General features: G+C 45.2%; 1 long non-coding RNA gene across 2 annotated transcripts; it reads right to left on the bottom strand.

Moving 5' to 3' along the window:
• Positions 1–37887: 37887 nt before the first annotated feature.
• Positions 37888–124593, bottom strand: LOC139268027 (uncharacterized). 2 transcript variants are annotated; one of them, XR_011593958.1, is made up of 3 exons: positions 124391–124593; positions 70048–70255; positions 37888–38492 (listed from the first exon to the last, which is right to left on the bottom strand). It is a non-coding gene; the product is annotated as an uncharacterized lncRNA (long non-coding RNA). The 2 variants fall into 2 exon arrangements; XR_011593959.1 differs by lacking the exon at positions 37888–38492 and adding an exon at positions 54785–55327.
• Positions 124594–144179: the final 19586 nt, after the last annotated feature.

The raw sequence follows: 144179 nt of genomic DNA, 5'->3' as shown, positions 1-144179 counted from the left end.
CCCAACCATTCCTTAGTGACAAAACTTTGCTGTAGTCTCTCAATAAAGTTGTCCCAATCATCACCAACACAGTACCTCTCTTCTGTGCTGCTAGTGGCCATGCTCACGTGGTTTAAGTCCCAGTTTCTCGTCGCCAATGATATGTCCTTACTATACAGTATAAATGCACACGAGGCCCATACTTGAGAGAAGGTCACTCTGTGACCAGTTACCTTTATTACCAAGACCTCAAGTGATGAAGGTGGGTGGAGCTTTCCCTTTTATACCTGAAAGTCCAGGTTAGGTGTGTCTCCCACAAGTTCACCCCCTTGTGGTCAATATTCTCAAGGTGTACAACTTAGGTCAGCTTATACATGGGTTACAATGATAGTTGAATACATGACAGAAGTATTATCCAAGTAGTTTTCAACAGCCAGTTTATTATCCTTTATTTTGGTTGGTAATCATACCCTTAAAATAAGTCTCACATCCACAACACTAAGAGGGTTAGTTGAATTATGGTGGGAGGAAGCTTGTGCAGAGCATAAACAACTCCCCTTCAGTCACCTATCTGAACTCTTCCTCCAATCCCTGCTCGATATCCAATTTTTTCCACCTACTGCTTCTTCTAAGGCACCTTGGGACATTTTACTACACTAAGGGTATTATAATTTTTAAATGCAAATGAGCAGTTCATTCTTGTTGTGTATCTGTAAAGCATGCACTCCCATGTTCCGCCACCAGGGAGCGCATCCCCTGAAGTCCCAAGGGATCTGGGATCCCTTGGGAGCACTGTATATAAGCCAGCCCCTAAGGCCTGTTCCTCACTCTGGAGTGTCTTAATAAAGACTGAGGTCACTGTTACTTGAACCTTCCTGTGTGCGGTTTCATCTGTGTTAGGAACACAATAATTCTATACTTTCTTTTCAAGGAACCCAGTAGCATTTTGTTTAAGATGGGAGAGTCTAAAACTGTGGGTCATAAATATAAGATAGGCACTAATAAATCCAATAGGGAACTCAAAAGAAACGTCTTTACCCATAGAGTAGCTAAAATGTGGAATTCGCTACCACAGGGAGTAGTTGAGGTGAATAGTATAGATGCATTTAGGGGAAGCTAGATAAACACATGAGGGAGAAAGGATTAAAAGGATATTGTGATAGGATGAGATGAAGTAGGGTGGGAGGAGGCTCATGTGGAGCATAAACCAGCATAGACCAGGTGGGCCGAATGGCCTGTTTCCGTGCTGTAAATTTTATGTAATTCTATGGACGATGCACACTCCACAGAGATGAGCTAACATCTTCCATCCCAGCACTTGCTGGGTGTCAAACCATTAGCAGTGCGGACATTACAGTTCATAATTTTGATAATCCCTATTCAGGATATTGTGTCGGACCCATCGTAAGCAAGAAGCACCCTGAGCTGAGTAGAGAACTGTAGATTTGGCTAACCTGGCATTGTCTGGGTTACAGTGTAAATACCGCAGTCAGCAAAAGAAGTCACACTATTACACCGGCTCAAGGAAAAGAACTATGGAAACATTAAACTGGAGTGGTTTCATGAAGGTTGAAAATTCATGTCCATCATATCAGTGGATTGTTTTGCAGTTCTGGAGCAGAAATCAACAGGATTATTTACAGACTGTAATGAGACAGGATTAATAAATGATCTCGCAGTCAGGATCCTATAGAAATTAGTAACCATAACATGGTTGAATTTCTAATTCAGTTGGAGGGTAAGAAAGTTGGTTCTCAAATCAGTGTCCTAAGCTTAAATAAAGGAGACTACAAAGTTATGAGGGCAGAGTTGGCTAAAGTGGACCGGGGAAATAGATTAAAGTATGGGATAGTTGATGAGCAGTGGCAGACATTTAAGGAGATATTTCATAACTCGCAACTAAAATATATTTCAATGAGAACAAAAGACTGTAAGAGAAGGGATAACCATCTGTCATTAACTAAGGAAATAAGAGATGGTATCAAATTGAAAACAAGGGCATACAATGTGGCCAAGACTAGTGGGAGGCCAGGGGATTGGGAAACTTTTAAAAGCCAGCAAAGAATGACTAAAAAAAATGATAAAGAGAGGGAAGATAGATTATGAAAGTAAACTAGCACAAAATATAAAAACAGATAGTAAGAGTTTATACAGGTACATAAAAAGGAAAAGAATGGCTAAAATAAATGTTGGTCCCCTAGAGGATGAGACTGGGGAATTAATAATGGAGAACTGGCTGAGACGTTGAACAAATATTTTGTAGTGATCTTCACGGTAGAAGACACTAAAAACATCCCAATAGTGGATAATCAAGGGGCTATAAGGAGGGAGGAACTTAATATAATTACTACCACAAATGAAGTATTACTCGGTAAAATAATGGGACTAAAGGCGGACAAGTCCCCTGGACCTGATGGCTTACACCCTAAGGTCTTAAAAGAAGTGGCTGCAGAGATAGTGTGTGCATTGGTTGTAATCTACCAAATTCCCTGGATTCTGGGGTGGTCCCAGCGGATTGGAAAACTGCAAATGTAACGCCCCTATTTAAAAAAGGAGGCAGACACAAAGCAGGAAACTGTAGACAGGTTAGCGTAACATCTGTCATTGGGAAAATGCTGGAGTCCATTATTAAGGAAGCAGTAGTGGGACATTTGGAAAAGCATAATTCAATTAAGCAGAGTCAGCATGATTTATGAAAGGGAAATCATGTTTGACAAATTTGCTGTTGTTCTTTGAGGATGTAACCAGCAGGGTGGATAAGAGGGAACCAGTGGACGTGGTGTATTTGGATTTCCAGAAGGCATTCGATAAGGTGCCACATAAAAGGTTACTGCACAAGATAAAAGTTCACGGGGTTGGGGTAATACATTAGCATGGATAGAGGATTGGCTAACTAACAGAAAACAGAGAGTCGGGATAAATGGGTCATTATCCGGTTGGCAAACAGTGACTAATGGGGTGCCACAGGGATCAGTGCTGGGTCCTCAACTATTTACAATCTATATTGATGACTTGGATGAGGGGACCGAGTGTAATGTAGCCAAGTTTGCTGATGATACAAAGATGGGTGGGAAAGCAAATTGTGAGGAGGACACAAAAAATCTGCAAAGGGATATAAACAGGCTAACTGATTGGGCAAAAATTTGGCAAATGGAGTATAATGTGGGAAAATGTGAAGTTATCCACTTTTGGCAGAAAAAATAAAAAAGCAAATTTAAATTCAAATGGAGAAAAATTGCAAAAGTGTTGCAGTACAAAAGGACCTGGGGGTCCTTGTGCATGAAACACAAATAGTATGCAGGTACAGCAAGTAATCAGGAAGGCAAATGGAATGTTGGCCTTTATTGCAGGGGGGATAGAGTATAAAAGCAGAGAAGTCCTGCTACAACTGTACAGGGTATTGGTGAGGCCACATCTAGAGTACTGCATACAGTTTTGGATTCCTTATGTAAGGAGGGATATACCTGTATTGGAGTCTGTTCAGAGAAGGTTCATTAGTTTGATTCCGGAGATAACAGGGTTGACTTATGAAGATAGGTTGAGTAGGTTGGGCCTATACACATTGGAGTTCACAAGAATGAGAGGTGATCTTATCGAAACTTATAAGATAATGAGGGGACTCGACAAAGTGGATGCAGAGAGGATATTTCCACTCATATGGGAAACTAAAACTAGGAGACATCGGGCTCAACTTTGCCCAACCACTTTTTTCGATGCACTTACCTTAAGAGCACCGACTTTGCGCACTGGAAATGGCGCCGGAAAAAAGTCGCCCCATCCTGGCCACTCTTCCAAGACCCCAGAGTCCCAGCGTGGCGTGCGTTCTGAAGTGGGCGGGCGGAGCAACAAGCCAGTGCCGAAAACAGTGCCAGCACCTGTGCGCATGCACAGAGAAGTCTGCGCGCATGCTCCTGCCCTCCCAGCGTGTCCTGCGGCTGTGAGCAGGACCCGATGCTCGCAGCCCCTATCCCCGGCCGAAGGGACGTCCCGATCTCGCTGTACCCTATCCCCGACCGAGTGGCCTCCCGCACCGGCCGGCCGGCCCGCTGAGTTCCCGGGCCGAGGTAGGACTTCAGTTTTATTTTTTATTCATTGATGGTTGTGCTTGAGAGTTTTGATTGGGGGGAGGGGGGGGAGGAGGAGAGTTTTGCGGGGGGGGGGGGGGGACAGAAAGAGTGTTTTGGGGGTGGGGGGATAAAGAGTGTCTTGTATACCAGCATCTCTCTTTCTCTCTGTGGCTACCGCCCCGGTGACATCGCGGCCAGCAGCTCGTATTTCTCCGGTCACTCTGGACTCCCGGTGCCCGTCTTCCCTCCCCTATCCCAGGCCAAATGGCCTCACGCATAGGCCGGCCTGCTGCCTTCCCAGGCCGACTTCAAAGATTAAGGTAGGATTTACTTCATTTTTATTCGTATTTTAATTGTTTGAGCTTTTCCTTGCAATGTTTGGTGCTTGGTTGTTGAGATCTTCTCCAGTTCCCTTCCCTCCCCTATCCCTAGCCTAATGTCTGCCGAATGTGCACTGCTTTTTCTTCACTGCCTGCAATGTTTTTCAGAGCTGGCCACATATGCTGATCTAAGTCGATTTGGAGTAAGTGTTTTCTGGCCAAAATGGCATAAATGGCCAAAACTGGCGTAAGTGTCTGGGAACGCCCCTTTTTGAAAAAAAAACTGATCTAAAAAAAATTGTACCTAACTGACTTACTCTGGAGCTAATTTTTTTGGGGGGGTGAAATGGCATTTTTTAAACTTATGCCAGAAAATACAGCTTACTCCAAAAAAAATTGATGCCGTTATGGCCAAAGTTGGGACTATTGTCTTAGAATCAGGGGCTGCCCATTTAAAACTTGAGATGAGGAGGAATTTCTTCTCTCAGAGGGTTGTAAATCTATGGAATTCTCTGCCCCAGAGAGCTGTGGAGGCTGGGTCATTGAATATATTTAAGGCGGAGATAGATAGATTTTTGAGCGATAGGGGAATAAAGGGTCATGGGGAGTGGGCAGGGAAGTGGAGCTGAGTCCATGATCAGATCTGCCATGATCTTATTAAATGGTGTAGCAGGCTCAAGGGGCCAGGTGGCCTACTCCTGCTCCTATTATGTTCTTATGTTCTTATGTACACTGCAAAATCCAAATCTGAGCAACGTCAGCAATTCTGGATGTTTATTTTTCTTGTTAATTTTTATTAACTACCTGTTATATATGTAGACTTGTATTTACCTTGTACAGCCACCAGAGGGTTCATCCCCTGGAGTCCCAAGGGATCCCACAATTCCTTAGGAGTACAGGTACTTAAGAAGGCCTCACAAGCTGGAGAGGCACTCTGGAGACCTGCAATAAAAGATTAAGGTCACACTTTACTTTGAGCTCACAGTATCCAGTCAGACTCTTTATTCATACATAACAACTGGCGACAAGATACAGATGATGAACCTAACGATGCAGAGAACAGTGGGCATCCTGGAGAAATTCTCGGAGGCAGATGATTGGGAAACCTTCGTGGAGCAACTCAACCAATACTTCATGGCCAACGAGCTGGAAGGAGAAGCGAATGCTGCCAAACGAAGGGCGATTCTCCTCACCATCTGCGGGGCACCAACGTATCACCTCATGAAAAATCTGTTTGCTCCTGCGAAACCCACAGAGAAATTGTACGATGATTTGTGCACACTGGCTTATGAGCATCTGAACCCGAAGGAGAGGTACCGGTTCTACGCCTACAAAAGGCCAGGAAGTGGTGAGTTATGTCGCCGAGCTAAGACGCCTTGCAGGACATTGGAATTTGAAGGACATTTGGAGCACATGCTCAGAGACTTTTTCGTACTTGGCATTGGCCATGAAGTGATACTTCGCAAACTTTTGACTGTAGAGACCCCAACCTTGAGTAAGGCCATAGCGAAAGCCCAGGCATTCATTGCCACCAGTGAAAATACTAAGCAAATCTCTCAGCACACGAGTCCTGCTGCAAGTACTGTGAACAAAGTGATGTTTTCAAATCGCAATGTACAGGGCAGGCTCCACATGCCTGCAGCTGCACGTCCGCAGATGTCTGAGTCCACTATCAAGGGTGATGAATGCAAGGCCTTGTTGGCGCTGCGGGGGTGATCATCGTTTCCATTCATGCCGCTTCAAAGGGTACTTTTGTAAGGGCTGTGGAACAATGGGACACCTCCAACGTATGTGCAGGTGAGCTGCAAACCCTGTTAATCCTGCAAACCACCATGTTGCAGAGGAGGGCAGATCCACGGCAGATCACGATGAACCAGAGCCTCAGACCAAGGAGGCAGACGTATATGGGATGCACACATTTACCACAAAGTGTCCCCCAATAATGCTGAAGGTTGAACTAAATGGACTCCCGGTGTCATTGGAGCTGGACACGGGCATGAGCCAGTCCATTATGAGCAAAAAGACTTTCGAAAAATTGTGGTGCAGCAAGGCCTCAAGGCCAGTCTTGACTCCCATTCGCACTAAACTGAGAACTTACACAAAAGAACTGATTCCCATAATCGGCAGTGCTACTGTAAAAGTCTCCTACGATGGAGCGGTGCACAAGCTACCACTCTAGATGGTACCGGGCGATGGTCCCACACTGCTTGGCAGGAGTAGGCTGGAAAAGATACGCTGGAACTGGGACAACGTCTGAACACTCTTGTCTGCTGATGACACTTCGTGTGCCCAGGTCTTAAATAAGTTCCCTTCGCTGATCGAACCAGGCATCGGGAAGTTCCAAGAAGTAAAAGTGCAGATCCACCTAATTCCAGGGGCATGACCCATCCATCACAAGGTGAGAGCAGTACCATACATGATGAGAGAAAGGGTAGAGATTGAGCTAGACCGGCAGCAAAGAGAGGGCATCATTTCGCCGATCGAATTCAATGAGTGGGCCAGCCCAATTGTTCTAGTCCTCAAGAGAGATGGCACCGACAGAATCTGTGGTGATTACAAAGTAACTATCAATCGTTTCTCCCTGCAGGATCAATACCCACTAGCAAAGCCTGACGACCACTTTGCTACGCTGGCGGGAGGAAAGACATTCACGGAGTTGGAGATGACCTTGGCCTAAATGACGCAGGAGCTGGAGGAATCATCGAAGGGCCTCACCTGCATCAACACGCACAAAGGTTTCTTCATTTATAACAGATGCCCGTTTGGAATTCAATCAGCCGCGCGATATTCCAAAGAAACATGGAAAGCTTACTGAAGTCGGTCCTGCGCACGGTGGTCTTCCAGGACGACATCTTGGTTCCAGGTCGGGACACAGTCAAGCATCTGCAGAACCTGGAGGAGGTTCTTAGTCGACTCAACCGCATGGTGCTCAGGTTAATATGCTCAAAGTGCGTTTTCCTGGCGCCTGAAGTGGAGTTCCTGGGGAGAAGAATCATGGCAGACGGCATCAGGCCCACCAACGCGAAGACGGAGGCAATCGAGAACGCACCGAGGCCACAGTACGTGACGGAGCTGCGGTGGTTTCTAGGACTCCTGAACTACTTTAGTAACTTCTTACCGGGTCTCAGCACACTGTTAGAACCACTGCATGTCTTACTGCGTAAAGGAGATGAATGGGTTTGGGGCAACAGCCAAGAAAATGCCTTTGTAAAAGCGAGAAAATTGTGATGCTCAAACAAATTGCTTGTGTTGTATGATCCATGTAAGCGTTTGGTACTAGCATGTGATGCGTCGTCGTACAGGGTTGGGTGTGTATTGCAACAAGCTATTGCAACCAGTTGCTTATGCATCCAGAGGTCTGTCTAAGGCTGAGAGAGCCTACAGCATGATTGAAAAAGAAGCATTAGCGTGTGTCTATGGGGTAAAGAAAATGCATCAATATCTGTTTGGGCTAAAATTTGAATTGGAAACTGACCATAAGCCACTATTGTCCCTGTTTTCCAAGAGTAAGGGGATAAATACGAATGCATCGGCCCGCATCCAGAGATGGGCGCTCACATTGTCCGCATACAACTACGCCATCCGCCACAGGCCAGGCACAGAAAACTGCGCCGATGCTCTCAGTAGGCTGCCGTTGCCCACCATGGGGGTGGAAATAGCGCAGCCCGCAGATTTAGTCATGGTTATGGAAGCATTCGAGAGTAAGCAATCACTCATCACAGCCCGACAGATTAGAACCTGGACAAGCCAGGACCCCTTACTGTCCCTAGTAAAAAATTGTGCGCTTCACGGGAGCTGGTCCAGTGTCCCAGTGGAAATGCAGGAAGAGATAAAGCTGTTCCAGCGTCGCAAAGATGAAATGTCTATACAGTCAGACTGCCTTCTGTGGGGCAATCAGGTAGTGGTCCCCAAGAAGGGCAGAGACACTTTCATCAGTAACCTCCACAGTTCCCACCCAGGCATCGTAATGATGAAAACGATAGCCAGATCCCACCTGTGGTGGCCCGGTATCGATGCGGAATTAGAGTCTTGCATGCACAGATGTAACACATGCTCGCAGTTAAGCAATGCACCCAGGGTGGTGCCAGTAAGTTTATGGTCTTGCCCTCCAAACCGTGGTCCAGGGTCCATGTCAACTATGCAGGCCCGTTTTTGGGTAAAATGTTCCTTGTGATTGTAGGTGTGTACTCCAAATGGATTGAATGTGAGATAATGTCGGCAAGCATGTCCGCTGCCACCACTGAAATCCTGCAGGCTTGTTTGCCACGCACGGACTACCAGATGTCCTTGTGAGCGACAACAGGCCATGTTTTACCAGTGCCGATTTCAAAGAGTTCATGACCCGTAACGGGATTAAACATGTTACATCTGCCCCGTTCAAACTAGCATCCAATGGTCAGGCAGAGAGAGCAGTGCAAACCATCAAGCAGGGTTTGAAGAGGGTAACTGAAGGCTCACTGCAGACTCGCCTATCCCAAGTCCTGCTTAGCTACCGCACGAGACCCAACTCGCTCACTGGGATTCCACCTGCTGAACTGTTCATGAAAAGGGCTCTTTAGACAAGGCTCTCATTCGTTCACCCTGATCTACTTGAACAGGTAGAGAGCAGGCAGCTTCAACACAGTGCATATCATGATAGCGCAAATGTGTCACGCGAAATTGAATTCAATGATACTGTATTTGTATTGAATTATGGACAAGGTCCCAAGTGGCTTCCCGGCACCATTGTGGCCAAAGAGGGGAGCAGGGTGTTTCGGGTCAAACTTTCAAATGGACTCATTCACTGGAAACACTTGGACCAAATCAAATTCAGATTCACGGACTATCCTGAGCAACCCACTTTGGACCCTACCTTTTTTGACCCCCCAACATACATACCAGTGGCAACCGACACTGCGGTTGGTCACGAAGCAGAACCCATCACCCGCAGCAGCCCAGCAGGACTCACCACACCAGGCAGCCCAGCAAGGCCAGCTGCACAGCAGCCTAGCGAGGGCACAACAAACGATTCACCAAAACCAGCATTTGCACTGAGACGATCAACAGAAAGAAAGGCCCAAGATCGACTCACATTGTAAATAGTTACACTGTTGACTTTGGGGGGGAAGTATTGTTATGTATGTAAACGTGTATATACCTTGTACAGCCACCAGAGGGCTCATCCCCTGGAGTCCCAAGGGATCCCACAATCCCTTGGGAGCACAGGTACTTAAGGAGGCCTCACAGGTTGGAGAGGCACTCTGGAGACCTGCAATAAAAGACTAAGGTCACACTTTACTTTGAGCTCACAGTATCCAGTCAGAATCTTCATTCATACATAACACTACCTTCTTCTTTGATTTTGGTTCCAGGGCACCAGGCTCCAAGACTTTTCTCAAATAGCTATTATCCATGCGTAACCATTGGCAGTGAGTGTTGACAGGCCATTTGACTGCATGGTGCCATGACAACTAAGCCCAATCCTCTCCTTCCATGCACTTGCAGCAGGGCCTCCTGGGATAGGGATCGTGTGAAAACTCTGGCTTATTCACCCCTACTTATTCTAGGAGGAGTTGAGGACAATGGGGTGTCCCTGCATTTGTCCCAGCTGGGATCGCCTAACTCAGCACTGGCCAGCAATCCAATGTGGAACAGTCCGACACTGCATGCCTCAGCTACTCACTGAGCAAAATAGACGGGGTGGACATTCGTCTTGGGTGGGTGGTAACGCACTGGCCGCCTGTTATACCTTCCCTGCTTGATAAATGCCGGGCATGCCATGTAACTGATGCCATCTACGCTCCCCATCCCACCTCCCCTCCCCACCTCCCAAGACGTACCTCTATCCCGACGAGCCACCAGGGAAGTCTGGCTTGAATCTTCAAAAAGAGTTTTTACATTATAGCCTACAGCTGACAGCAAACCTGTAGTCCTTTCATCACCACCTGCCGTTCGGAATATAAACTGCTGGCTTGTCTTGTTCGAGTCGGAGCGGAGAGCCACTCGTATAGGGTTTTGGGGATCGTTGCCTGGCAGATGATGGAGAATGGGTGGGGGTAGAAGAATTGCACCATTCCCCTGAAAACCCTGTGACGCACAAGCATCACAAGCTGCTGCTCACTGCTCCCCGTGTTCATGGTGTTCACCACATCAATGGACAAAGATCCTCAGTTGAAGGTGAAAAAAGACAGAAGAATTTTTTGCTGTAATAGTTTTGAAATATAATACATAAAGATTAAAACAAACTAGCAAGACAATAAAGAATATACTTTAACTTTCAAGGGCTTGTTTTTACGATTTTGTAAAATATAGCAATAAGAATAAACATGTGCTATCCCTAAATGGTGAGAGTGGTGTCACAGCACAGCAATGTGCAATTGTAAACTCCAGCTCATCCAAAACTCGGCTGCCCAGCTCCGAACTCACACTGAGGCCTGGTCACCCAACACTGACCTACGTTGGCTCGAGGTCCAGCAGCACCTCGATTTTAAAATTCTCATCTTTATATCCTCCACGTTCTTGACCCTCCCTATCTCTGTAACCTCCTCCAGCCCTACAACCCTCCAAGTTCTCTGCGCTCCTCCAATTCGGGCCTCTTGCGCATCCCTGGTTTTCTTCGCTCCATCATTGGTGGCCGTGCCTTCAGCTGCCTGGGCCCTAAGCTTTGGAATTCCCTCCCTCAACCTCTATGCCTCTCCGTCTCTCTCTCCTCCTCCTTTAAGGCACTCCTTAAAACCTACCTCTTTGTCCAAGCACCTGTCCTAATATCACCTTATGTGGCTCGGTGTTAAATTCTGTCTGATAACGCTCCTGTGAAGCGCCATGGGATGTTTTACTACATTAAATGCACTATGAAAATGTATGTTGTTGTTGTTGTTGTATGGAGGGGTGGTGCGTCAAGTGAATTCTCTCTTCAATCGACAATCTTTGCTCAATATGATGAAATGCCAAAAGGAGACCAGAGACCAGCCATTTCCCCATAGGGATAGGAATGACAAGATGGAAACTAGCTGGGGAATCACCTCCGTCACATACCTCCTGCGAGCCTTGGTCAGAGCTGGCGCATTTCACTTGCCCCACCAGCCACAGGTCGCATATAGTGTGGGGAGTAAATGCTTTTTAAGAACGACCTGCCATGAAATGTTATTTCTGCTAATGTGACAGACGCACCCACATTAGCGTCCTCGACCAGGCCAACATCCCCAGCATTGAAGCACTGACCGCACTTGATCAGTTCTGTTGGGTGGGCCACATCGTTTGCATGCCAGACACGAGACTCCCAAAGCAAGCGCTCTACTCGGAACCTCTTCACGGCAAACGAGCCAAAGGTGGGCAGAGGAAACATTACAAGGACACCCTCAAAGCCTCTCTGATAAAGTGCAACATCCTCACTGACACCTGGGAGTCCCTGGTCAAAGACCGCCCTAAGTGGAGAAAGTGCATCACGGAGGGTGCTGAGCACCTCGAGTCTCATTGCCGAGAGCATGCAGAAATCAAGCGCCGGCAGCGGAAAGAGTGTGCGGCAAACCAATCCCACACTCCCTTACCCTCAACGACTATCTGTCCCACCTGTGACAGGGACTGTGGTTCTTGTATTGGACTATTCAGCCACCTAAGGTGTTATGTATGTAATAACTCGATAGACTAAATATTGTAAACTAACACAGGTACAAACCTGGCTGTGCTTTATTAGGGCCCAAAGTGATTACATTACATGATGGCTTGCCTTTTATACCTGAGCCGTACATACGTGCGTACAGCCAATGACCTCCGACAGTGGCGCCACCTGGTGGCTAGTAACCCCAAGCATACATACATGACAATATCCCCCTTTAAGATATTAGTAACAATCTTTTTACAAATTGAGATGGTCTGGGGCTTTTAGCTCCCGAGTTGATTGTCTCAGTTCAACTCCAGCCTTGGGTGAGCGTTCTGAGTCTGTTATGACTGGGGGCTGGGTAGCCGATCTGATGAGAGTGGCAATGACCATGTCAGGGATTGAAAGTCCAGATTCATTGATGACAGCGGAGTCCTCTGATGACTGAGGGTAGGTTGGTTGGTCACTGATTGTGTCTTCCTCAGACTGTTCTGATTCATCCGTTTGCCGCAGCTTTATGTTTCCTCCATGTTTGCTGCATGTTTGTCCATTCTTGAGCTTGACGATAAACACTCTGTTACCTTCCTTGGCCATAACAGTACCGGTGATCCACTTGGGATCTTGACCATAATTTAGTACATACACAGGATCTTGAACAGAAATGTCGCGTGACACAGCAGCGCAATCATGATACTACTGCTGACTTAGACGTCTGTATTCAACATGATCTTTCAAGCCAGGGTGGACAAGAGAGAGCTTGGTCTTGAGACCTCTCTTCATCAATAGTTCAGCAGGGGGAACCCTGGTAAGCATGTGGGGTCTTGTCCTGTAACTAAGCAAAATGCATGACAAGCATATTGAGTTACACGTTTCATACTCTGCTTGATGGTTTGGACAGCACGCTCTGCTTGACCATTAGATGCACGTTTGAATGGTGCTGACCGCACATGTTTGATACCATTGAGTTTCATGAAACTCCAGACTAGTGAAGCAAGGTCCGTTGTCGCTTACAACGATGTTGGGCAGACCATGAATGGCAAACATGACACAAAGGCTCTCAATGGTAGCTGTGGATGTACTGGATGACATGATTATACACTCTATCCACTTGGAATATGCATCCACCACAACTAAAAACATCTTTCCCAGGAAGAGACCTGCAAAGTCGATGTGGATCCTGGACCATAGTTTGGACGGCCACGATCATAGACTCAGCGGCGATTCCGCTGATGCTTTACTTAGCTGCATGCAAGTGTTGCACTGATGCACACATGATTCCAGATCAGAGTCAATTCCAGGCCACCATACATGAGACCTGGCAATGGCTTTCATCATGACAATACCGGGATGAGTGCTATGTAGATCATGTACAAATTTCTCTCTGCCTTTCCTAGGCATAACAACACGATTAGCCCACAGTAAACAAACTGACTGAATGGATAGTTCATCTTTGTGACAGTTGTAAGGTTTGGTCTCATCACCCATTTGCTTGGGTATGGCAGACCAATCACCACTAAGGAGACAATGTTTCTCAACCGATAATATTGGGTCCTGGCTGGTCCAGGTCTTAACTTATTGAGCCATGACAGGGGTTCATTCACTTTCAAAAGCATCCATAACTAACAGTAGGTCTGCAGGTTGTGGCATCTCCACCTCTGGTGTGGGCAACAGCACAATTCTCGGTGCCAGGTCTATGGCGAATGATATTATCATAGGCAGATCATGTCAGCGCCCACCTCTGGATATGGGACGATGCGTTGGTATCGATACCTTTGTTTTCCGAAAATAATGAAATGAGTGACTTGTGATCTGTTTCCAGTTCAAACCGAAGACCAAACAGGTACTGATGCATCTTTTTAACCCCATACACACAGGCTAATGCTTCTTTTTCTACCATGCTGTCGGCTCTTTCCGCCTTTGACAAACTTTTAGCAGCATACGCAACAGGTTGTAGTTCACCTGACTCATTAGTTTATTGGAGCACGCAACCAACTCCATATGACAAAGCATCACAGACCAATACTAGATGCTTACACGGATCATAATGTACCAGCAGCTTGTTAGAGCAAAGCAGGTTAGTAGCTTTCTCAAAAGCTCTATCTTCAGACGCACCCCAAACCCAGTTGTCGCCTTTTCTTAGCAGTACGTGTAGTGGCTCTAATGAAGTGCTCAATCTAGGTAAGAAATTACTGAAGTAGTTGAGTAGACCAAGGAACAAATGCAGCTCCGTCACATTCTGAGGGTGCATTTTTGATGGCGTTGGTTTTCGAGTCCGTAGGCCTGATACCGTCAGCAGCAATTTTCCTCCCCAGGAATTCGACTTCCGGTGTCATGAAGACGCACTTCAAACGTTTCACTCTGAGTCCTACTTTGTCCAGACGATGTAGAACCTCTTCCAGGTTGTTCAGATGTTCAGCAGTGTGACCAGGATGTCATCTTGGAACAAGACGGTTCTAGGGACGGACTTCAGTAGACTCGCCATGTTCCTCTGAAATATGGCTGCAGCCGAGTGAATTCCAAAGGGACAGCTGTTGTAGATAAACAGTCCTTTATGGGTGTTGATGCACGTAAGTTTCTTCGATGTCTCAACCAGCTCCTGCGTCATGTAGGCTGACTTCAGATCCAGTTTAGTGAACGACATTCCCCCAGCTAGTGTTGCAAACAGGTCAACAGCCTTCGGTAAGGGGTATTGATCCTGTTTCGAAACTTGGTTGATCATAACTTTGTAGTCTCCACAAACCCTGACAGTGCCATCACTCTTTAACACAGGCACAATGGGACTGGCCCAATCGTTAAATTCAATCGGTGATATGACCCCTTCACGCCGGAGTCTGTCCAGTTCGATTTCGACCTTCTCCCTCATCATGTACGGAACCGCCCGAGCTTCATGATGGACGGGTCTTGCATCTGAATCCACGTGGATCTGCACCTTGGCTCCCGTGAAATTGCTGATGCCTGGTTCAAACAGCGAGGGGGAACTTGCTCAGCACTTGAGCACATGGAGTATCATCCTCCGACAACAACGCTTTGATATTGTTCCAATTCCATTTGATTTTTTCTCGCCAATTCCTGCCGAACAGTGTTGGATCATTGCCTAGAACAATGCATAATGGTAAATCACGAACCGCAACTTCATACGACACCTTTTCTACTGCACTGCCAATCACCGTTATACGTTCTTTAGTGTATGTATGCAAATTGGCATTGATTGAACTCAGCTTAGGCCTCACAGCCTTAGTATCCCACAGCTTGTCGAATGTCCTCTGGCTCATTATTGATTGACTCGCACCCGTGTCCAATTCCATCAGTATTGGCACACCGTTAAGTTTCACATTAATTATTATCGGTTGGCTCTTTGTTAGGAACGAATACAGTCCATACAGTTCCTCCTCTGGTATCTCGGATTGCATATCCAGATCTGCGCTATACTGGTCATCATCCTCCATGTGGTGTGACGCAGCACGCTTGCTCAGTTGTGGGCACATGCGCTGGAGATGCCCCAGTCTCGAATAGCCTTTACAAATGTACTGTTTAAACCGACACTGATGAGACCAATGATTGCCCCCACAATGCCAACACGGTGAAATCGGATTCATTCCCGTTGGCAGACTTTGGGCAGCCACAGGTTTCGCATACGCAGTCGAGTAGGCCCTGCCATATGCAACTCTGCCAAACAACGATACAATCTTGTTTACAGCATTTGCTGAGTTCCAATTTTTCGATGATATCTGCTTTAAGTTTTTGTCCGTCATCATGCACGCCTGGGCAATCGTAATGGCCTTGCTCAAATCCAGCATCTCTGTCGCCAGTAGCTTACGCAGGATCACCTCGTGGTTGATGCCGATTACAAAGAAGTCCCGCAGCATGTCTCCCAATGTGTTTTCGAACTTACACGGTCTAGCTAGATGAACTTGGTCGGCAACGAATTCCGACACATCCTGGCCCTCAGAGCGAACGTGCTTGTAGAATCAATATCGTGAGATGATGATGCCTTCTTCTGGTTTGAAATGGTCACGTACCAGAGCACACAATTCCTCATAGTCCTTGTCCATTGGACTTGCAGGCGAGAGAAAATTCTTTGTGAGTCCATAAATTTTCGGACCGCAAACCGTGAGGAAGACCGCCCTGCACCTAACTGCATCAGTGAGTTCCTCCATTTTGTTGGCCACGAAGTACTGGTCCAGGCGAGCTACAAAATCTGCCCCGTCCTCTCGCTCCACGAATCTCTCCAGAATTTCAATTGTGCTCATTTTTGCATGCGAATGTTCTTAAGTTACCTCGTCACCAAATGCTATGTATGTCATAACTCGATAGACTGAATACTGTAAACTAACACAGGTACAAACCTGGCTCCATTTTATTAGGGCCCAAAGTGATTACATTACATGATGGCTTGCCTTTTATACCTGCCGCACACACCTGAGTACAGCCCAATGACCTCCGGCAGTGGCGCCACCTGGTGGCTAGTAACCCCAAGCATACATACATGACATAAGGACTCATTTTAAGAATGGAAGCAAGTCTTCCTCAATTCCGAGGAACTGCCTATGATGATGATGATGATTAGCCCAGGATTACCACATTCCCAGGAAAGCTGAAAGCCTTGAATACAGTGATGGGTGGAACACAACATTTTTTTTAACTTACAAAATCCAGTGGTTTATAATATGCAGGTTATACTCGGGCAGGATCACCTTTATCATAGCAACTTCAATTCTAATATAGTAGGCCTATAGTAATCTACTGAATACTTTCTGAAAATGTATGCACTTACCCATCACCTGCAATTAAAGCTAATCATGGAGGAGTCTTGTTCGAGCACAGTCACAGAGATGAAAGTCCCAGTCTCCACACTGCGCTTCATTTTCTTGTTCAGAGAAGGTACGTGTCATGATAGAAAGCTACAATGTAACCCTTGGAAACGACAAGATCTCCAATCTCATTTAAATTATAATTGATAATGGTTTCATTTTATACCCTGTGAGTATTAAATATCTGTATCTGAACATGTTTTTCATCACTCTGGATTTAGGAGAATCTCGTTTGTTATAAAACTGTAATGATGAATGTCATGAAGAGTATAAGGGGAAAAAATAGAAAATAGAAGCCTAGGAATTACAGTTGGTGACAGCGTGTGAACACTTATTATGTTCCTGTGCCATTTCCTCTGTTTGATTTCTTAACTGAGGTGTCAATCCTTTTAGAATAACCCTTAATGCCTAATGTTGAAATAGTGGAGGGGGGAAATGGCATGATAGATATGAGAGTGGGATAGACACTTGGGGGGAGTATGAGGGAAAGGGAAATTCAACTCTTCCCCACCCATTTTTTCTGTAAAATCGGTCTTAGGCCTGCATCGTGATCCATTGTGCCGGAACTGCCATATTGGCTGAGGCGGCTTTTAGTCGTCCAGTTTGCCCGCCTGAAAGGTGCAAATCGGGGTCCTATGCTGCATGTCGGACGCTGAATGAGAAATTTAGGCACGAATGGGCGGAGTTAGCAGCATGCCTGATCCGTCTCTCTGTACCAGGTCTTAAAGCGGCCTAACCAGCAGTCCTTACAGTTTTTCAGTTTTTATCCTGGGCCCACAGAAAAATTTTGAGCCACTGCCAGCACATTCAGCCAGCTACGCGTTGGACAATTCACCCCACCCCGACCCACGGGCTGCAGCAGGGAGCCCGTTTTGCACCCGCAGCTTGCTTGGTTTGGTTCGGGCCTTGGGCCGGTAGGCTTCACCAACTTTACGCCCATTTTGGGCGCGGGTGGAATTTCTCCCCCATGTTCTTTCAGGGGGCCTGAGCTCAAATGCAGCCCAAACTGATGGGATGAGGGTCCGCCGTGAAATGAGTTGGATCAGCTTCAATCATGTTCTGAGTGACATGGGCCTACAGCACAAACCTGCCCGTAATTTGCCACTGACCTTCTGAGCTTGGGGCTGAGGCCCACGATTTTAGTCTGTGTAACGCCCTGTTTTCCAGCCTCAGCGATATCGAAATCATAAACTAACACTTTTTGCCGGCTTGCTGCCCAAGGCTCCCGCAACTCCACCACTGCCATTTTCAAGTGAGCCTCAATATAGGGGGCCAGCACTCGCACTGCAAACAGGCCAGAGCCTCATTTGTACCTTGAAAATCGGGGTTCTATGACGTTAATAGGAACCCGATGTCACTTTAGTCCAGGAACAAGTGCCGCCTGCATTGCAGGACCCGCCCACTCCTCCCGAAGGGCAAGCAGGCACAGCCAGTATTGTGATTGATGGAGGCCATGCTGGGAGACTTTTGTGAGGAATCTTTGGCAGCGGGATGAGCGTTAGTGCTCTTCCTGCACCTTGTTAAAAACCCTCCCAAGCTTTACCTTTCTTGCCCCATCCCCGGATCAGGCTGCCCATTCCCCTTCTGCAGGCTTGGCTCCATGGATGGACCGCTGGCTTTCCCACCTCCCTGCACCCCCTGACCCTTCTTCATCGACAAATGCCGATCCGTGCTCCCATCACGCCGACTAGTCATCACCAAGTGAGGTCCACCCGTCCAAATGGTTGGGGCTTCTCGCGAGCCACATCGAATTGGCTCTGTCATCACCCTGCCCACTGCCAGCCTGATGGGCGCTCCACTTCAAAAATCAAAGGGTTGAACAGGTTGGGGATCTTTTCTCTAGAAAAGCAAAGACTGAGGGGGTGATCTGATGGAGGTCTTCAAGTTTATGAAAGGGCTCGATAGGGTAGATGTCGAGAAGATGTTTCCACTTGTGGGCGAGACCAGAAGCAGGGGCCACAAATATAAGATAGTCACTAAGAATAGAGAATTGATGAGAAACTTCCTTAACCAGTGAGTGGTTACAATGTGAAAATCTCTACCACAAGGAGTGGTTGAGATGATAAGCATAGATGCATTTAAGGAGAAGCTAGACAAACACATGAGGAAGGGTTGTAAATCTGTGGAATTCGCTGCCTCAGAGAGCTGTGGAAGCCGGGACATTGAATAAATTTAAGACAGAGATAGACAGCTTCTTAACCGATAAGGGACTAAGGGGTTGTGGGGAGCGGGCGGGGAAGTGGACCTGAATCCATGTTTGGATCAGCCATGGTCTTATTGAATGGCGGAGCAGGCTGGAGGGGCCATATGGCCTACTCCTGTTCCTATTTCTTTCTTAAAGGAATAGAAGAATATGTTGATGAGATTAGATGGAGATGGGAGGAGGCTTCTGTGGAGCATTAACACTGGCGTGGACCTGATGGGCCAATTGGCCTGTTTCTGTGCTGTAACTACTTTGTAAAGCCACCCCCATAGCTGGAGCAGAGTGTAAAGAGATTTACTCCGGCTCCAGCTGTGCTGCACCTGACCTGGGAATGATGCCAACACTGGGTGCAGGAAATGCAAAAAGAAGGAAAACATTTGCAAGACTAGGGGGAAAGAGCAGGGGGAGTGGGACTAATCGGATCGCTCTTACTGAGAGCTGGCACAGGCACGAAGGGCCGAATGGCCTCCTACTGTGTGCATCATTCTAGCTCTCATCTTGTGATGAGCGGGAAAAAACAATGAAGATGGAAAAACTGTCATACATTAATGGAGTCAAGAGTATTGTTTTAGATTATTGAGACTCTGACACTGCTTTGGACAATGAAGCCCTCAACTTTTTTACACTGTGAAGATGCTGCTGTCGGGTTTACTAAAAGCTATTCCAGGGCTCAGTTCACTCGGTGAAAGGAATTTAAAACAGGTAAAACACTATTTATCGTCTCTTTTTAAAATAAACCTGATTTAAATCAATAAAAATGTGTCGCTAAGTGCTTGCTGAAGCTTTTTTTGAAAGTGCCATTCAATTAGGTGAAAACACCTGTTTAAACTGCAAAGGTGCAAGATCTGTGAGGCACAATCCTTTCGCTCTCTCTGAGCGGGCTGTCGAGTTTACTCGGTTTATTGTCGTGTATGTGATTTCAGTCCCCTGAAGGATTTACTGCACCACCAACTCTCCCCTCAGGCAGTGATTAATGTGTTTTCTTTATGTTTCTAACAAGGCATGTAAGAATTCTCCAGGTTACAATCTTAATTGAACACCAAATAAACAATGGGGTTTACAAAAAGCAAAGTACTGCGGATGCTGGAAATCTGAGACAGAATCAGCAAATGCTGGAAACACTCAGTCGGTCAGGCAGCATCTGCGGAGAGAGAAACAGGCAAGTTTCAGGTTTAGACCCACCATTAGAATTCAAACAATGGGTTTCAATTCTTTCCGGTTCAGTACCTTGTCTTTCCAAAACAAAGCTCACACAGTCCAGACTGGAAGCTGTGCGATGTGCTGATTTGCCAACCTTGCAGCTGCTTTTACCAGCTTGCATTTCGCACATGTGTTGGCGCAGTTTAGGACCCACCACAGTAGAGATCGGACCTCTTTCCAGGCATAACACGGGCCCATGTGGGCCAATTTTGGTTACCAACATCCTGCACAGCAAGAACGCCTGAAAGACGTCCAACCCGGTATTGGTTCAGGGCCATTTTTCAGGCAGCTAGGGAACCTGCCTAAAACAGGCGTTAGCCCACTGCATTGGCTAATGAGGGACCTCGCACATGTTGTAGGACCTCTCTGGGAAATTGGGCTGCTCTGAGAGGAGCCCGCTCCACTCAGGTTTTACTGGTGTGGATGTGCCCTAGCAAGTGTCCCCACACCAAAAAGATAGGTTAAAAGAAAAAGAGGTTTTTAAGTGTGATGTGGCCAAGGGAGCTCCTCCCTGCCCTACGGCAGTCCTGACAGCCAGCGATCATCCTCCTCCCATTTCCCCTCTCCCCTGCCCCCCTCAGCATTTACATAGGGGTCGCTCCTAGTGAAGCAGGCAGCCCGAAATTGGATTCCTCGACATGGCCGATCTTCAACTGGGGTGGGGGGTGGTGTGGTGGGGGGGACGACAGGTGGTAACAGCTCACCTGAAATATTAAGATGGGGTCTGAAGATTTTTTTTTTGACAACAAGATAATCAAGGGATATGGGGATAGGGCAAGAGAGTGGAGTTGAGGTAGAAGAGCATCCATGAATTTATTGAATGGCAGGGCAAGCTCGAGGGGCCATATGGCCTACTCCTATATCTTACGTTCTTATAGTAAGACTGTTAGAAATGTCCCAGGTTAAGGCTATCTCTATTCACTTTAATACTCAGGATCGATGGTAAACCAATCTGGTGGATATATTTGCTTAATCAGAGTTTAAGACGAAATAAAACACATTAGCTACATAGCAAAAACATACAACCGTACCAGGTAGTTGATACCGATTCCGATCGAACAAACGGCTGGCGCACATAAACAGTTTTCTTTTTTTCCAGTCTCTTTCACTCGTCTAGAGCTTCCTTCGGTAAAGCATGGGATCACTCGAAAAGTGTTCGACCAGCTCGACTTTGATTCTGCTCTTCCCTCATACCGTTTGAGACTACAAGCTTCCGGGAGGGCACTTTTAACCTATTTTTAGGGGTGGGCCTGAACCTGGATATTGACAAGATCTTTTGACCTATAAAGGTTTCCCTAAAACCTGAATGTACAATAAGACTTCTAGCTCTTTGTCTTGATCCTTGTTTCAAGAACCCGCCTTAAGCATGTCTTACGATTCTGGCCATACATCACTATCTGGTTACACTAACCCAGGGTTTCTTCCTGTGGAAAATGTTTCATCTATCTTGTCCCTATTTCCTCAATACAAAGCCTAGTTCTCTATCCTTTGAACTATGAGGCCCAAACCAGAGCTTTGTCACCTCAACCAGTCTTTATGACATAGCAAACTGCCTGTGTTTACACTAATTGCTACAAACATCCTTTGAATCTAAGCTTTTCCATACACAATACATAAACAAACTGAAGCTTTTACTTGAAAACCACAGATAATTAGCATTTCTCAACATTTCTCTATCATTCTAAGCAGATACCTTGTCTCCAGTCCAAAATGATTTAAACATAGCATTCATATCAGTTTTATATATTCATAACAGATTTATACATTTTTAGGCATCCCTGATTTCTAACAGACCAATTTTGGGTGGTCCTTATGCTGGTCTCTTCTGGTGTGTGCAGTGTGCCCGAAATAGGGCGCAAACCAATTTATCCCCTGAATTTGCCAACTTTTTTATAAAAATGGCAAAATACCTGCTTTGCTTTGAGATAAGTGAACTGTGAACAAATCATAGGAATGCATATTTTTTGAAATATCATGATGCGCCTGCAGTAACAATTCTTTAACACTTTTCGAGCAGCTGATAAGCCACTGAAACTAATACAAACATCAGAAAGATGGTTAGTCCAGTTGTGGATTGTGTTAGAAAATGGCTCAAAGCTCGTCGAGAAAAATAGGATTTCCTGGTGAACTCTGGTCATCATCATCATCATCATCATTATCATCATAAGCAGTCCCTCGAAATCGAGGAAGACTTGCTTCCACTCTAACAGTGAGTTCTCAGGTGACTGAACAGTCCAATACGGGAATTGCAGTCTCTGTCACAAGTGAGACAGACAGTCGTTGAAGGAAAGGGTGGGTGAGGAGTCTGGTTTGCCGCACGCTCCTTCCGCTGCCTGCGCTTGTTTTCTGCATGCTCTCAGCAACAAGACTCGAGGTGCTCAGTGCCCTCCCGGATGCTCTTCCTCCACTTAGGGTGGTCTTTAGCCAGGGATTCCCAGGTGTCGGTGGGGATGTTGCACTTTATCAAGGAGTCTTTGAGGGTGCCCTTGAAGCGTTTCCTCTGCCCGCTTGCCATGTAGGAGTTCCGAGTCGAGCGTTTGCTTTGGGAGTCTTGTGTCGGGCATTCAGACAACGTGGCCCGCCCAACGGAGCTGGTCGAGTGTGGTCAGTGCTTCGATGCTGGGGGTGTTAGCCTGATCGAGAACACTGACTTTGGTGCATCTATTCTCCCAGGGGATTTGCAGGACCTTGCGGAGACATCGTTGGTGGTATTTCTCCAGCTATTTGAGGTATCCGCTGTATATGGTCCATGTCTCTGAGCCATACAGGAGGGCGGGTATCACAACAGCCCTGTAGACCATAAGCTTGGTGCCAGATTTGAGGGCCTGATCCTCGGACACTCAAGTGACCGAAGGCTGCGCTGGCGCACTGGAGGCGGTGTTGGACCAGAGGAAGAACATATTTTTAGCTTGACCTCAGGATATGGCAAGGCTACTTTTAATGCCTATCCATACATGCCCTAACAACTGAGTGGCTTGCTAGGCCACCACTTGGGGGCACCAAGAGCCAACTGCATAGAATGGGACTGGAGTCACATGTAGGGGTGGCAGGTTCCCTTCCCTGAAGGACATTAATTAACCAGTTGGGTTTCCAAGGACAATCCATATTGCGCTAGTTCCAAAAATGACCAGATTTATTCAATTCAATTCACCGCTTGACTGTGGTGGGATTTGAACTCATAACAGAGGGGTTGCTAGTTCAGCATCATGGTCACTACATTACTATATCTTAATACGAAGGTAGAGTTAAGCATGGGAGCACGTGAGAGAGATGACAAACCCGGTGTAAAAGACCTGGAAACATAAGAAAGCAATTGCGAAATTTAAAGAAGGGCATAAAGATAAGGGATGAGTTCTGCTGCAAAAGCGCACCAGAGGACAGGAAGGAAAAAGATCGTTCTCATTGCAAATAAAATACGCCAAACAAAACTGTACTCTCACATAGATAAGTTAACAAGAAGATGAAAAATGAAGTATTAGAATTGAAAAAAGCAGAATAACAATGCGATAGGAGAGAAAATGCTTTGCAGGACACAATTTTAATTGGTCAAATCAAAATCTCAATCCCCACTAATCTCATGTTCAAAAGCAAAACTTACACATTATAGGAAGGAGGTTGCAGTGTGGAGCAAGTGATGGAATATATGAGCAGAAGCAACTCATTCCATATGAATAAGCAATAGTTAGGTTATGTGAGAGGAAAAGCTTTGGCGGCCTGGGGCCAATAACGATTAGACAGCAGCCTCGTGATACCTACCATGTTATTCAGATATTCTATGATTTTATGGTATGCTACATGAATGTGTCTACACAAAGAGATTGTGCACAATGCAGAATACAGTATATAATCACAATAGAGAGCTAAATGGAAAATTTGGAAATTACCATCTACTATCCTCGCAGAGCAAGGAGAACACAATTGCTCTCAAGCCTATTCGAAAAAAGCGTCAGTTGGCATTACCCTCAGCTGAATCGGTGACCAGCACAGATGTACATATTTCAGAAACAGACAGTGGTGTCCGGAGAAATCATAGGTTGAGGCACTGAACACGTGAGGAAGGGGTATGATGATTGGTTCAGTGTGTTGCCTGCCTCGACAGACTTTTATGGGCTCTTAGTGGATCTGCATTGAAACAGAGGCTGGTGCAGCAACTGGATTTGGAGAGTCTCTTGCCTTGCCTGCTTGCACATGGCAGTCCATGATCTGAGTGACATTAGGGGAGATGGATGTTCAACGTGTAGATATGGCATGCCATCTTCTAAATGAGTGGTGTCCTAGAGCAATGATTGTTTGAACGGCAAATTGCTGTGTAAACCTCAAATGTATAGACAGGAGACATATCTCTCATTAATACTCCTACTGCTGCTGTAGGGGCTTTGGTATCTGCACTCCAAGACACAGTTGGGCAGCGCGAGTCCGGGGTCGGAGAGGCCTATAAAGGCTCGTCAGAGGAGGAGTTTGGGCAGTTGGGCAGCACGAGTCCGGGGTCGGAGAGGCCTATAAAGGCTCGTCGGAGGAGGAGTTCGGGCAGTTGAGCAGCACGAGTCCGGGGTCGGAGAGGCCTATAAAGGTACGGAGGAGGAGGAGTTTGGGCAGTTGGGTTGCGTGAGTCCAGGGTCGGAGAGGCCTATAAAGGCTCGTCGGAGGAGGAGTTTGGGCAGTTGGGTTGCGTGAGTCCGGGGTCGGAGGGTGAGTCCGGGGTCGGAGGGTGAGTCCGGGGTCGGAGGAGGAGTTCGGGGTCGGAGGAGGAGTTCGGGGTCGGAGGGGCGGGGCTTGTGCAGCTGCAGCAGGGAGGCAAAATAGAAGTAGAGTGAAATCAAAAGGTGACATCATAGCCAAGGTGTTAAGTGATTGGCTGGTGATTGGTGAGTAGTTTTTTCTTTTTCTTTCTTTTATCAGTAAGTAACTTTTAGCATTGTTGTTGACAATTTAAGAGTATCTAAGGGTTAAGTCATGGCAGGAGAGCTTGGACACGTGTTATGCTCCTCCTGTACTATGTGGGAAGTCAGGGACGCTTCCGGTGTCCCTGACGACTACGTGTGCGGGAAGTGTATCTGCCTCCAGCTCCTGACGGACCACATTGCGGAGCTGGAGCTGCGGGTGGATTCACTCTGGAGCATGCATGATGCTGAGAATGACGTGAATAGCAGGTAAAGAGTCCACAGCCAGATAGGGAATGGAAGACCAACAGGAAGAGCAGTGCAAGGAAGGTAGTGCAGGGGTCCCCTGCGGTCATCCACCTGCAAAACAGATACACCGCTTTGAGTACTGTTGAGTGGGATGACTCATCAGGGGAGGGCAGCAGCAGCCAAGTGAATTTATAATAGGGAATAAAGAAATGGCACACCAATTGAACAAGTACTTTGATTCGATCTTCACAAAGGAAGACACAAATAACCTTCCCGATGTACTAGGGGTCCGAAGGTCTAGTGAGAAGGAGGAACTGAAGGATATTCTTATTAGGTGGGAAATTGTGTTCGGGATCTTGACGGGATTGAAGGCCGATAAATCCCCAGGGCCTGATAGTCTACATCCCAGAGTACTTAAGGAATAGTGGATGCATTGGTGATCATTTTCCAACAGTCTATTGACTCTGGATCAGTTCCTTTGGACTGGAAGGTTGCTAATGTAACACCACTTTTTAAAAAAGGAGGGAGAGAGAAAATGCTTAATTATAGACCGGTTAGCCTGACATCAGAAGTGGGGAAGATGTTGGAATCAATCATTAAGGATGAAATACCAGCACATTTGGAAAGCAGTGATAGGATTGGTCCAAGTCAGCATGGATTTATGAAGAGTAAATCATGCTTGACGAATCTTCTGGAATTTTTTGAGGATGTAATTAGTAGAGTGGACAAGGGAGAACCAGTGGATGTGGTATATTTGGACTTTCAAAAGGCTTTTGACAAGATCCCACACAAGAGATTGGTGTGCAAAATCAAAGCACATGGTATTGGGGGTAATGTACTGACGTGGATAGGGAACTGGTTGGCAGACAAGAAGCAGAGAATCAGGATTAACGGGTCCTTTTCAGAATGGCAGGCAGTGACTAGTGGAGTGCCGCAGGGCTCAGTGCTGGGACCCCAGCTCTTTACAATATACATTAATGATCTGGATGATGGAATTGAGTGTCATTTCTCCAAGTTTGCAGATGACACTAAACTGGGTGGCGGGGTGAGCTGTGAGGAGGACGCTAAGAGGCTGCAGGGTGACTTGGACAGGTTAGGCGAGTGGGCAAATACATGGCAGATGCAGTATAATGTGGATAAATGTGAGGTTATCCACTTTGGGGGCAAAAACAACAAGGCAGAATATTATCTGAATGGCAGCAGATTAGGAAAAGGGGAGGTGCAGCGAGATCTGGGTGTCATGGTTCATCAGTCACTGAAGGTTGGCATGCAGGTACAGCAGGCGGTGAAGCAGGCAAATGGTATGTTGGCCTTCATAGCTAGGGGATTTGAGTATAGGAGCAGGGAAGTCTTACTGCAGTTGTACAGGGCCTTGGTGAGACCTCACCTGGAATATTGTGTTCAGTTTTGGTCCCCGAATCTGAGGAAGGACGTTCTTGCTATTGAGGGAGTGCAGCGGGGGTTCACCAGACTGATTCCCGGGATGGCAGGACTGACATATGAGGAGAGACTGGATCGACTGGGCCTGTATTCACTGGAGTTTAGAAGGATGAGAGGGGATCTCATATAAACATATAAAATTCTGACGGGACTGGACAGGTTAGATGCAGGAAGAATGTTCCCGATGTTGGGGAAGTCCAGAACCAGGGGACATTGTGGTAGGATAAGGGGTAAGCCATTTGAGGAGGAACTTCTTCACTCAGAGAGTTGTTAACATATGGAATTCCCTACCGCAGAGAGTTGTTGATGCCAGTTCATTGGATATATTCAAGAGGGAGTTAGATATGGCCCTTGTGGCTAAAGGGATCAAGGGGTATGGAGAGAAAGCAGGAAGGGGGTACTGAAGGAATGATCAGCCATGATCTTATTGAATAATGGTGCAGACTCGAAGGGCCAGATGGCCTACTCCTGCACCTATTTTCTATGTTTCTATGTTTCTAAGTTCATGTCACCCAGGCTAGTTCTGCTGCACAGGAGGACAGCAAAAAGAGTGAGAGAGCGATAGTGATAGGGGATTCAATTGTAAGGGAAATAGATAGACATTTCTGCGGCCGCAACCGAGACTCAAGGACGGTATGTTGCCTCCCTGGTGCAAGGGTCAAGGATGTCTTGGAGCGGGTGCTGGACATTCTGAAAAATGAGGGTGAACAGCCAGTTGTCGTGATGCATATCGGTACCAACGACATCGGTAAAAAACGGCATGAGGTCCGTCGAGACGAATTTAGGGAGCTAGGAGTTAAATTAAAAATTAGGACCTCAAAAGTAGTAATCTCAGGATTGCTACCAGTGCCACGTGTAGTCAGAGTAGGAATCGCAGGATAGCTCAGATGAATACGTGGCTTGAGGAGTGGTGCAGAAGGGAGGGATTCAAATTCCTGGGACATTGGAACCGGTTCTGGGAGAGGTGGGACCAGTACAAATCGGACGGTCTGCACCTTGGCAGGATCGGAACCAATGTCGTCGGGGGAGTGTTTGCTAGTGCTGTTGGGGAGGAGTTAAACTAATATGGCAGGGGGATGGGAACATATGCAGGGAGACAGAGGGAAATAGAAGGGGGGCAGAAGCAAAAGATAGAAAGGAGAATAGTAAAAGTGCAGGGCAGAGAAACCCAAGGCAAAAAGCAAAAATGGCCACATTACATCAAGATTCAAAAGGGACAAAGTGTGTTAAAAAGACAAGCCTGAAGGCTCTGTGCCTCAATGCGAGGAGTATTCTGAATAAGGTGGATGAATTAACTGTGCAGATAGCAGTTAACGGATATGATGTGATTGGCATCACGGAGACATGGCTCCAGGGTGACCAAGGCTGGGAACTCAACATCCAAGGGTATTCAGCATTTAGGAAGGATAGACAAAAAAGGAAAAGGAGGCGGGGTGGCGTCGCTGGTTAAAGAGAAAATCAATGCAATTATAAGGAAGGACATTAGCCTGGATGATGTGGAATCGGTATGGGTGGAGCTGCGGAATTCCAAAGGGCAGAAAACGCTAGTGGGAGTTGTGTATAGACCACCAAATAGTAGTAGTGAGGTTGGGGACAGCATCAAACAAGAAATAAGGGATGTGTGCAATAATGGTACAGCAGTAATCATGGGCGACTTTAATCTACATATTGATTGGGCTAACCTAACTGGTAGCAATGCGGTGGAGGAGGATTTCCTGGAGTGTATTCTGGATGGTTTTCTCGACCAATGTGCCGAGGAACCAACCAGGGAGCTGGCCATCCTGGACTGGGTGATGTGTAATGAGAAGGGACTAATTGGCAATCTTGTTGTGCGAGACCCCTTGGGAAAAAGGGACCATAATATGGTAGAATTCCTTATTAAGATGAAGAGTGACAAAGTTAATTCGGAAACTAGGGTCCTGAATTTAAGGAAAGGTAACTTCGACGGTATGAGGCGTGAATTGACTAGAATTGACTGGCAGCGGATACTTAAAGGGTTGACAGTGGATAAGCAATGGCAAACATTTAAAGATCACATGGATGAACTTCAGCAATTGTACATCCCTGTCTGGAGTAAAAATAAAATGGGGAAGGTGGCTCAACCATGGCTAACAAGGGAAATTAAGGATAGTGTTAAAACCAAGGAAGAGGCATATAAATTGGCTAGAAAAAGCAACAAACCTGAGGAACGGGAGAAATTTAGAATTCAACAGAGGAGGACTAAGGGTTTAATTAAGAGGGAGAAAATAGAGTACAAGAGGAAGCTTGCAGGGAACATAAAAACTGATTGAAAAAGCTTCTATAGATATGTGAAGAGAAAGAGATCAGTAAAGACAAACGTAGGTCCCTTGCAGTCGGATTCAGGTGAATTTATAATGAGGAACAAAGAAATGGTAGACCAATTGAACCAATACTTCGATTCTGTCTTTACAAAGGAAGATACAAATAACCTTCCGAATGTACTAGGGGACAGTGGGTCTAGTGAGAAGGAAGAACTGAAAGATATCCTTATTAGGCGGGAAATTGTGTTAGGGAAATTGATGGGATTGAAGGCCGATAAATCCCCGGGGCCTGTTAGTCTGCATCCCAGAGTACTTAAGGAAGTGGCCCTCGAAATAGTGGATGCATTGGTGATCATTTTCCAACAGTCTATCGACTCTGGATCAGTTCTCATGGACTGGAGGGTAGCTAATGTAACACCACTTTTTAAAAAAGGAGAGAGAGAGAAAACGGGTAATTATAAATCGGTTAGCCTGACATCAGTAGTGATGTCAGGCTAACCGTTGGAAATGTTGGAATCAATCATTAAGGATGAAATAGCAGCGCATTTGGAAAGCAGTGACAGGATCGGACTAAGTCAGCATGGATTTATGAAAGGGAAATCATGCTTGACGAATCTTCTGGAATTTTTTGAGGATGTAACTAGCAGAGTGGACAAGGGAGAACCAGTGGATGTGGTGTATTTGGACTTTCAAAAGGCTTTTGACAAGGTCCCGCACAAGAGATTGGTGTGCAAAATCAAAGCACATGGTATTGGGGTAATGTACTGGCGTGGATAGAGAACTGGTTGGCAGACAGGAAGCAGAGAGTCGGGATTAACGGGTCCTTTTCAGGATGGCAGGCAGTGATTAGTGGGTTGCCGCAGGGCTCAGTGCTGGGACCCCAGCTCTTTACAATATACATTAACGATTTGGATGAAGAATAGAGTGTAATATCTCCAAGTTTGCGGATGACACTAAACTGGGTGGCGGTGTGAGCTGTGAGGAGGACGTTAAGAGGCTGCAGGGTAACTTGGACAGGTTAGGTGAGTGGGCAAATGCATGGCAGATGCAGTATAATGTGGATAAATGTGAGGTTATCCATTTTGGGGGCAAAAACACGAAGGCAGAATATTATCTGAATGGCGGCAGATTAGGAAAAGGGGAGGTGCAACGAGATCTGGGTGTCATGGTTCATCAGTCATTGAAAGTGGGCACGCAGGTACAGCAGGCGATAAAGAAGGCAAATGGTATGTTGGCCTTCATAGCTAGGGGATTTGAATATAGGAGCAGGGAGGTCTTACTGCAGTTGTACAGGGCCTTAGTGAGGCCTCACCTGGAATATTGTGTTCAGTTTTGGTCTCCTAGTCTGAGGAAGGATGTTCTTGCTATTGAGGGAGTGCAGTGAAGGTTCACCAGACTGATTCCAGGGATGGCTGGGCTGGCACATGAGGAGAGACTGGATCAACTGGGCCTTTATACACTGGCGTTTAGAAGGATGAGAGGGGATCTCATAGAAACATATAAGATTCTGACAGGACTGGACATGTTAGATGTGGGAAGAATGTTCCCGATGTTGGGGAAGTCCAGAACCAGGGGACATAGTCTTAGGATAAGAGGTAGGCCATTTAGGACTGAGATGAGGAGAAACTTCTTCACTCAGAGATTGTTAACCTGTGGAATTCCCTACCGCAGAGAGTTGCTGATGCCAGTTCATTGGATATATTCAAGAGGGAGTTAGATATGGCCCTTACGGTTGGGGGGATCAAGGGGTATGGAGAGAAAGCAGGAGGGAGGTGCTGAGGGAGTGATCAGCCATGATCTTGTTGAATGGCGGTGCAGGCTCGAAGGGCCGAATGGCCTACTCCTGCACCTATTTTCTATGTTTCTATTTTTCTATGGCTAATGTTTACCGGCAGCCATGAAGGAGGATTCTGAGACCTCATCAATGCTGACTGTTCTGTACTCAGCTTCCTACATTCCAACGCTTTCACTAACAACTATTCACTTGTTAAAATTAGCAAAGACAGGAATTTAGGCCGCTTGATGGATCAGGGTTACCAATGGTGTCCACAATTATTTTTGAACTGGAACACAGAGGGAATGTTTTTTCAACTTAAGATAAAAAGATACAAGACACCAAGAAGAATGGAATTCATCATTTATATTTTACACACTATTCATTTCCTTTCATTTTTTTCTGTAGAGATGTCAGATGGACGGAGTTGCTTCCAGTGAGATGATGAAATAATAATGAGTCTGTAACTGAGTCAGACCCCCCACCACCACTTTATTTGGCCTTGCATCATTCCCCCACAGAATATTCGGGAACTTTGTTTCTCACCTACCTCTGTCGAGAGGTGTGCTCCACTGTGGTTTCATTTTGTGGGCAAGAAAATTATTTCTGAACAGTTTGCTGAAATATGTCTATTCTCCTAAGATGTGAAAATACAAAGTTAGGTTGGGGCTGTTGAAGGTTAAGTGCGTAACAGAGTCCACCTCAGAACGTAGTACATAGAACTGTACTTAAGTATAAGCTGCCGCTTCCAAATCTCAGTAATACATTCACAAGATTCAAATTATTTCTTTCACTTTTTCAACAAGGTTTCAAACTTCTCTCATAGATTACTGCTAAATGATTGCTTATTGTTAACTCCATGTTGGCCTCATGGTTGCTCAACCCTACAAACCAGAAGGTTCGTTATCTGGTTTGTGCTGAGGTAGCTGATCTTGGCTGGGGCAGGAATTTGGATGCTGGAATTAGCCACAGAGTCTTTGAAGGGGATGGGTGGGGGAGGGGGGGGGGTGTTGTTGGAGGGGGGGGGGGGTGATTACTCAGGCACAGTTCCTGTGGCTGATCACTATCCAATGACCCTTCCTGGAAGGTGCATGTGGGTTGAGGATAGGTGCCATCTGATCTTCCATGGGCAAATAGCCTGCCATTCTCACTTTCTACATTTGCACATGAAAAATGATCACACAGGCCAGGACTGCTGTCACCTGTAGAATTATACCCCAGCGACATCAGGGGGGAAAGGAAACACTGAGAGGGGGAATGATAGCAGATTAAAGAGAATAACTACATTAATAAGGAGCGAATTATCATACTGACAACAACAACTTGTATTTATATAGTGCCTTTAACATAGTGAAACGTTCCAAGGCACTTCACAGGAGTATTATGAGATTAAAATTTGACACTAAGCCACATAAGTAGAAATTAGCGCAGGTGACCAAAAGCTTGGTCAAAGAGGTATGTTTTAAGGAGCTTCTTGAAGGAGGAAAGAGAGGTAGAGAGGTGGAGCGGTTTAGGCAGGGAGTTCCAGAGCTTGGGGCCTAGGCAACAGAAGGCACGGCCACCAATGGTTGAGCGATTATAATCAGGGATGCTCAGGAGGGCAGAATTAGAGGAGTGCAGACAACAACAACTTGTATTTATATAGCACCTTTAACATAGCAAAACGTCCCAAGGTGCTTCACGACAACGTTATTAATCAAAATGTGTGATACCATTGTGGAAGTAAGAATCAAAATTCCAGTTCCAAAGTACGCAGTGCATTTTATATTATTTGGCAGGAAAGCAGGAAGGAAAGAAGGAAAGAAGGAAAGAAGGAAAGAAGGAAGGAAAGAAAGAAGGAAAGAAAGAAAGAAAGAAAGAAAGAAAGAAAGAAAGAAAGAAAGAAAGAAAGAAAGAAAGAAAGAAAGAAAGAAAGAAAGAAAGAAAGAAAGAAAGAAAGAAAGAAAGAAAGACGGACATCTCAAAGCGCTTTACAGCCAATGAACTACTTTTGGAGAATGACCGGATAATCTGTTTTTGTTATGTTGATTAATATTGGCAAGAACTTCTAAAGGAGTAAAGGGGTGGCAGAGGGGTGAGCAAGAAAAGCTAGCAAACAGAGGAGAGATACAGAAGAGGAGATTATCAGTGAGGAAAATATTGCCCATGGACTGAGTCAGCACCTTCCTCAACATGCCAAAAATCAATAAAGCTGCTAACAGAACTAAGCTTGAGCCCTGAAAATGGAAGGAATGTTTCTTACAGAGGCTTCGACCAACTTCTTGTCTTATCTATATATGTAAGTGAACAGAGATGTCACAACTTGCATCGGACCCCTGACCTAGAATTGCCAACTCTGGCTGGACATATTCCTGGAGGTTTCATCACATCACCTCCTGCCTCCAATCGCCCCGACCAGTCAAGCTGCCTTTGTTCCCATCTCCAATATCTATAGAACTAATAAACCAAAGTATCAAAGAAAATGTAAAAAAAACACAATTGTTTTTAATGCCCCTAAGATGTTTCTCCCGTGTGTAGCTCGCAGCAGTGTCCAGGAGATTAATTTTCAATTCTTGGAAACCCAGGGCAATCCTGGAGGGTTGGCAACCCCACCCTGACCCCTTCATGATCTTGGTGATAAATAGAAAACGCCCTCAGGAGAGATACAGTGCAGATCTCCCAATGATCTCCCGGATACAACAAATATTCAACTACTGGAGTGGTCTTGAGAAGTGAATCTGCTCTGACAATGAAGATCGGCTACATTTCTTCCACAAATTCTGGGAGATGTCTCAGCCAGGTTAAGGTGTGTCATAGTCAGCTAAAGATATGATAACGTCTCCACCAGTGAGTTATAGCCGACCTGACAAGTGGAGTTAGGGATCATATTTTATTGCTGACATATTTTAAATAAATGCATGTTTTTATGATTTTGCAATAGTGCACAAGTGATTTTGTTCGAAGCCTCAAACCACATGTGTAGCACGAATAGAGAATAGGTGATGAGACATGTAATCACGAAACACAGAAAATATTCCATGATGTCTCAATCATGAAATGAAAAGGAAAGATAAGTTTGTCCTTCAGGTCTAACATATCATCGGTTCTGCCAAAGAGCTGCATCTGAAATGCCAACCCGTCTTATCTCAGCTGCTGGTTGGCCTGCTGTGCATTCCGGTACTTTCTGTATTAATTTCACTTTTCCAGAATTCACTATCTTTCTTACAGCATTTAAATACTTTTATGTTTGTTTATAATTAAGCACTCGTTGAAATGAATTGGTAGTGACCGAGCAGATCACAAGATCAGAGCTCACATTCAAAGGGTTGCAGCACCAGCTTTTTATTGCAAATTCAGTGTACAGCTTGTAACATTCCACTTGAGACTCACACCCAAGCAGGAATAGGAATGAGTTGGGGGAGATAGCTGCAGTCAAAGAGGTGGGTCTTGGGAGGACTTTGAATGTGGGGAGGGATATATCGAGATGGAAGGATTTAGGGAGAGAATTTCAGAGTGTGCGAGCAAGGTGGTTGGCAGCTCTGACACTGAAGGTAAAGCGGAGGGAGGCTGAAACAGTCAGTAGACCAGAGTTGGAAGGACAGAGGGTAACCAGGAAAGTAAAGCTGGAAGGGTTTGCAGAGGTAGGGTAGAGTGAGACCACAAAGGGAATTTGAAGCTGAGGGTGGGGCTTTTGAAGTCAATGCACAAAAGGACAGGAAACCTATGGAGATGAGCAAGAACAGGGGTGCGACAGGTGAGCAGGACCTGATGAGGGATAGGACATAGGCAGCATTGTATACCACAGCCAATTTTCTAATCTCTTCGAATGGAAGAGGGCTGGGGCTGAACTGCTTTGAAGGTAGAGCTATCCGATATTCCACAGTAACACAACCGCACTCGGGTCTCACTAAAGAGAAATAAAAATAGGACTTAAGAGAAGAAAAGCTATGAAAGAGGTAGGATGAGTTGAATATATTAAAGATTTATGTGTTTTCAGCAACATACTTTCAACCTAAAAGAAAAATCGTTATGAAAACACATCTTAAGAGCCAAGGCGGACTTTGGTACATACTTTAATGCATCTTTTCATTAGTTACAATGGAACGTGTGTGTGAAGTAAGACTGCAGCACACATTTAACTGCCGACCTGCTGTATAAATGGGAAGCCTGTCGAGTTGGCAGGAGAAATGCTGTGACTTGTGTTTTAAAGGTTTTAATTGGTTTCCTGGTGAGCTGAGCTGGGCGAGAGGTGGCAGCGATCTCAGCTGTGTCTGATTAATATCACATGCTCCCTTCGCACTCACTTCAATTGGTTCCTTGGGTGGTTCGCTCCTTCAGTGAGCTGGCATTGCATGCCAAGCATGGCTGCGAATTATATATTTCCTGCATTGTTACTGCCGTGAAATAACACGGACGTACTACAAGAATTCGCAGAGGAAGAACAAAAGCGTAGTGTAGGTGGCTCCGAACTATTTTGCAAAATGGACGCGAGAAGTTCTTACCCGCTTTGATTGAATTTTGCAGAACTGTGGGTTTCTCACATTGCTGCCGAACTCTGCTTGTGCTATTCATTTATTCACTGATGCAGATTAAGTGAGTTGGAAGTAATTACAAGTCGAGCATCAAATACTCATCTTTAGCAATGGTGGTGGGGCGACAGGCAACTGTTTGCAAGAGCTTTTGAATGATGCAAAGGAACCAGCGAAGATCACAAAAACAAAAGCCACCAAACTGGTCTCACTGAAGCATAGTCTCTTAATTTTTAATGATTCCTCCAGCAGACACTGAATACACAACCAGGTACTGCTGCCCAGCTTTGAGCAAATGAGCATGCTGAAGGCCAGAGCCTAGAATTGCATAAGAGATGCAAGTCTTGCCTTGGGGAAACTAAAAATCAGTATTATGTGATGCAGCACTATAACAGATTGTAAAAAATTGATTGGAAGCTACAATTTCTTTGGAGCCGTATCTGTATCCCATGTAACCTGGAACACTCCAATTGGATTTGCAGATATTCAATATTTTCTTAACAAATCTGTGTATGAAAGTAAAGCCAATGAAAATGATTTGCCGTGTGACATTGCCCCATTGCACGTTAAAAAATTAAAGTAAATTAAAGTCCTAAATATATTTGTGTAGAAATACCAAATGCTCTTTTGAACAATAATGGCAGAGTAATTAAATTTGCTGTTGAAAATGCAACTAGGATCAAAATGTTTTATTTATGACTTGATAATAATTTAGTGACGGCAACAATTCTTTCCTATCATTGGCTGCCACTCAACAACAACTTGCATTTATATAGCAGCTTTTACCTGGTAAACCATCGAAAGGCACTTCACAAGAACATTATTAGACAAAATCTAACACCCAGCCACATCATGAGATATTAGGGCAGATCACCAAAAGCTTGGTCAAAGAGGTATGTTTTAAAGGAACGTCTTAATGAAGGAGAGCGAGGTAGCGAGGTAGAGAGGTTTAGGGAGGGAATTCCAGAGCTTAGGGCCTTGGCAACTGAAGGCACGGACATCAATGGTGGAGCGACGAGAATCAGGGATCCGCAAGAGGCTAAAATTGGAGGAGTGCAGAGATCTCAGATTGATTTGGGCTGGAGGAGGTTACAGGGATAACACAAGTGTGACTTGTAGGTTGCAGTAAAAAGTAAATGTGATAAGATAGCTCCACACCTGGGGCCAGACTTTCAGCTTCATTGTCGGCGATTTTCTCAGCGTTACAGTTGGTTTTTTGCCCGGAGAAAGTTGCCAGGTAAGTTTTTGAATGTTATCGGCCACATTTGAAGTCGTCTGCCGGGACCAGACCGCCCACATGCAACACCGAGAATAACCGCCAGGGCATAAGTTTCAACCGCTGATGTCCAGATCATCGGGAGACCCGCCCTGTAAAAGCTGCTTTTACAGAGTGGTAAGGGGGGGGACCCTGCAGGGAAAGGTAAGTTAATGGTTATTTAATTACTTTTTTAGAAAGTTACCACGGCGATTAGAGTTAAAACTGTCTTGGGAATGCTTTGTATGTGTTTTTTTTAATGGTAATTTTTTCTTTAAGTTTCCCCACCTCCGTAGGGCCAACCGCAGCCTCGGCCTAAATTTTTGTACTTACCGTCCATTCCGGTAACGACCGCCCATTTGGCTAACTTTTCACTTACCCGCCAAGAGACTGCCGAGAATGAGTGTGCAACACCCATTTTTTCGCCGGGCGATCAGTTCTACTTACCTATACCCTCAAAATGGAAATTCAAGCCCTTTTTTTCACTGAGAGTTAGCGATCTTTCTCAGCGGGCAATCGGGTGTTGAAGGCCTTTATGGAAAGTCTGGCCCCTGGTCTTTTATTATTCCTCCATCTTTATAAAAATTAGCGATTGGTGTCTTTTTCTTTAAAGTTTAAATTTTCTGCTTTATTCTCTCACACAACCTGTTTGCCACTGTGTATCCTCTCTGGAAGGGAACAGTCCAGGCTGGGTGATGCTTAATGTCCACTATCAATATATTTTTGTTCAGCCAGCGAGAAGTAATTTAAACCAAGAGCAAGACAGTGATGTTACTTTCCACCCCAGTGAACTTCAGTATCCTATCAGCATGAGGCAACTCCATCCAGCAACCTCGCAACTCACTTCCAAAATTGACCAAAGAGATTTGGGGGAACGGAATCCTGGGCATTTGATCCATACTATCTAGTTTGAAGACAACACAAGAAAACAAGCTACTGAGCTATCTCCAGTATGACTAGTTTCATTATTTCTTAGTTGACCCATGTATGATGCCTTATGGAGCAGAGTGTTTTCTATCAGAGGGAAGAATAAAGGTCTTCAGCTCTACCCAGTAAGTGAAGTGATTATATGCAGAGGACAGCTACCCAGCAGCAGTAATTTGCACTAGAAGGCAAAAATAATTACAAAAATATATTAAAATATAACCTTTAATGCACAGTGTTCAACAGCCTTGTGAGATCTGCCATACTATTTCACAAAACATACAATGAAAAATCATCTTTACTCTGAAACTAGCTTGATTTCCACTTTAAAAGCAAAGAATTGGACCAGATCAAAACTGGCATTCAAAAAGTCTGCCGCATAACATGAAATCTAAACAGTTTGATCCTCTGTCCTCACTATTCCTTTCCGTTGCTTCTGATACACAATGGCCGAGATCTTTCCCTTCCGCCATCCCCCGCTCGTGATTTTCCCCACGTTCATTTTACTGGATGGATAACCACAAATGAAAAATCCCAGTCAATATTTAAAAATAACGATCTAAATATGGATGAGGAAGGCCATTTGGCCCATTTTAGTTTAGTCATCTAGAAAATCCTACAGTCCCCCAAACCATCGCAACATCTAACTTAAATGACTCCAAGGTTTTATTTTCGCTACCCTACCCAGATGTCCACTCCAAGCTTTGATCACCGTTTTTGCGAGGAAGAACTTCTCACTATTGATCTTAAATGTACTTTTCACCAGTTTGAATTCGTGCCCTCTTGCTCCACTTTCATAATATGCCTTGAGGTAATACTGCATATTTATCATTTCTATCCTGTTTAATATCTTACAAACATTGACAGGATCCCCTTTCAATCATCACCTTTCAAGGTTGAAGAGTCCAAGCTTCTTCAATATTTCAATATTTCAATCTTCGGACTTTTATCCTTTGCAATTAGAAATCAGCCTCGAAGCTTTTCTCAGAACTGCCCTTAATGCTTGAATGTCTCCCTCATGTTTCTGTAACCAAAATGGAGACTGTAATCAAGATCTTTCTGACTGCGACAATAAATTGCATTTATATAGCGCCTGTAATGTAGTAAGATGTCCCCAAGGCGCGCAATCAGACAAAGAAAATTGACAGTGAGCCAAAGAAGGAGACATTAGGACAGATGACCAAACACTTGGTCAAAGAGGTAGCCTTCAAGCCGAGTGTTAAAGGAGGAGAGGTAGAGAGGCGAAGAGGTTTAGGGAGGGAATTCCAGAGCTTGGGGCCTAGACAGCTGAAGGTACGGCCACCAATGGAGGGCGAAGGAAGTAGGATATGCACAAGCAGCCAGAGTTGGAGGAACGTAGATTTCTCAACTAGCGCAATGTACAGTTTCAGCATGACTTCCTTTTCCTTATGCTCTACTGGTTTAGTAATACAATGCAACATTTCATTTCTTTTGTTGATTGCGGCACAGTGAGTGGACATGAAGAGCTGAATCTTTTAACACCCCCTAGATCTTTTTCAACTTCGCTCTTAGTTAGTCCAACACAGTTCATAGAGTACATATGTAAAACACATAACACTGTGCTACATTGAGAGAGCCAGGATGAACAGCTTGTTCTAATATATATGTAGTGTTAACTTGGCTCAGTTGGTAGCACTCTTGCCACTGAGTCACAAGGTCACAGGTTCATTTCCTACTCCAGCACATGAGCACATTAATGCAAAACTGAGGGGCACTTCAGTGTAGTACTGAGTGACTGCTGATTTGTCAGAGGTGTCATCTTTCTGATGCGATCTGTCAAGGTCCTGTTCATGTGGCTTTAAGTGACCCCCACCCCCCATGGCACTATTTGAAGAAGCAGGAATCTTTCCTTGGAGTCATTACTACATGGGGCCGATTTTGATTATTTTAACCTTACCGGCTGTTAACATGGGCAATGAAGCCGGCTCCATTTTCAAGGAGGCCTAACACAGGGTGTCCAAAGTGCCACTTGTTTCAAGTGATAAACCCTTTTTAATACGCAAATTGGGGTCCTATGCAATGTTCACTAATTATTTTTAGGTGCGCGGCCCCTTTAAATAGCTGCACGGCCCCTTTAAGTGGGTGCGCGGCCCCTTTAAGTGGGTGCGCAGCCCCTTTAAGTGGCTGTGTCCCATTCACATATTCGGGCATGCATGGTTATTCAAATTGAAAAACCGGCAAGAGGCCTGCGTGGGAACTTAATGGGAACATTGGTCCTGTGACATAAGTAGGACTCCAATTGCCATGTTAGGTCAGAACTGGTCGGAACCTGCGCAGCGCATGGGCTGTGGAACCCAAGAGGCCCACCGAAGGTAACAGTTGAATTATCTTTGTGTGAGGAGCAGGAGGCCCACAAAAGTAATCTGTGACCTACGACCCCCCCACCCTCTATGATTATGACCACACCCCCGCAACTTACATTGCCCTGGCCCGAGCGCCAGGCCTCAATTCGGCGAGTTGCACTGGGACGACTGTTTGGTGCCCCGCAGCTCGCCTGTCAGATTTAAACGATGCCCGCCTCAAAATCACGTGGGGGCCATTTCGCCACGGGATGGGTCATCGATCAGCTCGCTCCAGCGGTCGGTTGCTCAAAAGCCAAAATAGATCCTTTTGTGTCCTAGCCACCATTGCTTGCTCAACTAACACCACCAGAAACTGGTTATTACTCATTATTTGATGTGTTTGGGATCTTGCTGTGTTCAATATCATTATTTGACCAGCAGTGACTATACATCAAAAAGTATTTCATTAACTGTGATTGTGATAATGTGCAATATGAAAGTTCTTTCCAGTTTGTGAAACCTTGCACTATTAGCAATTGTATGCTTCTCCTGTCAGTGTAAGACACGGCGATCATTCCGGCAACACTGGTCTTAATCTTGTTTGCCTTTCACCTCTGTCGTACCACTTGCCAAGTAGTGGCAACTGAAAGGAGGTCAATTTCTACATCAGTGGGGGCGCAGAACAGGGGTAGCCACTTGGCTGCCCATTCTAAATCCCACCCGATTTTTGCTCTTCGTGCTGCGAGTCACCCTCACCTGAAGCTGCGGACAAACCCTTGGCAATGGCAATAAGTGATTACCCATTGGTGTCACTGCTGTCATTTGGGGAGTAACAGTCTGGATGAAATAGAAAAAAGTTCGGTTTCAACTCCCAGGCGAGATCCTGGCAAAGCGCGTGACATACCCATCAGGCCGCAGTCAGGGACAGTTTTAACGGTCGAGACTTATTAGCATGCCGCTTGCTGAATTCTCGAGCAAACCACACGTGCATGGGCTGGAAACAGCTACCCAGCCGTTAACATTGAGCCACAGGAGGCCACCACAGGAGAGCCATGGTTACGGTCCCTGGCACAAGGAGGGAAATCCAGGTCAGGGACTGGTGGGAGGAAGTCCGGGGCGGGGGAGACCCAAGGCCTCCTTGTGGAGCCGGGAGGTAGATTCCTGCTCCTCCTGGCCCTCAAGGAAATTAAAGATAAATGTCGAAAACTTACGCTTTTGGGCCGCGTGTGGCCCAGCCTCCTGTTTGGGCACCATTGCTCAGGCCTCAGGTTAAAATGGCAGATCATGCCTCGTTGACAGCATTATTAAAAGAAGACCCTGTCGGCTGGGGGCGGTGTCATTGCAGCCTGCAATTTAAAATTTTTAGCCGAACAGATCAGTTCTGGGTAAGTTCGCCCCCGCTCCATTGCAACTGTACCCATGCCTGATTTTCACCAGGCGGGGAGAGTAAAAATTAAGCCCAAAATACCTACTGCGCAGTATTTTACCTGAAAGACAATTCAAGCTCAAGGCTTTGCACCAGATCTAACAATTTCTTGGCATTGTACTTAACTAACCTAACACAACGTGACCAATCCTACCACGTCTGGATACCCTGTGAAAATAGGCTTAGGGTTAAGCAACGCCTGGATTTCAAAATTCTCATCCTTGTTTTCAAATCCCTCCATGGCCTTGCCCCTCCCTATCTCTGTAATCGCCTCCAACCCCAAAAGCCCCCCCCCCCCCCCCCATGTCTGCACTCCTCTAATTCTGCCCTCTTGAGCATCCCTGATTATAATCGTTCAACCATTGGTGGCCGTGCCTTCAGGTGCTTAGGCCCCAAGCTCTAGAACTCCTTTCTTAAATCTCTTGTCTGTCTTTCCCCTTCTTTAAGACATTCCTTAAAACCTACCTCTTTGATCAAGTTTTGGTCACCTGCCCTAATTTCTTCTTATGTGACTCGGTGTAAAATGTTTTATCTCATAATACTCCTGTGAAGCGCCTTGGGACGTTAAAGGCGCTATATAAATACAAGTTGTTGTTGTAGGAAAATATTGTTTAAAGTTGTTAATAAAATGCCTTCCCAGAAATTAAATGGAAACTGCAGCTCTACGAACTGGCTAAGTCAAAGTTTCTGCACTTTTCCAGTTACTGGGAGTAACTGAGTTTTCGACTTGTCTGAATATAACTCTAAACTGAACCTGCAGACAATTCTGAAATTGTGCAGTGGCCAGGGAATACTGAGCAAACTCAAAATAACTCTAATCTGATCTAAAATATGGACCTTATGGGCTTTTCGTGTTAATAAAATGCTCTGATTATAAAATCTTTTTATTCTTCAAATAAAAAGATCGCCTTTCTTCTATGCTTTGTGGCACTGTGATTTTTTTTTCTCTCCAAGAGCTATAGTGTAGATCACTAAAAGATAATCACAGTTGCACACAGAAACTCTTCCCTTTTATGCTTAATCTTAAACCATTGAGAACTTTTCTCATCTCAGTAAAGAAAAACACTGTCAGTGGAATATCCATAGCAGCAGTAAACTCTGTCTGCTAAGGCGCCCAATTCTGTTGATTATTTGGACTGTTATTCATTCGACCCTGTAATGTTCAATTTTGGAAACAAGATCGTTTGGCAAAACAAATACACGGTTGGGGAGGTGGGAGGGGGAAGAAATAAAATGATAGTTTTTAAGCAGGCTGTAGCTTCACCTGTCATCATCCAGTTTAGCACTTAATGAGATCTTTCCTATTCTTGGTCACATCTGATTTGTTTTATACAAGTCCCTTTGAACAGCTGGGAGTTATTGAGCTCCCTTTGATCATAGAACGCTCCTGAATTTTAAATCAGAAATTGCTCTTTGCCCCTTCTTAATACCATTTTTAATACATTTGTTTATCTCCCAGAGTATGTTTAAATGTATGTTTCGGAGCGGTCGCACAGGAGGATCGACCAATTCTATCCTTTCTAAATGCATTCATTAACATTGATAAATTAAACAAAGAGAAAACCGTTGCCACAAGAAGGCTCGTGTCTTTTGATGGGAGCTTTCTAATGATGACCCTTGGCATGCCTGGACACATGGGACTTCTCCGAGGAGAGTCGGATGAAAATTAGTCTATTCTCATTTCAAACAGAATTTCGCTGAACTCCTGATCAGAGCCACAGCATGGAGTCCGGAGAGACAACACTCGCTACTTGATTCACTCGGCTGCCTCCCTCCCCTGGTAATTGTTGCAGGAACATGCAGTGACATGACTGTAGGATGTGAGGGGTCTGAATGTACTGAGGCTGTTACTCCCAGTTTAAAGATTTAAACCATAAGGGTACGATGGGAGTCTTTTGATGTGCGCTGAGCACATAGTCCGGGCATGGAGGAAAGAGGGCAGTACCAACTGACAATCCTCTCTCGGAGTCACAGTTGAGACAGGGAGAGATGGGGGGGGGGGGGGGGGGGCGCGGAGACATTACGTCTTAGCAATATTCACTCAACAAAGGGAAGATGAAAGCTTCAGGGTGAAGACAGGGCGAGATCTGGCTGTGAGGCACATATTACAGGGAATAAAATAGTCAGTGCCTCCAACACGCAGAGTGGTTTTCTTGTCCCATTGTTTCATTACAGAAGACTTTGTCAGCAAATAAAGGGAATGTGAACACAACCCAGCACAGGTACAGAGGCAACACTTCCGTCTTACGATATTTACCGGCGTTCATTTCAATTTTTTTAAACATTTCAATAAATATTGAAACGATTTCAATAAATATTTCCGTTTTATTTACAATGTCATGTCAATTTCCTAACCACACGACTTTGCGACGAGCGCACTTAAAGACAAGATCAGGTCTGCTGAACGCGTGCTGTCAGCTGCAAGGAAATACCGTGCCTCAGTGCTGATCAATGGACAATGCATTGTAAAAATCACACCACAGCACTAGTTGCTTTTTTTGTATCAAACTCCTTGGCTAACAAGACACGGCACAATGCCCTGCAAAATCAATAAGCCATATCATACCCAGCAGTCACCCATTATTGAATTAAATTCATATGCCAACATCAACAATAAACGGAGCAAAACCAACAAGGGATCCATTTGGCCATATTTGATTTTGGTCCGTCAGTGAATTGGAACGCAGGCTGTGCCTAATCTAATGCAAACTGTGGTTTCTCCTGCCCATGCATCTCACTGACCCTCGGGCCAAGTCCATCAGTTTCCTATTAAAGATCAGAAGGGCGACATATCAAAGTCAACATCCATCTGAATAACTTTAGTGACTCGCTGGTAATTCTTCTGTGTATTCTGCATTGTCTTTTTTTGCTGATATCAGAAAGGAATTCGTTTCTGAGCCGTGACCTGATAAAGCTGGAATATGAAATAAAGGATTGCGGTTTGATCTCACTGTGCTGCGAGATGGATCTGGTGGTTATTGTAAACCTCAGAACTCTAAATAGTTCTGTAATAGAAGGGCTCAAGCTATGATGAGGCTACTGACTTCTCCCTGCACGTTACAGGAGTGAAATGTTTTTTTTTGAAAATAGGTTCGTGAGCATCTTTAAATGAATTACAAATCAATCACCACATACAGGAACATACTAACTCTGTTCATATTTAATACATGAGGCAGTGATGACTGGGGATCCAGGTAACTGTCAGAGTTACATGAAGCACTTTTTGTCTGTTACCTGGATATGATTCCACTTGCTTCGCACTTTTCAGGTTATAACATATTAAAAATGAATAAGGAATTATTATTTTTTGATTGCAAGTCGAGGCTCGGCCGTGGCTCAGTGGTTGGCACCCTCGCCTCTGAGTCAGAAGGTTGTGGGTTCAAGACCCACTCCAAAGATTTAAGCAAAAAAATCTAGACTGACACTCCAATTGGAGGTGCCATCTTTCAGATGGTGTAAAAGATCCCACGGCACTATTTTGAAGAAGAGCAGGGGAGTTATCCCCTGTGTCCTAGCCAATATTTATCCCTCAATCAACCTCACTAAAACAGATTAACCGGCCATTATCACATTGCTGTTTGTGGGAGCTTGCTGTGTACAAATTGGCTGCCTGGTTTCCTACATTACAACAGTGGCTACACTTCAAAACATGTTTTCTTGGCTGTGAAAGGCACTATATAAATGCAAGTCGTTCTTTGCTTTTTTGGGGGGGGGAGGTGGGGGACCTTGAAGAAATATGAAATTCCCATTCAGACTCCAGATGCTTTTTATGCCTTTAGGGGATTATTAAACAACTATTATAACTCCATTAAAACTGAGAACAGTGGCATGTCTGCATATTTAGCGGCGTTTGGTGTGGTCGTTCCTTTTGGCTCGCAGCAATTCAAGCAAGCCAGAAACTGATTTTGATCAATACTGAAATACCTGGCACTGGCAGTTCTGGCACGCTGGCAAACAGATTATAATATCTGCATCTGGATTCAAATAAGGAACATTAAGCAAGTGATGAGCCTGCGGACTTAAAGGGGTCGAAATTGTTGCCCCGTTTGGGGGCGGTAACCGAGATGAGGTGGAACTTCTTGCACCCGGCATGGAAATCCTGCCCCGGCCGCGAAATTGGGGTTACCCCCCCGCGAAATTGGGGTTACGCCCCCCCCCCCGCGAAATTGGGGTTACCCCCCCCCCCCAAAGGAAGTGGGCGCTACCGGTTTCGCGTCTCCGCTAACTCCCGCGCAATATCGGGCGGTAAGCGCGCGAATGTTGCAGCGTTACGCAAAGCGCTGGCGTAAGCACAGGGCCCACCCCTTCCATAAAAGGGGAGGGCACGCTGCGAGCTCTGCAGTGGGACGAGGGGCCTCCACTGTGCCAACGGGGATGCGGAGTGCCGTGACAGCAGCCCGGCACAGAAGCAGAGTGCCGGGCTGCACCATCGAGGCACGGACCCTGCCAAATAAGGAACGGACGGCCGGTAAGTCAGCCGGAAGAAAAAAACGGCGCCGCGCACCTCCCCTTTAATTTTCGTCCAGCAAGTGGAGCGCCGCCCGGTTCGCGAGACTGGCGCTGGCCTCACCGGGCGCTGCTGAATTTCTGTCATGGGACGAAAAAGGGTCGCTGCCGGTTTCGCGTCTCCGCTAACTCCCGCGCAATTTGAGGGAGCCGGTAGGACCAGCCCCCCCCGGGCGAAAAACCATTTGCGCCCCGTTAGCGCCCCCAGAAACGCTAACAGCAGGCGCACAGGAGCCCAATTTCGCTCCCACCCAAATGTATAAACGAATTGTTCTTACATCGTGCCTACGTTTCTTATTATTCTATGCGCCCGCCACTTTGATAAGGGAGAGACAAGAGACAGACTGACACCACTCGGATCTGCAATATTTATTAGGCAGCACTGGATGTTATGGGGTGAATGGCACACGGACTGTGGCTGCGGAATAATTCAGACATCAACACGAAAGAGCAGGGTTTCAAAATAAATGAGACTCGGCTTCTACATCCCAGCTTCAGAGACACATTTTGTGGCACTGTGAATAATTGGTCTTCCTTTTCACCTTTCTCCAGACAAGCTCACATCCAGAAGAGGAACCGCAAAACAAATCCCAGTCAGAATGAAAGGAAAGTCTTCTCCTCCCGCTCTGAATCACGTTATGCTCCTCCGTTCAACAGGTGGATGGAGCTGCCTGCTGACATCTCCCCCAGACAGAATCAATGCCCCCTGCACTGGGATGCATTCATTGGGACGTACGATTGAAGACTGCGGAATGGGGAGATGTTCTGTCCCACCCTCACTCAGATCAGCAGAGAAAGAAAGACTTGCATTTATATAGCGCCTTTCATGACCACTGGATACCCTAAAGCTCTTCACAGCTAATAAAATACTTTTTGAAGTGTACTCACTGTTGTAATGTAGGAAAGCCAGCATCCAACTATGCACAGCAAGCTCCCACAAACAGCAATGTGATTAAAAACCAGCTAATCCTGGTTTTGTTATATTGATTGAGGGATAAATATTGGCCAAGTCACGGGGATAACTCCCCTGTTCTTCTGCGAGATAGTGTCATGGGATCTTTTATATTCACCTGAGAGGACAGATGGGGCCCTTGGTTTAATGTCTCGTCCAAAAGATGGATGAGTCATCCCATGTAAACGACCCATGTAAACACTGGCACATTCCTGGCGACACCCGCAGTTCCTCCGCACCCCTCTTTCCACCCCCCCCCCCTCCCTCCTATCGTCCTTACTCCCCAAATACAATGTCAAGGGAAACAGAGCCAACATTGGAGAGCAATCTTTTATTACTATAAGGCAGAAATAAATGTGGCAGTATTGCAGCAAATGCACAGATCTGATGAGATGGGTAGAAACTCCAGATCCTTGGGGGGATTCCCCCAGGATCCAAAGAGTTGCAGTTTGAAAACCCCTGCCCTTGAATGGATTATTTTCCATATCCCCCTGCAGACCATCCAGTCAAGTCTGACATGTGCATCTCATGCAAATACCAGTGGAGACTGGGCTTCAGAACCAACACTCAGTGGCACAGACTGTAGCTAGTAGCCACCCTAGAAGGGGTAATACTGAAATTAGCATTTTCCATCAGAGTCACTCCTGCCGTAAGAACACTGCAAAAACATTTAAAGGAGAAAAATATAAGGTCTGCAACTTGCAATTTATTTCAGCTGCCACTCTGGCAGTGTGACTAACACATATGTCAGCTGTGACTCAGTGGGTAGCACTCTCGCCTCTGAGGCAGGCGGTTGTAGGTTCAAGTCCCACTCCAGGGACTTGAGCACAAAAATCTAGGCTGACACTCCCATGCAGTACTGAGGGAATGCTGCACTGCCGGAGGCGCTGCCATTCAGATGAGTCATTAAACCGGTGGATCTAAAAGATTCCATGGCACTATTTCGAAGAAAGCGGGGGGGGGGGGGTGTTATCCCAGTGTCCTGGCCAATATTTGTCCCTCAATCAACATGACTAAAAATAAGATTATCTGGTCATTATCACATTGCTGTTTGTGGGAGCTTGCTGAGCACAAATTGGCTGACATGTTTCCTATATTACAACAGTGACTACACTTAAAAAGTATTTCAATCGCTGTAAATCTCTTTGCGAACGTCCGGTGGTCGTAAAAGACGCTATATGCAGGTCTTTCTATGTGCAGCTGACTTGTATCATTAACACCACAATTTCAGTATTAAAAGATCATCGGGCTTAAACAAGGCATGGATGTCTACTATCTCAGCTTTCTTGAAGGTTGTTTTTGATAATCATTCCTAAATCTATACTTCAATTTAAAACAGCATGTGCCCCGCATGCCACTTTCTCTGGGCCCACGCCCGATCACAGATACAACAGTGAGCCTATCCAGTCTTCCTCTGCACCACCTGATGCCTGGAAAGTGGAATTGGACTACAGGTGGGTGAAAGGATAAAGCTACAATTGCCTCCGCTACCAGCTGTTAGGGCAGCTGGATCACTGTAAGATACCGTCTTGATAATCTCAAATAATCATCAGATTCGTACTCTGATGTCAGCAGTCGACTGCCTTTATTTCAGATATTAATTACAATAAGCAGGCAGACAACACATGCGTCTTTGATCCTATAAGCACTGTTGTGAACAGTTCATTGGGATAACCTGGCCATGTACTTCACGCTGCTCGACTTGTCTATCGAACCTCCTCCTGGTCTATTCCTCACATAAACTACTTCCTTCTCGTTTCATCATTCTTACCTAATTTGAGCAAATGTGTAGCTCAGCACATTCCTAAGGGCGGTGTGTATGTTTTTGGTATATAGGAGAGCATTATTTCAAACAGCAGATGGATAGCCTGTTTTCCACTAAGCCACACACAGACCCTGTGCGTGTTCTTCCAAATATCTTGTACTCCAATCGTTACCATCTGTAATCGACTTTTCAAAGCTATTTTTTTTGTATTATTTGTTTGCAACAGATTATTTATGCATTATTCCCCTCTCCCCCCAGCTGTCCTCAGATGCTATAGGGGCTCTGCTGAACAAAAGCCTCGGTTGTTTGTTTTTTTGTTGACTTTAGCCCCGTGGTATAATAAAATGAATACTGACTAAATCTTACAGGCTACAGGCAGCAAACTATCGCCCTTCGGTTTGCAGAAGTGACCTTGAATGTGTTTAATGCAGTAGTACTCAAACACAGGCAATCTTTCAATGTGACTTCTTTATCTCTACTCTATGTCAGCTGCTGCCTAATTAGGGAGAAAGGCAAAAAAAACATTAAACTATTGAAAATAACACAGAATTAGTGCTGCACAAGCATTCAGCCCACTCCTGTCATTAAACATCGCTAAAATGTTATCCTAAAGCTAACGTGGGTGGGATATAGAATTAAAGGCATTTAAGTGGCATTTGATTGTCACAATCTTTCCCCACTCCTGACAGATTGACATGACTCATAAGTTTTGATTTCCGCATTTATTAAAGCTCTCACTGTCACTGATAGCCAACCAGATTTCAGCTGTTGCAATAAACAATCTCGCCAGCACATAGCCAAAACAAAAAACCTCGACTGTTTTTCAATGAAAACATACCCTCCTCTGAGTCACGGAGACGGCCTGAGGTGGGAACATTAAAGAAGTGACGACAAAATTAGGACAGCTAAAGCTACCGTCCGCTGTTGCTTTTTATTCTTGCAATGAAGTGACTAATTACATTTTTTCACAAAACAAGAGCCTCTTCTCAAACACTGCATTCTTTATACAAAACAGACTGTCACCCCCTCACTCCTCAACACGATACTTACATTGTTTTTACACGATCAATTCCATTGAAGTCAGAGGGAAGCAAAATCAGGCAAGGTGTGAAAGGGCGGGGTTTAAACGAGGTGGGGAGGCGGGGTTATACTATGACAGGGGTAACGCAGCATAGTGGTTATGTTACTGGTCACCACCTTCTCAAGGATAATTGGCGATTAGCAATAAATGCTGGCCTTGCCAGTAACGCCCACATCCTGTGAATTAATTTTTAAAAACTAGCATTGGTTCTCAATCGCTAACTAGCAATAGTGATACATTTAGAAAGAAAGACTTGCATTTATATAGCGCCTTTCACGACCACCGGACGTCTCAAAGGGCTTCACAGCCAATTAAGTACTTTTGGAGTGTAGTCACTGTTGTAATGTGGGAAACAAACTATTAAACCTTAGCTGGGGCTACAGTGTTTTAAAAAAAACAGCATATGAGATTATAACAGTTTAAAATAATGGACAAAAGGTTTGAATTTTTATCGTGAGGGAGACTTGCCACAAATTTCAAATGCTATAGAATAACAATAATTTAGCGACAGTGTTAGTTTGGTTCGGTGATAACACTATCATCTTTATGTCAGTATAGTGAGTGCTCAGGACTGTCCTGAACTTGAGTACAGGTTGAACCTCCTTTATCCAGAACTCCCTTATCCAGAACCACCCCTCGTACAGAACTATGTGGGCGGCACATGCACAGAACTCCGACATGAACAAATTGAAGTCCTTCCTCGCTGCCAACTCCTGCAATTGCTGGCCTTACCCCGCGATCCACCGCCACTCACCCTCCCCCCTCCCCCCACCATCCCCATGATCTCTCTGCCGCACTCCCAGCCCCAAGCCAGCCAGCCCCAGTATCCCCTTGCTCAGTACCTGTACCATCCAATTTAACGTGACCACCCCTCATCCGGAAAAATCCCTTATCCAGAACAGGCCAGGTCCCGAGGGTTCCAGATAAGGGAGGTTCAACCTGTACCAAGTCTAGGCTGGTACACCTGTGCAGTCCTGAGGGAGTGCAGCATTGTCAGGAGCTGTCTTTTAGATGAGATGCTAAACTGAGGCTCTGATTACCTGTTCAGATAGATGTAATAGAGCACATGGCAAGATTTGAAGAGATATTTGGAACTCTTTCATTGTCCTGGCCAATATTTATATCTCAATTTATATCTCAACACCATCAAAACATTCAGTGATCATTTATCTCTGCTCTTTGTGCAACCTTTTTGTGTGCAAACTGATTGCCACATTTCCCTAAATGACAACAACATCTACTCTTCAATGGTAATGAATTGGCTGTGAAGCACTTTGGCATGTCCTGGGAGGACATGATAGGTGCTATATAAATGCAAATGATTTCCTCTAACTTAGTAAAATAAAAACAGAAAACGCTGGAAATATTAGCAGGTCAGGCAGCATCTGTGGAGAGATGAACAAAGTTAATGTTTCAGGTTGATGACCTTTCATCAGAACTGGGTCATCGACCTGAAAGGTTAACTCTGTTTCACTCTCCACAGATGTTGCCTGACCTGCTGAGTCTTTCCAGCATTTTCTGTTTTTATTTGAGATTTCCAGCCTCCACAGTATTTTGCTTTTGTTTTAGTAAAAATAACATCGCTTCTGGACACGCGGAATCTAAGTGGACATAGGAAAATCAACACTGCAGTACGCACCTACCAATCTGACCCTTCATAGAACTTGGGATGAACCAGTTCCTGTGTTGCCTGTGGGGGGGGGGGGGGGGGGGGCGTGGGGAAACGGAGTGGAGACAGGCCAGGAGTTTGAAGCCACCATGCCACCTGCCATTCTTGCTGTGATCAGTTAGCTTAGCACAGGCCTAGAACCTAGAACCTCTGACCTTCCAGCTCACTGGGCCATCAGGGAAGGTTACACTTGAACTGTATAAAACACTGGCTAGGCCACAGCTGGAGTACTGTGTGCAGTTCTGGTCACCACATTACAGGAAGGACGTGATTGCACTGGAGAGGATACAGAGGAGATTTACAAGGATGTTGCCGGGAGTGGAGAATCTAAGCTACGAGGAAAGATTAGATAGGCTGGATTTGTTTTCATTGGAACAGAGGAGGCTGAGGGGAGACATCATTGAGGTGTATAAAATTATGAGGGGCCTAGATATAGTGAATAGTAAAGGCCTATTTCCCTTAGCAGAGGGGTCAACAACCAGGGGGCATAAATTTAAAGTAATTGGTAGGTGGTTTAAAGGGGATTTGAGGGGAAATTTCTTCACCCAGAGGGTGGTGGGGATCTGGAACTCACTGCCTGAAAGGGTGATAGAGGCAGAAACACTCACCACATTTAAAAAGTACTTGGATGTACAGCTGAAGTGCCGTAACTTGCAGGGTTGCGGACCTAGAGCCGGAAAGTGGGATTAGGCTGGATAGCCTCTTGTTAGCCAGCATGGACACGATGGGCTGAACTGGCCTCCTTCAGTGCTGAAAAAGTTTATGATTCTATTTCCTTTCACTCACAATCTTACTGAAGGCCTGCAATCAAACATCTGACCCTTATTGTTCTTTTTGTGTGTATCCCAGAAACAGTGCTGGTACCGTTTGCAGTCATCACGCTGACACACCACCACACTTTTATCTAAGATATAGACCGAATGCATACTGGAGCAGCAGAATATTAACATAAGTACTTGAATACAATCCTTTTAACTGTCGCTCATTATTTTTGACGTGGTTGCTTGATCTGAATTACTACACTCAGTCTCTTTTGTATTGTTGCAAAAATAAATTTGCCGCAGACATCGTTGCCCGTTCTTCAACAGTAACACTCTTGCCTGGGTGACCTGCATTTTGCTTTTATCTTCAACTCGTCAAATATTCTCAATGGGATTGAGACCTGTGGAGTAATGAGCCCAGTCTAACACCTTAATCCTTTCCTTATCCATGAAATCTTGTCTTCCCTCTGAAGAGTGAATTCACAGCCAATTATACTTTTGCAGAAGGTATCACTTCAGCCTCCGAAGTATCTTTGTACTTAAAATGTCCTACAGTCCCCTAATTTACTGTGATTTCCCTTGCACAAACACTTGCTGTGCATGGTAAAAGCATGGCACTGCCATCCCCACCCTCCAGAGCTGGGCTCACTCTTCACAAAAACTTTGCCCCTGGACTTCCTCTTGGGCCGCCTGCTGTCATGGCATAAATTTGGCAGCCAGCCACAGAATCTCATGTTTTCAGTGACACTCATGCCAGATTGATCCAAAGGCTAAATTACGAGGCGAGATTATACAAACTAGGGTTGTATTCCCTGGAATTTATAAAATTAAGGGTGATTTGATCAAAGTTTTCAAGATATTAAGGAGAGCTATTAGGCAATGTTCTTGTTAATTATTTTTTGGGTTCAGGGCCCATTCCAATTATTGCACATGCGTGGGTTTGTTCCATTATAATGGTATTGAGTGGCATGCGAGGGACCTGCAGTTTGCTGCACGGCCGCATAGCTTAAAGGGAACATAGCTGATAGGGTAGATAGAGAGAAACCGTTTCCATTGGTTGGGCATTCTAGGACTAGGGGACATAGCCTAAAAATTAGAGCCCGGCCTTTCAGGAGAGAAGTCAGGAAACACTTCTACACACAAAGGGTGGTAGAAGTTTGGAACTCTCTTCCACAAATGATAGTTGATGATAGATCAATTGTTAATTTTAAATCTGAGATTGATAGATTTTTGTTAACCAAAGATATTACAGGATATGGGGAAAAGGTGTGTATATGGACTTAGGTCACAGATCAGCCATAATCTCAATGAATGGTGAAACAGGCTCGAGGGGCTCAATGGCCTCCCCCTGTTCCTATAATCAATACTTAGTGCATATTTTGGGATACACTATATGAATAATTTGACATGTGGTAAGTGTAGCATGCTTGGGAAGAAAAAGATGACTTTGGACCTATGGTTCCCAAAGCTTTCCAGCACTGGGATTTTCCTCATGTCATTTCTGGGTCTGTTGTAGACTAATTGATAAAGCTGGATCGCTTAGTCAACAACTCCAGTGTCATTGTATCAAGCGACTGCCAGGTTGGTAGAAGGTGAACTAGATGGACCTTGGTCTTTCTTTCGTCTAGCAATTCCTATGTACCTACTCAGAGAGGCATCATCACCTCCACTTCATCAATCATCAAACAAATGGTCAGGGTGATTGGCAGAGAAACCAAAGTCGACACAAGGAAAAACTTTTTTATACAGCGGTGGGTAGGATCTGGAATGCACTGCCTGAAAGGGTGGTGGAGGCAGACTCAATCACTGCTTTCAAAAGAAAGTTGGATAAGTACCTGAAAGAAAATAAATTGCAGGGCTACAGGGAAAGGGCAGGGGAGTGGGACTAGCTGAGGTGCTCTTGCAGAGAATCGGCACGGGCTCGAAGGGCTGAATGGTCTTCTTCCATATTGTAACCATTCTATGATTCTATGATTGTATATTCATCTCCATGCATACCCCTTTCAACATTAGACTCCTAAAATTCACCATCCTGCTAAAGTCACGTCTAACCACCTTCTAACCTTGAGATCTCACTTCAGGAAAAAACAGAATAAATTACATATTGAACATGCTATAATCATTTTTCTAACATTAACATTGCACAATACTGGCCACTTGTGCAAATAACAAATGGAGTGAGAGTCCTGCCACCAAGAATTTTAGTGGAAAAGTTAGCATGAGTGCAAAACAACTTTTTTGTCCAGGAGCAGTTTCACTCAGAGTGATTAGCTCCTGAACTCCTACTTGACAGTCCTGCATATATCAGGGATAGTCTAATTTCCCCAGAACCAGTTTCTCTGTCTTCTGTTACTGGTCTCCGTATCAAACACCAAAGTCTTTCTGCCATTCTCTAATGAGACAAACCCTTGATGGACTCCACAAGCCATTTTTGCTTTGTTTTGCCCCTACACTAATTTCTGTAGAGATTCATCGACTGCTATGTCTCCTGGCCAATATTTATCCCTCAACCAACATCATTAAAAACAGATTATCTGATCATTATCATATTGCTGTTTGTGGGAGCTTGCTTGTGCACAAATTGGTTGCCGTGTTTCCTACATTACAACAGTAACTACACTTCACAAAGTACCTCACTGGCATTTTGGGACGTCCTGAGGTTACGAAAGCCGCTATCAAAATGCAAGTGTTGCTTTTTTCTTTTCATGCAAATTAATACATTTTCCTTTCCTCCCTACACATGAACATTTGTATATCCAACATAAATTTGCATAACATAAGATGATATGGACACATCATCCACTTCCTTCTGAGTGCCCAAGGGGAAGAGTATGAGATCAGTGTGCATATAAATACTCTTTATTCCTTCCACTTTTATACAAGTTTCCACAGTCCGCACAAGAATGAATACAAAATACTCTTTTATATTTCCACCCAAATATGACAGACGAGAATGAATTAGGTCTTAGGAATTTTCAACCCCTTGACAGCTCTGTGCTTGGGTTTTGAACAAGCTGATAGTTTTTTTCCTCTCGTCCTTCCATGTTCTCTGTTTAATGTTCACCTAACTGTTAACTGTTAACATTTGGAGGTCGAGTTCACATCATTGGTAGGCAGCTTAGAGCTACTCTGTCACTTTTTCCTTACATACCATAGAAAATCCTTCCAGAGCACTCCTTTAGTTACAGATTTGTGCAATTATGTTCTGCTTTTCTTCAGAGGAAGGCTGTCCCTTAAACTCCGCAACTCCCTTTAGGCTGTTATCTTTAATTCAATAAAAAATTCCCAAAGACCAATACTTTGCGGCAAAGCTGTATTCATGGATGAAGTCCTTTATCTTGCTTTCCCCTGCAGGGCTCCAAGTGTAGAGGAGAGAGCTGAGATTTCATAGGTCTTCTGAAACACAGAAAACATGCATTGGGTCACTCGTCAGGACCTTGGCTCAGTTCCCAGCACTTTCATTTAATCATCCTACCTGTGAATCTTACTAGTTTTTCCCTGTGTAATTTCTTTGTGCCCTGTACTTGCAAAACAATGTGCTCTATTCGCTGACTTCATGTATTATACAGAATATAATCTTTTAGAAAACTTAAAATTGTAAGTATGAGTATATCATAGGATCATGTAGCACAGAAGGGGGCCATTCGGCCCATCGTGCCTGTGCCGGCTCTTTGACAGAGCTATCCAATTAGTCACACTCCCGCACTCTTTCCCCATAGCCCTGCAAATTTTTCCTTTTCAAGTATTTATGCAATTCCCTTTTGAAAGTTACTATTGAATCTGCTTCCTCCACCCTTTCAGGCCATGCATTCCAGAGGCTTAAATCCTTCCAGGGTCAGATAATCTCATTTACTGCAGTGATCTGAAATGAACAGAAATAATCTTTTTATGAAATAACATTCCGTTGTTTCTTTTCTCCCTGGACTAGCCCTTCAGAGGCGAATGGAGATGGGAAGTCAAAGGGAATTGGTGAGACAGGGAGTTGCAAGGCTATTCTTTCCTCACAGGGACCTGTGCCTCCAGCCCCAAAAAAAGAGGTTGCTGGTTTGACAGCGTGCTCCCGCCAATGGTTGCATGACTATTAAGTGAAATGAATTTTCATCTAGTTTCCAGTAGCTGTGCCCATAACATAAAACTGCCATCATTTGGCACTGATTAGCATTAAATTGGCAGTTTTACTCAGCATGCTTTTAAGGATGACCGGTGAGGAGAATGAAAATGTCATATTGGTGTTGTATGAATGTTCCTCTGGCATTCATTCTGGGAGATTGCTTTCCCCTGCACCCGATCCTGAAATGGAGTGGGTATGAGGAGTGATGTCATGGAGAATCTTAGCAAGACAGAGTGAGAGGCCGGTGGGGGGCTTAAACCACGGGATGGGGGTGAATCAGCAAATGTACTAACCTCTCCTTACCTAGTTGGGTCATTAAACCTCTTCCTGCACTGTATCTCAGACTGGGGCATACGGTCCTGCAGCTCACCTCCTCAACTCCCTCCAACTATGGCTTCCTGGTGAGAGACGCAGGTTTCTTCCTCCCATTGCTGGGGAAAAGTCTGTCCCTCCTGCTCCTGACTGCACCCAGCAGTAATTCCACTGATGCCTCATTCAATCCAGGTGCTGCCCTTGCTCCATGTGCAACATCCATTGTAAACACCCCCTGGCACCCCCCAATTCCAATTTCACCATTCTCCCTTTAAATAGAGCTGCTTCCAGGGCCACTTGTTACAGAGTCTGACTCTGAGAGGAGGCACATTTCACACAGGGACTTCACTGTACCTGACCTTGGAGTGTCCAATTCATCAATGGGTGGGAAAAAAACGCGGAAGGCCCATAAAAGGTGCGGGGCAGCAATTCTAGCAATTAGGCTGGGTCATCGTCATCAAGAGCCTCTGCTGACAGTGCTATCCAAGTTCACGGGGTCAGGGGGCAGGTCTCTTTGCTTCAGTGACACTAGCGGGTGCCCACGACACTCTGGCCTTTCCGGCGCACCCCAGGCACAACTCCAGTGGGCAGAGGCCTTCATGGCCAAAAAAGGCCACAGGAAACCTCTGAGCAAAGTTGGGAGCCAACGATTCGGACACACGTCTGCCAGAGTTACAGTGGGAGTGTGCCAGAAAGGTGTAGGATTTTTTTTTGCCCAGAAATGTTGAACCCTTTCGCACTTTCATAACATACTTTGATCAGCAGGAAAATAAATGACACCACCACCCCTCAAAAAATGTTCCATTTTTATAAAAAGGAATTTCCAATAAGGCCAAAAAATTGGGAGATAGAAACATAGAAACAGAAATTTACAGCGCAGGAGGTTATTCCGGCCCATCGTGTTCGCGTCGGCCGACAAAGAACCACACGGCCCTTGGTCAGCAGCCCTAAACGTTTTCATAGAAACGTTTAAAATTCTGATGGGTTTAGACAGGTTAGATGCAGGAAGAATGTTCCCAATGTTGGGGAGGTCCAGAACCAGGGGTCACAGTCTAAGGATAAGGGGTAAGCCATTTAGGACCGAGATGAGGAGAAATTTCTTCACCCAGAGAGTAGTGAACCTGTGTAATTCTCTACCGCAGAAAGTTGTTGAGGCCAATTCACTAAATATATTCAAAAAGGAGTTAGATGAAGTCCTTACTACTCGGGGGATCAAGGGGTATGGCGAGAAAGCAGGAATGGGGTACTGAAGTTGCATGTTCAGCCATGAACTCATTGAATGGCGGTGCAGGCTAGAAGGGCCGAATGGCCTACTCCTGCACCTATTTTCTATGTTTCTATGTTTCTAAAGGTTACATATAAACCGATGAACAATGACGGAAAGGCAAAGAGCACCCAGCCCAACCAATCCACCTCACCACAACTGCGACACCCCTTATACTAAAAGATTCTACACTCCACCCCAACCGGAGCCATGTGATCTCCTGGGAGAGGCAAAAACCAGATAAAAACCCAGGCCAATTTCGGGGGAAAAAATCTGGGAAAATTCCTCTCTGACCCATCCAGTCGATCAAAACTAGTCCAAGAGATCACGCTGGCCGTATTCTATTCCCTGCAATACTTACCATTATATCTGCTCCGTCCAACAAAGGTCATTCAGTCCAATCCCAATTACCAGCTCTAGTTCCATAACCCTGCAGGTTACTGCACTTTAAGTGCCCGTCCAACCATCTCTTAAAAGTGGTGAGGCTTTCTGCATCCACCACTCTTCCTGGCAGCCAGTTCCAGATCCCCACAACCCTCTGCGTAAAGAAGCCCCCCCCCCTCAAATCCCCTCTAAACCTTCCACCAACCACCTTAAAACTATGCCCCCTCGTAATAGACCCCTCCACCAATGGAAACAGACCCTTACTAGCCACTATATCCAGGCTCCTCAATATTTTGTACACCTCAATTTGTGTCATTAAATTGGCCATGTGACAATTATCAATAATATTATTTTGATTAGATTGAAGCTCCTTTATGAAGATCACATTTTTTTAAATCTTCAAAACGAGTCGAATGCTCTCAGCAATGAAGCATGAGATAAAAATGAGAGACCTAGTTCAGGAAAACGTCTACAAACCACATACTCAACTTGCTTAAAGGAGTGTAATATGTGTGCTGCTCATCTCTCATGTAATCAGAAGCTTTTTTCTGTATATTACTGTCAAAATACCTTACAGAGATGCTGTTGGTTGGAAAGTACAAAGATTGTGGCATTTTTGTTTTTTAAATTGTACAATGGGGTAGCCTTTCACCTCTGACCTGAGTTCAAATCTATTCCCGATAAGAAAGGCGAGGCTTATTCACAATGATAATAACTTGCATTGATGGCAACTTTAACGTAGAAAATATTCCAAGGCACTTCACAAATGGAAATAGATTTGTTTGCAACAGACCCAGATGTGATGCGAGGGAAACCCGCCAATGGTGGAAGGTTTTGGGAAGCCATGAGATGTAAATTCACCTTGGACGCGAGTGCGAAACGAGCGATTGCAAACCGGATATTCTTCTCTATTCTGAGCGAGGCAAGCCCATCACCCGCTCTGCTCATCAGAAGTCAGTTTTGCAGAAGAGTCCTTCAACAAGCAGTAGGCCCCTAATTCACACCTGCAAGCGGCCGAACGGCCATTTTAGGCACCTTTAAAAATGGGCCCGATGAATTTAGCAGTCACGCAGACGCACGTGGAGATTGGCCACAGGCCTTCCCACTACAACAACAAAAATATGTATTTATATAGCGCCTTTAACATTCCAAGACACTTCACAGGGGCGTTATAAAACAAAATTTGACACTGAGATACACAAGGAGCTATTAGTGCAGATGACCAAAAGCTTGGTCAAAGAGGTAGGTTTTAAAGAACATCTTAAAGGAAGAAAGAGAGACTGAGAGGTTTAGGGAGAGAATTCCAGAGCCTCGGGCCTTGGCAGGTGAAGGCACGGCTGCCAATGGTGTAACGATTAAAATGGGGGATGCCCAACAGGCCAGAATTAGAGGAACGCAAATAATTGGAGAGTTGTGAGACTGGAGGAAATTACAGAGGTAGGGAGGCACAAGGCCATGAAGGGATTTGTAAACAAGGATAAGAATTTTAAAATCTAGGCATTGCTTAACTGACAATGTAGGTCAGTGAGCACAGGGGTGATGGGAGACCGGGCACTTGGTGCGAGGTGGGACACTGACAGCCGAGTTTTGGATGACCTCAAATTTACGTAGGGTAGAATGTGGGAGGCCGGCCCAGAGTGGGTTGGAACAGTCAAGTCTAGAGGTAATGAAGGCATGGATGAGGGTTTTAGCAGCGGATGAGCTGAGGCAGGGACAGAGTCGGGCAACGCTCCAGAAGTGGAAGTAGGAGGTCTTAGTGATGGGCAGATATGTGGTCGGAAGCTCATCTTGGGGTCAAATATGACACCAAGGTTGCTAAATTTGTCAGCGTTGTGTTTGTTTTATGCACATGCCAATTTCTGCTCCTATTCGTACTCAAGAGACAATTGTTGCTAAAATCAGTGACAGGAGAAAATGCCTCGCTTTCTGAATCTGACATTCCTCCTTAATAAGCACAGAAAATATTATGAAAAGTAGCAACCATTTATTTACATAGTGCTGTATTCACCTAGAGCAAGCATCAGCTGCATGTTCCAAATATGCTTTGTTACAATTCACAGCAGAAATGCTGGTGTATATGGATAACACTGTCACTGCCAATTACAATCAAACTGAGATCCTTGCTGAAATACATTGCTAACTACAACATTTAAATGCAGCTCATTGAAAGTACTTCACCTTTCTCCGCACAGGGACTGACTCGACATAGCCTGTACATGCTGTGGAGCAGACTGGGAGCCCTTGTGCACTTGTACATGCTGATGCACATCTGTACAGTTGGCAAGAGGCATTATAACATTTCACCATGAATATGAATATTATCAAAGGTACCTCAGACTGCACAGATTACAGAGACCACTTGTGTTCCCATATGGTATCCTTGTTTCTTTCTCATCAATTGCTTTTTTAATCAATACATTATTTTTTAATGCAGTAGTTTTACTTCTTGTTAAGCAGTGCTTGTGTTAAGCTGTTTTTTGGGGTTTTCAAAATCTTCCCGCAGTATTGCTTTAATCTGTCTTGATTTAGTTAATTCAGGATTGACAAATGACTCAATAAAAAGACACGGGCCCAGAATAAACAGCAAGAGCACACTTGAATCTTCACACGACTCCTCTACGACTGACTTGCTGCGGGGAAAGTGGGAAAGCATTCCTTTCTGTGGATTGAGAAAGCTCATCCAGATATCTGCAAAACTTAGTCAAAAATTCAAGGATATAGGAATCCCCATATCATTTAATAGACCTTTGCTACTCATGGCGCTTTGTTGGGAAGGTGTTGAGTTTTTCTTCATAAACACTGATTGTTTATTTGCAAGAAAATCCTTGCTTGCTACAGGTAATGCAATCACTGCCTCCTCTTTGTCCCAACAGAAAACTCCACATTCGCCCTCTAGTGTCTGGATGAATACACTACAGCCTTTCCCTCCTTTTAGCTGGACTGAGGCTTTTTTTTTCTGAAGAAGAAATAACAGTGTCAGCTGTGGCTCAGTGGGTAGCACACTCACCTCTGAGTCAGAAGGTTGTCCCACTACAAGAACTTAAATACATAAATCTAGGCTGACACTCCAATGCAGTGTTGAGGGAGCACTGCACTGTCGGAGCTGCCGGTGGTCGTGAAAGGCACTATATAAATGCAAGCATTTATTTCTTTTTTTTTCTGAAGCAAATAACCACTCTAAAGGAGTGAGCCTTTGGCTTGATGGTAGCAATCCCCCTCTAAGCCAGTAGGTGCAAAGTTTCCGTCAAGTTCTGTTTCGTTCTGTCAAAGGAACAGGCTGTTACTGGATTGTTGCATTATATGTGTTACGTCTACCCCACTCCAGACAGTGCCGGCGAGTGAAGTCAGAGCTCCGGCTCTGAATTCTGAGTTAACATCCAGCGGGATACTCGCACCTAGTGGATGTGGGTGGCCCTCCCTGGTTGTATGGGTTGTTGGAGTCCATTAAACAAATAGACATTGCTTGATATTTCTCTGCAGCTCTCGGTATCAGCTGAAATGATTGCTTTGGACATAACAAAGAAAGAACTTTGTATAGTGCCTTTCATGACCTCAGGGCATACCAAAGCGACTTACAACTATTAAGTACTTTTTGAGTACAGCCATTGCTGTAATGTAGGAAACTTGGCAGGCAATTTGCACACAGTAAGGTTCCATAAACAACGTCTTCTTAGGCGGTCCCTCGAATCAAGGATGACTGGCTGCCACACCAAAAAGGGATGTGTTCAATGAGTTCACATGTGTTTCAATGAAGGACCTAATATTCCAGATCCCAAACTGCATTTGAAGGGTGGAAGATGCCTATACGTGGATTTTTTTAACGTGTGGTGGCTGTTGCTGAGCTAGGTGTTGACAGAGTTAGGTCTTGGTCCAGTGGCAATGGTTAACCAAGACAATTGGAGACCAGCTCTGCTGCACGGACTGAGTGCGCACATATATCGCAATGAGGGCTGGCCCGTGGGCCCACACCTCTCCTGGGCCCCGATCACATCACGCTGCAATCTCTCGCCACTCCTGCTGTACCCTTGCTCCAATCACCGACCTGGGTTATCGTGACGTCCAAACCAGTCACCCTTTACACTGCCATCGCCCTCCTGCACCATAAACAACAATGAGACAATGACCAGATAATCTATTTTAATGATGTTGGTTGTTTTTGGCCAGGGCACCAGGGACCAGGGACAACCCCCCTGCTCTTAGCCAAACAGTAACATGGGATCTTTTACATCCACCTGAGGGCTCAGGCCCACACTGAGATGCTGCCGTATGTTCAGGCCTAGAGCTGCTCAAGATCACCCACCATGGCCATCTGAAGTGTCCTCGATGAAAGCTCAGCTGCCTTCCACCTGCCACAACCTGCAGCCACTGGGGAAGTAGTTTGTAGAAGCAATAGGATAGGGAAAAGAACATGCAATACAAGCACCAAGGGATGGCACAAGGATGATTCTCAATTATTTCTGCTAGTAGAATACAAGTCAGAAGAAGCCATTATGAAACTCCACAGTGCTCTAGATAGACCTCACCTTGTGTATTGTGTCTAGTGCTGGTCACCAAGCCTGGAGGCAGTGCAGGGTAGAGCCGAGAGGCTGATCCCTAATGTCAAAGGTCCAAGTTAAGCGGAAATACTGGAGAGACTTGGGGCTTTTGGTCTGGAAAATAGATACCTGATAAATGATCATAGATGGGTATGTAACATTGTTAAGTGAATGGAAAAGGTAAATCTGGAATATTACTTTAAATTAAACTGTGAGGCTGGGATAAGGAGACATTGGTTCAAACTAGTAAACTTTGGACTGATATCCAGTTCCCTTTTGGAAGTTACTATTGAATCTGCTTCCACCATCCTTTCAGGCAGTGCATTCTAGATCATGACAACTCGTTGTGTAAAACAATTTCTCCTCATCTCCCTCTGCTTCTTTTGCCAATGATCTCAAATCTGTGTCCTCTGGTTACTGATCCTCCTGCCAATGGAAACAGTTTCTCCTTATTTAAACTCTATCAAAACTCTTCATACTTTTGCACACCTTTATTAAATCTCCCCTTAACCTCCTCTGCTCTATGGAGAACAATCTCATACTTTTCCAGTCTCTCCAGGATCTTGCCAGATGAATGAATTTACATGGGCTGAATGGCCTTCCTCATCTGTAGCTATCCAGGAACCTCTGCTGAAAAGTAAGTTTGTGGATGCTGGTTGAGGACATGATTGGGTTTGACTGGGATGCCCAGAGCCTCCCCCGCCACCCCGCCCCTGCCCTCCCATTGTTGCAGTTGAATAACACTCACCATCTGACTTGACACCTGAAGAGAAACCATACCCTACCCTTGCCTTCGGGACAAGAGGGGAGAAGTGTCAAAAAGCCAGGAGGTAAATATACAAATACAAATTTCACAATTATGCATGTGTATCTGTAAATAATTCGGGGGGAAAAGTAAGCCAGAGACTGCGTGAAAGTTTCATGAAACTTAAAGTGCTGTGTAATGCCACTTGTGTTGAGGAATACTGATGCATTTATATGTGTAAGTACTGTGAGTTAATCCGACAGATATAGTGCATCATTATTTCAGGGAACGACTGTGGGAGATGCCTCCATACAGGGTGCCTTTGATATTATTGAAACAAGTCTAACAGCAGCTTTATTCAAACATTCAATTAAATGGCATAGGTAAAGGAAACAGAATGAAAAGAGAGTAAGTCAAAATCATTTCTAAATAGTTTTCTTTGCTGAATACGATGTTTACCTGTAATTTAAGAAAAGAACCTGTCGCTAATATTTCGTTAACCTCCCTCTTCAGCTTCCAGTTTCTAAACATATCGAAGAACATCTGGGAATCTTGGAAGCTTTAAAAAGTTTTGTTTTAATTATTAAATGAGTTTTATTTGTGCTGCTGTCTGAAATTTCCTGAGCTATTGTCACAGCACCCCACAATAGGGAGGAAACAGAAACAGCCACCCAGAATCTCTCACCTTCCACCAACCACTTCCAGCACTGGCCCTTCCCAATAGTCAGCCACGCTGCTTGCTGTAAGAAGAAAGACTTGCATTTATATAGCGTCTTTCACGACCTCAGGATGTCCCAAAGTGCTTTACAACCAATTAAGTACTTTTTTTTAAAGTGTAGTCACTGTTGTAATGTGGGAAATGCGGCAGCCGATTTGCATACAGCAAGCTCCCACAAACAACAATGTGATAATGACCAGATAATCTGTTTAAGTGATGTTGATTGAGATATGAATATCAGCCATCATCATCATCATCATTAATGCAGTCCCTTGAAATCGAGGAAGACTAGCTTCCACTCTAAAAATGAGTTCTAAGGTGACTGAACAATCCAATACGGGAATTACAGTCTCTGTCACAGATGGGACAGACAGTCATTGAAGGAAAGGGTGGGTGGGGCTGGTTTGCCACACGCTCCTTCCGCTGCCTGCGCTTGATTTCTGCATGCTCTCGACGATGAGACTCGAGATGCTCAGCGCCCTCCCGGATGCACTTCCTCCACTTAGGGTGGTCTTTGGCCAGGGACTCTCAGGTGTCGGTGGGGATGTTGCATTTTATCAAGGAGGGCTTTGAGGGTGCCCTTGTAATATTTCCTCTCCCCACCTGGGGCTCGCTTGCCATGTAGGAGTACCGAATAGAGCGCTTGCTTTGGAGTCTTGTGTCAGGCATGCGAACAATGTGACCCACCCAGCGGAGCTGATCGAGTGTGGTCAGTGCTTCGATGCTGGGGATGTTGGCCTGGTCGAGCACGCTAACATTGGTGCGTCTGTCCTCCCAGGGGATTTGCAGGATCTTGTGGAGACATCGTTGCTAGTATTGCTCAGCGATTTGAGGTGTCTACTGTATATGGTCCACGTCTCTGAGCCATAAAGGAGGGTGGGTATCACTACAGCCCGGTAGAGCTTGGCGGCAGATTTGAGGGCCTAATCTTCGAACACTCTTTTCCTCAGGCGGACGAAGGCTGCACTGGCGCACTGGAGGCAGTGTTGAATCTCATCGTCGATATCTGCCCTTGTTGATAATAGGCTTCCGAGATATGGAAAGTGGTCCACGTTGTCCAGGGCCGCGCCGTGGATCTTGATGACTGGGGAGCAGTGCTGTGGGTGAAAAGTCTCTCCTCAACTCTCCTCTAAACCTTCTACCAATTACTTTAAATCTATGCCCCCTGGTTATTGACTTAGCTGCTAAGGGAATAGGTCCTTCCTATTCACTCACTATAGGCCCAATATAATTGTAAACACCTCAACTAAATCTCCCCTCAGCCTCCTCTGTTCCAAAGAAAACAGCCCCAGCCTAACCGATACAAAAGAAAGATACTGCAGATGCTGGAAATCTGAAATAAAAACAAAAATGCTGAAATACTGAGCAGATCAGGCAGCTTCTGTGGAGAGAGAAACAGAGTTAACGTTTCAGGTTAATGACCTTCCACCCTGTCACAGACCTTCCCTTTTGTTCTTTCCTCTTCTCCCCACTTTCCCTGCCCCTGTGCTTGCTTAAAATCTGTTACAGCTCTAACTTTTTCCAGTTCTGATGAAAGGTCATTGACCTGAAATATTAACTCTGTTTCTCTCTCCACAGATGCTGCCTGACCTGCTAAGTATTTCCAACATTTTCTGTTTTTATCCCAGCCTATCTAATCTTTCCTCATAGCTAAAATTCTCTAGTCCTGGCAACGTCCGTGTAAATCTCCTCTGTACCCTCTCTAGTGCAATCACATCTTTCCTGTAATGTGGTGACCAGAACTGCACGCAGTACTCTAGCTGTGTCCTAACTAGTGTTTTTTACAGTTCTAGCATAATTTCCCTTCTCTTCCATTCTATGCCTCGGCTAATAAAGGCAATTATCCCATATGCCTTCTTAGCCACCTTATCTAACTGTCCTGCTACCTTCAGGGATCTGTGGGCATGCACTCCAAGGTCCCTCTGTTCCTCTACATTTCTCAGTATCCTACCATTTATTGTGTATTTGTTGCCTTGTTAGACCTCCCCAAATGCATTGCCTCACACGTCTCCAGATTGAATTCCATTTGTCATTTTTCTGCCCACCTGACCAATCCATTGATATCTTCCTGCAGTCTACAGCTATCTTCCTCATTATCAACTGTATGGTCAATTTTTGTATCATCTGCAAACTTCTTAATCATGCCCACTACATTGACGTCTCAATCATTGATATATACCACAAAGCAAGGGATCTAGTACTGAGCTCTGTGAAACTCCACTGGAAACCGGCTTCCAGTCACGAAAACATCCATTGACCATTACCGGTTGCTACCTGGCACTGAGCCAATTTGGGATGCCACTTGTCACTTTCACTTGTATCCCATGGGCTTTTAGTTTTTGAACCAATCTGTCATGTGGTACTTTGTCAAAAGCTAAAATCCTTGCAGATTACATCAAACATGCTACCCTCATCAGCCCTTCTTGTTACCGCTTCAAAAAATTCAATCAAGTTAGTCAGACACAATCTTCCCATAACAAATCCCTCCTGACTGTCCTTGATTAAACCGTGTCTTTCTAAATGACAATTAATTTGGTCCCTCAGAAATGTTTCCAATAATTTGCCCGCCATCGAGGCTAAGCTGACTGGCCTGTAATTACTCAGTCGTTCACTTTCTCCCCTTTTAAATAACGACCTGATTGAATGGTGGAACGCATCATCATCATCATAGGCAGTCCCTCAGAATCGAGGAAGACTTGCTTCCACTCTTAATACGAGTCCTTAGGTGGCTGAAAAGTCCAATACGAGAACCACAGTCCCTGTCACAGATAGTCGTTGAAGGGAAGGGTGGGTGGGACAGGTTTGCCGCACGCTCTTTCCGCTGCCTGCGCTTGATTTCTGCATGCTCTGCGGAACACACTCTAGGGGCTGAATGGCCTACTCGTGTTCCTACATGAGCTTTTTCCCTGTAGTAGCTCTCCCTCTTCCCTCATGGGGAAGTGTCTGGCCTCTGCATAGCACAATACCATAGCAGCACAGAAGAGTTTGGAACTATCACCGCAGAATGTCAGGACCAGCAAGTCCTTGAACAGCTGAAAAAAGAAAGATGGGTTACGGTTTTGATTGGAGACCCTTTATCAGACCTGCTGAATATCAGATCCTCCAGAGCAAGTAATAACAGAGCAAATTGTGCTCAAATTAACCAGAACCGGAATGTTTTTTAAGATAATGAGAAACTTGAAGTTGTCAATTACTTCATATGAGAAAGTGGATACTTTTTTTAAATGTTCAAATCGTTCTATTAGCAGGTTACCCTGATTAGTGGGATGGCAATTCTATCCAATATAAATCACCCTTTTATCTTAAACACTATCATGAATAGTGAAGGGAAGCATATTCTGATTAAAAGGATCTTGGCAGGTGAGGCCTCTGCTGTACTGTGCATGTGCTTCAAGTGAAGATTCACCACAATTTGTCAGACATTTTTCTTGTCTTAGATGCTAATTCTTCGGGAGTGGAGATAATTAGAAGTGATTCTAATGGTGTAAAATAGCATTTAACATTGATAAATCTCCTACTGAGTCAGAGGAATAATCCAGATGGCTGAATTATTGTGAGGATCTTTAAAAGATCAAGGTCGCATAGATGTAAGGTTCATCTCCATGAAAAAATAATTAATCTTCGTTGCCTTTTAAAATTTTTTTGCAAAGAGAGCTTTTCATTCCTAATATTCAGATAGGTAGTGTGTGAACGTTTTCAATCTCAGAATATTCCAAATTCTCTGTAACTATGGTTGACAATCAACTGATGATGGATCTAGGAACAATGTGTATTTTTTTCTACAATGAACAAAACCACTTAACACCTAGAAATGTATTAAAAACTTTGATGAGTCTCAATCGAGAAAAAAAGCAGCTAGAGTTGAAGACACATTTTAATGTTTAATGAGCCGGTTAAGAAGACATCAATGACTTTTTGGAGGCTAGTGCAGTGGGCCTTCAACATACTGAATCATGGAGCAATAGGACAAGGCTCCCACACATCTACTTACACAAATTCCACTGAGTTATTATGGGAAGCATAAAGCAGAGCCATGGGAAAAGTCCAAGGGGAAGCAAGGGAAACTGGCGGGATAGTAAATCTGGGCCAGGGTCACATATCAGAGAGACTGATACAGCACAGAAGGAGGCCATTCACCTCATCATGCCTGTGCACGGCTCTTTGCTAGAGGTGTCCAATTAATCCCACACTCCTGCTCTTTCACCATAGCCCTATCATTTCTGTCCCTTCAAGTATTTATCCATTTCCTAGATGTTCCAGGAACAAGTCCACTGTAAATTGATGTGTTTCCACTGATGGGGGAGACTAGAACTCGGGGGCATAATCTTAGAATAACGAGCCGGCCATTTAAAACTGAGATGAGGAGAAATTTCTTCGCTCAGAGGGTTGTGGACCTGTGGAATTCGCTGCCTCAGAGAGCTGTGGAAGCTGGGTCATTGAATACATTTAAGACAGAGATAGACAGTTTCGTAACCGATAAGGGAATAAGGGGTTTTGGGGAGCGGGCAGGGAAGTGGACCTGAGTCTATGATCGTATCAGCCATGATCGTATTAAATGACGGAGCAGGCGCGAGGGGCCGTATGGCCTACTCCTGCTCCTATTTCTTATGTTCTTATGTGCTTATGAACAGTAGTCTCGTCTGTGGGGTATCAGATCAGGTTACTGTTGATATTAGCCTCTTTCTGGGCCTTCTTTTTGACAAAGGGCAAAATCTAGGACATTACATTAGTAAAGTGGCCTGCGTCCTTCTCTGATCAATAGCCATCAAAGCCTCCAAACATGGCTTCTGAGCGGGAAATTGAATCAGGGAATTCACATCAACACTAAATTTGTGGAGTATAAAGAAAGGCTTGCATGTATAGAATGCTTTTCACAATCTCAGGATGTCCCAAGGCACTATACAGCCAATGAAGTATTTTTGAAGTGTAGTCACTGTTGTAATGTAGGATACGCAGTAGCCTATTTGTGCACAGCAAGATCCCACAAACAGCAATGACTAGATAATCTGTTTTAATGATGTTGGTTGAGGGATTTATATTGGCCAGGACACTGGGGAAAAATACCCTGCTTTTCTTCGAAATAGCGCCATGGGATCTTTTTGGGCAGGAAGACGGGGTTAACATCGCATCTGAAAGTCGGCATGTTCGACAGTGCAGTGCTCCCTCAGTACTGCTGGCGTGCTGCCTAGATTTTGTGCTCAGATCTCTGGAGTGGGACGTGAACCCGCAACCTTCTGACAGAGGTGAGAGGGCTAGCCATTAATTCAGGTGTGAAGGCCAGAACTGACTCTGAGAACTGAGTCTCACTCTGCTTTGTTCTGGTGTCAGTTCAGGCCCTGACTCCTGACCCAAGCAACATTTACATTCTAACCGAAGCATTGCTGCAAAATGAAATTGCCTCACGCCAGCACAGCGGAATTTGCCACGAAACGCCACTGACAGGATAAAGAACTCCATGATTCTGCCTCTCGGCCCACGTGCACATGACGCCACACTCTTCCATCTGAAAGGCTGCATTCAGGCAAAGCTAGTACCTTTTATTCCTTTCTTCCTCATGTACTTATCCAGCTTCTCATTAAATGCATCTATGCTATTCACCTCAACCACTCCCTGTGGTAACCAGTTCCACATTCTCACTGCTTTCTGTGTAAAGAAGTTTCTCCTGAATTCCTAATTGGATTTATTAGAGACTGTCTTATATTTATGGCCCCATGTTTTGGACTCTGCAATAAGTGGAAACATCTTCCTTACATCTATCCTATCAAACCCCTTCATAATTTTAAAGACTTTGTATAAGCCTTATATCATGTTTAATTTTGGAACGGTTGCATAGTTGTTGTGTTATTGGACGAGTAATCAAGAGGCTGATGATCCAGAGACATGAGTTCGAATCCCACCACGGCCGCTGGGGATTTTAAAATCAGTTAATTAAATAAATCTGGAATAAAAAGCTAGTATAAGTAATGGTGATCATGTATAACTGAAATATCAGAAAAACCGAGCTGATTCTCTAATGTTCTTTAGGGAAGAAAATTTGTCGCCCTTACCTGGTCTGGCCTATATGTGACTCCAGACCCACAGCAACGTGGTTGAATCTTAACTGCCCTCTGAAATGGCCTAGCGAGCCACTCAGTTGTACCAAACCGCTACAACAAAATCACTGTGGGGGTACCTTCACCACACGGACTGCAGCGGTTCAAGGCGGCGGCTCACCATCACCTTCTCAAGCGCAATAAATGTCACCGACACCCATATCTAGAGAATTAACAAAAAAGTCACAGTTTTGCTTGTCGGCAAAAAGTATAATCCCAGTCTTAATGATTGGCGCTTTCTGATATTTTCTGAATAAACTCCATGCTATCACAGTAATCACTTCTTTTAGGCTTAATTACATTGCCTCTGTGTTGTCTATGAACTCCCTGAAGTAGATGTGAATTTCAGTCATTAATGTAGCCAGAATGTACTATTGGAATTTGATACTGCAACTGTTAATGTATTTTTTACCAGAGTGATTATGTGCACCAATATTTTTGTGTCCTTCTGCACATGTGCAGTGTGGACTCTGCCCCTTTTTGCGAATGCGCACTCGATCCGGTCGCGCATGCGCAGTATGCTATATGAAGAAGCCAGAAGTGGGGCCGAACCACATGACACTGCTGCTCGAGCCTAAGCCTGCTACTGGGGCCTTTGGTTATCTCCAGGACTTTTACCTGGCTGATGAAGAACTTGGAGGGTTAAAATGCACGTAGGAACCAATGACATAGCTAGAACTAGGGAGTTTGAGGAGCTCGGATCAAAGTAAAAAGCAGAATCTGAAAGGTAATAATCTGTGGATTGTTACCTGAGCCACATGCAAATTGGCATAGGGACAGAGAGATTAGAGGTTTAAATGCATTGTTCAAAGAGTGCTGTGGGAGGAAGGGGTTTCAGTTCATGGGGCACTGGTTCCAGTACTAGGGAAAGAGGGAGACTGTTCTGTTGGGATGGGCTCCACTTAAACCGGGTTGGGACCAGTGTCCTGGTGTTTTAAATAACTAGGCAGAAAGAGTAAATTTAAAAGCAGCAAGAGAAATGTTAAGGCTCTAGAGCAGAGTAGAGATTTGGGTAAAACTAAGGCTGTGTCTAATTGTACTAACTGAAATGCAGCCGTTTCTCTGATTGGCTCTCCAGACCTATTGCTGATTGGTCCCCTTGGAGGATAAGCCACACCCTGAAGTTCCTCTGGAATGTGTAACTGGAACCGCCCAGTCCAAGTTCTGAGTGACTTTCTAATTTGCAATTCGATCCATTTTGACTTCAGAAGCCACAGAGGATAGATCTCCCCAAAAGCCACTAAGTTCCAGTCAAAGTCCATTACCCCAGCACAAGTGCATCCCTCCCCCAGCCAAAGTCCATTACCCACCCCCTCATGGATGGGGCATGGTGTACGGATTGTTAACAGGTTTATTGGTTATGAAGTGTCAGTGTTGTGACTTCTGGATTTCATCCACTCCAACGATGTCGGGTGAGGGTGTAAAGAGGGTTGAAAGAACGTGATTTGTCTTCCATCAGTTCCCCACCCCATCTCTCACTCCCCCCGCCCCTCAACCAGGCTCTCTCCCCACCCACCTCCCCCCTAAAACTAGGCTCTCTCTCTCTCTCTCTCCCCCATCCCCACCAACCAGGCTCGCCCCTCCCCCAACTAGGCTCTCTCTCTCCCCCACCCCCCCCCCCAAAACCAGGCTATCTCTGTACCCCGCCCCCCCCCCCTACAAACCAGGCTTTCTCTCTCCCTTCCAATAAGGCTCTGTTCCCCCCCCCCCAACCAGGTTCTCCCTCCCTCCACCCCACAACCAGGCTCTCTCTCCCCAACCAGGCTTGTTCTCTCTCTTTCCTCCCCTCAAACAGCCCAGCGGGGGGCTTGAGGCTCTATGCTGCGAGGGGCTCGGCGGATGCGTGGAAGATGCATTCAGCTACTTAGGCCTCGGGGCTGCTGCAGGATGGATCGGAGGCAATGTGGTGTTGAATTGAAGCCGGTTCCGGTTTTGGCTTGGGCATTGGGAGCGGGGGGTTGGGAGAGGAGGACACATGCGCAGAAAAGGGTTAGTGGGAATTGCGCGGGGGGTTTGTGGATGGCGGAGTCGATGATATTTGTCCTAACTCTCGCTGTAAAATAATGGATCCAATTATCAGGAGTAAATTTTGAGGATTATCTGTACAACATTAAGCTAGGACGAGTACAGCAGTGGTTACGTTACTGCCCTCGTTCAAATCCCACCACAACAATTTGTGAAATTGAATTTTTAAAAACTCTGGCAACAAAAAACTGTTTAAAAACTCAACAGGTTCACTAATGTACTTCCTGTTCTACGTATAACACCAGTTCCACGCTATGTGGGTGACACTTAATGCCCTGAGGACAACTAGGCATGGACAATAATGATTGCTTTGTCAATCTTGCCTGCAGCTCAAGAACAAATAAATAAAAATATTAAACAATATTGCATTAGATAAGGAAAATTCTGCCTGAACAACCTCCTTGATTTCTTTGAGGCAGTGACACCACAAATTTAAAAAAACTAAAACGTTTAGACTTCCAAAAGGCATTTGATAAAGGTCCACAGGAAATGTTACTAATTAAGCTTCAAGCTTTAGGAATTCAGGGCAAAACTTGGGTATGGACAAAAAATTAGCCGAAGAAAGCAATGAGTATTGGTTAGTGAGCTAATACCAGGGGGGGGATATGTACTGAGTGGGGTGTCCCTAGGCTCAATGTTGGGGCACTGTTGTTTTTAATGTGTGTCAATGATTTGGATTCTAAATGCAAATGGATTAATATTGCAGATGATACTAAACTAGAAGTAGCAGTAGAATTAAAGGAGGCAGCCCAGAAGCTACAGAATGAACTAAACAAAATGTGATAGGGTAGATGAAATTTAGAGCTGTAAAGTATTGCGCATACGAAGGAAAAGCATGCAACATGCATACTCCATGAATAGTGCTGAAATAACTATGAATGAAGTTGAAAGAGACCTATGGGTCTAAGAAGACTCAATGCTTAAGATGCCCAACCAATACAAGAGCAGCAATCAACAAAGCCAATACAATATTGAATTAGGTGGCCAAAACAGTAGGCCATAATGTAATATATTCTTATGACATCACTAACAAACACACACACACACACAAGATGGCTCTTAACAGAAAGACTCTCATTATGTGACTTTGCCACATGATCTTTTATTATTTACATCAGTGGTTGCAGTAGAAACATAGAAACATAGAAAATAGGTGCAGGAGTAGGCCATTCGGCCCTTCGAGCCTGCACCACCATTCAATAAGATCATGGCTGATCATTCACCTCAGTACCCCTTTCCTGCTTTCTCTCCATATCCCTTGATCCCGTTAGCCTTAAGGGCCATATCTAACTCCCTCTTGAATATATCCAATGAACTGGCATCAACAACTCTCTGCAGTAGGGAATTCCACAGGTTAGCAACTCTCTGAGTGAAGAAGTTTCTCCTCATCTCAGTCCTAAATGGCTTACCCCTTATCCTTAGACTGTGTCCCCTGGTTCTGGACTTCCCCAACATCGGGAACATTCTTCCTGCATCTAACCTGTCCAGTCCCATCAGAATTTTATATGTTTCTATGAGATCCCCTCTCATCCTTCTAAAGTTCAGTGAATAAAGGCCCAGTCGATCCAGTCTCTCCTCATATGTCAGTCCAGCCATCCCAGGAATCCGGTGAACCTTCACTGCACTCCCTCAATAGCAAGAATGTCCTTCCTCAGATTAGGAGACCAAAATTGAACACAATACTCCAGGTGAGGCCTCACCAAGGCCCTGTACAACTGCAGTAAGACCTCCCTGCTCCTATACTCAAAACCCCTAGCTATGAAGGCCAACATACCATTTGCTTTCTTCACCGCCTGCTATACCTGCATGCCAACTTTCAATGACTGATGTACCATGACACCCAGGTGTCGTTGCACCTCCCCTTTTCCTAATCTGTTACCATTCAGATAATATTCTGCCTTCGTGTTTTAGCCCCCAAAGTGGATAACCTCATATTTATCCACATTATACTGCATCTGTAGTCCACCAGTACATCGGTCGTCCACTAGTTGAAGCAGTAGTTCACCAGGGGCAGCTCTATTACACTTCTCCCTTCTTAGTGAAGAAGTAATCATAACAAAATAATCATTTTACATAACTTGCATGATATACACAATAAAAGATATGGACTTATTTTTCCATATTTACAAATCGACTTAACCATTGGTTTTCTGTTTCGAAGAGGATACCTTTGTTCTCGAACAGAACTTTCCAAACTTGATGTTGAACTTAGACTCATTCTAGACTGAGCCTGAGGACAATTTTTCTCCAAGGATAGCCCTTGAATACATTTGGACTCTCTACAACTTCAGACTGTTTGTCTGCCTGACTCGGACTCTGACTTAAATTTTGATTTTCTCTTGGACTTGTTTCCAGTACTTCTGATGTAGGATTTGCTTCTGGTATCATCATCATCATCATAGGCAGTCCCTCGGAATGGAGGAAGACTTGCTTCCATTCCCAAAGTGAGTTCTCTGGTGGCTGAACAGTCCAATATGAGACCCTGTCACAGGTGGGACAGACATTCGTCGAGGGAAGTGGTGGGTGGGGCTGGTTTGCCGTGCGCTCCTTCCATTGTCTACGCTTTACCTCTTCATGCTCTTTGCGTTGAGATTCGAAGAAGAAAACGCCCTCCCGGATGCACTTTCTCCACCTCGGGCGGTCTTCAGCCAGGGTCTCCCAGGTGTCAGTGGTGATGTTGCTCTTTCCCAGGAAGGTTTTGAGGGTGTCCTTGCAACGTTTCCGCTGCCCACCTTTGGCTCATTTACCATGAAGGAGCTCCACATAAAGCATTTACTTAGGGAGTCTCGTATCTGGCATGCAAAATATGTGGCCTGCCCAGCGAAGCTGATTGAGTGTGGTCAGTGCTTCAGTACTGGGGATGTTAGCCTGGACGAGGACACTGATATTGGTGTGCCTGTCCTCCCAGGGGAGTTACAGGATCTTTCAGAGACATACTCTACCTGCAACAAGACTATCTGACTCATCAGAAATAATCGAATCATTCCAATTTTCAACTCCTTCCACATCTGTAGGTAAAATATGATCAATGTGAACAAACCTAACCTTTCTATGATTAGACATCTTGACCAAATATGTGCGAGGGCCTGATATCTTCATTACTCTTCCTGGTAACCACTTTAACCATTTATGGTGATAGTTCTTCACTCTAACCTTCAATTTCACACTTCTCTCTCTTACTCTACCTCTATCATGTTTCTCTTTCTGTCTTAATTGTTTCTCTTCTACTGACTGTGCCAAGTTTGGTTTTAACAATGAGAATCTGGTTCGTGGCTGTCGTTTGAGAAACAACTCTGCTGGTGTTCTATCAGTGGTTGTATGAGGAGTATTATGTTTCCTTAGATTTGGATCCAACATTTGCTTGATGAAGGCATGTTTTACAATTTGTACTGTGCACTCTACTGCACCATTTGAAGCAGTGTGGTACGGTGGAACTTTGGTACGTTTCACACCATTACTGCTCATGAACTGTGCAAATTCTTCTGAACAAAATTGCGGCCCATTATCAGACACAATTTCTTCTGGGAGGCCATATGAAGGAAGCAGTCTTCACAGATTGTCTCGTGGTTTACTTGTTATTTTCCGCATCGAAACACCTCTACCAATTTCGAGTGGCTATCAATCACAATGAACAATTGTTGTCCTTCAAGCTCAGCAAAATCTACATGTAACTTTTGCCACACCATGGGAGGCCACTTGATGGCTGTAATGGTACTGATGGTGGTTTCTTGCTTACCGATTGACATGTTGTATACTGACTAATGGTATACTCTACATATTTATCTAAACTTGGCACCATAAGTTACTGCATGTAAAAGACTTAGTCAAACACATTCCCAGGTGTTGGTTATGAAGATCTCCTAATAATTTGGACCTGAACTTATTTGGAATAACTATTCTTGCACCTCACATGATACAATCTTTATCCACTGACAATTCATTCTTATGAACGAAGTATGGATGAATATCTTCCTCTGATACCTGGTTTGGCCAGCCATTTGCTATGTAATCATACACCTTTGACGAAACTAGGTCACGTTTGGTTGCTCTACCAATCTGTGACTGGCATCTCATCAATGTATGAAAAATAGAACTCTTCTTCCCTATTTGGTGTAACTTGTGATGTGGATGGCAATCTGGACATAGCATCAGTATTACCATCTGACTTAGGTACAACAACAATGAATGTAGCCCAATTACTTGGATCTACCTTAGAGATAATGGGGCCGAAATTCAGGTCCACCCAAAACGGTGCGAACCTACCGCTTTTTGGGCTCCATTACCGCCGCAATCTTTGAGTGGGGAATCCGACCGAAATGCACTGATTTTTGAAAAAAAAGGGTGCTCAGCGGTATTGGCCGGCAGGAATCGGAACGTTGCAGTGGTGTGGGTGGGTAGATTGGAGCGGAGCTTCCAGCAGAAATTCACCTTGTGTTGAGGTCTTAACGAGCCAACTGCTACCTGGCTTTCCTAAAGGCCAGGGTTTGCATCTAGGCCCTGAGGAGGGAAGGCGTTTGACTGGAGGACATAGCTGCTGGGCCTGTAGCGGGGAGGGTTAACCCAGTTTTTGGTTGGCAAACTAGAGACACGGATGCAGGCTGTGGAGTGAAGGAGGTGAGTGCTGTACCCTGATGCAGGCAGACCGACTCGGGAGGTTTTTTACCAATGCCTGGAGAGAAATAGCTGTGGAGGTCTCAGGGACATTCATCCATGAGGGGACCGCCACCCAGTGCAGAAAAAGGATGAACAGCCTCATCCATCTGATGAAAGTGAGCACCTGTCCCACCAACAGCTGACCTTTCATCAGCGAGCCTCTCCTTCATCCTTCTCTCATTTCCCATCTTCACTATATAACTATAGTCACTGAAGCAGCATTTCACTGTTGAGGCCTCTATATATATATATGTGTGTGTGTGTTCTCACAATGGAGGCTCCTTTTCATGTCATAGTTATAGCTGCATGTCAGGGACTCACACTTGTGCACTAAGCTCTGAGGCCTCATCACACTACTACTCAGCAACCATTCTTTGTTTTGCACGCCAAGATTGCGCAGAGCAAAGGAGGACTGGTGATGGCAAGCCTTAGCTTCAAATCCTCATACCTTTGGAGGAGAGGGGCAAGACGCTAGTGGGAAGACATGCTACCTTCCCTGTGGCCTCCGGTACTGGTGATGCCAATCCCCCTGCAGACAGCAATGGGTAAGTGAGGCCCTCCTTTAATGCTATTTCTTCCTGAAAGTGCCAGCGCCTACTGTGCCTTTCCTTCTGAAAGTGTGCTAATTGCAGCCTCCATGCGTCAATCCCCTACCTCCCCCTCATGGCATCCCTTGTGCCATTTATACATTCAGGTCAAGTGAGAGCCAACGAGAGGGTCCCAGCGTTGGTGCGAGTGGGAGGGCAATGCAGGAGGACAGCCTTGGCAGCAGTGAAAGCCGAGGCCAGGGAGAGGATGACATGGTGAGTGGGAGGCGAGCCTGGACAACAGCCTTGAGGGCACTGAAAGCCATGGGGATCCTGACACCCTAGAGGACATTGGGGTCTCAAACCTGGATGAGACCCTGGAGCCCCCTCCACCTATTGGCACCAACTCTGATGAGGCAGAGGACAAGGGGGACACTGATGGCAGCACCGTGTCACTGCTTCCACTCACACGCACCAGCTCAGATACTGGGAGTATGCGGTCGGACCTAATAGAGATAGCAGAGGGGCCTGCACTGGGTGTTGCACCGGGGCCTAGTGGGCAGAGGGAACCTCGGGTGCCATCTCTCTGAGGGGGCGTAGTCCGCACCGGAGTTCTGCTGAAGAGGACTCAGACGAGCCCATCGATGTTGGGGCTTATGAAAGGAGGGTGGAGGCCATGCATTCCCAGATGTTGGGGGCAGTGGCAAGGGTGCTGGACAGGCTGTCGGAAGTGGTCAGGAGCGTAGAGGAGTCTACCTCCCACATTGTGGACAGATCTGTGCACATCATGGAGCCCATCATTATCAGTGTGCAAGCGATGGTGGACTCCCAGAGAGACCGTGCGGATCCAGCTGTGATGCTGCAGCTCTATGGTGATGTGGCAGCTGCCATTACAGCACAGGCGCAAGGAAACGAGCGCATTGGTGCTGCTTTGAAGAGGATGGCTGCGGCCCTGGAAGCTCTGAATGCTTTCATGCAATCTGTGCAACAGGCCATGGAGCATCTAAGTGCTGTCATCTCTGGTGGCATTGAGACTGTGGCTGCTCTCATGTAGTCTCAGCAGGTTGCCACCTGATACCACAGTGTTGCCTTCGCTGTTGGGTCCACCACGGGCTACGTGGGACCTTCTGGTGTAGCGTCACAGCACCGACCTGAGCTCCCTCAGATTGGTGGTGATGTTAAAAGTGCCGCCCGGGGAGTGACGCAGGTTCCTCGGACCAGGATCCTGATGATGTGCTTTCTCAGGATCACACCATGCCGCCATTGCATCCACCATAGTCTCGCCTTCCTGTTCATAAACATCTCAGCATGGGTTTGTGGCGCGCTCAGTCCGACATGTGTGCAGTCGATGGCCCCCTGCACCCTGGGGAACCCTGCAATCCGGACAAATCCGGCCTGCCACTCCACCTACTTCTCCCTGGTTATCGGGAATAATATGTATTGGACTCTTCTCTTATAGAGAGCATCGGTCACTTGTCAGATGGAGCGATGGGCAGAGAACTGTGAAATATTAGCAGTTGCAGACTGGAAAGAGCCAGTTGCGTCAAAGTTTAGTGCAATGGTCAGTTTGGTTTCAATGCTCAGAGCTGTCCCCAGCCTTGTCTGAGGCTGCAGATCTGGCTGCAGGAGATTGCACAGCTCCCTCAGGAAGTCCTTCCTGAATCGGAGCCTTCGCAGACATTGTTCATCGCTTAACTCCAGGAATTAAAACTGCTGTCAGTACACCCTTGCACGGTAGGGCCTCCTTCCCCCAGGTCTGTGCTGGGCCCCTCCAATGGCAGCTGGCTGATTGCCTTCTCCCTCATCCTCTTGAGGATGCTCCTCAGCCTCTGCAGGCTGCTGCTGGCAAGCATCTGGCTCCTCGCTCACTATCTGGTGCGGGGGGGGGGGGGGGGGGGTCAGCGTACCTCACCCTTCTCCTCACGCCAGCTCCTTCCTGGCCAACCTCTCTGCCTTGAGTTCTGTGGACATCTCCAGGCCCTTCTCCATGTTGGGCAGCCATATCTTCTGCCTCCCCTGCCCGCTGCCTCTGGACCCAATTGCTGACGGCACCGCCTTCTCCTGCGTGCCTCCCAGCCTCACACAATGTGGACAAGGCGTTCGCCTGCTAACATTGAGACCATTGCGTCTGCAGGCTCACTGTGAGGCCTCTGTGTTGTACAGAATGAGGTCCCCAGTAATCACGGTGAGTAAAACATTTTTCAAAAGTTGCAGCAGTCTGCAACAGGTTTTGGAACTCCTAACAAGTTGTTAGAACTCTGCAAAACTTTCATGCACAAAAATCCCGATCCCACCAAAATACCTTTCTACTTCTCCAACATAGTGCTCGAACATAAAAAGCTGTCGGGGGCACAGTCAGGAAGTAGGTAGGCCTTTTTAAGCTGAATATGGGTTGCGGGCGCAACCACAGTACCACAGTGGAAGTGGGGGGAGCGGGGAGGAAGTCGGCACCACCAGAAAAAAGGCCTAGCTAAATTTTGCTGCCCTTGGCCATTGGGCCGGAAGTGATGGCTACTCGACTCCGCCGCATGGCCGCCGCAATCCGGCGGTAACGGGATATTTTGGGGACCTGAATTTTGGCCCCAATGTTTCTCCAGTCAAAAATCACGCATCATGTCGAGATACAATTCCAGTACTACGCTCATGGATGCAACAGTGTCGATTTCCATGGGATTCTTGGTTCCTACAACGCCTACTTGGATGACGATCCTTCGCGAATCGCTGTTAGGTACCCTTGTACTCCTAATGACGTGTATCTCCAGAACCCCCTTGTTCTGTTGCTTCTCTTCAATGCTATGTAGTCTATGGCGATGTTTACTTATAGCATTGAAAGTTGGTTTACTCTTCAATCGGCATGCCTTTGCAAGATGCCCAGTTTCCCTGCAGAAGAAACACTCTGCCTTCACATATGGACAGTTTTGAGCAATGTGTTGTCCCAGGCACCAATAGCAGGACTTCAATGTATTGTTACCTTGGCCAGTTGCTGAGGCCTTGGGACCCAACTGCCTTTTACTTTTAACCTGCAGCCGATTCACCTCAGTTGTCTGACGACTGGAAATGATGCGAAATTCTCGGGAGTATTGGTCGGCCATATCCATCGACATAGCTGTCTGACAAGCTGAATCAAAAGTCACGTTAGGGGTTGTCAACAACTTCCTTCTGATTCCTTCATTTTTCATCCCACAAACAAAGCAGTCACACAATGCTCGGTCCTGAAAGTTTCCGAAATGACAGTGAAGGGATAGCTTTTTTAAAGCTACAATGTACTCAATGATACCCTCGTCAACTAATTGATCTCATTTTCCAAAATGATAACTTTCAGCAATTTCCAGAGGCTCAAGACTGTATTGCTGATTCTCTGTCAGTGGAGTGCCTTTGGCTTGACAGGAACAAGTACATTTTCAGAGTTTCATACACCTCGGGACCTGCTTCAATCAAGAAAATAGCCTGTTTCCTTTCGAAAACCCCGTGGTTACAGTTTTCTTCATCGGGGACTTCAATGGTACTATTCGCAGTGAAAAACATTTCTAGCTGCTCCACATACGCTCTGGAAGTCTCTCAATCACAATGGAACTCACACAAGTGCCCTATTATTCCTATAGGCGTAGCCATCTGGACTCTGGCAATGTCAACAGTTCACTCAAGTGTGCTTATAATTTACCTTGGATTTTAGCTGTTTTGCAAAACAAAGAACCTCTCAAAATCTCTCTGTTGGTTGGCAGGAACATCCACCAACAAAAATTTCAGCTAGGGAATCCAGAAATCCTATCCTCAGTGCCAATGTGATAGATTCTTACAACATCACTAACAAACACACGCTACAAGGTGGCTCTGTCACAGAAACCTGTCATCATGTGACTTTACCACATGTTCCTTTATTATTTACATCAGCAGTTGCAGTATATCGGTAGTCCACTAGGTGGAGCAGTAGTCCACTAGGTGGAGCAGTAGTCCACTAGGGGGAGCTCTATTACACAGAACTCAGAGGAAGTTGGTTGGACGGTGTCCAGTTCTGGTCACAGAGAAACAAGACATTAAAGTGCTGGAGAAGAGACATAAGGTTGATCCTTCGTGCCAGGGGTCTAAGTTATGAGAAAAGACTGGCGAGACTATGGGGAGAATTTTAACCCTGAAGAACGGTTGGGTTGGGGTTGAGTGGGAGGTTAAAATGTTAATAAACGGAATCCCGATCCCCAACCTGCCTCCAACCCGCCCAATTCCGGTTTAAATGGAGATGGGGCGCTGTGGGTGGGGCGGTCAGTCCACTCTCAATGGCACTTTAAATATGATAGTAGCCTCAGGTTTAACCTGCTGTGGCCGGTCGGATTACCCGGGCCTCAGGATTCCAGACAGCTGCAGTGAGGCAAGGACAGCCTTGGGGAGCAATCCTTGTGGGCCGCGAAGAGCAGGAGTTCATCCTGTCAGTCCCCAAGCACCCCCACCATCAAACCGTCCCCTCGAGTCAGGGATCGGACCCCTCCCCCCTTCCCATGGTCGAGGGTTGGAGTCCCCCCGCACCCCCACACCGGGGTCAAGGCTCGTACCATATCTGGGGTTGTGGCCTGTTGCCCAGCGTTCCCCGCCCGACTGGTATCCAGACTATCAATGTTAAAACTCCACAGCGTGTGGGGAAACACAGACTTCCTGGTTTCCTGCACTCTACCAGGCTCACCTCACCACCACCCCGCCTGCCCTTCCCCCATCCTGCACCCGGCGGGTTCGAAAGTTAAAATTCCCACCTTGCACTTTTCAGCGTGGAAAGGATGATTCTGACAGGTAATCACATAGGCATATAACAACAACAACTTGCCTTTATATAGCACATTTAAAATAGTAAAACCTCCCATGGTGCTTCACAGGAGAATTATTAGACAAAATTTGACACCGTGCCACATATGTAGATATTAGGGCAGATAAAAGAGGTTGGTTGTAAGGAGTGTCTTAACGAAACATATAAGATAATGAGGGGGCTCGACAAGTTGGATGTCGAGAGGATGTTTCCACTCATAGGAGAATCTAGAACTAGGGGGCATAGTTTCAGAATAAGGGGCCGCCCATTTAAAACTGAGATGAGGAGGAATTTCTTCTCTCTGAGGGTTGTAAATCTATGGAATTCTCTGCCCCAGAGAACGGTGGAGGCTGGGTCATTGAATATATTTAAGGTGGAGATAGACAGGTTTTCGAGCGATAAGGGAGTAAAGGGTTATGGGGAGCAGGCAGGGAAGTGGATCTGAGCCCATGATCAGATCCGCCGTGATCTTATTAAATGGCGGAGCAGGCTCGAGGGGCCAAATGGCCTACTCCTGTTCCTATTTCTTATGTTCTCATGAGGCAAGAAAGACAGAGAGATGGAGAGGTTTGGGGGACGGTGGGGGTGTGGCGAATTCTAGGGCTTAGTATCTTGGTAGCTGAAGGTACAGCCACCAATGATGAAGCGATGAAAATCGGGGATGTGCAAGAAGCCAAAATTGGAGGAGCATCGAGATCTCAGAGGGTTGTAGAAACTGTTCCCTGTAATTTTGTGTCGCTGCGCAGCTTACAGGGAACATTGGTTGTTGGGCTGGAGCAGGTTCATCATAGGCAGACCCTCGAAATTGACGACTGAAGGCGACTGAAGGCTGTGTAAGCACACTGGAGGCGGTGCTGGACCTCGCGTTCGATGCAGGTAGAGAGGGTCAAGACCATAGAGGGATTTGAAAACAAGGATGAGAAATCTAAAATCGAGGTGTTATTGCACCGGGAGCCAATATAGGTCAGCGAGCACAAGGGTAATGGATGAAAGGGACTTGGTGTGAGTTAGAATATGGGCAGCGGAGTTTTGGATGAGCTGAAATTTATGGAGGCTGCAAGGTGAGAGGCCGGATACTAGATGTAGCAAAGGCATGGCTGAGGGTTGCAGCAGCAGATAAGATAGTAAATGGTATGGAAAAGGTTAATCCAAAATACTGCTTGAAATTAAACTGCAGAAGTAGGACAAGGGAACACAGGTCAAACTAGTAAAAGGTAACTTTAAGATTGATATCCAGAGGTTCTTCTTCATGCAGAGAGTGATCAATAATTATAATGGACTTCTGGGCAGAGTAGCAGAGGTAAAAGCCCTGGACTCAGTTAAGAAACAATTAGATACAGCGATGGAGGAAGTGCAGGGTTGTTTTGGATGAATGATTAAAATAGGTCAAAAGACCTTCCTCATCTGCAACTATCTTGAGATCTTGTGATATTTTCACCCGCAATCCCAATCCTGAATCTAAACTAGAATGGATTTTTAAAAAACTAGATACTCCATTGAGAGAACTGATCATTTTCTTCTTTGCAATTTTTGTGCTGGTCAAGGTGAGGGATGTTAATGTTGGGCAACCAGTAACATTCTTAGGTTAGGTTTACACAGCCAGCTAGAAAATAAAGCATCCTGTGCTCTGGCCCACAAGCAAGCCCCAATTCTAACCTGCTGATGCAATGCACCATGTCTGAGGGAAGCTGTCCACTAGTGCCGAATTAGGAACAGATTTATGCTGCAGGCCTGTGCTCACTCAGAATTGGATTGAGACTCTCGGCAAAAAGGACAACTAGTAGAGGTTCCAAAGGAGGTCCCAAAGGTAAAATCAAATCTACCACCAAGCTCATGGTTTACAAGGCTGTAGTAATACCCACCCTCCTGTATGGATCTGAGGCATGGACGATGTATAGAAGGCACCTCAAGTTGCTGGAGATATATCACCAACGATGTCTCCGCAAGATTCTGTAAATCCCCTGGGAGGACAGGCGCACCAACATCAGTGTCCTCGACCAGGCTAACATCCCCAGTATTGACCACACTCGATCAGCTTTGCTGGGCAGGCCACATAGTTCGCATGCCAGATACGAGACTCCCTATGCAAATGCTTTATGCGGAGCTCCTTCATGGTAAACAAGCCAAAGGAGGACAGCAGAAACGTTATAAGGACACCCTCAAAGCCTCCCTGGTAAAGTGCGACATCACCACTGACACATGGGAGACCCTGGCTGCAGACCGCGCGGCAAACCAGGCCCACCGACCCCCTCCCTCGACGAATGTCTGTCCCACCTGTAACAGGGTCTGTGGCTCTTGTATCGGACTGTTCAGCCATCAAAGAACTCACTTTGGGAGTGGAAGCAAGTCCTCCTCGATTCCGAGGGACTGCCTATGATGATGATGATCAGTGTCTAAACCACAGCCCCACTCAGTTATCCCAGCAGCAACTTCTGTTACATACATCATGCTAAGAACCAAAAATCAGGAGGCTTTGATAAGTGTGACACTCCCAAACTGGAACATTCAAAAGATGCGTTCAGCCAAGGAAGGTTCGAGGGTTTCGGAAAATCTCTTCGCGACCAGTTAAGGTTTTTGCATTTTCTTTAATTTTCCGTGTAATGTTTATTGTTGGAATGCTGTTGGAATATTTGAGTTTTGCAATCATTATAATGTTAAAATTGATTTGGCTGATGTCATGCTTAGTGTTCTTAAGAATTCTTAATGATGCCTCCCGCTAAGTTTCGTTCAGCCTCCTGCTGAGAGCTCGGAGGTTTATGTGCCCTTCATATTAGATCGTTTGTTATTATCCAAATTTTAACATGTGGCAAACAATTTGGGCTGCAGCCATCGATTTAATGAAGGCTCAAGATGGACCAGTTGCATTTTTTTAAACTGGCAAATGTACATTATTTTGCATAAATCACGATTTTTTTTTGTCAGGTCTTCTCTCCCCGTGACCTCCTCCAGCGAGTATACTGACCCAGTACTAAGGTACCATTCCGTGGGCAGAACAGCCGCCCCAGGAGCTCATTCAAAGACCTTTCATAACGTGTGGCCCTAGAGAACGGGAGCCGTAAATCTGTTCGGACCCAGGATGCGTCTTAGACAGAGAGCCAGGTGGGGGGCCTGAAATTGGAGTGGAACACGGGATTTCGCTCTGTTTACACTGATCAAAGAAATTCCATTGGTGGGGGGGGGGGGGAGAACCTTCTGACGCCCTCCCCCCACCCCCCATATTCTTCCATTGTCCATCCACCCACAAGAGGGGATCAATTATTTCTCATTTAAAACCTCAAGGCTCAAGGCAAGGAGTTTTATTAACATTTAGCTGACCGTTTCTCTTCAGCCCAGGAAGGGACTCTAAGTCACCCTAGCAAACGGCAGTCGGCTGCTCCCAGTCACGCGGGCCAATCGGGGTGGGCGGCACTGATAAGTCCTCACCTACCCCAACCACACAGATTACAGCATTAGGAAAATAGGGACAGAAGGAGGCCATTCAGCCCCTCGAGCCTGTCCCGCCATACAATGACATCATGGCTGATCTGTATCTCATCTCCATCCACCTGCCTTGGCTCCTGTAATTTGGGATGGATCTTGGCCTATGGTTATTGAAATACAAAGGGGCTAATTTGACTGAAATTTATTTCAAATAAAGCTTGTTTAAAGTAAACAAGTACCTGTTGATGTTTTCCCAGTATTGACCACTCCACACCGCTGACCGCAGCCCTCTGTGAGTCCCCTTTCATGACTCTGGTTTTGCCGCCAGAATATGAAGCTGTCATGACAGAAGCCTCGCATCCGTAAACCGCAAAGCTCTACAGTCAACATTTCTCCCGGGTTACTGGCATCCACGTCCGGGAGATTAATCGTCGATTCCCTGAGAGGGATGGCAACCTTATTAGGTGCAAGGGTATGAGGCCTACTCGGTGGCTGATGTGATAGTCACCAATACATCCAATAGAGAATTCAGGGGCAACTTCTTTACCCACAGAGTGGTGAAAATGTGGAACTCGCTATCACATGGAGTAGTTGAATACAAGGATATGATAATTGGGTGAGATGAAGGAAAGTGGGAGGAGGCTCATGTGAATACCAGCAGAGACCAGTTGGCCCGAATGGGCCTGTTTCTGTGCTGTAGTGTCCACGTAATTCTATGTATGGTAATGTTCATCAAGGCCCTAAATTCCATGCAAATTAAGGAGCCTCCCCTAATTTGGCTGGAGCACTTGAGCAGCACTCCAGACACTCTCTGCCCATTCGCAACAGATGCTTCGCGTAACAGAAACAATCATATTTTACTCATGCATGTCACTTATTCAGCCTCCAAAGCCAATGCATTGAAGGGGTCCTTGGGTCCCTAAATCATTCTGAAGAAAAAAAGCATGGTGACACTATACCGATCAGCAGCAGTCTATCCGCTGCTTTTTCTAGCTCACTCACAGGGCCTCGGTTTAACGTCTCATCCGAAAGATGGCACCTCCAACAGTGCAGCACTCCCTCCGTACTGCACTAGAGTGACAGCCTAGCTTTATGTGCTCAAGTCCCTGGGGTGGGACTTGAACACACAACCTTCTGACTCAGAGGCGAGTGTGCTACCCACTTTTTAAAATTATTTATTCAACATTAAAAACATTTACAACATCATGATCATTCTATTGTATCATACAAATCCTTTCCACCACTCTGCACAGCTGTTCCTCCAACACATATTAACATTAAAACCTGAAGTTTAATTTGTCTCCCGTAACATATATTAATCTATTGTACTTTAAAAATTGATCATAACCAAAGTTTTCAAACTCTTTCTAGGATATCCCCATCCCAAAAGGTTTCTTGCAGGCACAATAGGTCAGTGCCTTTAAAACACTGCAACAACTGCTGCAATTTCTTCTCTCCTGCCACTGCCCCCTCCCCCTCCACCTCCACCCCACTCAGTCCATTCACATTAATCGGGACCAATGTAATCATGGCTCCTAATTGTTAGGCATGGAAGAACTCCACAAGACTGAGTACTGTGAGCTAAAACTGATGTGACCTTAGTCTCTTTAATACAACTCCAGAGTGCCTAAGCAGCATGGCAGACAACCTTTTATACTCCCTTGTACGAGGTGTGCAGGTGACCCTTGGGCCTCCAACAGTTGCGCCCTCTGGTGGCAAGTCTTACACAGTTACAATGTTTACATACGTAACACTAATAAAGGAAGTGCGCCTGAGAACTCCCCATCATTTAATTTACGGCTCTTCCCTCCTTTCATGCTCCTTCCCAACTTTTCGGGCAGCTGTTGCTTTCTCCTGCAGGCTCCGGCTCTTTTTCACCTCCTGTTTGAACCTTCCCTGCCGTTTCCGCCTCTTCCTTACATTATGTGTGGACCGAGGGGCTGCCCCTTCTCTCTCCTTCTGCCCCTCACTAACCTTTCCCTTTGCACATGATGCCGCCCCACCCCCAATTCCATGTCTCCGTCCCACTCTGACTCCTCACTCTCGGGCTCTTCTGTAATCTCCCGTCCCTGCTCACCATCATAAATAGGGGTCGAAATTCGGTACCACCATTCTTGAGGCGGTGTCACCGCCTGAGGGCTGATTTTACCGCCAGGCGTTAGGTGCAGGCTCCAACTGCCAAATTCAGTTTTTACGCCCAAAGGTGAGCGAGCAGCGCTAAAAAGTGTCGTTGCACACTCATCCTCGGGCAGGAGTTCAGGAGGCCGACTGAACTTCGCAACGGGAGGCTGCCGCCACGCTAGCCGGAAAACGGGAAGAAAAGGGAAGAAAGCAAAAAACCCTCAAACTTCTCCGACCGACACACAAACTTCCCCACTGTTACGACTAATGAAAAGAAGATGAAACAAATAAAGAAAAAAACGTACCTTGATCCCAGGGTGAATACGACCAAGCACCGCAATGTTCCCTCCACTTTTCTCAGGCAGTACAGATACCTTGCTGTTAGGCGTCCGTATAAATTAAATATCCCGGGAGCAGCACCAAGAGGGTGTTGCATGCTGGATGATGTCACCACATGGATGGTATTAGACGGTGCAGCATTATCTCTTGGCGCCTCTACCAAAGAGCCTACCGAATTTCTCCCGAGGCGTGGACACCGCCTAGCACTGACGGTAGCCTTTGCCGCCTGTTAGCCGCCTAGCACCAGTGCTAACGGGCGGCGTTATAAAGGGAATTTTGACCCCATAATCTCCCTTAGAGAGTCTTCCTGGTATCATGGTTTCTCCAACAGTACCACTCCCTTCAGCCTTATATCCACTGCTGACCCTTACTCCCCATTTCTTCTCCCTCTGGGACAATGGCATGTCGTCACCTATCTTGCTCACTTTCAGCATCTTTGTCTCCCCACTCCCATCGTGCTGCCCCTTTAAGGCTCCTGCCTCTTGCATCGTCTCCTTGTCTTGCCTCCTCCTGCTCCCCAAGATGTCCAATTCCCTGTCTTTCATTGGAGTACTTACACTTACCCTGCACCCCACTCCCACCTCCCCGCCCCTGATGAACACCCGATTCTTTAGGGAGCACCAAGCCATATTGTGGCTCGACTCTGCTCTTGACCCTTGCTGCCCCCCACCCTCCCCCCACTGTCTTTGTCCTTTTCCACCGAAGTTGGTATGTTTGCCACCTTCTCCATCCTGTTCTCTGCTCCGCAATTTTCTGCCTCTTCTTGCGTTCTTTTCTCATTCCGTTTAGCCCGCTGTGTCCTCCTCCTGCTCCGCTCCTCCGGCCACTCCACTCACACCTCCTGCTCCTTCTCCCATCTCCTCATCATTCAAGGGGCTTGCTTCTGCCTCAGACACACACAGCCGGTGGGGCCTTTGGGATGCCACAGCTCTCTGTCTTGCAGCTCCGAGTAATATGTCCAGACTCGCCGCAGTTATAACAGTACGGATCTGGACAGCTTCTTGTGCGATGATCACGTCCAAGACAATAATTGCAAACCTTCATCTGGTTATCATGCAGTACCTGGAAGTACTGCACCCCTTCCATTGTCTCAAATTTCATGCTATAGGGTCATGATTTCATCCCCTCTGGGAACCGCACCTTACATAGTGGGTTCCATTGGCTACCTGCATTCCTGGATAGTAACTCCTCTTTATTGCCGAACAAATTTTAATGTCCCATGTCTCCTACTTTTTATTAGCACATCGTCCGCAATATAAATCAGCAGGTTTAAGAATGAGACCACCATCTCTTCAGAATACAGCAGAGATATATGCAAGAACGTATCACTAACCTTCAAACACAGTAAAAGTCTTTCCACCTCATCTCAGCCACTGACCGTCACTTCAAACCCAACATTCGGCTTCGGTCAGCAGGCACAAAGTAGCTTCCCTCGCCACAGTCCTCATGTACCACCTGGACAATATCTCAAGCTCGTATCTCCTTATCCTTGTACTGAACCACCACCGTGCTTTCTTTTCCAAACCTCCTGGGGCCCAAATCAATGGGCTTTTTATTCTCCCTTCCACCAACATTTTCTTCCCTGATTAAATTCATGCTTGGAATATCGTCCTCCGAGGGGCCAAGCACTCCAGGCTCCTCGGCAGCCTGTTTATGGGCCTAAAACTTGAAAAGAATCCCACCACAAACTCACTCCCACTCCCAGCATTAATCAAACAACCAGCAGTACCTGCTCGCTCCCAGCCCCTCCCACCTACAGACTGCTACCCACTGAGCCACTGGCTGACAATGTGACAAATTAGGCCGACACTCCAGTGCATTACTGTCATTACAACTGTAACTACACTTCAAAAGTACATCATTTGCTGTAAAGCCCTTTGGGATGTCCAGAGGTTGTAAACGGTGCTATATAATTGCTAAAATTTGCAGATTTTTATTTACCTCAACCATATAATTACCCAACTCCTCTCAGAAATGTTTCTCTTAAGTTTTGTCCTCTGAAGCTCAACAGCCACCATGAGCCTGGGACTCAAGTTTTGCTCTGATGCGAAGGTCCAAGGTCCTAGAGCGGTCACTTTATGGCCACAATTGCAGGACTTGAAAGCACGTTCGAGACCACATTGGAGGCAGCACTTCAGGGCAGAAGCAGAACAGGCCAGATTTTCCTGTGCTCACTTCCCTCCAATGTTGATAAACCACCACACCCCCTTTCCCAATGTTTCCAAACCAGGAAACTGTTTCCCAGTGCTCCTTGGTCCCATGGCAACTATCCCAGTGCTCCTTGGTCCCATGGCAACTATTCCAGTGCATGCAGATCCATGGCAACTATTCCAGTGCATGCAGATCCATGGCAACTATCCCAGTGCACGCAGAGCCTATGACAATAATCTTAGTGCCTCCAGACTCCATGACAACTATGCCAATGCTCCCAGTCTCCATGACAACTATGCCAGTGGTCCCAGATCATGGGACCTCTGTCCCAGTACATTAAAGCCCTGCTTCCCAGACCCCGCTATAAAGACACACTAAGGCAGCTTTGAAATCTTACAATATTAATCCCAAGACCCAGGAAGGCCCAGCCACCGAAGGACCCACAATGACAGCATGATTCTGGGTCGGTTTATCTGAATATGGAGCTGCGAGGTTGTGACATTTGGCTGGCAAACATTTGGCACTCCAGGAAACTCATCTACCCGCTTCATCTGATGGATTTTCTCTGGTACATAAATAAAACAAGACTGAAAAAAATCATGCGTCAATGCTGTATTTAACGAAACCAGGATAAAGCCATTATCGAGCCATATCTAAAGTATTCTATTCAACTATTAATACAGGAACATCAGGTGGAAAGTTCCCTGACAGCTGAACATGCACAAATGCACATGGCACTATGTGAAGTTTTTTTTTTTCAAAATATACTTTTGTTCCTAACCTCAGGCCACCACTGCTCCCAGACAGCAAGACTAAAATCAGCAACTCATCCTGTCGGGTATTTCATCGAACCACTTCACAGTGCAATGTGTTGACTACTTATGGGCTGCCTGATTAAAAAGAAACAGAGTCAAGCTACAGGAATGAGAGGTTGCTTACTCCATCAAGTACACCCACTGTTGTTAATTAGTAAGCTGCAGGAACTGTCTTCTGGTGGTGCAATTACTGGTTAATTGTGTTGCACTTGATGACTTTGTTGAGACAATAGCTGGCCTCATTAAATAGAAGTATTTTGATTCTCTGCTTATGCCTTCAGATTATTTTGTTTTGATGGAAATCACTGCCAGTAACTGACGGAGTTACACTGGGCAGGTTGATGGAGCTGACTCTCCAAGCGACTCACCAGAAGACCTGACCCCTCTCATAATGCAAAGAATCTGCACTGCAACAGACAGTGTGGTCGAATTAGTCAAAGACTTACTGGCACTATGCTACCTTTTTGTAAAACTGATGTAACATTTAATGGCGTGGAACGAAACTTTGTATTCGTTGCACACAAATAACTTAAGATGTGGTTGGGCATTACCCGGGGCTTTAGCAAGATCATTAAACTCCTACCTGAAGTCATTCAGGTTTATCCAACCAAAATGAGAAAACAAGGTGAATGATAAGGCTGAATAAACTATTGCACTGTGTACATGTAATGCTATACTAATATATTCGGGCGTATAAATAGCACAGTACTGGAACACCAGGTTTATTCCACCACTGGGCAAGACCTGATGAACTATGAGTGACGAAACTAGCCCCGGGTTTCCGTGGCATGTCCAGCAGACACCCACCATGAGCCGGGCCGCCGTGCGGAAGGCTCACAAATTAGGCCAGACCCTGGAATTGTCAGGTTGCAGTCTGAGCTGCCGGGATCCATGGGGCCTCGTGGGGTTGCTACTCACACCTGTCCCACAACACAAACCCTCCATGTCAGAGAGACACAGTCAAGGGAGGGTATTCCCAGGTCGGGAGTTACCTTATCCCTGGTCTGGGATCTGCTGAGAAAGGAGGCATACCTGCCTCCTGGCCCGTGGAAACGGTGTCCACCTGGGGGTTCAGGCCTGGATTTCAAAAGACTCAAGCTACCAGTATTTAAAAGTCTTTCCATTTTCATGAATTTAATTTTAATTCTGGTTTTTACGACAATCTGGCAACTTTCATGGGTATTTTCTTGTGCCAGTCCGCAGCTTACCAGGTTCATTGAATTCAGTCACAGAATTTGTCATGTTGAGATTTGAACTCATGTCCTTCGGGCTGTTAGACCACTACCATAAATACTTGGTTGGTTCCGGAGATGGGGGTCGACTTATGAAGATAGGTTGAGTAGGTTGGGCCTACACATTGGAGTTCAGAAGAATGAGAGGTGATCTTATCGAAACATATAAGATAATGCGGGGGCTCGACAAGTTGGATGCAGAAAGAATATTTCCACTCATAGGGGAAACTAAAACTAAGGGACATAGTCTCAGGAAAAGGGGCTGCCCATTTAAAACTGAGATGAGGAGGAATTTCTTCTCTCAGATGGTTGTAAATCTCTGGAATTCTCTGCCCCAGAGAGCTGTGGAGGCTGGGTCATTGAATATATTTAAGGCGAAGTGTTGGGGGAAAACCCCGAGGTAGAAATAAATCTACTCCGAGACTACGTTAGAGAGTTGAAAACACACAGTTTATTAATACAAGATACCAGGGGAGTTGTATGTAGGTCCCTCAACCAGACAACAACTCAATTTGGGGTTACACAAAATGAGTATTTAAAGTCGTAAACCGCAAAGGTCACATGTCATTGCTTCTACATGACCTGACCCTCTGACATTTCAAAAAGTCCTTACACAACAATTTTTACAGTTGTGTTTGGCCGGCTCACTTCCTTATCTTCGGCCAGCGTCTGGTGTGTGGTTGATTTCTATGTTGCTCAGCGTCTTGTGACCTTTTCGCAATTGCTTATCTCATCCTGTCATTCAGTACATTTTCTAAAGCACAGCAATTTCGCACTAACCCTAATAACCCTTCAATCCCTCATTTGGCCAAAAATTTTCATATACATAATTCTAGGCCAACGTATACCCTGTCTTTATGCAGAAATTGGTGATGTGATGTGCCAGTTCCTGAGCCCCGGGGTCTCCACTCCAGGGTCCAGGTTCCCATCTCCTGTCGCATCTCATTCTGCTGCTTGTAAAACCTCATCATATAGGTGTTTTGGGCATGTGTACGCCACCTTCTGAGACACCGCTAGGTTCTCGTAGTTTGAGGGTGGTTGGGTTACAAGTCTGCGCAATCGTAAAGATGACAGTGTTTTGCTTATACATTTAAGTAACATACATAGGCAATACAGCATTATTACCACCACCACAAAGGTAACCAGACCTTGGATTAGTGACGTTCCCATAGATCCTAACCACCCTGAGAACCAGTCCCACAACGTGGAGGCTGGTGGTTGCTTAAGCTTTTTAACCTCTTCTTGGATATGCTCTGCCAGATTGGTAATTTCTTCCCAGCTATCCGGGATGTATGTACAACATTCGGCCCCGATCAGGGCACAGGTTCCCCCTTTTTCTGCCAACACATAGTCAAGGGCCATCCGATTTACCCGCTCCATACCAGGGAAATGCAATGGCTCAGAATCTTTCAGTCTCCGTGATGGCTCGTCTGGCTCTCCGGTGGAGGTCCTTCAGAGAACCCAGGTGATACATGTAGGGTACGATATAAGCCAGATAACAAGAACCCGTCCATTCCCGGGGCAACCAGGGGTAGGCCCTGTGACCGCACACAAAATGAGTCCCGTTGTAGGGCGTATACTTATTTATCGCTGGACTGAAAAGTCACCGTTTCCGTTTAATGACAGGAGTGTCACCTTACCCCCTTCGGCAGGTAAGGTAAGGCTATATGTGCAGTTACTGTACCCCACAATAGGATCTTCCCGGTCATCCCTGCCTTGTGAGACATAGCCCCACTCCCTGTCCCTTCTTACACCTTGTTCTCAGGAACGGTGGTAGATAGGAATCGTTATAGGTTGACCGTCTCCACCCACTACACTGTTCTGGATTATACACATGACTTTTAAGTTTTATTATGGTGCTGCCATCTGCCTCTATGGCATAAGAGCCAATGTGTGTGGATCCTGTTCTAACTCCAAACATCCAGCTGGCCGTCTCATTATCACTAAATGGGATTGATTGTAGGGGGTTTCCTTCCTCCGAGTGTGTGGGGACATGGGCACAGACCCAACAGCTGGCAACGTTGGCTTTCTTGGCATAGGTGTATGACATGTACAAAAAGGTGTTCACATGTATCTCTCTCTTGGTCCGTGGGGGTACACTGGCCTGAGTCCTCCCTGGGCTACATATTACAATTACACAAAAAAGCAAACTGAACATAATATCGCGTAACACATTCATCTTGGATCGTCTTTATTTCTTCCGGCGCTTTCTGCTGATGCGTCCGCCTTCAGTTTCCCAGAATGTGTATGAAGGCAGAGTTATTTGTTTTGTTCGCTTGTGCTGGGGTCGTTGGATTCATATTCTTTGAGCTGAGACCAATGTTTCCATCGGCCAACCCCATCCATATCTATGCAGGCGCATGTATCTCCGCTAATTAGGACTTCAAATGGGCCAGACCAACGGGGCGCAAAACCCATTCGTCTTGGCAGACATTTTACCATTACCTTCGCGCCTACCTGTGGAACCTCTTCTTGATCCTCCAATTCCTTCTGTCCGTCCCTGCCTGCTTGCCATTCCCTCACTTCCTTCCTCAATTCCTTAAGTTGCTTACTCAGTTCCAAGACATACTTTCTAATCCGATCCCTCAGGGGTCCTACGTCGGATCCCCCAGTTATGATTCCTTCCGACAGGCGCATCGCCCTGCCTGTCATCAACTCATATGGAGTTAATCCTGTCACTCGGTTAGGAATTGCCCTTTGTCTCATCAAGATTGTGGATAGTAAATATGCCCAAGCTTGTCCCGTCTCTTGGATGGCCTTTGCTAGGGCTGTTTTAAGTGTCCTGTCCATACGTTCTCCCATCCCAGAGCTTTGCGGGATGTAGGGGATATGAAACCGCTGTCTAATACCCAACATAGCACACACCTCCTTCATTATTTCTCTGATAAAATGGGTTCCCTGGTCGGAATCGATTTGGATAGGGACGCCCTAACGTGGGATTACTTCCTCTGCCAATATTCGGGCCACCGTGAGTGCGTTGCAGTTTCGTGTGGCGAACGCTTCTACCCACCGCGTAAACTGATCTATTATTACTAGACAGTATTTCTTGCCCCTTGAGGATGGTAAAGGTCCCGTGAAGTCTATCTGTATACACTCCCACAGCCCCCTTGGTTGTGGTTGGTGAGCCATTCTAACCTTAACGGCCTTTCCTGGGTTGTGCTGGACACACGTGACACATTGCTGACAGTACTTAGCTACGTCCCGTCCTATTCCTGGCCACCACCAATCCCCAGTTATGTTTGTTATCATGATGTTCTGTCCGACATGACTGATGCCATGGTGTAGTTCCATAAGCATTTGTCTAATACAAGCCGGGGCTATCACCTTCCCATCTTTCCTCCATACGAAGTCGTCACCCTGGGCTCCCTCCTTTTGTGCCCCAATCTTTCTTTTCTTCATCACTTACATCGGCATGTAATCTCACAATGTCTATATCTTCCCTGGTAATGATACTACATACAACTTCTTCCTGTACTTCTAAGGATATACCTGCTTCCTGTGCCGCTTTATCCGCTGCTTCACTGCCCCGTTGGACATTGTTTACTACTTTCTGGTGAGCCTTAACCTTGATCACTGCTGCCTCTGCGGGTTTACTGGCAGCGTCTAATAGTGTTCTGAATCGGCCCTCATGTTTGATAGCCTCCCCGCCCGAAGTGACGAACCCTCTCCTGGCCCAGGCAGTCATGTAGTCATGGACTACCCCGAAGGCATAGCGGCTATCCAATATATATATTTGCCCGCCGGCCTTCGGCCAGTTGGAGGGCTTCAGTCAGGGCAGTGAGTTCAGCTACTTGAGCCGACAGTCCTCCGTCTAACCTTCCCTTTTGGACAGTGTTTAGCGCTTCATCTACCACCGCCCATCCCGTATGCGGGGTCCCCTGAATATATTTCCAGGACCCATCCACGTACAGGATCAGCTCGGGGTTTTCAAGGGGAATCTCACTTATGTGTCCCGGTGAGTCCTCCCATTCCTGTGCCTGGCACTCATGAGGCTCACCCATGGATAAGAGGCCCTCTGCTGGATTCGCCCCCTTGTCTCGTACAATTTATACGGACTCATCTAAGGGAAGTAATACTGCTTCCCTTTTGGCTCGGCGGACGTTGGACACAGAGCGCAATTTCCCGGTGTTGAGCATTTCCACCAAGGTATGTTTGGTACGTAGTATAACCTCCCCTGTCATTACTACTGGCTCACTAACTTTCACCGCCCACGTAGCGCAGTCCAAGGCTGCTACATATCTTGACAGACCTCCTGTCACGGGCGACTGTTGGGTGGAATAGTAAGCTATTGGGCAGGCTCGGTCTCCATGCATTTGAGTAGCTACTGCTCCGTAAAACCCGCCCTCGTTTTCACAATGAATGTGAAACGGTGCGTTCATATTTGGCAGTCCGAGGCCTGGTGCCGACATCAGGGCTTCCTTTATCTGGCCGTATGCTGTTTCTTGTTCCGGGCCCCACTCCACACTTTCTAGAGCTGGTTTCCCTCCCTTAACTGGTCTTTGTTGGCTATAAAGTTCCTACAGTAGTTAAAGAGTCCTAATATTTTACGCACTCTTCGGACCGTTTTCAGTTGGAGCATAATGCGAATTGCTTCCTTTCTGTCGTGGGGCATTGTTTTTGGTGTCAGTTGGTGTCCCAAGTACTGTACCTCCTTCAATCCGATCTGAGCTTTCTTGGGGCTTACCTTAAATCCCGCTTTCTTTAAGGCTTTTAGGGTTTCTATTGGAGCCCCCATATGTCCTCTCTCGTCCTCTGAGGCAATCAACAGATCATCCACATATTGGAGGATGGTACTTCGGTAGGGGGCTAAATCTATGGTCTCCAAGACTCGACTCATTGTTCGGTGAAATATGGCCGGTCTATTTGTGAAAACCCTGGGGCACTCGTGTCCAAGTGTACTGCCTATCCCCTATTGTGAATGCAAATTTATCTTGGGACTCTTGGGCTAATGGTATGGACTAAAATCCATTTATTTTATGTTCTGGTTTCAGTCCATTAAATAAGGTCGCTGGGCTTGCTACAATGGGGTGCTGGCGGGGAGTTACTTTATTTAATGCTGTATAGTCTATGGTCAATCGGTATGACCCATCTGGTTTCTTTACGGGCCAGGCTGACGAGTTCGTAGTGCTTTCGGCTTCCCAAAGGGCGCTGCTCCGCAAGAGGTCCTGCACTATTTGTTTTACGGCCTCTCGGGCTTCAGATTTAATGGGGTATTGCTTATGAGGAGTGTGTTCGGGCCCAGGAATGACCATTGGCTTGGTCTTTACCAGCCCACAATCCTGCTTTGATTGAGCCTACACTTCCCTCATTTGTTCGCATAATGGGCCGTAGTCTCCTGCTGTATCCCAATCTCAGGTGAGAAGTTGCACACTTCCGACCTTTGCGTGATTGTGCAAATTAGTCTGTTCCCCGTACGTCGTGATTTTGTGTCCTCCCTTATTTCTCCAAACTATTTTCTTATTCTGTGGGTCTATTAGTGCCCCTAACTGTTCCAGGAAGTCGATCCCCAATATGGTCCCTTCTGCATCTACCGGGATCAGAATACCGGCTATCTCCAATAGAATTACTTCACTCTGGTGGGCTTTGGTGGCAGATCCTCCCTGGCCAGTTGTATGGACTACATGTTTAGTTGTGGGTAAGGGAATATTTGTCATAGATACCGATGCTCCGGTATCCACTAACATATCACACTGCTGGCCGCCTAACAGCACTGTTATGTGAATACACGGATCCTCTCCCTGCCCCACGGGGGCCGCTGGCCTTCAGTCTCTTCCTAAGTCCCTCAGCGCTGTGATTAGCTGCTGTCGGTTCATCTCCTCTACTCTAAGGCCTGACTGACTATTTCTTTTCTCCTTGGGCGCCCAACATTTATCAGTGGCATGTCCCTTTTTCCCGCAATTGTCACATCGGACGGTTGGTCTTTTGGGGCCCCTACAGGGCAAAATGACCCGTTTTGCCACAGTTGTAGCATTCCCCTCGGCCCGCACTCTTACTACTCTTAGCCGAGGCCACTTCTTGTTTTATTCCCCCAGAGTTAATGTGGCATGCCCACTGGACAGCTTGGTCATAGGTGTCCGCGACTACCACCCCCATTTTTAAGATCTTTTGATGGTCGGCCGAAAGGCCGTCCTTAAACATTTTCTCGAAGACTGGGTCGTCTCTGTTCGGGGCCGCCTGTCCCGAGGATTCCTCGTATTGGAACCATAACCTCTCTCCGTAGTCATTGGCAATTTCTCCCTTTTTCTGGTGGATCTGCATTATCAATCCCCAATTTGGAGTGGATGCTCCCATTAAGGCCTGTACAGCCTGGACAAACCCCGTTCTGGCAGCGTCCCATTGTGCCCTTGTGGTACCCACGGCAGGTATCCATGTGCCGTCACTGTGAGGGGGTGCTAGCCCTGTCCACTGGTCCTTTGGACACTTAGCTCGAACTATTTGGTGGACATCTCGCTCATGCATATTGTGGGTCTCATACAATTCTTCTAACTTTTGCCAAAATTCTACATTTCTCTTCCGTGGATGTAGACTCCCCAAATCCTGATTCATCATGTGTTTTTCTGTGGGGGTGAAAGTGTAGTATTGATATCGGGGGTTCCCTCCCTGTACGCCCTGGGTTACCCTGTATTTACTGAATCGTCATTTGACTCTTCAATCTCGGTCTCCTCATCAAAAGAAGGAGCCGAGGCCACTACTGCGGCAACATAAGTCGGAGGGAGGTCATAATCTGATCCCCCCCACTTGCAGTTTTGTTCATACCGCTCTCTCCATTTCTTATTCTCGGATTCTGTCTCCTTACTTTTCTCGACTAATTGTTTGGTTTTACTTTGTAACAAACATAACTGATATACTAAAAGTACTCCGGCTTTCTTTGCCTTTTTCTGTTTCTGTTTCTCCCACCAATTCTTTTGCTCCTTGGGGACAGCCGAGGGATCCCACCCATCTTTAATCATTTTATCTATTAAGCCCTTCTGGTCGTCTGCATAGAACCTACGAAGAGACCCTCCTGGCCGCCATTCAAGGTCTTCCCCCGACGCCATCATGTGATCTGACCTTCCCTCGCTTCCTCTGCGAATGAGTCTCTTCACATGGGCCTACTTCTACTCCATCACTTATTTATTGCGATGGGATTATCCCTTAACTCTCACACCAGTTCATGCGTATCACACAGTCACTCACAGGTTTCGCCGTCACTTTGTCCCCCTGGTGTTCCCTTCGACCGTAATCCTTGGCCATCACGTGGGGCATTTTCCCTCTTAATTCCGGCTCAAGTTAGGTGATTGAGATAGTTTGTGACAATTGAAGTGACGGGGACACTCGTTTCTCTTACACACCACTTATCTTACTTATATTCTACTTTATCTTAATTTCTACTGTGTCTGTTATCAAACCTCCCCAAGTCTCACTTGTTCGTTGGGTGTCCGGCAGCCTCACCCCTGCTGGTTCGACGTTCCAATTTCTGGGATGCTGTGAAATCCGACCTTATCCCCGTACATTCGAGTCTCGGTCAGGAGGGCTTACCGGTACACCTTGCTCGCAGCGCCAAAACTGTTGGGGGGAAACCCCGAGGTAGAAATAAATCTACTACGAGACTACGTTAGAGAGTTGAAAACACACACAGTTTATTAATACAAGGTTCCAGGGGAGGTTTATGTAGGTCCCTCAACCAGGCGACAACTCAATTTGGGGTTACACAAAATGAGTATTTAAAGTCGTAAACCGCAAAGGTCACATGTCACTGCTTCTACATGGCCTGATCCTCTGACATTTCAAAAAGTCCTTACACAACAATTTTTACAGTCGTGTTTGGCCGGCTCACTTCCTTATCTTTGGCCAGCGTCTGGTGTGTGATTGATTTCTATGTTGCTCAGCGTCTTGTGACCTTTTCGCAATTGCTTATCTCATCCTGTCATTCAGTACATTTTCTAAAGCACAGCAATTTCGCACTAACGCTATTAACCCTTCATGGAGATAGACAGATTTTTGAGTGATAAGGGAGAAAAGGGTTATTGGGAGCGGGCAGGGAAGTGGAACTGAGTCCATGATCAGATCTGCCATGATCTTATTGAATGGCGGAGCAGGCTCGTTGTGCCAAATGGCCTAATCCTGCTCCTCTTGCTGGAAACAGTCTGGTTATATTTATTCTGTCCAATCCCTTTACAACTTTAAACATCTTGATCAAATCATTCCTTAATCTCCTCTTTTAATGAAAATGGTCCCAATTTTTCCAAGTCTTTCTTCGTATTTCGATTTCCTCATATCTGGCAGTATCCTAGTGAATCTGCAATGTACTCTCTCTATTGCTTCAGCCCCTTCATACAGACTGGAGCCCAAAACTTCACACAGTCATCCAACTGTGGGCTGACTACGGTTTATGTAGATTCACCATTACAGCTTTACTATTATATTCTATACCTCTTAGCTCTCATCCCATTGATTTAGGCCACGTTCACACCCAGGTTCTTGATATGAAAGGACAGTTTATGCTAACTCAAAGCAACTCCCGGCGCCCTTTTATGTAGTTTTAATGGTAATTACGGCATGTGAAAAGGTTACTTTAATATGTAGTAGTATTATATGTTTTATATTGTGTCTGTTTTTTAAATTTATAGGCTATCTCAGTCTCAATGCATTTTTCTTTCCATCAGTGAGTCAGCCACCGAGTATAAGTACTTGACATAAATCAAAAATTTAAATACCTTTCAAATTTACCATCAGCCAAAAAGCATCTCTTCAGGTTTAGAGGCTTATCTCAGTCAGGAGTGGTATTGCTGTCAGATAGCTCCCGAACATGGTAGATTGAAGGTAGCTGTAGGGGAGGTAGAGCTAGCGCTGGTCATAATGTTATCACATTTACATATTGCTTACATGGATATATAACAGAATATATCCTCCCCGCCACTCTTTCCCTGCCTCTGTACTTGCTGAAAACCTGTTACATCTCTAACTTTTTCAAGTTCTGACGAAAGGTCATCGCCCTGAAACATTAACTCTGTTTCTCTCTCCACCGATGCTACCTGACCTGCTGAATATTTCCAGCATTTTATGTTCTTATTTCACCCATTATCATCTCCTTTCGCCTTGCACCATCGTCCCTTTTGTCATTAAATCTCTCCCACCTTCCACCCTATCACAGACCTTCCCTCTTGATCTTTCCACCCAGCCCCTTTCCCTGCCCCTACACTTGCTTAAAACCTGTTACAGCTCTAACTTTTCCAGTTCTGACGAAGGGTCATCGACCTGAAACGTTAACTCTGTTTCTCTCTCCACAGATGCTGGCTGACCTGCTGAGTATTTCCAGCATTTTATGTTTTTATATCCAAACACATGTTGTACAGATGAATGCAGTCAATATTCCGATTATAAAATTAACTTTATTCAGGTGATAAATAGTTCTAGAGGTACGCAAGGCATTACCCGATGCAAGCAAACTCATTCCCTGTGATTTTCTACCCACTCGAATGAACAGATGGAAACTCATGGACAGCATGCCCATGAATTTTCAATATGCCCAACGGACAAGCTCCTACCAGCAGTGCATGTTCGGAAAATAGGTCCATTAAAGATTCCTTTGAAACTAATCGAGAATGGAATTTGAAGTTAATTTCATCAGTTCCTTCTCTGGGAAATCGAAAGTGATTCAATTTGTAAAAAGCTAATGGCTTATAATGGTCCTCACGCCAAGCAACCCGACATAATAAAAACAAATGCCCGCTTTCAGGTTTCAATCCTTTTTCCACACTCTTCCAAATTGGCTTGGGCTTTCCGCCCCCCATTATAACGGACACTCTGCTCCCGCCCCCACTTCCTCTCCCATTAGGCTCGAAAAAAAATGACAAAGAGCTGAATTTCGCAAGATGGGCCATTGCGGCAGCCAAAACACAAGAAAAACGGTAGGTGTGAGCCGTTTCCGGCAGGGGTGAATTTTGGCCCCGGAGTATCATATAAATGTCAGTAATGACTTACTAAATTAATTAATTTTTTGTTGCTTTAGTTTTAGTTGGACTGCTTGTGTGTTTATTACATTAGTGGTGCCCTTAAAGCGACATTTGTTATGCTGGTTTTTGTTTGGTGTTACTCGGGTATGTCAGTGGCACCCGTGTTGATCCAGTCAGAAAAGGCCCATAAAAATATGAATCAGCAGGTTTGAGTTTGTGAATTGGGAATCTGTAGCACCCGGCTTTCCATGACCGGTGGGCCCCAGAGGGACTGGAGTGCATCATCCACACCAGGAGCAACATTATGCTTTAATTTGATAAGTTTCCTTTTGTTTCACTTAGAATTTGGAGTTTATTGTTTGTGCCTCTTTAAAAAGGGGGCACTTTTGTTTTCTTTTGATGACACCTCGGTCACCCTAATTGGCATTTTGTAAGAGTTAACATCTGGCTACACAACTGGAAAGGTTTTCAGTCGTTGAACTGCTTACACTTGTAACATAGAAACATAGAAAGCAGGAGTAGGCCATTCGGCCCTTCGAGCCTGTAATATCAATGCTTGGGAAACTGGATCAATCGGCTCCCTGATAGCCAGAATTGAAGGGGCCCAGACTGTCAGCCTGATAATGTTATCTTTTTTTTAAGGCCACAAATATATTGACCGCCCAATCATTAATTTACCATAAGACTCTGACACTGCATTGGTAAGGACGAGGCACATTTCCCCAAAATTGTCCAGCGTTGAAGTGAAGGGCTACACAAACCATTGAAACTTCATTACAATTAAACTATGGAGCAGGTTAAACAGAGTTCAGTGCATCAAGGTCTGTTTTTGACCATTGCTTTGCTCTCTTGGTGTTCATAGCACTCTTGCCTCCGAGTGAGGAGGTTGTAGTTCATGCCTTGCTCCAGGACTTGAGCACATAGGCCCAGAATTTCCTCAAAATGACTTACACTGCTGTTGCACCATAAATAAGAACATGTGTTGCATCCATCGACGGCCTCTAGAGGGAGATACGCACGGGTTTCCTGGGTCTGCTCATTTGCATACTCGTTGATGCAATATGGGCATTGGCGTAAAACAGGTGTCAGCAGTTGAACTACTTGAGAATCTCTGTTCGGCCTTTAAAAAGATCGTTCAGCATGCGCTCTCCAGCAGCAGACAGGGGGAGGGGAAGACAAACGGGTAAGAGAGTAACAGTGCTTGGCTCTTTCACTTAACTCTCAATTAACATCACTGTGTAACTTAGCGATATTTCTATTATGCTTGTGCAGGTTTATGTCCATTCAAGCACCATCTGTCCCCAAAGGGCAGCCGGACATGGCGGCGTCAGTGGAGAAGAATCCACTAATTCCCTCACTCAGATTTCCCGAAAGGCAACAAAGATTCCTGGATGTGGGTGCCACCAAGAACACACTGAACTATCAGTTGTACCATTTGAAGGGAGGTGACACTGGCACTGACTGCCAATCCCTCACCCCATGGACTGCTGAACAGTGCCACAAAGAGTTCGGCACTCTCAGCGATGCAGGCAAGGGAAAGCACTGAGGGAGCGCTGCATTGTTGGAGATAATAGCCCTTTGGATGAGATGTGTAAAACAAGACCCCAACTGCCTGTTCCTGTGTTGAACGTTAGCAACAAGGAAACCTTTTTTTTCTTTGTACCCGTACTGACTTTTTCCCGACGGGAGGAGTTTTGGCCTGAGTTGTTAAAGGGGCCGTACATAGAAAGGAGGGCAATGTGGATGGAAGTATGAAATATCTGGGTTATGTGCTGTAATGTAAATCATTTCAATGCTTGCTTAAGACTGCCAGCCGCTTGTCAATCTACAATGGAATTCTGTTGCGATGCTGAAAATAAAGCATATGAAAAGCTATTTTATTACTGACCCATGTCTCTGCATCTATACCTAAATAAAAGATTATTCGACCAGTTTCAGAATCTCTTTTTAAAAGAAAAAATACATCCTGCTGTTAAATCTTTCAAAAAAGAAAATTTAACGCTATCAGCACTTCATGCTGGTATACTTGAGGTTTGGATCACAAGACTTTAGATTAAATTTTTAAGCTGTGCCGATGATAAGACAGCATGAAATCTGGAGAGATCTGTGCTTGCTCTGATATACTGCAGACTTTTCCCAGGAGTGAGAGTGACATTTTCACGTAGTGCCTTCTAATTAGTTGTACATTAACGTTAGATGAATACAAAAGCTGAAGGAAAAGAAAATCCTCAACAGTGTGGAAAACTTGCCCAAGAATCTTGGGAAGATAACCAAAGCTAAAATCTTACGTCACTTTTTTTTGGATCTCTCGCTGTCTGCAGCATGAAAAAAAAGTAGTGCAGAATGAATTATGAATCTCTTGACAACTGTTAAATTATGAAGTAATGCAGAAAACATTCTTTGTGCAATATCACAGAAGCCCATGATAGTATAATAGTGCTAAATTTCCCCCCCCTCCCCCATAATTAGACTTTTCACTCATTTCCCAATGCAATTATACAACCTGGCAGATTTTCCTTCCATCGTTGATAGAATCATAGAATGGTTACAGCACAGAAAGAGGCCATTCAGCCCATCGAGCCCGTGCCGGCTCGCTGCAAGAGCACTTCAGCTAGTCCCACTCCCTCGCTGTTTCTCCATTGCCCCGCAAATTTTTTTCCTTCAAGTACTTATCCAACTCCCTTTTGAAAGCCACGATTGAATCTGTCCCCATCACCCTTTCAGGCAATGCATTCCAGATCCTAACCACTCGCTGCGTAAAAAGTTTTTCCTCATGTTGGCTTTGGTTCTTCTGCCAATCACCTTAAATCTGTGTCCTCTGGTTCTCAACCCTTCCACCAATGAGAACAGTTTCTCTCTACTCTGTCTAGACCACTCATGATTTTGAACACCTCTATCAAATCTCCTGTCAGCATCTCTGCTCTAAGGAGAACAACCCCAACTTCTCAAAACTATCCATGTAACTGAAGTCTCTCATCGCTGCAACCAGTCTTGTAAATTTTTACTGCATCGTCTCTAAGGCCTTCACATCCTTCCTAAAGTACGGTGCCCAGAATTGAGGCCAAACCAGTGTTTTATAAAGGTTCATTATAACTTCCTTGCTTTTGTACTCTATGCCTCTATTTATGAAGCCCAGGATCCTGTATAACTTTTTAACCGCTTTCTCAACCTGCCCTAACACCTTCAAGGACTCGTGAACATATACCCCCAGGTCTCTCTGTTCATGTACCCCCCCTTTAAGATTGTATCCTTTAGTTTATATTACCTCTCCTTGTTCTGATGTGCCATCCTCTCCTGCCCCATTTTCATTTCTGTGCTTCACCTAGGCAACACATAATTGCCAGATGGTAAATGTGAGGTTATCCACTTTGGTGGCAAAAACATGAGGGCAGAATATTATCTGAATGGCGGCAGATTAGGAAAAGGGGAGGTGCAACGAGACCTGGGTGTTATGGTACATCAGTCATTGAAAGTTGGCATGCAGGTACAGCAGGCGGTGAAGAAGGTAAATGGCATGTTGGCCTTCATAGTTAGCGGATTTGAGTACAGGAGCAGGGAGGTCGTAATGCAGTTGTACAGGGCCTTGGTGAGGCCTCACCTGGAATATTGTGTTCAGTTTTGGTCTCCTATTCTGAGGAAGAACATTCTTGCTATTGAGGGAGTGCAGCGAAGGTTCACCAGACTGATTCCCGGGATGGCAGGACTAACATATGAGGAGAGACTGGATCAACTGGGCCTGTATTCACTGGAGTTTAGAAGAATGAGAGGGGATCTCATAGAAACATAAAATTCTGACGGGGTTGGACAGGTTAGATGCAGGAAGAAGGATCCCAATGTTGGGGAAGTTCAGAACCAGGGGTCACAGTCTAAGGATAAGGGGTAGGCCATTTAGGACTGAGATGAGGAGAAACTTCTTCACTCAGAGAGTTGTTAACCTGTGGAATTCTCTACCGCAGAGAGTTGTTGATGCCAGTTCATTAGATATATTCAAGAGGGAGTTAGATATGGCCCTGACGGCTAACGGGATCAAGGGGTATGGAGAGAAATCAGGAAAGGGGTACGGAGGTGAATGATCAGCCATGATCTTATTGAATGGCGGTGCAGGCTCGAAGGGCCGAATGGCCTACTCCTGCACCTATTTTCTATGTTTCTATGTTTCTATGTAAATAGGAAATACTCCGATCTATCCTCTTAAGAAGGGGAAATCGAAAAAAATCAAAAATAAATGTTACTTTCCAACCAACAACAGCTTGTTTTTTTTGAAGAAGTTAAGTATAGTCTGTTAACTACGTGTGATTTTTTTTTTACCCCCTTGATTATCTAATTCAATCATGACAGTGTAAGGGATATAAATTATAGCAGGCAAAAAAGCAGACAGATAGGTGGTCAGAATGCAATGCTGAAGGTGGTGAACTAATCAGTATTAGGAGGAATTGCCTATGTATGTAACACTTGCTTATGTAGGTATAGCACACTTATAACGCATTAAAACGGTATGGTTAACCTTAGTAACACTTAAACAGCCGAAGTCAGCAGTTGCAAATTTTGATTAGAAGTCTCTGAGGAAGAGTTAAGAAAGACAGTATTTTGAGAACATTTATATTAGGTGACATACAGACTGCGGCAAAGTGCAAATGATGGAACAACACAATGATGGGAGATGGACAATTGCATGTACCACTCAGAGCCATTCTGATAAGAGCCGACAAATCAATGTAACTCCGCTGATAGCAATAGATCGATCGATGATTTTGTAGGAATCTGTATAAATTATACTTGAAACCTCTTGTATTTTGAAGGTTCCACGACTGAACCTTCCTTTGCATTGCTCAAAATAAAGCCGGTTGAACCTAAGGTTTTGTTTGTTTACTTCCGTGGTCATTATACAGAGGGCGAAGGGCGAGGTGTCGATTACCTATATTAGGTAGTCCGCCCCGAGGAAGAGAAGTCTTCATTTTACCCCAACAATAGAAAGATCTTACATTTATTTAGTACTTTTCAGGGACTACAGTGGGATGAGGGCAGAGTTGGCTAAAGTAGACTGGGAACACAGACTAAACGGTGGCACAATTGAGGAACAGTGGAGGACTTTTAAGGAGCTCTTTCATAGTGCTCAACAAAAATATATTCCAGTGAAAAAGAAGGGAGGTAAGAGAAGGGATAACCAGCCGTGGATAACCAAGGAAATAAAGGAGAGTATCAAATTAAAAACCAATGCGTATAAGGTGGCCAAGGTTAGTGGGAAACTAGAAGATTGGGAAAATTTTAAACAACAGCAAAGAATGACTAAGAAAGCAATAAAGAAAGGAAAGATAGATTACGAAAGTAAACTTGCGCAAAACATAAAAACAGATAGTAAAAGCTTTTACCAATATATAAAACGGAAGAGAGTGACTAAAGTAAATGTTGGTCCCTTAGAAGATGAGAAGGGGGATTTAATAATGGGAAATGTGGAAATGGCTGAGACCTTAAACAATTATTTTGCTTCGGTCTTCACAGTGGAAGACACAAAAACCATGCCAAAAATGGCTGGTCACGGGAATGTGGGAAGGGAGTACCTTGAGACAATCACTATCACTAGGGAGGTAGTGCTGGACAGGCTAATGGGACTCAAGGTAGACAAGTCCCCTGGTCCTGTTGAAATGCATCCCAGGGTATTAAAAGAGATGGCGGAAGTTATAGCAGATGCATTCGTTATAATCTACCAAAATTATCTGGACTCTGGGGAGGTACCAGCGGATTGGAAAGCAGCTAATGTAACGCCTCTGTTTAAAAAAGGGGGCAGACAAAAGGCAGGTAACTATAGGCCAGTTAGTTTAACATCTGTAGTGGGGAAAATGCTTGAAGCTATCATTAAGGAAGAAATAGCGGGACATCTAGATAGGAATAGTGCAATCAAGCAGGCGCAACATGGATTCATGAAGGGGAAATCATGTTTAATTAATTTACTGGAATTCTTTGAGGATATAACGAGCATGGTGGATAGAGGTGTACCGATGGATGTGGTATATTTAGATTTCCAAAAGTCATTCGATAAGGTGCCACACAAAAGGTTACTGCAGAAGATAAAGGTACGCGGAGTCAGAGGAAATGTATTAGCATGGATCGAGAATTGGCTGGCTAACAGAAAGCAGAGAGTCGGGATAAATAGGTCCTTTTCGGGTTGGAAATTGGTGGTTAGTGGTGTGCCACAGGGATCGGTGCTGGGACCACAACATAGATGACCTGGAAGATGGGACAGAGTGTAGTGTAACAAAATTTGCAGATGACAAAAAGATTAGTGGGAAAGCGGGTTGTGTAGAGGACTCAGAGAGGCTGCAAAGAGATTTGGATAGATTAAGCGAATGAGCTAATGTTTGGCAGATGGAATACAATGTCGAAAAATGTGAGGTCATCCACCTTGGAAAAAAAAAGTCAAAGGGAATATTATTTGAATGGGGAGAAATTACAATATGCTGTGGTGCAGAGGGACCTGGGGGTCCTTGTGCATGAAACTCTTTTAGGTGCAGAGGGACCTGGGGGTCCTTGTGCATGAAACTCTTTTGAGTTTACCTGCAAAAACATAAACATTAAGACCATGCCACCCGACCTGGGTGACACAGCAATGCATCCCAAAAAGTTAGTTTGCAGGTGCAGCAGGTAATCAGGAAGGCGAATGGAATGTTGGCCTTCATTGCAAGAGGGATAGAGTACAAAAGCAGGGAGGTCCTGCTGCAACTGTACAGGGTATTGGTAAGGCCACACCTGGAGTACTGCGTGCAGTTTTGGTCACCTTACTTAAGGAAGGATATACTAGCCTTGGAGGGGGTACAGAGACGATTCACTAGGCTGATTCCGGAGATGAGGGGGTTACCTTATGATGATAGATTGAGTACACTGGGTCTTTACTCGTTGTAGTTCAGAAGGATGAGGGGTGATCTTATAGAAACATTTAAAATAATGAAAGGGATAGACAAGATAGAGGCAGAGAGGTTGTTTCCACAGGTCGGGGAGACTAGAACTAGGGGGCACAGCCTCAAAATACAGGGGAGCCAATTTAAAACCGAGTTGAGAAGGAATTTCTTCTCCCATAGGGTTGTGAATCTGTGGAATTCTCTGCCCAAGGAAGCAGTTGAGGCTAGCTCATTGAATGTATTCAAGTCTTTTAACCAATAAGGGAATTAAGGGTTATGGGGAGCGGGCGGGTAAGTGGAGCTGAGTCCACGGCCAGATCAGCCATGATCTTTTTGAATGGCGGAGCAGGCTCGAGGGGATAGATGGCCTACTCCTGTTCCTAATTCTTATGTTCTTGGGACATTCCGAAGTGCTCCACAGCCAATGCATTGCTTTTGATGTGTAGATACTGCTGTTATGTTAAGAAAACACAGCAGCCAATCTGTGCACAGCAAGGTCCCGCAAACAGTAAATGAAATAAATGATCGGTTATGTTAGCATGCCTTGGTGAGGCCTCACCTGGAATATTGTGTTCAGTTTTGGTCTCCTAATCTGAGGAAGGACATTCTTGCTATTGAGGGAGTGCAACGAAGTTTGACCAGACGGATTCCCAGGATGGCTGGACTGACATATGAGGAGAGACTGGATCGACTGGGCCTGGGCCTGTATTAACTGGAATTTAGAAGGATGAGAGGGTATCTTATAGAAACATATAACATTCTGATGGTACTGGACAGTTTGGATGCAGGAAGAATGTTCCCAATGTTGGGGAAGTCCAGAACCAGGGGTCACAGTCTAAGGATAAGGGGTAAGCCATTTAGGACTGAGATGAGGAGAAACTTCTTCACTCAGAGAGTTGTTAACCTGTGGTATTCCCTACCGCAGAGAGTTGTTGATGCCAATTCATTGGATATGTTCAAGAGAGATTTAGATATGGCCCTTATGGCTAAAGGGATCAAGGGGTATGGAGCGAAAGCAGGAAAGGGGTACTGAGGTGAATGATCAGCCATGATCTTATTAAATTGTGATGCAGGCTAGAAGGGCCGAATGGCCTACTCCTGCACCTATTTTCTATGTTTCTATGTTTCTATACTGCATCTTCCATGCATTTGCCCATTCACCTAACCTGTCCAAGTCCCCCTGCAGCCTCCTAGCATCCTCCTCGCAGCTCTCACTGCCACCCAGCTTAATGTCATCTCCAAACTTGGAGATATTTCATTCAATTCCTTCGTCTAAATCATTAATGTACATTGTAAAGAGCTGGGGTCCCAGCACTGAACCCTGCGGCACTCCACTAGTCACTGCCTGCCATTCTGAAAAGGACCCGTTTATTCCCACTCTTTGCGTCCTGTCTGCCAACCAGTTCTCTATCCACTTCAATACATTACCCCCAAAACTATATGCCTTAATTTTTCACACTATTCTCTTGTCAAAACCCTTTTGAAAGTCCAAATACACCACAAGATAAAAGCTTCAGAAGCAAAATGTAAATGATAACAAATCAAGAGTTATAATTATGTACAGAAAATGATTCCAAAATAATTGTGATCAAAGCATTAACTGTAACATTCCCATTTACTGCTGAATTTCTGATAAGCAAAACAGTTCTCATGCCTGAACTAAAAGACTAAGGCCGTGAAATTCAGAGGTCTAGCGTCAGCCGTTAAGGCCAGTTTTGCAGAAAAAATGGTGGCTACCTTGCTTCCAGCGTGGAACACAGCAGCCACCATCTTGGGGAGGTCGGTAGCGCTACCATTGACTGCGCTCGTCACCCATATGTAAATTATGCAGATCGTGATGTCAATCTGCATGCAATGCATGAATTGACGCATGACTGTAATTTTGGACATCGCCGTTCTGGATACCGCCCTCTCCAAAACATGCACGGAAGAACGTGTGTGCAGCAGTTCTGCAGAGATGCTGTCAGTGCTTCTTAAAGGGACACACACATCTTTCAGGTAAGTTTGGATTTTAGCTTTTGGACTGTTTATTTTACAATTTATTGAAGTAGTGGTTGGTGCAATTTAAAAAGTTGTTACAATGAGCAGGGAGTGCTGCTGGATATTTGCACGGCTTTGGATGTTAAAGAAGGCCTCTGAGAACACTTGCTCGCAGCCCTGGGGCCATAGTTGCAGTCCCCCTTGGACTGCAGCATCACATGGAGATAGAGCAGAGGCAGCACATGGGACAAACTGTTCGCTGAGGGAGGAGGAAAAAGCAGGAAAAAGCAGAAGAGGGGAAGCAGAAGGAAGGATGCAACCCAGACATCCTCGTTCTGGCTGGGATATCCGGAATGGAATCATCCACCTGTGGTACCAGGTAACACTACCCCAATTCCTCTTTCAACATTTGTCCCACACCTTACCTTCCCTCTGTTACTGACCATTTCAGCATCCTCTTGGCCACGATGCTGAAATAAAATCCACCACAAAGCAAACTTTCCAATCCAACTTTATCCTTGTATGCATCCCATATAATATCAAAAAATCAACTCATCATGCTTGTGCATTCCCTTAGTGACTGTCTTGCAGGTGCCTTTGCCTATCCTAGTGATGTTGCGCAGTGCAAACCCAGTTGCTGCAGCATGGCTGGTGGAAGGCTGCTGACTTTCAGTGGGAGACACTGTAGATGGCGTTGCAGGACGACCTTGAGGAGCTGATCGCTGGGTGTGTGAAATCGAGTGACAGAGTTTCTTCTTATTCTTCTTCTTCACTCTCCGCTCCCTTTTTTTGGTCAACCCCTGGCTGGGCAGGCTGCATTTCTTGGGTGTCTGAAATGAGGTAGGCACAAGGGTAGGGCTGTGGTGAGGGGAGGGCGGGAAGCAAGAGCAGCATGTTAACACCATGTGCAGTTTGTACATCAGAAGAGAGTGTGGGATGAGGGGGGAGTGGTATGTGAGAAGGAGGATAATGTATGAGGATGCCAGCATCTTGTATTCTTTCAGCTCCACCACCGGCCAAGGGCTCAGCGATGCCCCTGCCAAGAATGGCCTGAGGTGTGCCTCATGTTTGGTAGAGAATGTTGGTAGGTGAATGATAGGGGGCGGTGTGTGCATTGAACAGTGTGTGAGGCTAGTGGTGCAATTGGTAGGCGACGGCTTTTGAAGATGCATTCAAATTGATGTGCTACATGCGCTTTCTGAAGCAAGGGCATATCTCGTATCATGGTGCCCGCGCACATTTTCGGGCCTTATCGAATTTCACCCATAAATGCGATTAGCTGAAGAACTATCATATGTTAGGAGACAGTTAGGAGGCAATGTTACTTACTGATTGACAGCAGTGGCAAAGGACTGTCGTGAGCAACATAACAGAAAATATTGGGCCAGATCTTGGGGGAAAAATAATAAGTCAACGACGCATGCCATTATTATTGTGCAAATTGGCCAGCAAGGTCAGGGGATTGAGAGATACGCCGCGAGTTGTGAACCCCCAGATGTTGCTTGTCGATTTATGTCACTCTGCTGTTTGCTTTGCACAAACAGCAGCATGCCCTTAGCTCCCTGTTATTTTTTGGAACTTGCTGAATTTGCCCATTCATTGCACATTAAACTCGCCGCAGAAAATTAGAGCTGGAACTAAAGATTCAAAAAAATTAAATTTGAAATGTTAATTTTTTTTTCTTACTTTTCCTTTCTGTCTATTTATTCTTGCTCTTTCTGTAGCTGATCTGACTATAATTCACCCTCCCTTTCTGTTGTTCCTCTGTTTCTTTCTCAATCCTTCAATCCTGTTGGTTTAGGAGCTATACTGTTGGCCCTGTTGTTCACTGAGGTCCCAGATGCCCTGAAGCCCTCGCTGTGCCGTTATCAGCTCACACTTCCAGTGAGTTACTGTGCAAAATGTCTTTGTGTTCAGGGTGAAGGGAAAAATCTAACAGCGTACACCATGAGATGCCCTGTTCCAGCAAGATCCGGCCCAATATTAGCTCCATAAGCCACCCGCTTCACCTGCAACAAGGGGCTCTTTTGTTTGAAACAAATTTAACCTAAAAATACAACAAAACAAACGTTACCAACAGGTTTCCTGCTAGAAAGTAAACTGCAGTTCCTTGGGTTACAGAAGTGACTTCGAATGCCCAAAATCTTCTTCATCATCGTGTAATCCTCAGGTCAATAGTTTATTCCGACATACATGCCAACCACTCGCAGTTGACACAGACAGTCAGGGGTTGAATTTCTGTGGGGCTTCTTCCAATCATCCACCGTAACCTCGGTGTTATTACAAGAGGAGTCCATAGAATCATGGAGCACAGAAGGAGACCATTCGGCCCATCGTGCCTGTGTGGCTCTTTGAAAGAACTATCCAATTAATCCCACTCCCTTGCTCTTTCCCCGTAGCCCCGTAGATCTTTCCTTTTCAAGTATTTATCCAATTCCCTTTTGAAAGTTAGTACGTTTTGCAAGAAATGATTGTACTAAAATAACCATCCTATCATGCCATGTAAATCATGAGACAGAGACGGGGGTCAAATTTTTGTACAGCATTCACGGAAGGAAGTGTATCAAAGGCTGACCAGTCGTAAGATAGAAAGTGGGTCATGTCTTTGTATGGTGTCATAGCATGGACTGCAGAAACACGTTGCTCTCCATCATAAATATTGAATTAAAAACAGCGCTGGGGAAAAGAATCCAAAATTTTAAAAGAAAGAGTGAGCTGCCAAATAATAGATTAAAAAAGGGTGGCACAGTTTGAAACAGAGTTATGTTATCCTTCCCCCTGAGATATAATAGAATAATGTGCGCTTGAAATATAAGCCTCAAATGCTATTGTACACATCTTGGCCTGCAGCCTGTTCAGTGAGGGAAACCTTTATAAACCTGTTCACTCACCTACAATCGAGGCTGTTCTTTAATTACATCACAAGTGAAATAGATCCAACATGAATATTCTGTATATCCCATGCATTTTAGTGAACTGTCGCAATATATCCATGTCAAGTCTGCTGATCAACAAGGTTCCCTCTAATTGTTTTTCGTGCGTGGTCCCTTTAAATTTGCTGCGCGGCCCCGCATGCTTTCCAGCGGCAACAGCTAGTGAGCGGCCTGCACGGGATCTCCCGATCAGTGAACGGCCACATGCCCTCATATCTTAGGGGCAATGTTGCTGATCAGGGGAAGTGCATAATTCACTTTTATATGCAGTGTTCTTCATAGTTTAAAGCTGTCCTCAGTATTACATTTATGGCCTCCTTCTGTGCTGTAAAGGTCTATGATCCTGTAAAAGGGGATAGGGTGAAGGCAGCTGAGAGCTTCTACAAGCCTCCTTATGTGCCATAAAGCTCCTGGCGAGGGAATGCTAGCATAGTGGTAATGTTACTTAACTAGTAATCCAGAGGTCTGGACTAATGATTGGGAAATTTAAGATCAAATCCCACCATGGCAGCTGTGTAATTTAAATTCAATTAATGAAATAAATCTGGAATTAAAAAGCTAGCATCAGCAATGGTGATCATGAAACTACTGGATTGTCATAAAAACCCATTTGATTCATTAATGTCTTTTAGGGAAAGAAATCTGTTGTCTTTACCTGGTCTGGGCTATATGTGACTCCAGACCCACAGTAATGTGATTGACTCTTAACTTCCTTCAGAAATGGCCTATCAGCCACTCAAGGGTAATTAGTGATGGGCAATAAATGCTTGCCTTGCCAGAAAAGCCCACATTCTGTGAATAAATTTTTAAAAAATTGTGCAATTCTTTATGGTTGGGCTCAGTATGTGAATAGCGGAAAACAAACGAGATTTGAAAAAGCGTCATGGTGGGGCCGCTGGTACTCTGAATGAACTTGCATTATGGTCAAATTCAATTTACCAGCATCAATACTAGGGTCACCTGCATGTTTGCAGAAATGCAGTGATGCAAAAGCACAATTCGAAGCAATTGCGCATGTGCTAAGTTGACAATGTTGTGGTTTAAAAGTCATGGTTTAAGTTTCTGTCCATGGATTGTTCCTGAGGTCCAGGGAAGGCCCATTTAGACCAGCACTGTAAAAATGACTTGATGAAGCGGCGTTAAGTGCCTTCAGAGACACCAGTGCTCCCTGCTTTATATTACAATCCTGCCTCCAAATTTATCACTGCAACATAAACAGGGTATAGGTCTTCCAAAGTAATAGCTTGTCGGGAAGAGCAAGGTAGTAGCTTTATAGCATGTCCTACAAACAGTAGAATCCACATGAAGCTAGGTTACAAAAGATTTACTTATAAGAACATAAGAAATAGGAAAAGGAGTAGGCCATACGGCCCCTCGAGCCTGCTCCGCCATTCAATAAGATCATAGCTGAACTGATCATGGACTCAGCTCCACTTCCCTGCCCACTCCCCATAACCCCTTATCCCCTTATCGTTTAAGAAACTGTCTATTTCTGTCTTAAATTTATTCAATGACCCAGCTTCCAGAGCTCTCTGAGGCAACGAATTCCACAGATTTGCAACCATCTGAGAGAAGTAATTTTTCATCATCTCATAAACGTGCGGCCCCTTATTCTAAGATCATGCCCTCTAGTACTAGTCTCCCCCATCAGTGGAAACATCCTCTCTGCATCCACCTTGTCAAGCCCCCTCATAATCTTACACGTTTCGATAAGATCCCCTCTCATTCTTCTGAATTCCAATGAGTAGAGGCCCAACCTACTCAACCTTTCCTCATAAGTCAACCCCCTCATCCCTGGAATCAACCTAGTGAACCTTCTCTGAACTGCCCCCAAAGCAAGTATATCCTTTCGTAAATGTGGAAACTAAAACTGCGCACAGTATTCCAGGTGTGGCCTCACCAATACCCTGTAGTAAGACTTCCCCTGCTTTTATACTCCATCCCCTTTGCAATAAAGGCCAAGATACCATTGGCCTTCCTGATCACTTGCTGTACCTGCGTACTATACTTTTGTGTTTCATGCACAAGTACACCCAGGTCCCGCTGTACTGTGGCACTTTGCAATCTTTCTCCATTTAAATAATAACTTGCTCTTTGATTTTTTTTCTGCCAAAGTGCATGACCTCACTTTCCAACATTATACTCCATCTGCCAAATTATTGCCCACTCACTTAGCCTGTCTATGTCCTTTTGCAAAAGGCAACGAATCACAAAACGTGTAGCATAGAAAGAGACCATTCGGCCCATCGCTACTGTGCTGTGCTAGATCTTCGACTGCGGCTGTCTCCTCTAACCCCAATTACTGCCGTTTATAATCCCCTTTTCAAATGCTTATCAAGTTCCTTTCAAAATAATGTTATAGTTTCTGCCTCAATAGCCACGAGTGATTAAACAATGGATATTCTAATAACCTTCTACTTCCTCTTTCATTCTTCTAGTGAAAATCTTGTCTGTGCCTCTTTGTTACAGAATCACCTATCAATGGAAATAATCTATTCACCTTCTTAAAATCTTTCATAATTTTGAAAATCTCTATTAAAACCCCTCTCAATCTCCAAGTCATTCTAACTGCACTTTCAACTGTTGAGCCTTTCACCCTCCATTCGTCACGATATTGTTGCAGTAATGTGAAGCCTGCAAATGTTTGGCCTGATCTTGTTATGGCTGCTGTGGGAGTTTGGATTGGCTAGCGGTGCGTAAATGTTTCAGCGAGAGTGTGTACTTTTTCAGCTGAATAAGGGGCTGCACTTACCTTTGAAACTTGGGCATCCATAGTTTTTTTTCTCAAAAGGTACTTGCTTCAGGGCATATGTCTTGCAGTGACCTTTGTGCTCCATTTGGTCTCATTATGCTTTATAAAGGTTTTATCATATAGTTTATTGCCCCAAGGATCGCTGTGTGCTCATGTGGTAAATGTCCAGCAGACTCTCGATCAAAGTATAGTTTCTGATTCACACAATTCCTTGCAGATGTTAAAGGCAGCTTATATGCGTACCCAGCTTCATTGTATAACATTCTAATTGAGTTAAGCTGTGTCACCATCATCATAGGCAGTCCCTCAGAATCGAGGAAGACTTGCTTCCATTCTTAGAATGAGTCCTTAGGTGGCTGAACAGTCCAATATGAGAGCCACAGTCCCTACCAGGTGGGACAGACAGTCGTTGAGGGTAAGGGAGGGTAGGGCTGGTTTGCCACACCTTCCTTCCGCTGCCTGCACTTGTTTTCTGCATGCACTCGGCGATGAGACTCGAGGTGCCCAGCGCCCTCCTGGATGCACTTCCTCCACTCAGGGCGGTCTTTGGCCGGGGACTCCCAGGTGTCGATGGGGATGCCGCGCTTTATCAGGGAGGCTTTGAGAGTGTCCTTGTAATGTTTCCTGTCCATCCTTGGCTTGTTTGCCATAAAGGAGTTTCAAGTAGTGTGCTTGCTTTGGGAGTCTCGTGTCTGACATGCTGACAATGTGGCCTGCTCAGCGGAGCTGATCAAGTGTGGTCAGTGCTTCAATGCTAGGGATGTTGGCCTGGTCGAGGACGCTAATGTTTGTGCGTCTGTCCTCCCAGGGGATTTGTAGGATCTTGCGAAGGCATCGTTGATGATATTTCTCCAGCGATTTGAGGTGTTTACTGTACATGGTCCATGTCTCTGAGCCATACAGGAGGGCGGGTATTACTAGAGCCCTGTAGACCATGAGCTTGGTGGTAGATTTGACGGCCTGGTCTTCGAATACTCTTTTCCTCAGCCGGCCGAAGGCTGCACTAGTGCACTGGAGGTGGTGTTGAACCTCCTCATCAATGTCTGCGTTTGTTGATAAGAGGCTCCCGAAGTATGGGAAATGGTCCACATTGTCCGGGGCCGCGCCATGGACCTTGATGACTAGGTAAGCTGTGTAAGGATTGCAGGGTTCTCCTTCTGTTCTTCTACTGGCCTATTTACTGATTACCAATTTGCCGAGCATGTGGCGGTGGGAGTATGAAGAGATCCTTTAAGACAACCCTACAACTTATGATGCATTATGAGTCAGCGATTTGCAATCAGGCAAATGGGACCTTTGTTGGATTATTTACTTGTTTTGATGTGGTATAAGGCCATTGGTTCTGTTATATAGTTTGTAACTTGTCATGTATGTACTTTTGGGATCACTAGCCACTAGATGGCGTCATTGTTAGAGGCCATTGGGCTGCACGCACGTGTGTGCAGCCCAAGTATAAAAGGCCAGCCATTTTGTATATTAACCAATTTGGGCCTTAATAAAGCAGGGCTAAGGTCACATCTCCTGGAGTTAAACAGTACTCAGTCTAACAGTTATTGCATACATAACATTTGGCGACGAGGCAACAAGAACCTTTGCATGCAAAAATGAGCACAACTGGATTGTTGGAGCGATTTGTGGAAGAAGAAGATTGGGAAGACTTTGTGAGCCATTTGAGCCTGTTCTTCATGGCCAACAAAATAGAGGTCGGCAATGCAGATCGGCGCCAGGCAGTGTTCCTCACTGTTTGCGGTCCAAAAATGTATGGTCTGATAAAGAATCTACTCCTGCCTGTGAGTCCAACAGAGAAGACATGTGAAGAATTGTGTACACTGGTACAGGACCACCTTAAGCCAGATGAAGGCATCATCATCTCGAGATACAGATTTTACACGCACGTTCGCTCAGAGGGCCAGAATGCGGCGGAATTCTTTCCCGACCTGAGACGTCTGGCGGGACCATGTAAGTTCGGGTCTGTGTTGGCAGACATGCTAGGGGATTTCTTTGTAATCGGCATCAACCACGAGGTGATCCTGCGTAAACTACTGGCGGTGAAGATGTTGGACTTGAACAGGACCATCACGATCGCTCATTCATGCATGACGAAGGATAGGCGTCTAAAGCAGATATCGGTGAAAAATCAAAATTCGGCAAGTATTGTAAATATGATTGATTCGGCATTCGGCAGAGTGGCACATGGCAGGACCGACCCGACTGTGTATGCGAAACCTGTGGCTGCCCAAAGTCCGCCAGCAGGAATGCATCTGATTTCTCCATGTTGGCATTGTGGGGGAAATCACCAACACCAGCAGTGCCGATTTAAGCAATATAGTTGCAAAGGCTGTCTGAGAGTGGGACATCTCCAGCGCAAGTATCCGCAGATGAGCAAGCGTGCTGTGACACACCATGTGGAGGATGATCGTCAGACTAGCGTGGATCCGGGTACGCAATCCGAGATACCAGAGGAGGAAGTGTATGGGGTGTACTCGTTCCTAACTAAGAGCAAACCGATAATGATCAACGTGAAATTTAATGGGGTGCTGGTATCGATGGCACTGGACATGGGGGCGAGTCAATTGATAATGAGCCAGAGAGCATTCGACAAGCTGTGGGATACTAAGGCTGTGAGGCCCAGACTGAGTCCAGTCAATGCCAAGTTGCGCACGTACACCAAAGAACTCATAACGGTGATTGGCAGTGCCACAATTAAAGTGTCGTATGACGGTGTGGTTCACGAGTTACCGCTATGGATTGTCCCAGGCAATGGCCCAATGCTATTCGGCAGGAACTGGCTTGAAAAAAATCAGATGCGATTTGGAACGACATCAAGGCATTGTCGTCAGAGAAAGTTACATGTGCCCCAGTACTGACCAAGTTCCCCTCGCTGCTCAAACCAGGCATCGGCAACTTCACGGGAGCCAAGGTACAGATCCACGTAGACTCGGATGCAAGATCCGTCCATCATAAAGCTCGGGCAGTTCTGTATATGATGAGGGAGAAGGTCAAAATCGAACTGGACAGACCCCAGCGTGAAGGGATTGTAGTACCAGTTGAATTTAATGAATGGGCCAGCCCAATTCTTCCTGTGCTGAAAAGTGATGGCACAGTCAGAATCCACGGAGACTAAGTCTACGATCAACAGGGTTTCGAAACAGGATCAGTACCCGTTACCGAAGGCTGATGACTTGTTTGCAACGCTAGCCGGGGGGAAGTCGTTCACGAAACTGGACTTGATGTCAGCCTACATGACACAGGAGCTGGTCAAGACATCGAAGAGACTTACATGCATTAACATGCATAATGAACTGTTTATTTATCATAGGTTCCCTTTTGGAATTCACTCGGCTGCAGCAATATTTTAGAGGAACATGGAGAGTCTACTGAAGTCCGACCCCAGAACCATCGTGTTCCAAGATGACATCCTGATCACAGATCCTGACTCCGAGGAACATGTGAACAACCCGGAAGAGGTACTACATCGTCTGGACAAAGTGGGACTCAGACTGAAACGCTCAAAGTGCATCTTCATGGCACCAGAGGTCGAATACCTAGGGAGGAAAATTGCTGATGACGGCATCAAGCCCACGGACGCGAAAACCAAGGCCATCAAGAATGCACCCAAGCTGCAGAATGTGACGGAGCTGCGTTCATTCCTGGGTCTACTCAACTACTTCGGTAACTTCCTACCTAAATTGAGCACCTTATTAGAACCACTGCACATGCTGCTAAGAAAAGGCAACAACTGGGTGTGGGGTGCGTCTCAAGACAAAGTTTTTGAGAAAGCCACTAATCTGCTTTGCTCTAACATAGAAACATAGAAAATAGGTGCAGAAGTAGGCCCTTCAGTCCTTCGAGCCTGCACCTCCATTCAATATGATCATGGATGATCATTGTTGCGACTTTAGTACCCCATTCCTGCTTTCTCTTCATACCCATTGATCCCTTAGCCGTAAGGGCCACATCTAACTCCCTAATAAGGTACATTATGACCCATGTAAACATTTAGTATTGGCCTGTGATGCTTCGTCATATGGAATTGGTTGTGTACTCCCAACAAACTAATGAGTCGGGTAAACTTCAACCAGTCGCATATGCTTCAAAAAGTTTGTCTAAAGCGGAAAGACCCGACAGCATGGTAGAGAAAGAAGCACTAGCCTGTGTGTGTGGGGTTAAAAAGATGCATCAGTACCTGTTTGGTCTTTAGTTTGAACCGGAGACAGATCACAAGCCTCTCATTTCACTGTTCTCTGAAAACAAAGGGATCAATACCAATGCTTCATCACGCATCTAGAGGTGAGCAGTAACATTATCCGCTTATAATTATGTAATTCGCCATAGACCTGGCACCGAGAATTGTACCGATGCTTTGAGCCGTCTGTCGTTGCCCACACCGGAGGTGGAAAGGCCACAACCGGCGGACCTATTGTTAGTTATGGATGCTTTTGAGAGTGAAGGAACCCCTGTCACGGCTCAACAAGTTAAGACCTGGACCAGCCAGAACCCGATTTTATCAGTGGTGAAAAGTTGCATCTTCAAAGGTGATTGGTCTGCCATACCCAAGCAAATATGCGAGGAGACCAAACCTGACATTCGTTGCAAAGACGAACTGTCTATTCAGTCGGATTGTATACTGTGGGGCAATCGTGTTGTTATGCCCAAGAAAGGGAGAGAGAAATTTATACGTGAACTACATAGCACACATCCCGGCATTGTAATGGTGAAAGCCATCGCCAGGTCTCATGTATGATGGCCGGGAATTGATTCTGAGCTGGAATCAGGTGTGCATCAGTGCAACACTTGCATGCAGCTCAGCAAAACACCAGCGGAATCGCCGCTCAGTCTGTGGTCGTGGCCGTCCAAACCATAGTCCAGGAATCACATAGACTTTACAGGTCCCTTCCTGGGGAAGATGTTTTTAGTTGTGTTGATGCATATTCGAAGTGGATAGAGTGTATAATCGTGTCATCCAGCACATCCACAGCTACCATTGAGAATCTCAGTGTCTTGTTCACGACACATGGTCTGCCTGACATCGTTGTTAGCGACAACGGATCGTGCTTCACCAGTCAGGAGTTTCAAGAGGTCATGAAACTCAATGGTATCAAACATGTTAGGTCAGCACTGTTTAAACCTGCATCCAATGGGCAAGCAGAATGTGCTGTCCAAATCATAAAGCAGAGTATGAAGCGAGTAACCCAAGGGTCACTGCAAACCCGCCTGTCATGCATACTGCTGAGTTATAGGACAAGACCACACACGCTTACCGGGGTCTCGCCTGCTGATCTAATGATGAAGAGAAGTCTTAAGACCAAACTATCTCTTGTACACCCTGACTTGAATAATCATGTTGAATATAGAAGACAAAGTCAGCAAGGGTATCACGATCGCGCAGCTGTGTCACGCAATATTTCTGTAAATGATCCTGTACATGTTCTCAATTATGATCAGGGTCCCAAGTGGATCACTGGTACTGTTATGGCCAAGGAAGGCAACAGAGTATTTATTGTCAAGCTCAACAATGGGCAAACATGCAGAAACATATGGATCAGACAAAGCTGCGGCACACTGACGAACCGGAACAGTCGGAGGAAGAGACAATCGACGACCAACCAACCTACCCCCATTCATCAGAGTGGTCATCAGTGAATCGGGACTTTCAATCACTGACATGTTCAATGAAAATGGACTTTCAATCCCTGACATGGCCATTGCCACTCCCACCAGGTGAGCCACCCAGCCACCAGTCACAACAGACTCTGAACACTCACCCAAGGCTGGAGTCGAACTGAGACGGTCAACCCAGGAGTGTAAAACACCGGACCATCTCAATTTGTAAAAGACTGTGTTAATATCTCAGAGGGGGTATTGTCATGTATGTACTTTTGGGATCACTAGCAACTAGATGGCGTCACTGTTGGAGACCATTGGGCTGCAAGCACGTGTGTGCAGCCCAAATATAAAAGGCCAGCCATTTTGTATATTAGTCACTTTGTGCCTTAATAAAGCAGAGCCAAGGTCACACCTCTTGGAGTTAAACAGTACTCAGTCTAACAGTTATTGCATACACAACATAACTAGAGATTGAAACAATCCCAAGGAATTCTGTCATGTGTTCATTCCAGGAGTCACTAGGGGTAGCTTATTCATCCTCCCAGAAATTGAGAATGTCAGTAGAAGCCAGTTTGTCATAGCATCTCTCCCACCCGAAAAGAGCATGTCGCATTAAGTTGTAACTTGATTATTCCAATGCACTCCTGGCTGGCCTCCCACGTTTTACCCTCCGTAAACTTGAGGTCATCCAAAACTCGGCAGACCATGTCCTAACTCACACCAAGTCCAGTTCACCCATCACCCCTGTGCTCATTGGCTCCTGGTTAAGCAACACCTCGATTTCAAAATTCTCATCCTTGTTTTAAAATTCCTCCATGGCCTCACCCGTTCCTATCTCTGTAATCTCCTCCAGCCCGAGATATCAGCGCTCCTCTAATTCAGCCCTCTTGAGCATCCCTGATTATAATCATTCAACCATTGGTGGCTGTACCTTTCGTTGCCTAGGCCCTAAACGCTGGAATTCCCTGCTTAAAACTCTCTGCTTCTCTACCTCTCTTTCCTCCTTTAAGTCGCTCCTTAAAACCTACCTCTTTGGACAAGCATTTGGTAAACTGCCCTAATTTCTTCTTATGTGGCTCGGTGTCAATTTCGTTTGTCTTATAATAGGCCTGTGAAGCGCCTTGGGATGTTTTACTACATTAAAGGCGCTATATAAATACAAGTTGTTGTTGTCGGATCAAGCCTAATATTTAACTTGGTGCTGGTCAGTGCTTCACCTGCCTGCTCTGATAATTGGTTTTTCTGTATCCCCTTCTCCAAAGTCCACACTGATTGTAATTGAACATTCTCTGAGATTGGATGCCCCAAAGTAACTATAATTAATATCATCAAAAGGTATTCGGCCACTCTAGTTCCAACATCACCAATCTTTTTACAGTTGCTGACAATATTGAAGGCAGACTTGAAACTTTTACGGTAGAGGTTAACAGAATCTGCTATCAGATTGGCCAAAATTGCAATGGAAAACAATGACTGTGGATAGGCATGGCGGTGACAGCAAGGCCCTTTTAAAGTCATGTTCAGAGTCAGATTGTGATCAAGGATCACATAAGGCAGGGGTGGGCAATTATTTGGGCTGGAGGGCCATTTAGCAAGTTCTGGTGAGCTGTTGAGGGCCGCACACCAATGTTCCAAGTCCTGCACAGGCTACTCACCAACTTGTGCCGCTGGAAGAGACACTGCGCATGCAAATTTAAAGGGACCGCGCATGAAAAAAAAAATGAGGGCGCATTGCATTCACATAAGTATAAATTGAGAAAGTAGTCAGATACTATCTTAAATACACAAAATGTAGTGTGAAATAGTAATATCTTCTGTAATTAAATGAATGAAATGACTGATTGATCGATTACATGTGGTATTTGAAAGTCTGTGTGGCTCTCGGCTGCAGCGTCATTTTTGCTATCTATATCGTATTGTATATGTAATTAGTAATATTTTGAAAATATGTTTCAAAATCTCCTGCAGTAAAAGAACCAGCATTATGTGATAGTAACCAGAATGGCAGGATGAATGTCCTAGTGATTGAGTGTGTCTCGTTTGTAGGTTTATATTATAATATTTAAAGCGTAAACTGACCATAAAATGTAATTTTATTCATATTTGAAAAAGAATGGATTACTCACATTTGCCTTCCATTTACAGCGTTTAGAGACTGGGTGATCAGTGCCGATATGAAGCAATGTTTTTTTATGTAACATATAGAATTTTTTGCAGTTTACTGTTTCATTGGATTAATTTGTCGAGGATTGTATACACATAAGGATGCAGTGCCGGCCTCTTCGGTAAGACTAAAAGTCGTCGAGATGAGCAGCCACGACTCGACAGAGGACGAGCATCAAGTGCGCAGACGCAGCAGCGCCCCACCGGCCAGTGATGAGCGGCGGATTTGGCGGGTTTTTGAAAAGTGGTTCACGGAGTCAGAGCGGGCGAGAGCCGCAGGCGTTAGGCCAGCCCCGAAACACAAAAGGGAAGCAGATCTGCATCAGGCGCTCCTGGTAGCTTTATTTTTTTGATTGCCCCGGTTCAGGGTCGCAGCCTGCTCTGGCGAGCCCTTCTCCCAGGACTGGACGGCTAGTGCAGCTCGAGCTCCTGCGGGCAGGATAGAATGAACTGGCAGGCCGGATGTGCCTGCGGACTGTATGTTTCCCATCTCTGACATAAGGCATTTGAGAGGTCCTGAGGTGATTAGGTTCCTAAAACATGACTGAGGAACGGGATGGTCACTTTGCACCTGTTTTCACTACTGAAACTGATACTGAGCTGCCTGAGCTGATGGATAAGATGTGATGCTAAGATTGAAACCATGGAAGCCAGTACTCTCACATGTTGGGGGATAGAAAGACCCTGGAGAAGATCCACAGAAGAGTTGCCAGAATTATATCTAGTCTTAGGGCTCCTAATTATCAGGTTAGGCTCAGAGTACTAGGCTTATCTCATTGGAGAAACAGAGAGGTCGTTGTGAATATGACTGAGGTCTTTAAAATGAAAAATGGACTAGATTCTGTTTGGTGGATGAGTTATCTAAGCTAGAGAGATAGGAAGGAATAGGGCCATCAGCACAAAAGTTAGGTTAGACATCAGGAAGCACTTTTATGCAGAGTCATCAGCTGAATATTAACTCCCAAAAACTCATGGGTTGGAGTCGGGTCAGAGGTTAAAATTCAAAAAATCTAAAATTGGAACCCAACCCATCTCAAACCCATCCATTTCCAGTTTTAACAAAGGCGCGTTGAGAGGTGGGCGACCAATCCGCTCGCAGGAGGCGGGTTGGTCATTTAAATGTTATGAGGTTACGTGCCTTCATTTTAAAAATCATTCTATTTTTTAACTCATTTCAGCCAGGTTTCCCAAGCCTCAGGAAACCCGACAGTTGGAAGGAAGCGAGAAGGGCTGAATCCATAAGGTTTACAGCACTGCTTCTGGACTAGCAGCAACAGGAGTGTTTTCTCAAGGCCCAACAAACTACCCAGTAAAGCAATCCCCCCAACCCCCACCCCCGTGATTTGTCTAGTCCCCCGACCGCCATCGGACAACCCCTGCAACCACCATCGGCCTCCCCAGGGTTCACTAATGTCCTTTAGGGAAGGAGCAGCGTGGTGGCATACCACTCCAGGGAGCAGCACGTGCTGGAGCAGGAGAGCAACGGCAGTGAAAAGGGACGTCACCAAGATCCAGGTCGGTGATTGGAGCGTGGGCAGGTACAGCAGGATCGGCGAGATCGGGGTGAAGGAACGGCGAGAGATTGTAGAGGGACGTGATCGGGGCCCAGGAGAAGCGTGAGTTCGGGGCCCAGAAGAGGCGAGGGCCTAGGGGCAGCACGGGTCAGTCCACACTGCGATATGTGTGTGCACTAGGTCTGTGCAGCAGAGCTGGTCTCCAGTCGTCTTGGTTAATCCTTGCTACTGGACCAAGACCTAGCTCTGTCAAGCCCGTGTGGTGGCTGGTGTGCAATGGCCACCACATGTTAAAAAAATCCATGCACAGGCATCTTCCACCCTTCAAGATTTAGTTCGGGATCTGGAATTTTAGGTCCTTCTGTGAAACACCTGTGAACTTTTTGATGTGGAAGCAAGTCATCCTCGATTCGAGGGATTGCCTATGATGATGATTAGGGAAGGAAATCTGCCGTCTTTACCTGGCCTGGCCTATATGTGACTCCAGACCCACAGTAATGTGGCTGACTCTTAACTGCCCTAGCAAGCCACTCAAGGGCAATTAGTGATGGGCAATAAATGCTGGCCTTGCCAGTGACACCCCAATATCATTAACAATTTTTTTTTAAAGTGGAAGACATCTCGAGTTATAGAAGGTAGTTGGGGCTACCTGTGACTAGTGATATCAATTACTGCAGCCCCCTGGAGCAGAGAGGAATTTTCCAGAGTTGTTCCTAATTTGACCTAATGTATATTCTCCTGGCGATTGCACGTCTGGGGGTTTGGGTTGATACCTCATGTAGGTTGCAACATGTCTGGATGGAACACTTAGGGCTGGATTTTTCCAACCTCGGCAGGTCTGTAGCGGGCAACGTCAGTAGCCGGTCCCGGCCTTGCTGCTGGCTTCAGCCCGCTGTCCAAAATGATTTTCCCCTGATTGGGCTTGTTTATCAAGCCCAGCACGTTTATCATCCAATTGTAAGAAGCTGGTCAATGCGCAAGGGACTCTGCGCAAATTAATTTTGTGCATTCAGTGTTCTACAGCATTGAAGTGCTGCAAACACCAACAAGCACTGCACAAAGGTGCACGGCTGCACCCAGGCTCTCCCATGATTCCCTCAATATGCTTATGGAGGGAGTCACAGCACACAGGGAGGTCTGCTTCCCTTCCCATGGGCGAAAGAGACTTCCCCAGGACACCAACGCAACCTGGTTGCACATTGTACATGAGGACACAAGCAGGGATGTCGTCAGGAGGACCTGGCTGCAGTGGCGCAAACCTTTCAATGATCTCAATAGATCACAAAACATTAATGCAAAGTCACACTCAGCCTCATCCTGCTGTGCCACTCATCACATCCCCATCACTCTGCCTTCCCTACCCTACTCCTGCACATCTTTACTCACACCAACTTACCTTGCACCTTCATCCATCCCTCTATACATTATCACATCCCCATTTCATTAGCCAACCCTCAGATTCACCATCATCCTAGTGTAATCATATTAACTAACAACACATAAGGATAGGCACTTGGATACTTTGTCCCATGTTCATGTGAAGTTTCTGTTAATGTGCTGTCAAACATTGAAATCTTTATTTTCAACATTTTGCCTTCTTGAACAGATTTGTGTGCACCTTTGGAAGTGGGTTAGTGAGTTGCAGTGAATGCTGAGACATAACTACTCTCCGCAGTGGTCATGAGTGTGAAAGGAATGACTTGGCTTATGGTGTTGATGTGGGGTGGTGCCAACCTGGTGCATCATGTGGCAGCCAGGGTGTACAGCATCAAATGAGGTAAATCGGGCCATGGTTAGGCCATCCCTGGTCTGCTCGACAGCAATGTGGTGAGGTGCTGATACCCTCTGTCCTGTGCAGCATCAGTTGATTGCAGAGAAGGTTGGTGTTGCTGTTGGTGCTGCTGGTGTGCCTGATGCTGCTGGTGCTGGGGCTGATCGTGGTGGGATTCTGAGAACCAAGGAGAGACAGTATAAACCGTACCCATTCTGATGAAATAAATGGCAGATGAAGTTGAGATGACAGAAGCGATCTGTCAATGGTGAGAGAGTTTGCTCCAAGGAGGTGACACTGGATAGACACATTACACCAAACACTTGAAACCTGCATAATGCTCAATCTATCTTCCAAATGCAGTAAGCAACAGCTTCTGAGCTTGGAAAGTGAACAGCTGTGAGATGGGAACTTAAATTGCACATTTCACGCTGTCATGTAATGAGATGATTCCATGGTCATTCACCTCCCATCCAGCTTACCTGACATGATCCCCGAGCAGCGTGAACTCCGTGGGCGACCTAGTAAACTCTGAAGGTGAGTTCAAAATAGTTGTTAATCCTCTGTTAACAAGGTCATAATGACCTGAATTGCCTCCCCCGCCGCTGCGTGTCGGGTCTGCGGAGCACTGACAGACCGACATCTGGGAAAGGCGTGTGGCAGCTGGTTGACAGCAGGGTCCTGACTGTTGTTGAAAAATAACATTTTCCCACCCGACCCACCACCAATCGCCCCGCTGTGCCCCCGCAAAATTCCCCCTTTGGTCTTTCCTTCTGAAAATTACAAAGTATTGCAAAGTTACAAAGCATTTACAGCTCAGAAACAGGCCATTCGGCCCAACAGGTCCTTGCTGATGTTTATGCTCCACACGAGCCTCCTCCCACCCTTCTTCATCTAACCCCATCAACATATACATCTATTCCTTTTTCCTTCATGTGCTTATCTAGCCTCCCCTTAAATGCATCTATGCTATTTGCCTTAACTATTCATTGTGGCAGTGAGTTCCACATTGTGACCATTCTCTTTGGTAAATAAGTTTCTCCTGTATTCCCTATTGGATTGATTATTGATTATCCTATATTATAACCCCTAGCTCTTGTGTTGCCCACAAGTGGAAACATCTTCTCTACATTTACCCTATCAAACCCATTCATAATCTTAAATATCAGGTCACCCCTCAGTCTTCTCTTTTAGAGCAAAGAGCCCCAGCCTGTTCTATCTTTCCTGATGGGTATAAACTTTCAGTTCTGGTCGATATTTTTTACACCTTCTCCAGTGCTTCTATATCCTTTTTATAATATGGAGATCAGAACTGTTCACAGTATTCCAAGTGCGATCTAATGAAGTTTCTATAGAAGTAGAACATAACTTCTTTGCTTTTCAATTCTATCCATCTAGAAATGACCCCCAGTGCTTTGTTTGCTTTTTGTATGGCCTTATTAACCTGCGTCGCTACTTTTAGTGATTTGTGTATCTGTACCCCCAAATCCCTCTGTTCCTCTACTTCATTTAGACACTTAGTTTCCAAGGTTTCCATTGATTGGCAGACAGGAAGCAGAGAGAACGGGGTCCGTTTCAGAATGGCAGGCAGTGACTAGTGGGGTGCCGCAGGGTTCAGTGCTGGGGCCCCAGCTATTTACAATATACATTAATGATTTAGATGAAGGAATTGAATGTAATATCTCCAAGTTTGCAGATGACACTAAGCTGGGTGGCGGTGTGAGCTGTGAGGAGGATGCTAAGAGGCTGCAGGGTGACTTGGACAGGTTAGATAAGTGGGCAAATGTATGGCAGATGCAGCATAATGTGGATAAATGTGAGGTTATCCACTTTGGGGGCAAAAACACGAAGGCAGAATATTATCTGAATAGCAGCAGATTAGGAAAAGGGGAGGTGTAACGAGACCTGGGTACCATGGTACATCAGTCATTGAAAGTTGGCATGCAGGTACAGCAGGTAGTGAAGAAGGCAAATGGTATGTTGGCCTTCATAGCTAGGGAATTTGAGTTTAGGAGCAGGGAGGCCTTACTGCAGGTGTATAGGGCCTTGGTGAGGCCTCACCTGGAATATTGTGTTCCGTTTTGGTCTCCTAATCTGAGGAAGGACATTCTTGCTATTGAGGGAGTGCAGTGAAGGTTCACCAGACTGATTCCCGGGATGGCAGGACTGACATATGAGCAGAGACTGGATCAACTGGGCTTGTATTCACTGGAGTTTAGAAGGATGAGAGGGGATCTCATAGAAAAATTCTGACAGGACTGGACAGGTTAGATGCAGGAAGAATGTTCCCGATGATGGGGAAGTCAAGAACCAGGGGACACAGTCTAAGGATAAGGTGTAAGCCATTTAGGACCGAGATGAGGAGAAACTTCTTCACTCAGAGAGTTGTTAACCTGTGGAATTCCCTCCCGCAGAGAGTTGTTGATGTCAGTTCATTGGATATATTCAAGAGGGAGTTAGATATGGCCCTTACGGCTAAAGGGATCAAGGGGTATGGAGAGAAAGTGGGAAAAGGGTACTGAGGGAATGATCAGCCATGATCTTATTGAATGGTGGTGCAGGCTCGAAGGGTCGAATGGCCTACTCCTGCACCTATTGTCTACGATTCTATGAAGGAGTATGTGGACTCCTTATTCTTCTGTAATCCATATATACAATACACAGCCCGTGTAAAACCACCAATTTATGGGTGATTGTTTATTAATGGCTCAAAAACACGTTATATAATACAAAAGTACTAAACTGTTGCTATGAAACAGTTCTCTGTGGTATTCAATCTGAGAATTGTTATCTCTATCAGAAAATGTAGAAAGAGTTAATATACTACATAAAGTCTATATTGTTTTCTTTAAAAAAACTTTTGTTTATTGAGTTTCTTCAATGAAGATAAACTTTGGGTTCAGCAATTGACATTGGCTTCACTGTATTTTTCAACGATTGTTTAATAATCTCCAAGTGTAGTCTCTTAAATTAATGGGAAATTGTGATCAGTTATTTCAAGAAAATGCCCATTGTGTGCAAGATAACACCATCGTTTGTAATTATGTAGTCATATATTAAGTAAGAACAAGGTTTCTTTCAGGAGCATCACTTCACTTGACTGGTAATGGTAAAAAGATTATACATTAACATCAAGGCTGTAAATATTTAACCAACTTACACCCTAAGCACATTCATATTTAATAAGATTTCCGTTTGGGCTCATTGCAGAGAATAGGACTGAAAATAATGATGGTCGTTTAACACCAGTACCACTTTCAGATATTGCTTTGGTAAACAAAGTGGTTCTAGTTGGGCAGTGGCTCTTTAGAGAGCTAATTTAAGGTGAATAAATGAGGATCTAGTAAACACAGTACAATGAAATCCCAAAGTTACCTGTTAGGGAAAACCAAGCGCCAATATTTTGTGTCTATAGGGAAGGAAAGCAGTGCATAAATTGCTTGGTACAGGATATGTGCTTGTACTTTTAGGATGGACAGGTGCCTATCAATGTTAGCTTGGAAGGGCTGCCTATGGGCTTCACTATGCTTGCACAGCAGGATACTTGGGACTTGGCTGGATTATATGGTATCACATGACCACTATTAGTCAGGTAGTTCTTTAAATAAACTTCATCAATACATCGTCTTCTAATCGGAAGATTCCAATTGATTTTGTTCCTGTAGCAAAGCATTAGCCACACAGAAGTAGATACGGTCAGTACATATTCATCTGACTCAATTTATGCTCAAAAGCAAATGTTTTATTTTTATTTTGTGTAGAAAAGCTAATGAGAAAGTTGTCTCTAGATCAGACTGCTGGAAGGCAGATCTGGGCAATGCCTATGTTCTTGGATTGCCTGTGGGTTTTCTTGGCATGTTAGAACAGACAAAACTCAGAATATCTTATATCTGCTACATTAGGTTTGAACATTCTGTTCTACAGTGGAGAGCTTTTCATTAAAGATTAATTTATAATGGCAAAGTCTTCACAAGCTTTTTCTTCCTACCAAATAAAACATTAACTACACATTCACTAATAAACTTTAACCCCTCTCTTGATAACATTTATACCACCATGAAAGCTGTATTCCTTTCCTTTGAGTATTTGGTCGATGAAACATTTTATTGACTGGAGGTTTTAAACTGATTGCGAGCTCTAGCATTTAAAGCCATTGAACCTAGAGTATATTGGCTGTGACCAGGAAACTACTACTCCAGTCATAACATCATACATTAGATATCACTAAAAGTTGTGACACAAGTTAGCAAGTCCATAAAAAAACAAATCAAGCATGAGGGTTTACTTCTAGAGGTATAGAATCGAAAAGCAGGGAAGTTGTGCTAAACCTGCATCGAACCTTGCTTAGACCACACTTAGGGGTCGAAATTCGGTATGGCCGTTTTTGAGGCGGTGTCACCGCCTGAGTGTTGATTTTACCGCCAGGCGTTAGGCGCAGCCTCAGGTTCCTAAATTTAGTTTTAACTCCCAAAGATGAGAGAGCAGCGCTAAAAGGTGGCGTTGCACACTCATCGTCAGCTCAGGAGGCCTACTCAACTTCGCAATGGGAGGCTGCCGCCATGCTAGAAAAAAGAGTGGGGGGAAAAGGGAAGAAGAAAATAACTAAAACTTCTCTGATCCACACACACTTCCTCACTCTTAAAATTAATAAAAACATGCAGAAATAAATAAAGAGAAAAACTTACCTTCCTTTCTGGGTGATCCTGCCCGAGAACCGCTCTTTAACCACCATCTTTTTGAGGTTGTATGGCCGTCTGCCGATACGGCAGTCGTACAAAGCAAATATCGCGACAGAGGCGCCAAAGAGGTGTTGTATGCTGGATGACGTCACCACGTGGGTGGCGTTAGCCAGCGTAGCATTGCCTCTTAGCACCACTGCCAAAGAGCCGACTGAATTTCAGCTGGGGCGTGGACGCCGCTTAATGATGATGGTGGGCTTTTGCCGCTCGTTTGCCGCCGGCGGTAACGGGCGGCATCCACAACCGAATTTTGACCGCTTAGAGTTCTGGTCACCATATTATAAAAAGGATAGAGAGGCACTGGAGAGGGTGCAGGGAAGATTTACAAGGATGCTACCAGAAATGCAAGGGTATACATATCAGGAAAGGATGAACAGGCTGGGTCTCTTTTCTCTTGAAAAAAGAATATAAGTGTTATGGCTATAATACTCTTATGAATGACTCCACGAGGTCTAGTACTGTACTTGAGCTGTTGTGACCTTAGTCCCATTTACTGTAACTCCAGAGTGAGGCTCAAGCATGGTGAGCAGCCTTTTATACTGGGCCCTGCACACCTATGTAGGTGACCCTCAGGTCTCCCACCACAGTGCCCTCAGGACTTCTCTGCTTTTATACTCTATTCCCCTTGCAATAAAGGCCAACATTCCATTTGCCTTCCTGATTACTTGCTGTACCTGCATACTAACTTTTTTGTTTCATGCACAAGGACCCCAGGTCCCTCTGTAATGCACATTTTGAAATTTCTCTCCATTTAAATAATAATTTGCCTTTTTATTTTTTCTGCCAAAGTGCATGACCTCACACTTACCCACATTATACTCCATCTGCAGTTAGTATACATGGTCTACATACATGACAATAAGAACATACAAAATAGGAGCAGGAGTAGGCCATTTGGCCCCTCGAACCTGCTCTGGCATTCAATAAGATCATGGCTGATCTGTTCATGGACTCAGCTCCACTTCCCTGCCCGCTCTCCATAATCCTTTACTCCCTTATCGCTCAAAAATCTATCTATCTCCACCTTAAATATATTCAATGATCCAGCCTCCACAGCTCTCTGAGGCAGCGAATTCCACAGATTTACAACCCTCTGAGAGAAGAAATCCCTCCTCATCTCAGTTTTAAATGGGCGACCCCTTATTCTGAAACTATGCCCCTCTAGTTCTAGATTCCCCCACAAGTGGCAACATCCTCTCTGCATCCACCTTGTCTAGCCCCCTCATAATCTTATACGTTTCGATAAGATCATGTCTCATTCTTCTGAATTCCAATGAGTATAGGCCCAACCTACTCAAACTTTGGTCATAAGTCAACTCCTTCATCTCAAGAATCAACCTAGTGAACCTTTTCTGAACTGCCTCCAATACAGGTATATCCCTCCTTACATAAGGAGTCCAAAACTGTATGCAGTACTCTAGATGTGGCCTCACAAGTACCCTGTATAGTTGTCTCAGGACTTCTCTGCTTTTATACTCTAATCCCCTTGCAATAAAGGCCAACATTCCATTTGCCTTTCTGATTACTTGCTGTACCTGCATACTAACTTTTTTGTTTCGTGCACAAGGACCCCAGGTCCCTCTGTACTGCAACATTTTGAAATTTCTCTCCATTTAAATAATAATTTGCCTTTTTATTTTTTCTGCCAAAGTGCATGACCTCACACTTACCCACATTATACTCCATCTGCCCAATTTTTGCCCACTCACTTAGCCTGTCTATATTCCTTGCAGGTTTTTTGTGTCCTTCTCACAACTTGCTTCCCCACCCATCTTTGTATCATCAGCAAACTTGGTTACATTACATTCGGCATCTTCATCCAAGTCATTAATATAGATTGTAAATAGAAGGCTGATGGATGACTTATGAAAGGTTTTGATCGAGTGGATACAGAGAGAATGTTGCCATTTGTGGGGAAGAGCACAACTAGAGGACATCAATATAAGATAGTCACCAAGAAATCCAATAGAGAATACAGTAGAAAATTATTTACCCAAAGTGTGATGAGAATGTGGAACTTGCTACCACAGGGAGTGGTTGAAGTGAATAATTTAGATGCATTTAAGGGGATGCTAGACAAGCATATGAGGGGAAGGGAATAGAGGGTTATGCTGATAGATTTAGATGAGGAAAAACGGGAGGAAGTTCGAGTGGAGCATAAACGCTGGCATGGACTAGTTGGGCCAAATGGCCTGTTTTGGTGCCATATATCCTAGGTAATCCTATGTAAACTATTGCACTGTGTTTGGATTTTGACTAAAGTTGACCATCAGCTGAACCTAGCAAAGGATCAAAGGAGCTCATCATAACTTGAATAGTGTAGTTATAATACATGCTGCTATTGGTGTGTTTTAATTATACACACCTTTATATACTTTAAATCTGATTTATGTATTAGATTTTGCTCTCTATTTGTGCAAAATCTCTTTCGCAGTTTTGAATCCCATCATTTCAGGTTTTTGGGAGGAAGAATTGCTTTTGTTGCTGGGTTAAAACATTGTAAATATCTTCCTGAAGGTTTGCTCTGGTTGGTCGTGTTTTAATGCTACTTTATACTGCTCAGTATAATGGAAACCCTCTGATGATTAACCTATTCATCAACAGAGATGCTGCTTGGGTTTGTAGAGTTTATCCACATGTTCTGCACCTCCCAGTTAATGAAGTGCGAATGAAATGCATGAATTTTGAAAAGTGCTTCCAAGCCACTCCATCTTTACACTATCGCACAAAGTCCAAATATACCCCCATATTTTTAACATTTCTATTTTGAGCTCTGCCACCTCTTTAATGCTTTAAAGTTTAAAACTTGAAAATCAGTATCACAGCTTGTAAACAATCCCTGCCTTAGTCCACACATATCCTATGGCCAAGAAGCCAGGCTGCCAATCTACTCCCAGACTTCTGCCAGCACTGCTCGGAGAGGACCATAGGGAGACAGCAGCCTAGAGGCATCTCTCCTTCAAATAATTCACTCCGTCTGCGTGGGAGATGCCTGGTCCCTGTTCAGTGTCTCCCATACAGTGCAGACTCAGCATGGGGCTCAGGCAAGTGTCACCTACTGCAAGAGGCACCACATAGAGCTTCAAAACCCACCCCCACCAGCAGTAAACATCGCCATACGTTATAGAATTAGCAGCTGTGTATAAAGAAGTTTTTTTTATATAAAATTTTTACATTTCAATCCACTGTTCAATGCAAGGCAGACATTGCACAACTAGATAAAAACAACTCTATAAACAACACGCTGGGAATCTAGAGAAACCCTTTTGATCCTCCTGTGGCCTCTGATGGCTTAAGACCAGTGTAACTAATAATTGTCAATAGAAACATTACATTTTTTATATATTTTTACATATCTGACATTCAAGATCATCTTTGTGATGGTCTAACACTAACACTGATGCTAATGCTTTTATTAGATTAAATTATAGACAGTGACAGGCTGAAGCAGTGTCATAATAAGTCCGTTTGCCTTGACAGCAAATCTGTGCAGGCAGTTGGACTACAAGAAGTGAACTCCTATGCTGAGCGCCAATTTCCAGGGGATTTCAGTAAACCTGTAATGCGAGCAAGATGGGATTGGGATTTAAAGCTGCCCGAGTAATTAGTATTTTGAGGTTTTTTTTTCTGGAAAACAAACATTTCCACAGAGAAAGTGGGAAAACAAAGAAATAGCTCATGTAATGAACTGTCTCGCTTTGTTAAAGGATTTTATGGCAACTAAAGTCCCCAGGCTGGTGTCTGAAATATGGGACCCTGTTGACAATAGATTTCCTATGAGACGAGTCCAAAGGTTGCCCTGGAATACAAGCTGCAGTGCAAGAAGCCCAACACTTCTGATATCTTTAAAGCAAGATTGCTAAAATTGAAACTGTAAAAAATAGCATTCCTGACTTCAGAGGGAGTGACAGGTGTAAAGCCACTTGGATATTTTTTAACGCAGCGAGTTCTTATGATCTGGAATGCACGGCCTGAAAGGGTAGTGAAAGCAGATTCAATAGTAACTTTCAAAAGGGAATTGAATATACACTTGAAGAGCAAACATTTGCAAAGCTTTGGGGAAAGAGTGGGGGAGTGGGACTAATTGGACAGCTCTTTCAAAGAGCCGGCACAGGCCTGATGGGCCAAATGGCCTCCCTCTGTGCTGTATGATTCTATGATTGGATGTCAAACACCCAGACTGATTTGATTTTCTATATATCTGGTGCGATACTTTTAATTTATTGGGATAGATAGAATGCTTCCCCTGCCTCCCCCACCCCCCACCCCCCCGGAGTGTGATTGAGGGGTAAAATGCAGGGATATCATGCACAGGATTATTGGGAGGCAGTTTTTAGTTCATTAATGCTGTTGGTCTGTGAAGACATCTTGGGGGGGTTTACAGCAGGCTCAAATGAGTGCTCTGATGTGCATTTGGTAAATATTAGTGGCACACACACACACCCCTTTCTGGTACATCCCTTTCTGGAGTAAAAATAAAACGGGGAAGATGGCTCAACCATGGCTAACAAGGGAAATTAAGGATAGTGTTAAGTCCAAGGAAGAGGCATATAAATTGGCCAGAAAAAGCAGCAAACCTGAGGACTAGGAGAAATTTAGAATTCAGCAGAGGAGGACAAAGGGTTTAATTAGGAGCGGGGAAATAGAGTATGAGAGGAAGCTTGCTGGGAACATAAAAACTGACTGCAAAAGCTTCTATAGATATGTGAAGAGAAAAAGATTAGTGAAGATTAGTGAAGACAAACGTAGGTCCCTTGCAGTCAAATTCAGGTGAATTTATAATGGGGAACAAAGAAATGGCAGACCAGTTGAACAAATACTTTAGTTCTGTCTTCACGAAGGGTCTAGTGAGAAGGAGGAACTGAAGGAAATCCTTATTAGGCAGGAAATTGTGTTAGGGAAATTGATGGCATTCAAGGTCGATAAATCCCCGGGGCCTGATAGTCTGCATCCCAGAGTACTTAAGGAAGTGGCCCTAGAAATAGTGGATGCATTGGTGATCATTTTCCAACAGTCTATCGACTCTGGATCAGTTCCTATGGACTGGAGGGTAACTAATGTAACACCACTTTTTAAGAAAGGAGGGAGAGAGAAAACGGGTAATTATAGACCTGTTAGCCTGACATCAGTAGTGGGGAAAATGTTGGAATCAATTATTAAAGATGAAATAGCAGCGCATTTGGAAAGCAGTGACAGGATCGGTCCAAGTCAGCATGGATTTATGAAGGGTAAATCATGCTTGACAAATCTTCTAGAATTTTTTGAGGATGTAACTAGTAGAGTGGACAAGGGAGAACCAGTAGATGTGGTGTATTTGGACTTTCAAAAGGCTTTTGATAAGGTCCCATACAAGAGATTGGTGTGCAAAATTAAAGCACATGGTATTGGGGGTAATGTACTGACGTGGATAGAGAACTGGTTGGCAGACAGGAAACAGAGTCGGGATAAAACGGATCCTTTTCAGAATGGCAGGCAGTGACTAGTGGAGTGCCGCAGGGCTCAGTGCTGGGACCCGAGCTATTTACATTATATATTAATGATTTAGATGAAGGAATTGAGTGTAATATCTCCAAGTTTCCAGATGACACTAAGCTGCATGGCGGTGTGAGCTGTGAGGAGGATGCTAAGAGGCTAAGGTTGACTTGGACAAGTTAGGTGAGTGGGCAAATGCATGACAGATGCAGTATAATGTGGATAAATGTGACGTTATCCACTTTGGGGGCAAAAACAAGAAGGCAGAATATTATCTGAATGGCGGAAGATTAGGAAAAGGGGAGGTGCAACGAGACCTGGGTGTCATGGTACATCAGTAATTGAAATTTGGCATGCAGGTACAGCAGGCTGTGAAGAAGGCAAATGGTATGTTGGTCTTCAGAGCTAGGGGATTTGAGTATAGGAGCAGGGAGGTCTTACTGCAGTTGTACAGGGTGAGGACTCCCCTGGAATATTCTGTTCAGTTTTGGTCTCCTAATCTGAGGAAGGATGACACAAACATTAGGCAGATGACACAAAGATTAGTGGGAAAGCGGGTTGTGTAGAGGACAAAGAGATTTGGATAGGTTAAGCGAATGGGCTAAGGTTTGGCAGATGGAATACAATGTCGGAAAGTGTGAGGTCATCTACCTTGGGAAAAAAAACAGATAAGGGGTTATGGGGAGCAGGCAGGGAAGTGGAGCTGAGTCCATGATCAGATCAGCCAAGATCTTATTGAATGGCGGAACAGGCTCGAGGGGCTGCATGGCCTACTCCTGTTCCTATTTCTTATGTTCTTATGTTCTTATAAAATGGGTCAAAGCACTTTGTTTATCTGAATCTGGTGTTAGATGTTATGAATAGATATCGACAGATGAGGCACAAAACAATGCACATTTCTCACACAAACCCTCCTGCTCATGACTAAGAGTTTAACAGCATCTAAGAAACATAAGCTTTATTTAAAATGTACAAGATAGAAGCTCCCCTTATTAAAGGAAACACTTTTTGTAAACTTAGCAAATGAGTATTGCATTTCTATATCTCTTGACAACTAGCATAACAGAAAAACTAGGGGGGAAAAAATCAATGTTACAGCCCATATTGATTTGTAAATAAATGAGAACACAGAGGAATAAGAAACAACTATTAAATCTCATCATAAATGAGCTCCTTCACACTAAAGCCACTATCATCAAAACTTGGAAGAAGCTTTCAATCAAAGTTCAGCAACTCTTTTCCTGTTATGGCAATGGTTACCAAGTAGTGCCCAAGAGCTCTGCACCTTATCCTGACACATCTGCCATTTTCAGTCCAGGAGTGTGGGCAAGGCAGCTGAATTTATACTATGTAACTTATTCATCAGGCAATCACAACACGGGGACTGGGTGAAGTGAACAGTGTGAACTCGAATGGATTTTAATTGTTAATTCATTTAAGAGGAATATTTTAATGGCCAAGTAAAAATGGCACTTGGCACACTTTAGCTAACAACAATGTCATGAAACACAAATTGAATCGAGGTAAGGACGGATAACTATCTAATCACAATGGACCTGGAACAATGCTCCTTTCACACTTGTCAATGATTTAAATTGCCGTTTATTTATCCAGCTACGGAGTACACAAAACCATTATAATGAGATTCACAAACCCCCAATTTACTGATCAAGATTTGGAAGTACTGTTGGGATGAGTCAAAAGAAGGAGCTGGCATTCACATGGCACCATATCACCACTCTCGGAAACATCCGAAAACAATTACATCCAATGAATTACAATTTGTTTTGGTGAACCATTTTGCACACAGCAATGAAATGAATGACGAGTTAATCTACTTTTGGTTGTGTTAGTTAAGGCAAGAATGTTGGCCAAAACACAGAGAACCTCCTCCTCTTCAAATGGGATTTTAAACCATGATCCTGCGCAGGTGGATGTTAAAGTAATTTGGAGGCAAGAATTCTCCTTGGAACAGAGACGGTTAAGAGCTGACCTAATAGAGGTTTCCAAGATGATGAGAGATTTTGAAAGAGTAGATAGAGAAAAATTATTCTCTTTGGCAAGTGGGTCAATAACCAGAGATCATAGATTTAAAATCATTGGTAAAAGAGTTCTAGGGGAGATGAGGAGAATTATTTTCACTGAGAGTTGTCAGGATCGGGAACACTCTACCTGGTGGTGGAAGCTGATTCCATAAATAATTTTAAAAGGGAGTTGGACAGGTACCTGAGGATAAGGAACTTACAGGGTTATGGAAGCCATGGAACTAAGCACACCTGCTCTTTCAAAGAGCTAGCACAGACACGACAGTCCGAATGGCCTCCTTCTGTGCTGTAAGTTTCTATGATTTTCATTTTCTGAGTTCTACCAACAAAATCATGCTGACATTTTAGAAGGAAGTAATGATCTTTTTGGTGGCATGGGCATGGCAATACAGAGCAGAGCAGGTAAACTCAGAGTCCAATACTGTGAACAACAACATCTTGTATTTATATAGTGCCTTTAACGTAGTAAAACGTCCCAGGACTATTATAAGCCAAAAAAGTATTTTTGAAATCGAGCCACGTAAGAAGAAATTAGGGCAGGTGACCAAAAGCTTGGTTAAAGAGGTAGGTTTTAAGGAGCGCCTTAAAGGAGGAAAGAGAGATAGAGGCAGAGAGGTTTAGGGATGGAGTTCCAGAGCTTAGGGCCCAGGCAGCTGAAGGCACGGCTACCGATGGTTGAGCAGTTACAATCAGGACTGCTCAAAAAGGGCAGAATTTGAGGGTTCAGAGGAATTTTCATGGCATGAAAGGGTCCATTAATAGAAAGAAATAACTTGCAACCTTTCGCATCACAAAGTGCTTTTTCAGGCGATGAAGAACTTTTGAAGTGTAGTCACTGTTGTGATGGAGGCAAGCACAATACAATGTCTCACTGGCAGCAATCAGGTAAATTACCAGAAAATCTGTTTTTGGTCAAGGGATAAATGTTGGATAAGACACCAGGAAAATTCCCATGCTCTTTTTTAACAAGCGCCAATAAGATCTTTTACTGAGGGGGCAGAGAGTTCCTGCAGTTTAACATCACAACAGAAAGCCAACACCCTGACAGTGCAGCATTCAGCCTAGATTATGTGCTCAAGTCTCTGGCGTGGGGCTTGAACTGACTATCAACAGACACAGAGCAGGAGTTCTACCACCGAACTAAGGCTGGCATCATGATAAAGCAACAAGTCATAGCTATGGACATATATGGGTTATTAAAGGGCTACTTTTCACTGACATTTAGGAATGAATGCATGTGCCAAATTACCTTCTGTTAATACAGAGATGAAAGACATGTGTGTTTTTGAAGTTCAAAGGCTAATGTTTACTCATACTAAACAATGAAAGTATCTCAAACTGCCAAATTACTTTACAAAACAAGCTCCTAATTGGAAGGGGTGGGGTGAGGGGGTGGATTTGATTTACAGCAAGCTGCAACTCCCCCCACCCGCCTTACTCCGCTTTCTCTGCTGCAAAAATGGACGGCCGCCAATTGAAAATTGGTGAGGACCCTTCAGCCACCCCACTGATACCCAAGCCCTCACTAATGCAATTTTCAGGCAGGCCTTACATAGGCCAGCAGCCTGCCTGCTTGAAACAGACATGAGGCTGCTTAAATATGCAAATCAGGTTGGTACGCTGGTTGTAGAACACGGATTACAATTGTCAGAAACAAAGGGGCAGAGTGGGCAACATGCTCACTTCCTCTGCACATTTATTGAAGTTCATCTGACTGAATGCCTTTGAATCGCCCTATTAATGGAATAAATCTGTTTTCATAGTGAGTGGGCAAAAATTTGGCAGATGGAGTATAATGTTGGAAAGTGTGTGGCAGAAAAAAAATCAAAGAACAAGTTATTATTTAAATGGAGAAAGATTGCAAAGTGCCGCAGTACAGCGGGATCTGGGGGTATTTGTGCATGGAACACAAAAGGTTAGTATGCAGGTACAGCAAGTGATCAGGAAGGCCAATGGTATCTTGGCCTTTATTGCAAAGGGGATGGAGTATAAAAGCCGGGAAGTCTTGCTACAACTATACAAGGTATTGGTGAGGCCACACCTGGAATACTGCGTGCAGTTTTGTTTTCCATATTTACGAAAGGATATACTTACATTGGAGGCAGTTCAGAGAAGGTTCACTAGGTTGATTCCGGGATGAGGGATTTGACTTATGAGGAAAGGTTGAGTAGGTTGGGCCTCTACTCATTGAAATTCAGAAGAATGAGAGGTGATCTTATCAAAATGTATAAGATTATGAGGGGGCTCGATAAGGTGGGTGCAGAAAGGATGTTTCCACTGATGAGGGTTGACTAGAACTAGAGGGTATGATCTTAGAATAAGGGGCCGCCCATTTAAAACTGAGATGAGGAGAAATTTCTTCTCAGAGAGTTGCAAATCTGTGGATTTCGCTGCCTCAGAGAGCTGTGGAAGCTGGGACATTGAATAAACAGAGATAGACAGTTTCTTAAACGATAAGGGGATAAGGGGTTATGGGGAGCGGGCAGGGAAGTGGAGCTGAGTCCATGATCAGATCAACCATGATCTTATTGAATAGTGGAGCAGGCTCGAGGGGCCGTATGGCCTACTCCAGCTCCTATTTCTTATGTTCTTATATATTGGGCCAATATTTTCTCCTGGGAAGCACTGGCCAGTTAGACCAGGCATCAAGTGACCTAAACAGCGGTCTGGTCCTCCTGGGAGTGAAACGACTCAAGAAACTTAATTTGTTGGGCCAGTAGGAGCAGGAGTGGGACCACAAGAAGCTCCAGCCCCTCCCAGCCTGTTTGAGGGAGAGACGCGGATAGCCTTCCCCCAGCTGCCGGCCGGCTGAGCATGGGAAGCGGGTGATGTCCTGCCTTCCCACAGCCGGCAGCGAGCAGCAGCAGGGTGCCCGCTTGGTGCCCGCAGGATGTCAGCCTCACGCCGGCAACAATGGGCGGGCGGCATGGCTGCTCGGCTGCGTAAGGCAAAAATCACCCGCATGCAACAGGCGACTGTGCCTCCCAGGAGAAACAATTAACACAATAATTGGGCTGGATTTTCAGCTTTCGGGTTTCTTCGGTGAAAAAGGAAGCGCTACGTGAAGCTTACTGTTTTTGCTGCGCTACCACTTTTAGGCCAAACTTTCGGGTTTTACGTTTCGGTAAGGTGGGCGTTGCACGAGGATTTGCGGCACAAAAACGCGAGTTTCACCAAATTTAATCCAGGGCCAAGAGCGCTGCGAGAGAGGCCATGGGAGGGGAAATTCCAAAAAAACATTCAAAAAGCACTTACAAGACATTTATCTCTCGAATCGCTGGAACAAAATTAAAAAATAAAAACTTTAACTTATCTGTTTTGCAGGTTTTCATACTTACCGCTGCTGGCAAGGTTTGACCTGTCGATATTCTGGGCACGGCCTACGGGTCGGGAGAGTGCCTAAAGTCCGACAGTAACGCAATCCGTGGCGTTGCACGTCGGCGCACCTCTCCCCAGTGGTACGTCCCATCGCCGCCACAAACAACGAGCCGAGGATCCCGCCCGGGCTTTGCGACCGGGTTTTCGTCGCGGAGGGTCAAAACGCGGAGAAAACCACCCGAAAATCTGGCCCAATATTTGAAAACAGATTTGTTCCATTAATAGGGAGATTCAAAGACATTCGGTCAGATGAACTTCAATAGATGTGCAGGGGAAGCAGCATGTTCTATAATTGTCATATCTTCCAGGGCGTCTACCATATGCTACATCAATGTGTTGATGCACTAATTCACAAATGGTTAATAGTTGATGTCAGGATACACGTGGTTAAGTCTATTTATATTCTTTTGATTTCTCCTCTGCTCTTTTCACAAACAATTAGTCTTCAGCTGCGGAGGAGTAGTCAACACAGCACCACTCCCAATTTAAGCAAGCACCACCAGTTTCAGACACCTCACAAAACATATATAGTGACATGCATGAGGAGGCACAGGGGAAGCACAGGGCACCGAAGGGACAGAAAAGGTGAGGAGATAAGTGGGGGATGGAGGCCCAGCAATGATGTATGACCTTCCTGACTTACATCAGAATTCAGACCTGAGGGGTCTGTTTTCCAACAGAGGATGTGACAACAGATAAACAACATTGAGCAGGCATTTGCCTGTGTGCATTCCATGGCACCTTGGGTTGTTTCACTACATTAAGAGCGCTGTATAAATGCAAGTTGTTGTTGCTCCAGTCATAGCCAGTTTTCACTCTTGGAGAGCATCCAC

The sequence above is a fragment of the Pristiophorus japonicus genome, chromosome 8 (genome assembly GCF_044704955.1).
Source record: "Pristiophorus japonicus isolate sPriJap1 chromosome 8, sPriJap1.hap1, whole genome shotgun sequence".
NCBI classification, from domain to species: domain Eukaryota; kingdom Metazoa; phylum Chordata; class Chondrichthyes; family Pristiophoridae; genus Pristiophorus; species Pristiophorus japonicus.
This window is presented reverse-complemented; position numbering and strand designations above follow the sequence as displayed.